We start from the raw sequence: 144,179 nt of genomic DNA, 5'->3' as shown, positions 1-144,179 counted from the left end.
CTTGGTTTTGTTAATACAGCAGGAAAGACAGATAAATTGAAGATTGCTGCTTCACTAACTGCTTTGGGTTTTTAAAAACCTTTTCCCAGGGTCCCCCTTCTTAATTCCTTCAGTTTGCAACATAGATGTGGGTCACAATGTTTTCAGACAATCGGCTTGCTGCCTCCATGAAGAGAATTATGGCTTCCTACACTTTTTGTAGCTGCTTGGCTACAGTCACTTGTAGAGACTCTCAATCCCAAGGACCAGACTTATTTGTGGGTGCAAAGTCTCAGCTACATAAGATATCTTACTCAAACTGAACATTTGTCTTATTTAATAGACCCCTGTTAAAATCTCTTCTGCTGCCTCCTAAGTCTACACTCTTTCTCTTCTACGTCACCAAAACCTTTTTAATGACCTATAGTGATCTCATCCTTGAATGTAAAGACAATTGGTCCAACATTGGTACTGTGCCATGAACATGGGAATTCTCCATCCCCCTGAATCACTCTAACCTTCCTGGGGGCGAGGTTCAAAGCAGATTTCCATGGATGAAGAGGTGAGGAGGTGGAACAAGATCTGGATGGATCCTTTGGGGTCTGAGTAAGAAATCTATTCCTGTGTTTGTTTGTTTTTTCTACTAATGTTGGGGGAACACTACAGGAGATCAGCTGTCCTGGGTTGGGATTTGTGTCACATCTGATATACTTGACTGACTGCTAAGATCTTTCTATTGTTTCTCCCTGGACCAGCACATGAACAGCCTCTCTGTGCTGTCCATACTTGATGCCCCAGACCCCTCTCCTCTCCATGTGAAAGCTCCATAGGGATTCCTATGATGTCACTGATCCTGCTGAGGGCAGGACTCCAGAATGAGATAAACTACCAGCTTGATGAGCCTCCCTCTCTTTGTATTCTTTGTGTTCCTCATGTTCAGGGGAGCATAGATAGCCATGGAATCGGCCAGCATCTCTACCAACCCAGGCTATTCAGGATGCAAGCATCTGGAAGCCCCATGGAAGTGGGTTTCAAGTAGAAGAAGTAATCTGCTAATGGATAGAAATAGACCAAGAGTAAAACCGAGTGAATGATGAACTCCAGGGGCTCCCATGAGGAAAGCATTGGTTTGGTCCATGAAACTCAGTGTGTGCACAGGGATCAGGGGAGCATCTGTTTCTACATGTCCTTCTGCATCTGTGGAAAGCCAGGACTCCACATGACTCAGACAAAATCTCCATCAGGAGAGACAGAGCTACTTTCTAAGTTATCTTCACTATCTATTTACTTGTTTGTTTATTGTTATGAGTTGAACCTAGGGTCTCATATGTGCTAAGTAAGAGTCCTACCATTGAGATAGATCCACAGACTATTTTAACTTTCTTTCTTTTTTTTTTTTTTTTTTTTTTTGAGACAAGGTCTCATGGTGTAGCCCTGAATGGCTTGGAACTCATGGCATAGACCAGGATGGACTCAAAGCTCAGAAAGATCCTGTTGCCTCTGTCTCCTGGGTGCAGGGATTAAAGGCACTCACCATTAGACCTGGCTTTTAACTTTCTAATTTTTGAGACAGGGTTCCACTATGTTTCCTAGAGTGGCCTTGAACTTCTGATCTCCCCGCCTCAGCCTCAGTTGGGATTAAAGGTGGAGACAACAGACCTGATGCTTCTTGATTTTTTTTTTTTTAGGAGGAGGAGTGTCTGATGGATCTCTGCTATGTTTCCTGCATTTACTGTGACCAAAAGACACCTGCACAATTAAGCTAATATTTGGGGTAACTGCACATATCAAATATACTCTTAGAGATTATGGTGGGGTCCCTGTATATATGGTTCCTGTATACACACACACACACACACACACACACACACACACACACACACACACACACAAACTTTGTACTGTATCTTTAGATTTTATATACGTATGTATTATTATGAATATATACATACATATATATATGTGTGTGTGTGTGTGTGTGTGTGTGTGTGATATGTAGATGTTTGGTTGTCTCCAGTGGGAAAGCATAACGAAGACTATCATGGGATGCATGTATCTCCCTTCCCTGTCTTTCCCTTTCTCCCTCAGGGGAGGTAAACATCCTTGTGACACCAGACCTGACTGACAGTTATCCCAGCAGAGCTGCTCTAGCCTGGCTCTCAGTTTCAGCGGCTCCTGCTGGTCTTGTGGTCCTGCAGATTACACAAACGCTCTCCCCTGCCTCCTTCCCTGACAGTGAGCATGACTCCCCTCCTGGGCTGTGTTTGAAGTCGGAGCTGAATGTCTTGACAGTGCCCCCATGTTCCTCCTCCAGGGGAGAATCCTGTACTGCTGGGGCTGACAGTTATTGCCAAACAACTCCTGCAGATGCTGTGACTGTAAGCATTTTTACCATCTCTCCTCCCTATGACAGGGAGACTCCCACACTTACAGAAAGTGCTGCAGAGGCTGGGGCTTAAAAACTCAACAGCTCAGCAGAGCCAGATCCTTTCTCGGGGTGGCTTTTCAGTCTCCTTATATTCTTTTGAAAAGTTCAAAGAGTGATTCGGGGTCCTGATTTCCAATTTTCTTTAAAGTACAAGATGTTGGTGAGTTTGGGGGAGTGGGGGTAACCAGCTCTAGTTTGACAGGAAGATAAGAAGAAACGAGCTATTTTTGCGGCTTTCTAAACATTCCTCTCTTTTCACTTCGTTCAAAACTGCTGACTGTTGTATTCACAGACTCGCAGCAGCTGTGGTTACCTGCACGCAATTCCTGCCGAGCAGGGAGGAGGGTAAAAACTCATAAAACAGAGGGAAGTGAAAGGGTCCAGGCGTGTGCAGTGTGCTTGACTACCTCTCCAGGCACAGCAGACCAGAGATTCAGAAGCAAACCAGGCCATTGGGAGAATGGGGAACAAAGACCCTTTTATTCAACTGGATGTGCAAAAGACGTCCCTGCACACTTGAACGGTTTTTTATCAACATCCCTTAAATAGAAAAATTGACTAAGAGAATGGATGATAATGAAGACCTTGTCCAATCAGTGGAAAGCGAACCCTTTCTGATTTACTAAGTTTCCCCTCATTTGACTACAGTTCATTAGAAATTCCATTAGAAAAATTTAATTAAAACTCACCCACATAAAGAAAAATAAACTATGGCCAAGCTGCAGCTTTCCAGGTAAAATATAGGTCTCGGAAAACAATGGTGCCACAGCTCTGTTGGGAAAGTGTCCTACTTACGTCTGAGTGCTCCAGAGAAAACAAAGCTTAGAGCCCACACAGTCAGCTTCAGGGAAAATGGTGAGGATTTAATCCCCAACCACTGGTTATACAACAAGAGGGAATGTAAGTCCCCCTCTTCCAACACTCCAGAATAGGGAATTATCCGGTGTCTACAGGAAACGGGGATGGCTATGTACAAGTTCATAGATGTTCTCAGGGGCTAAGGGCTGGGGGAGAAGTTTGGACAGAGTCAGAAACAGGAAGGATTCCTGGTGCCTGGCAGTAGCAGAAACCTGTAGTCTGCATGGTACAAGGTTCGTAGGGCTCCCAAACCAACAGCTTCTCCAAGCTTTGGGTTCTTCATCTGCAAGCTAGCGGGTGGTGGGGATGGACACTCCTTATTAGGCAGAGCTCAGAAGAGAATCTACAATTATAAGGTTGTGTTTGGTTGGGGTTTTTTGCTTTTTTTTTTTTTTATCAAGTTGACTCGTACAAACAGAGGCAGAATAGTCCCTCAGCAGCCCATGCAAGCTAAAGAGCCAGAGAAACCTCCAGCTGTTAGGTCCAGCAGGACAAAACCCTCAGGATAAGAGGCAAATGGTCCTGTCCTGAAAATTCTGCAGAGAACTGTGGGTTCAAATCCACACTGAAATCTGAAAAGCCTGGACCCAAACATCCAGACGCGGCAGCAGAAAAAGTGTCCAGTCAGGAAGGGGTGGCCCGAGCAGCTGAAGCATCCTCTTCATCTGTGTTGCTGCCCATCTGTGTCCCCAGACGACAGGAAGTCACTACCCACATTCACGGCAGGCCTTCTCGACTCATCATGCTGACCCATGTCACAGTCATCTCAGGAAATGACCTCCGACACATCTAGGTTTCTCAGGAGTTCCTCAGCCCAAGCAATTTGGCAGCCATGATTAACTAGGATGCTAGGATGCCATATTTAACATTTGTAAAACAGGGATGAGCTGTAAAGACTGCCTGCTTTGTGTATCAGAGGCTACTGGCTGCTTTTCTCATAGCTGTGACAAGAAAACAAAAGACAAACAAACAAAAAACCTCCAGGGGGAATTTAATTTCTGCTCACAATTTGAGAGTACAGTTCGTTATGATGAGGAAGGCATAGAGGTCAGGATCATGAGGTGTCTGCTCTCACTGCATCCAGTCAGGAGGAGAGAGATGGATGCTGGAGCTCAGCTCACTTTCTTCTTTTTAACATTCCAGAACCCCAGCCCATGGGATGGTGCCACCCACAGTGGGTGTTGAGGGGTTTCTTCCCACCACAGATAAAACCCTCATGGGGAAAAAAAATCCTTTCATAAGGCCACACACAGGTAGGTATCTTCTTGGTGACTCTAAATACTGCCGAGTTGGCCATCCAGATCATCACAAAGGTACAAATTAACCAAACAGAACTGTAAGCACATGTGTGAATGTGTGAGCATGTGAGTGGATGGGTGTGTCTGTGTAACCTTAGAACCTGTTAAGTACACACTTGATCAATAAAGAACTGGACATTGGCACTGTAGAATTGCATTGCAGAATGCTCAGGGATTCTTGAGTTCAGAAAAAGACATAGTATGTTCTCTCTCTCTTTCTCTCTCTTTTTTCCTCTCTCTCTTTCTCTCTCTCTGTGTCTCTCTGCCACTCTCTGTCTCCATCTCTTTCTGTCTCTATCTCTCTGTCTCTGTCTATCTCTCTGTCTGTCTCTCTCTGTCTCTGTCTGTCTGTCTGTCTGTCTCTCTCTCTCTGTTTTCCATATCCCCAAGTTACTCTCAAACTCATGCCCTCAAGAATCCCCCTTGCCTTAGCCTCTAAGTATCTAGGGCTACAGGCTGATACCCCACACTTGTTTGCCCTGCCGCACAGCCCTAAAACTGGTCCTCAACCCCTTTCTATTACACAACTCTCCTCAGGACTCCATAAAACTTTGGTTCCTTGCAGATTCTCGCACGGGCTATTTGGCATATCAGAAACGAACACTGAGAAATGTTTTAAATGCCATCTGTTATTTAAAAAATATTAAACCCATTACATGGCAATACACAGAACATATTTTTATGATAACTATATTATTCTGACAACAATTACGGAGGAGAATGAAGCACTTTTGCATTTTGTTAATCTCCTCATTGTCCTGCTTAATAGGAAGCAGCTGTTGTGCTCAGCCTGCTGCTAGCCTGCCGTTCAGTGTGGGGGAAACTGTCTCAGAAGAGCCCCAGGCAAAGCAGTGGTTTGCTGCTGGAGCTGTTGATGGGACACCAGCCTCTCTGCCTTCCTTCCTTCCGGACAGAGTCCTGCTTGGTGCCTTTCCGTCACAAGGCGACTGGATTCTTCAAATCTCTTAATTTATTTATTTTTTATTTATTTTTTATTTTTTTATTTTTTTGAGACAGGGTTTCTCTGTGTAGCTTTGCGCCTTTCCTGGGACTCACTCTGTAGCCCAGGCTGGCCTTGAACTCACAGACATCAGCCAGGCTCTGCCTCCCGAGTGCTGGGATTAAAGGTGTGTGCCACCACCGCCCGGCCAAATCTCTTAATTTCTTACTAATTTATTTTTAATCTGTGTTCAACCAATACGGAAAACATAAACATTGTCTTTATTAAGTGGTATCTTGTAGGATTAGACATGTGTACACTTCATCGTGTTCAGATCACATTAGTGATATCTATTTCCTTAAACATTCATAAAATTCTTCTATTTTTTATAATATTTTTCTAAAATTTTACTTATTTATTCTTGGTGATTTTGTACATGAATGTTATCTATTTAGACCATGTCCACTGTTGAACCACCACCACTTCCCAATTCCCTTTCTCAACTTCATCTCTTCCTCCTCTTCCTCTTCTTCTTCATCCATGGCCCACTGTATCCAATTAGTTTGCCCAAATGCGCATGAGAACAAGTGACCAGTCAGGGCTTAACACTAAATGAGAAGTGTCTGTCTCAGGCCCACCCCCAAGGCTCAGGAAACATCCAGGAAAGGGGGGTGGAAAGACTGTAAGAGAGGGAGGTTGTCATGTCTTCTGGACAGGACAAGGGCTTTTGAACCCATGAACTCACAGCTACTGTGGTTGCCCACAGGAGACCCATGCAGACAACATTCCAGCATGGAGAGGGGAGGGGCTGACAAGACTCTACCCAAAGCACCACACATCCACTCCTTCTGTCTTCTTGTGTGACCAGCTCGTGTTTAATACCCTCTTGCTCCTTTGTCCTACTCCTTCCTGAAGAAGCAGACATCTGGGCTGCAGTTCACAGCCCTGGAGAACCCTCCCATGGGACAGAGTTCATAAACACTCAGGGAAAAAGACAGACGCCTCTACTCTTTGAGTTCCTGTATTTGTTTCTCAAATGTCTCTGTGGAGCAGCTGGTGAAGCAGAAAACAGACAGGAGCTATTTGGAATTGGCACACCTATGGCTGCAGAGGCCGTTCGTCTGGGACACATAGCAAAGAGGATGTCTTTGCTTCTACAGCAAAGGGAGGTCCCATCCACAACATGGGACTTCCCTGGACAGGCCAAAAGGATTCATTGACTCTCTTTTTTTTTTTTTTTTTTTGAGTTTTAGAGAAAAGTTTATTATAGATTTATAAAGGGGAGCTTAAGAAAGAGAGACAAAGTCACACTGTTTGATACATGCCAGCATGGAGGTTGGCCACATGGCAGACAAACAGCCATATGGCCAGGAGGGGGTTTTAGAGAAAGATGAAGGAGAGAAGCCAAATACCTAGGCTTAGGGCAGCTTTAGAAAGAAAAAGGCAGAAGAAGAAAAAAAGAAGGAAAGAAAAGTGACCCTTTTCTGAGCCAGAACCCAGCCTGGATTTATTTGCTTATTAAAGTGTTTTGAGGGGTAGGCAGAAACAACTGCAATAACATCAATTATTATATATTATACTATACACAATTATATACTAATACATTATATCTGAAATACAATATATTAATATAGTCTATCATTAAAATGGAATTCGTACTATGATTAAAAAATAATGGGCTTTGTGCTGTGGCACAGGCCTTTAACCTCTGCACTCGGAGCCAGGAGCAGGTGGATTTCGGTGAGTTCCAGGCCAGCCAGGTCTGCATAGTGAGAGTCTGTCAATAATAATGATGATAATTTTGGTGGTGGTGGTGGTGGTGATGATGGTGGTGGTGATGGTGGTAATGGTGGTGGTGGTGGTGGTGGTGGTGGTGGTGGTGGTGGTGGTGGTGGTGGTAATGAAATACATTTTAAATGCTTTTTTATAGAGGAGTATGATTTGTTTGTGTTAATAATTTTCCTTACTGCCAAAATTTCACAATCTGTTTTCAGTTGTATGCAGTTAAAGGTTTGTAACAGTACTCTCAATTTTCCAGCTAATCAGAATGTAGTGCCCAGCAAACATTAAGGGTTGATTGTTTTGTTTCCTTCAGAATTGAAAGCCCAGAGCTGGAAACCATCTGAGGCTAGGTTTTCCAAAACCAGCAAGGAGTAATCTCAACGCCGTATTTAGAAACAGAAAGGCAATGTTGGGGAGTCTGTGGAATAGGGTGTTGGGATAATCATTTTGTACACTGTGTGAAGATGTGTCTCTGTTTAACCTCACCTGCCTTTAAGGCACCTTCTGATTGGTTTAATGAAGAGCTAAACAGCCAATGGCTATGAAAGGATAGGAGGGACTTCCAGGGAGAGAGGGGAACTCTGGAAAAGAATTGGAGGTGTGGGAGATTCACCAGCCAGACTCAGAGGAAGTCGGACCGGATGTATAATAAATACTGAGGAGAGGAAGTAACGGGCCACATGGCAGAATGAAGTGGATTAATTTAAGTTTTAAGAGCTAGTTGGGAACAAGCCTAAGCTAAGGCCAAGCTTTCATAATTAATAAAAAGTCTCCTTTCTGTGTCATTATTTTATATATATATATGTATATGTATATTTATTTATTTATTTATTTATATTTATATATCTATAAATGCCAGCTATCATAGGGAGATGCCCTGATGTATGCCTGGGATGCAGCCTCTTCTCTCTCCCTGAGAAAAGACTCACCAGACAAGACAGATTAAAAACCCACTGAGAGTTCCAAGAACAACTTCTCATTTTAGCTGATTCTCCCTCTTTCCCCTGCTCTAGAGGAAAGTATTTTCTGGGTGGATATTCTTAGGGTTACATGTCTGGTTCCTGAGACTCATTGCCTAGTGTTAAGGCAGCCCTGTACAGGAGTTAAAATTCAGTAATGGAGATGCAGAAAGTTCATTTCTACCATGGTGCAAAAGGACAGTCCAGGAGCCAGAAAGCCTGAATCTTAGCCATTTAGCTGATCAGTCCTATGAGACCATCGCAGCCAGATGCACTCTTGACAGACACGCATGTGGCACCAAAATCTTAAGATGTTACTTCTGAATTTCAGCATGGACAGTCATTTCTGTTTTCTTCCTGTGCTCATCTGGACTTTTGACTTCCACCAGTGCTGCCCCTGCCCTCAGCATTTGTCCCTCACATTCTCCAGTCTATGACTCCAGCTAGGTAACGTCCCTTAAGATTTTTAGAGTAACAAGAACTTTAGACCAACAGCTGCGGAAGCTGCATGGGAATGAACTAGGAACTCCTCTGCATATGGGAGACAGTTGTGTAGCTTGGTCTGTTTGAGGGGCCTCTGGCAGTGGGATCAGGATCCATCCCTGGTGCACGAAGTGGCTTTTTGGAGCCCATTATCTATGGTGGGACACCTTGCTCAGCCTTGATGCAGGGGGTAGGGGCTAGGTCCTCCCTCAATCAAATGTACCAGGCTTTGCTGACTCCCCATGGGAGCCCCTACCCTTTTGGAGGAGGGGATGGTGGATGGGGAGGAGAGGCTAGGGGGAGCGGTAGTAGAGATGAGAGGGTGATCTGTGGTTGTTATGTAAAATGAATAAAAAATATTTTTAGAGTGAATCTTGTCTGAGAGCAAAAAAGTAATCATGTTGCAATTGTTGGGTTTTTAACACATTGGGCAGTTTCCTCATCTTTTGGTAAATATTCGTGCTGTTTCTTACTGTGCTTGGTTCATACTACTTGTTTGAAACCTTACTGGATAAAGCACTTGGGGTTGGTGGGTCTTACTCATGTATCTGGGAATGGGGTGGAGCATGCCCAAGAGGATTGACATGTGGGAGAGCAAGCAGAGGGGGGAGATGCACCCTGAACTGGTCGGCATCTTCTAGTGTGTGGCCACCCTGTTGAAAAAAGCTGGAAGGAGGGGCCACAAGTGCCCATATGCCCTTGGCTGTTCCAAGCAAATGCTGTCATTGTGCTGCTATCAGACTCCAGGGTCTCCAGCCTTGAAGGGGACCCCATGTCTGCAGGTCTCCAGGAGTTCCCCAGGCTTTTATCCCTGCTGCAGGACTAGTGAGGTGTCCTACTCTCCAGAATGGGAGCCAGGCTCTCTGACTCTCCAGTGAGCAGATGGCCGTTGCTGGACCACCTGTCTTCCCAAGCATGTAAGCTACCCCAATAACTCATATATATGTACATATCTATCACATATATACACATATCATACACAAACACACATATATATGCATTTGTCCTTATGATGCTGTCCTCTAGATAATCCTAGTACACCACTTTCTGTACATGAACTTGGTATCGTATAACTCAAGACCCACAGTGTAGCATGAACTTGAGAGATGGCTCAGTGTATAAGAGTACTTGCCGTGCTAACATGAGGACCAAAGTTCAAGTCCTTGTAAAGCTCCTATGTAAAAAGTCAGGCATTGGATTCACGTGCCTGAAGCCCCAGCACTGAGGGGTGGTGTATGGGGGTGGAGACAGTCAGACAGGCTGATCCTGCTGCTAGCCAATCTAGCAGAAATTGAGCCTGAGCTTCTGGTGTAGGGCTCTCTCTCAAGTCAATAAGACAGAGGGCAATACAAGAAGGACATCCCATATCATGCTCTGGCCTCTGCGTGTGTATTCCTGGGTGCACGCGTACTCATACTCATGTGTGTGCAATACACAAAGCGCACACACATGAAAGCTAAAAGCAAAACCTAGAACCATTAACTCTAATGTTTATAGGATGCAGACTTGTAAGGGGAATGTTTGTATTTCCATCATAAAGGAGTTCTGGGTGTAAGGCAAAGAGGGAGACAGTCTGAGGAGGTCACTCTGTGTTCATGTGCAGCTCATTTGTGACTCCTTAGAACACATTGTTGATGGATGCTCTGGCCTTTCAAGGTAATCCAATGCTCCAGAGTTCATTTTGAAAGCTTATTTCTCTGTACTGACAAATCAATGTGCTTTATTTTAATCAGTGAGTTGGCCAGAGAGAAGTTGCCTGGAAGGCTTGCCTCTCCTTCAGACTCCCAGGCAGCAGCCTCGGTGTGGATTCAACGCACTCAGAAGTTTCTCAAATGCCCTCAACTCACAGTTATAATTATTGGAAGCAACTGCATGATGTTCACATTTGAGCTTAAATATGTTCAACTGGTGAGTCAAATCTTAGGGCTAATTTTTGTTGTTATTGGTGTTTTATCTTAAGAGATATATGTTGTATTTATTGCTTGAGAGTTTCATGCATGTATGCAATTTGGTTCGATCATATTCATCCTTCCTTTTCTTCACTCCAACTGCTTCCAGATACCCACTACACTTCCCAGCTTCATTTCCTCACTCTCTTCTTCCTTCATAACCCACTGCGTCCAGTTAGTGCTGCCAATCTCCACATGGGTGTGAGGTCATCCTTTGGAACACAGGCAACCCACCAGTCTCCACAATGCTGAGAAAAACTGCCTCTCCCTCCAGGAGTAGCTGTTGACAGCCAATAACTCTTCTGCTAGGGATGGAGACTCAGGAGCCATTCTTTTGTGGAATCTTGACTGGGTTAACTTGTGCAGGTAAACCACAGCTGCTGTGAGTTTTGGAGTGGGATGGTGCAGTGGATTGCTATTTTATGACCCTGAAGCACAGCCCTGGAAACGTAGCAGGTAACTACTGTACCTGCTATAACCTTGAAGTACATGCCCCTGGGGCGTGGCCTCTCAGCTACCCTTAAGACCTGAGATGCACATACACAGCTCCTCTGCTCTCCCTTGTGGGCTTGGATGTGGGACTGACTCAGAAGGCCAGAACTGTGCAAGACTGTGCCCCAGCACTTCAGAACCTATGACAATTCTGTTCTGCACAGTGAATTTTTCTCCCCTAATAAATGCCTTTGCCCTTTAAGCAGACTCCATGGATTTCTTGCATTAGGATGGCTCTGTTACATTCAGGATGCAGCCTTTCTAGACTCTCACCCCAAATCTATCAGACAACTCAGCTAAAAGTTAACATTTTGAGGCATAGGATGAAAGAGTCACATAAAAAGTTTCCCCTGCTAAGGTGTGATGGCACATGCCTTTGATTCCAGCACTCTGAAAGTGGAGGCAGAGGCAGATGAGTCACTGTGAGTTCAAGGCCAGCCTGGCCTACAGAGGGAAAACATAGGCCAGCCAAGTCTAAGTAATATGACCTTGTCCCAGAAAGACATTTTTTTACTACTGTACAACCTATCCAGCAGTTTATACTCTGTATATTATTGATAATATGTGGTTTCTTTTAAAACTGTAGGTTATTGTCCTTTCTGTATATAATTTTATAAATGTCTGTAAAAATATTATATATATATAAATATATATATATATAAATATATAAATATATAAATATATATATATATATTTATATATATATATATATATAGAGAGAGAGAGAGAGAGAGAGAGAGAGAGATGGCGTATTTGCCATTTCGGAGGTTGAAGTATACATCTCAATTCCATTCCTTCTTTGGAAAGTGAGATCTTCATATCTTTGCGTTGTTTTTTATTTTTTGTCTCTTCACATGCTAGAGTTCTTTCTGTATTTAGGATCTTAACCACAGGATGATATACTAGGGCATGCTTGGAAACACATAAAGTTCCATCTCCAAAAAGGTTTAATATTTAGCCATATGGATACAATATTTCTTACAAGGATTTCTCTCCCTATTGAAAATGTTCCAACATTTGAAACATATGACATTCCATGCTGAAATTCTATTTGCGAATCGGGCCATCTGTAGGCAATCAGGAGACACTTTTCCTCAGGGTCTGGCTATTTGCATGGGGTGAATATATGATGTCTTGATAGAGGCATTAAAAAAAGACACAAGGAAAATACAAAGGTAGATTAAAATCCTGCTGATGAAATAACTCACTATTCCTCCCCTTGAAATGGTGCTACATGTTTGAGTGATGGCGCACGGATGTGCCCCTGTGGAGCCCACCTCCCAGCAGATGTTACAAAGTTCTCTACGAACAGTGGATGAATTCCTCCACCAGAACCCTCAGTCTGTACATTTCTTTTGATTTATCATCAAACATGCATGCCCGTAAAGCCCTTTAAACAAATTTATCATTTGGTAACAATACAAAACACATCTCATCTTCATGCAGAGGGACATTTCTCTTCTGGTCAAAACTGCCCAACTCTACCATCCCCCTACCTTGGATTCCAGACATGCCCCGTTAAGTGGGACAAAGTTCATGCACAGAAAGGACTCGGGGGGGGGGGGGGGGGTCTACAGAAAAAACTGTATTTTTCCCTCTTCTGTCCTTATCACGCTGTATGTATTTTATTCTTTCACTCTCAAACTCCCTCTTCCTTGAGTCCATCTCATACACATGCCTGCCATCCTCCGTGCTCCAGGTGGGTCCTCTTTCTTCTAGAATGTGCTAAGCATTCATCTCCCCAAGCTCTCAGAGTACTTTCTACACATGCCTAATGCATGCATCTTTAAATTTTAAATCTCCTGGTGAGTTTGGCTTAAAACAGAACCTCCCGAAAGGAAAAAAAAAAAGTGGGTATCTTCTATTCATTTACTCCCAGAGTCCATTGAATCCATAGGAAAAAAAATATCTGGATTAAACTAAAGGGTTTCATCAGGATTGCTTTAAAAGTCCCTTCAGTGCTGGTATTTTATTCTACCTATTGGGTAAATGATCGGAGAAGGGACCATTATTCTTCATTTAAGGTGTGTGAAATGTCAGGCTGCAGGCTCCAGCTCTATTCGCAGTACAAATTTCTTATGATTTATCGGCTCTCCTCAGCCCATGTGAACATCATCCATCACTAGGAAGCCCAGAGCTCCAGCCTTCCATTCGATTTGGGAATTGTGCCACCGCGAACATACCAAGTCTATTTTAGAATCTGGTAACTAACAATCCTGCCACCTCCACAGCAGCCTGTGGCTGAAACACAAAATTTCTATTTCTAGGTTGTGTCATCCAAAAAAAAAATGGCTTTTTTTTTCCGTGTGTGTGTGTTTACAGGAGTAGGTTTTGGAATAGCATCAGGAAGAGGCATTCTAATCGGCCAGGGCATTCATCAACAGCTACCATTGCATCCTAGGGTAGTTGCAGGGCCTTCAAAGATTAGAGGTTGACTCCTCATGCATCTTGGATCTTGGGTCCTGATGACTGCTGTCTGCCTTCTCCACTGACCTCGAACAGAAAGCAGAGACAGATGGAGAAAGTATATCAGTTTTATATACTTCACTCCAGAAACAGCAGACATTTCTCGTTTGACCAGGAAAACTCAAATGACCCTGAGGTACCTGAGGATGAGCCTGGAAATTACAGAACAGAACTCGTGCAACGTGTGAAGGACTCTTTCATTCTTGACTACAGGTTCCTTGATATCAGAGGTGTTAACCCAATGCATCCCAGTGGCTGTTAGAGTTGACACCAGACCTGGGGAATTCCCTTACATATTCCCGGTTCTCTCATAGAACCTAGTGTCTTGGAAGACAAGTTTTCTCTCACCTATTCTTATAACTTGAATAGGAAGCATTCCCCACAAGCTCATGAGCTGAAACACTTGGTCCCCAGCTGATGACACTCTTTTGGAAACTGCTGGAAATGTTAGGAGGTAGGACCTCAGAGGAGGAAGTAGGCCATCGAAGGGACAATTTTGTCCCCAGTTTATTCCCCCCATACACACACCTGTCCTGTCTCTTCCTGTCTTCCCCCTGCTACCCTTATCGATCTACCTACCTGTCTGTCTGTCTGTCTGTCTTTATCTGCATCCCGTCCATCAGGAGGCAAGTATCCTCTACCATGTGCTCATGCTGCTCTGATGCTCTGTCTCACTATGACAGACCTCAAGTCAGTAGAGACCAGGATCATGGACTAAACAAAACCCTCCGAGACCATGAGCTGAAATAACCCTTTGCTCCCATGAGTTGTCTGGGTCAGACATTTCACCACAACAACACTGATACATCCATCCAAAAGCCTTTAGCTTCAATGGAGATTCTATTAGAGTCTGTTAATTGCTTCAGGCAGAGTGAAAGAGGGAAGAGCTCAGTGAGGAAATCGGGTCAGACAGAGCTGTGGGAACCAGCTTTATCCTCTCTCATCTTGCTTCAGGCCTGTTACCTGGATCCTAATAAGCTTTTAATGGCTGTTCCACCTGGTGTGTCTGAGAGTCATGCTGTCCACACCTTATTTTCCCTGGTAAGCAAATCAATTAAGCTCCAAGCCTCCTTGGCCTCATCTTGTCTGTGTCTTACCCTGACAACTCCCGTTTCATTAGCGCTCTTGGAAAGGGCTCACCTCAATTTGTTTCTCCAGATGTTTTGGTCATCTTGTGTCAGAGTAAGATAAATTTTGTCTGGGATGCTCTATAGCTCATGCCACGTGATGTGAAGTCTTCCTTGAGATGCCGATGGCAGATGGTGCTCAGCTTCAGAGTTAGTAGGGTTTTCGAGATCTCTGCTGGCAGGGGGCTGGTTTCCTCAGAGATGCTCCTGGCATCTGGGGTGGATTACAGGGATCCACAGACCCTCCTCTGGGTGACTGTTGTCCAGGTGAGAGGTGTCTTCATCTCCAGAGTGCAAGGACCTGTTTGATTCTTAATGTGTTTACTGGGACAAGGGTGGAGCTTAGTAATGAATGGGGTAATGCATGAATGACTATGCCTATGATGTGAAAGAAAAAAATATTAATTTGGGTTTTTTTTTTCTGTGTATGTGTGTAGGTGGGGTGTTCACCTGTGCAGGGGTTGAACTCAAGATATCTTATTCAATTAATTGCTTTTCTACCTTATTTTTAAAAACACTTTAGTAATGTGGGGGAATTTAACAAGGCAACTCCATGTAGCTAAAAAGGAGGTTTATTTTGGGGTAACTTACTGCCAGTAAAGGGATTGGTTGCAGGATCTGGAAGAGGTGAGGTGCAGTCTAGTGGGGTTCTCTGGGGAACTCTGACTTGATCTTCCATCTAGCATCCAGGACCATGAGGAACCAAAAGAGCCAGTACATCCAGATCTCTGGTCTTAAGGGTTCCTGTCCTTGCCACACCCCAGGGGCAGATCATAAGTAGGCATGGCAGTTACCAGAAGCCTTACTAGGGGTACTACTTCCAGGTCAAAACTGGAACAGCTACCCACTACACTTTATTTTTATTTCATGGGTATGGGTGTTTTACCTGGACATATGTCTATGCATCTTGTACATATTTGGTACGCAGGAAGGCCAGAAGAGGGTGTCAGATCTCCTGTCTCTGGAGTTACAGATGATTGTGAACTACCATGTGAGTTCTGGGACTTGTACCTGGATCCTTTGAAAGAACAGCCAGGGCTATTAACTACTGAGCCATCTCTCCAGCCCCAATAGTTGGGTTTTGTTTTTGTTTTTGTGTTTTCAATTGCTATCGAAACAGTCCTTGAATCTGTAGAGATTTAAAGTCCATGTAGCTACTTCCTTAAAATCTAGGTAGAATGCCACTTTAAGACCTCCCATGCTCTTACCTGTGATTTCTTACCTACCAAGTCCCTATTGTTACCCGACTTGGTCTCCAGGGTCACCTGATGCTAGAAAATAGAAAGAAAGGCACGCTTTTCCATCTCCAAAAATATCTCGTAAATTAATAAATGGTGGTTCCTATATAAAACTATATAGGGAGCCAAAAGCCAGCCCGCCCACAATTCAGCTCTTTGAAGGTCTGCAAAGTAGAGGGCAGTAAGAGAACAATTTAAGAAAAGGCCTAAAAAAAAAAAAAAGCCCTGCCTTGGAGGAGCCTTGAAATCACCACATCAAACAGTGGAGAATACTCACTGGGGATGTGCATTCCTGGAAGTTCATCTCATCTCCAGCTTCCGTTTTGGTTAAGAAAGATGCTGCAGAGTGATGGGGGAATGACCAGGACAGTGTGGCATGTGGACACAGAGAGTACAGCTAACCACGACAATGCTAGTCAACAATCTGCCCCAAACTGGTGAGAGCCTGGGATTTTATATACTTACTTCGTAATTCCCAAGGCTAAAATACCAGGAATTAGAAGGATTTGGGCAATAGCTGCATCGATAAGGTGTTGTTTATCTTACATGTGTGAGGACCTGAGTTTCATCCTCATTTTAGAAAAGAAATTTAAAAAGCCAGGCATAGTGGTGTGTGCTTCTAATCCTAGTGCCAGGGAAGCAGAGACAGGAGGATACTTTTGTGTCCCTAGGTAGTCACTCGGTGAGCTCCAGGCCCCAAGGAGATACCCAGTTTCTGTGAAAAATGGATGTGACCTGTATCAGAGAAACAACCTGGGTTTGTCCTCTGGCTTCTACATGCATGCTCATGCACGTACGTGTACACACACACACACACACACACACACACACACACAGATATGCACACACACACACAGGTGTGCACATACACCCGCACACAAACTGGGCTTAGTGGCTATTTTTTAAAGGAGAAGACATGAAGTTGGGGGTGGGTGTCTAGCAGGAGATGCAAGAGGAACTGGAGGGGAAGTGGGGGATGAATATTTTCATATTTATGTATACACCCATGAAATTCTCAAAGAATACATTTTTAATGGAAAGAATTTTTTAAAAGAAAACTGTCAAGTGTTTTTCTCAAACTGAAACAGACACAGTTATAAATGTGGCAATTTAATAAGTATGTCCTTACACAGAGCCATTCAAAAATCCAAGTGCCTTGGCAGTAGTAAGAGTGTAACAACAGACTATGTGTCTGTCATGTGTGGGTGGCACAGATGGACATACCCTGGAATTCACAGCCCCCTAATCAGGCCTACTGAGGCCACGTGGATAGGTTGGTGGCTGACTCTATGAGTAGGTTTGTAACAGGCCCCCAGACCTTAGCACAACTGACTCCATGATGGAAGTACCATTTCAGGCCATAAAACTCCGAATATACATAGCACCACCTGCCAAAATGAAAACAAAGACCTAATCCATCAAAGTCCATAGTTCTGGGAAAGTCCCTGAATGTACTAACCTTTGCTTTTTGACTTCTGTAGTTCCATTCTTGGCTAACTGTTCTTGCCAACTGAAGTATGTCAACACAGGGCATTTTTGTGTGTGTGTGCTTAAAACCTCACCCAGAGAATGGCTTCGGGCTAAAATGAAATCCCCAACATCCAGGTTAGTCACTGGCCCAGCTTATAAAGACTCTCTATTGTCCTAAACCCATGTCCAAGATGTCTTCTCTGGTGGATATCCCACAACAGGTTCTTTTTATACATTTTTTTAAAGTTATGTGTACATATGGGTTGCTATGTGCATATGTGTGTGAAGGTGCCCCCAGAGGCTAGAGGCATTGACTCTCCTGGATCTGGAGATACAGGTGGTTGTGATTTACCCAAAGCAAGTACTGGGAACCAAACTCGGGTCTTCTGCAAGAGCAGTAAGTGCTCTTAACTGCAGAGACTTCTCTCCAAGGACCTTGGCTGGACTATTAAGTAAATGATCACAGGGTTCTCCAAAGTGTTTCTGCTGCAAGCAAGGAACTCACTATGTCAGAAAGCTACTGGGCAGTGATTTGTGCCTTCAACTCCTCCAGGGTGGGGGATTGACTGTGAGATATGAATCTAATCCAAGGCAACTCTAAAGTGATATAAGCTGACCACAGAGGAAGGGAGTCCTCCCATTAGACTGGGGAAAAGCTACAATCCTGCAGATATGCAAACTCAGATTAATAAGAAAAAACATCCCTGCAGACTCATTTTCTACTTTGTAACAGTCTGTTTTTGAAAAAAAAATGCATTTTGCTTTTACATTCACATAATTACATGAGCTACAATCTCTTTTGTAATAATAATAATAATAATAATAATAATAATAATAATAATAATAATATATTGATTATATAAAGCAAGGAAAGCTGTGGCTGTAGCTCAGTTCCTGGGGTTGTTGCCTAGGTGTGCAAGGCCCTGGGTTCCCTCTCCAGTGCCCTGTAAACTGGGAGTGTTGATGTGAACACTTTATCTTAGTGCAAGGGAGGTTGGGGGCAGGAAGATCCAAAGTTCAAGGCCAGCTTCGGCTACATTGCCAGTTGGATACTAGCCTAAGATACATGAGATCCTATCCAGAAAAAAAAAGGAACAATTAAATGATAATGAAAACAGAAGTAAAGATTAAATACCTGTGTTCTGCCATCAAGGGGTAAGACACACTGTATTTTTGTGGCTTTTCTAAAAACATATACAAAGTAGTGTGTGGGTTTCCCACCTTGGCAATAATGATTTCTTTGTACTCTAAGTAAATCCAACTTCAAGTAACGTGTCCCAGATGCAGAAATGTGAAGTTTCAACCCAAATATAGTATGCAGAAGCAGTGAGTCAGAGGCCTCTCTGATTCATCCTGTGCAGTTGTCAGGGATACTTTACACACTGGCTCAGGGACCATCTGTTGTGCTGTGTGCAGCCACGTCCCGGTGGAAATGGTAACCTGCCCATGGCTCTCTGTGATGCTCTGTGTCGCTGATACAGTTTCACAGGCGGCTTTGAAACCCTCCCATGCCAACGTGTATCTCCTCAATATGACCGCTCCGTTGAGATCCACCGGACATTAGCCTGTGCCTCCTCCAGCTGCCTTCCAACCTGGGCATCATGCTGTCATTTTATAAATGAACACTGGTAGCTTTACAGATGGCTGTGGGCAGTGGCCTCATGCTGACCAAGACAGGTGCTGGCTAGGTAGGCTCACCAACTGAAAAATTAGAACAAGCATTTCTCCGCAGGGGGGAAATTGTTCTATAGAAATTTTACATTTTGTTTAGAAAATGCTATCATCTATCTATCTATTGACTCCTGTTTCACTCAGCTAAGTTACTAGCTTTTCATACTTTTTGGTTTTTTATTTTATTTTTTATGATTTTATTTTATTTCAATTATGCACATGTGTGCGTGTCTGTGTGTGGTGTGCTCCATTTGCATGCAGTACCTACAGAGTCCTGAAGAGGGCATCGGATTTCCCCTTAGAACTGGAGTTCCAGATGGTTGTAAGCTGCCCAGTGTGGGTGCTGGGAACTGAACCTGGGTCTTCTGCAAGAGTAAGAAGTGTTCTTAACCACTGAGCTACCTCTCCAGCCCCTCTATTTCCATTTATTATGACAGTGAATAAATACGTCAGTGTATGGATGTTTATACAGATTGGCTTTCTTTGTAGCAGAAACCTTGTGACGGTGGTGCTTGTTGGCAAAGCATGAATTCATAGGCTAAGTTTCTGTAAGTTTCTTCTTCAGGACATGATGTACCAGGGTTTTCTTTCTGGAAAGGAAAATGGAAACAAAATGTAAAATCTCTACAGAGAATAAGATAGGTACAGGAACCAGAAACTAACAAAACAATAGAAGGTTTGATCATATGAAATACTATGCAAAATAAACTCTGTGTATTGTATATGTGTGTGTATTTGTATATATGTATACATATGGGTCGTGTAGATTTTCAAGTGTGTGTGTGCGTGTGTGTGTCTGTGTGTGGTGTTTTTTTCCACACAGGTATCAAATAGCATCTGTAGAAGTTGTTAAGACAACAGAGGAATAGAATGAACTTTGGATAAGAACCACAGCCACTGTGACCCCCTACGCACACCCTCCTGAGTAATGCCATATTCTGCACCAGGATTTTCCCTGAGGTTCATGGTAGAGGCATGAACCACTCACTACCACCACTGCCCACACTGCCACCCCAGCCACCACCACATCCAGTCTTATTTACCTGAGAACATCCACCAAGGGCCTCCCCAAGTCCCCAAGGAAGAGTGGTGCTAGCTCTGTGTCCCTTAGAATTTAGGAGCCTTAGGATTTCCTTGCCGGATTGCCAGGCTCTGCGTTTGAGACTCAGCTATTGCCAGAGACCACACATCCTTGAATAAACCCCAAGTTTTCCCTATGCAGCTAGATTGCAGATCCTGGACTTGACAATAATTTGGATCCTTTTTCCCAACTGGAAACACCTAACACCAATAATTTCAGTAAGTGATGTCTATAGAAATATACTGACAAAGGGAACATTTTCCCAGGAAGAATTGTATTTTCTCAACTTGCACCAGAAGGGAACACATATGTAAAGTATCCACATCGCGTATATGTGTAAAAATAAGAAAATGTGAATACACAGATGTCTAGTATTTGTATATTCATTCATTCCACAAATATTTACTGTGTCAGTTTGCTTCTCCTGCTTAGCAAGCTCCACTATCTGCAAAGCGGCTTCAAACAGAAAAAGTTGCCTGCCCACAATTCCGTGGATTGAAACGTGGCCAGGCTTCAGCTGAAATGGGCTCAGGTGTTCACAGTCACCAAACACCGAGTGTCCTCACCAGGTGCCTTGCAGCTTGTGCTGGCCCTCTGCTGAGATGTTAGGGGACCATACCTCGGTGGTTAGTTACCTGTTTACAGATGATCCAGAGGGGTCCAAGAGCAGAGAGATGGGATGGACCTGAAGAGCAAGTATCTGGCAGCAACCTCTCACTTGAATGCCTGTCAAAGCATCTCTAAACCTGCAGATTCCAGCTGTGGGTAAATAGCATCCCCTCTCCATGTGCCAGAGAGACAGTAGAAGTCTGAGATCCCTTTGGCAAACTACATCAATGGGAGCCATCTCTTAGCTCACAGTCGGTGAGCTGATGGCTACCGATGCCCCACTCACTCTAAGATGACAGCAGACTGAGTCATCATTCATCATTGTTGCTTTGGATTCTTAAGTATTCAATAAACTTTATTAGCGAAATTCAAGTTCATAGCAATATTTTGGGTGAAGGTGTCTCTTATAACTCTCCTATTCTGATGTAGGTAGACACTCCTAGTTATTGATGTTGGAGTTTGCATGGGAATAGTCCCTCATAGAGACACTGGAACGTTTGTGAAGGAAGGTATAGATGGTCCTACAGATGGCTGCAAGGTGGCCCCGTGTCTGCTCCTTCTAATCACACAGGACATTTTCCACACACAATGATTATCATCAATTAAGGTAATAATTAGCCAGGTGGTGGTGGTACACCCCTTTAATCCCAGCACTCGGGAGACAGAACCAGACAGATCTCTGTGAGTTTGAAGCCAGCCTGGTCTACAGAGTGAGATCCAGGACAGGCACCAAAACTACACAGAGAAATCCTATCTCGGAAAACAAACAAAAAACAAAACCAAAAAAAAGTAATAATTAATAAAAATTTAAATTTTATTTCCAGGAACTGAAACTCTTTGGACAGATTAAAATCTTTAAGTATACAGAACAGATCAGGAATAAACACCTTTGGTTATTTGAATGAAGTAAGTTGGGGGCATATGATTGTGCCTATGTGTCTGCCTCTCAATATATTTGAAAGGGTGATTGAGACTTAATTGTTTATTGTTGGCAGAGTGTTTTTAATTATCTCAGAGCAACACTATGAGATAGAGGTGGAATTGGGCATTTAACAATGCTTAATACTTTAAAATGCCATTCAGAGGGATGCCACACACTTTAACATGCACAATGTCAATTTTTGGAAAAAATGTATTTATTACTTAAGGCATTGGTTAGTTTAATCTTGGGCATGTTTTTTTAATTATTTCCTATAATTTTTCAGATTATTAAGTAATTAACATCATTTCTGCTTTCCCCTTCCTCGCTCCAAGCCCTCACATACATTCCTCCTTGCTCTCTTTCAAATTCACGATTGTGTGTATGCATGTGTGTGTGTGTGTGTATTTATGTGTGCATGTTTATTAATATATTATGTTTTACGTGTATGTTTGTATGTATATGCAGAGATGCGTCCATTTGTGTATATGTGTTTATATGTATGTTTGTGCATATGGTGTACGTATGCATTCTTATGAGTGTTTTTGCATCATGTATGTGAGTGTATGTGTACATATATGTGTATGTGAAGGCCAGAGGTTAACATCAAGTACTTCCTCAATCACACTTCAGATTGATTTTGAAGACACAGTCTCCCTCTGAACATGAAGCTGGATGATAGGCTAGACTAGCTGTCAGTGAGCTCTGGGGATCCATTTGTCTCTGCCTTCCAGCACTGGCATTACAAACATGAACTGTCATGGTCAATTTTAATCATGCACTAGGGATCCGATCTCATGTCATCACATCTGCAGGGTAAGCGTTGTGACCAATGAGTCTTCTCCCCAGCCACAATTAGGGGGAAGCATGAGCTTTCTGTGAGAGACCAGGAACTTTCATCAGACACGGTTTTCCCTTCAATCAATTTTATTTTAAAGACAACAAAAACATGTTTTTCTCAAATTACATTTTTTTTCATGTTATTTGCTAAAAGCAATGTAAGTTTCTCCCTCTTATTTAGAGTGAGGTCCATTTAGGAATCTAGTCCCTCTCATATAAGCAAAACACATTTCAAACCAGCCTCAAGTCACCCAGAGTTCATGCAGCCTTGCACACAGGGTGCAGTCTGTGCTAAGCCACCCTGCTCCCCCTCCCTCCTTCCTCCCCTCCCTCCTTCCTCACTGCATGGCCATGGGGAGGAACCTGCAACTTTAGTTTTTTTCAGTGAAGAGCAGTCTTCAAAGAGTCAGGAATCAAAGTGATGTATTAAAACACCATTAAGCAAAGGGCCCTGAAAGAAACTTATAATTAGCACCATGAAATAATTTATTATCTGCACAGAACATTGCTCAGTGTGAAAGGAGAATGTTAAGAATGGCATTGGACACAAAGCAGCTCAGGGCCAACCTAACGGAGTTGATAAAGGAGCAGCCCAGCCACCTGCTTGCAGGTTTCTGCTACACAAGAATGATTCCGCGTCCATGTAAATGGTGCTGTGTAGCCCAGGGTGTCATCTCTTATTTTTAAAGCCATTTTTCCAAATTTAGAGAGACAACTATTAATAATACAGAAAACAAATTAGATTGTGCATTAATAACCCAAAGTAGAAGAATTATGAACCATGTGGAAGCCTGAATAGCCTGAAGAAAACACATTCCTCCTTTTACACACACACACACACACATCCGAACATACTCATGCAAATATATACAGGGACTCCAGGGACTCATACACACAAATACATGCGAAAACAGGTACACATGATCATATGCATGCAAGCACACATGTGTGCAGGAATGTGTGTGTGCATGCACATTTGTGAATGCACAACACACACACACACACACACACACACACACACACACACACACACACACACACACACACAGGTTTTCTGCTCACTTGAAAAGGTAAAGCTGAGTCTGATCCAGGGGCGCTCAGACACTCACAGCTTATCTCTTTGTTCTGTGAATGCTATCCCTCATCATTAACTTCTTCCTCACCTGCCATCTTGTCATGTGACAAATGAAGAAAGCTTCCTCAGTGATGGGGCTGAGAAGCAGTGAGTCGGTTTCCTAAAATATATCGTGTTTGAAGTGGAGTCTGAGCCTAGTGGAAGCCAAGTGGGGGTGTCTGAAGAGTGACTGGTTCTCACACCGTCTGCAACTCCTTTCCGACTCTTGAAGTTCTTCTGTGTTCAGGAAGCTGCAGGCCTCCATCCTGGGTGCCGGCTGAAGGGTATGTGTGAGTAATCCTCACAAACACCTGGAAAACAAGGGCGATGGCATCTCTGCATCTGTCAATTGCACAGTAGATACAATGATTGATTCACTTTGTTCCAGAAACTGCTGCGCTCTTTTTAAGTACCCACTACCTATGTGAATAACTTCTTTGGATAAGTGTCTGATTAGCCCCATGTCCCATTTTAAAGGATGTATTTATGACATGTGTATCTGTGTATGTGTGTGTGTGTGTGTGTGTGTGTGTGTGTGTGTGTGTGTGTCTGTGTGTGTGTGTGTGTGTGTGTGTGTGTGTGTGTGTGTGTGCCTGTGAGTGTAGTGTCCAGAGGGACCAGTAAAGGGTATCAGGTCTCCTGGAGCTGGAGTCAAAATGGCCCATTTTAACAACTGGACCAATTGCTTTGTTTAATCAGTTAAAAATACTCCAAATTCTAATGTCATATTCAACAAGCAGAATGGAAACTGTCCTGTGTCACAAGATTTTACCCGTATGAAATGTTCGTAATAGGTAAATCCAGAAACAGAGTGCAGACTAGTGGTTGACAACACTGGGCAGAGGAGGCAATAGGTAAGTACAGGTCAAGTAGAATATACAGAGTGGATACTCTGGAGAGATTCATGCCTATGGAGCCATAGAGTGGGATGCAGAAGAGTTCGTCACAATATTCTAGAAAGTACACCCTTTAAACAATATAAAGAGTTGGTTTATGGAATTTTCCACTCTGAAATTACTCAGCTGTCTATGCAAAAAACAGCCACGCAAAGAGGAACTGTGATTATGGGGAAATGCTGTAACCATATTATATTGCCTGTTGGACTTGGTGAGAGCAGTGTTTCTCCTTCAGCTCTGGGCTAAGGCTGTCTCAAAGCAGAGAATCAGGTTAGCCGTCATCCATGGCTGTTCTGAGTACATAAAATTAATTCAAGCAAGACTCTCCCTTGACTCCTTTTCCCACCTTCTTTATACAAAGGTATGTGACATTTATTTTTTTTTAAAAAAATGATGGTGGCATGTTCAAAACATAATGTATGGCGTTCTCAAAGATTTGGTAAATCTGTTATTTAAGAAAAAAGAATGAAAGAAAAGAGGCATATGGGCTGAAAATAACAACACGGAGAAGATGTAAGGAAGGGTTGTCATCACCGGAGACAACCGGTGTAGTAGATGGCAGTTTATTAGAAACCCATGATTAGCCAGGTGGTGGTGGCGCACGCCTTTAATCCCAGCACTCAGGAGGCAGAGCCAGGCAGATCTCTGTGAGTTTGAGGCCAGCCTAGTCTACAGAGCAAAATCCAGGACAGGCATCAAAACTACACAGAGAAACTCTGTCTTGAAAAAAACAAACAAGCAAAAACAAAAAACAACAACAAAAAAGAAACCCACAATTGCCCAAAGTGAAGGGGATAAATGGTGTCAGAATGCTCAGCCAAGTGGGACGTCGCCATCTCTCCCTCAAATCTCAGGGATCATTGAGGAAGAGGGGATGGGATGATTGGAAAAGCCAGAAGTCAGGGAAGACGGCTTCAAAACACCATTTTCCAGATGCGACGGGACTGTTGAACACATGACCTCACAAAAGTGGTTGCCTGCATAACGTCAAGCCAGTCAACAGTCCAGAGTAGATGGGATTCTTAGAGTCCATGGAACTCCACTCTTGGCTGAGGAGCTATTGGGAGTCGAAGCCTACGGGCAGAGAAGAGGGTCAATTTTCCTTAGAACTGTGTCTCTGGTTGGTTGCACATCCTCCAGTGGATGGCCACACATCCACACACATGTGCAGCACTAATTAGACTAGTGAGTGAGTTAAAAAAAAAAAAGATAGAACATGAATCTGGGAGGGAGGTATTGGGGTGCAATTCTGGGAAGAGTTTGGGAGCAAGAGGAGTGTAGAATATGTGTGTGTGAATATACATATGTGGTGCATGTATGTTGTATGCACATGAGTGTATAAATGCATCATTTACAGAGGCCAGAGGAGGCTGTCAGTGTCTTCCCCTATCCCTCTCTATCTCATTGTCCTGAGACAGTGTCTTTCAGTGAATTAGAAGCTAAAGATTTTGGCTAGGTTAGTTGGCCAGTGAGTTCTCTAGATCCGCCCATCTCCACCCCAAACCCCACCCATTGCTGGAGCTGCAAATGTGTGTACAGCTATGTCCAGCTTTTTACACAGGTGCTGGGGATTTGAACTCAGGTCTTTGCAGAGCAAATGTTCTTCCCCACTTAGCCATCTCAAGTATTTTTTTTTAATTATTGATTGATTTTGCTTATTTTCCTTTGTTATAAGCCTGAAGTATAACAAGAGACCCCTATATATAGGGTAGCACTTGTTTTGTAGGGGGCTCCTAGGTGGTCTTCCCCATTCAATTCCCACCTTCTTTCCTTTGATGTAACCTTTGCCTCGAATTCAGTTGAATCATCCTTTGGTAGCATCTTTAATTATGAACTTCAGATACTCCTTTGGTAGCACAGTGTGAACACATTACCCACAAGACTATGTGAGATCATGCATAAAGGAGAATGTCCACACAGGTATCAGAACTAATAGTCATTAGTAGTTCATAAAGAGATCATCTATTTCATCACATTCTACATCACTTACTCTCATAAATCATTCACCACCGGGAGTATTGACAGGATACTTCTTAGAGAACAGTCTGTATTAACTCTGTTCTGTATTCATCCCAACTTAAAATAATCTATTATTAATTATTAGTGTTACTTAAAGTGAGCCACACTGAGAGTTTCTGTCAAATGAAAAGGGTAGTTTGAGTACCAAGAAAACATGTTTCCAATTAGAAATTTTTAAAATAATCATTATATCACAAAATTTTTATTCATGTGTATGATGTATGTGTGCCTGCCTACCTGTATGCATACCACATGTGTGCAATACCCACAGAGGCCAGAAGGGGGAGTAAGATCTCCTGGAGCTGGAGTCAGAAATGACTCTGAGCTGCCTGATATGTGGGTTCTAGGAACTGTACCTTGACCCTTTGCAAGAGTAGCAACTGTTCTTAACCACCAAGCCGTCTCTCCAGTTCCTGTTACTGCATTGCAAACACTGATTTTGTACGAGTGTGTCAGAGTGGAGGGTGCACAGCAAGGATCAGGACTCTCCTTGCAATACGTTGGTCCTGGAGATCAAATCCAAGTTGTCAGGCTTGGTGACTGATGCCTTTACCCACTGAGCCATCCCACTGGCCCCTAAGAAGAGATTTGGATCATGTGGATTTATATGAATTATTTTTCAGTGGCACATTATAGCTGGTGGCACAGGCGATAATGGAAGATATTTAGAAATGAATTATGGGGTGGTCAGGGCACAGACACAGCACCTATCAAAATATTACCTGTGTAATATTCAGTGGTGAGTAGGGATTTGTAACTTACAAAAACTAGTTTAAGGCTAAAACTGTGTGTTTGTGCTGTAAATACTCACTGGCCAAGTGAAGACTGGTAAATATAAAAGTACATAAGGGTTTTGTAACTTGATAAAAAAATATAGGATGCATTGGCTTCTGTCACAGCTGGAGACTCAATAGTCAGCAGGTCCTCAGGGAGGGGGCTATCAACACAAAGAAAGGACCCAACATGCCATTTCACAGGGGACATGAAACATCCTTGAGCAAAGGGGAATCAGATCTCTGAGTCCTGCCTCAGCTGAAGGCCATAAAGGAGTTGTATACATGGGCAGGTACCCAGCGGGCATCTTTGAGCCTGATAGCTAAGAAACTGCACAGCTCTGTCTTTTACCAGCCCCTGGGTGGCTGTGCGGATCCCTTCTGCCATTTCCCCCGTGAGCACGGAAGAGTCACTTTCTTTCCCTCCATTTTTTTTTCTACCTGGTGGATGCAAAGCTTTCATTCATATCACAGTGGGATATTTGCTTAAGGGAAGATGAGGTTTCCAGGGATTCCTGATTTCTCCTGAGGGGCTCTTCTATGTACATGGGTGGTTTTAAACACAAGGTTCTTAGGACGGCAAACTCCAAGCAGTACCCTTTACAAAGCTTCTGTCACTTCTACAGTCACTCACTCTTGGAGTCAGTTTCTTCAAAGGTTACTAGAGGCCCCAACAATTACTTTTTTGACTTGATGGACTGTGTTTCCTGATGGTGAAATGCCAGCAATAGGTTTACAGGAAGAGCTGTGTTTCAAATGCTTATCCCTTCCAAATTATGTTGAGCCCATGGACTTGCATGTGCACTCCTGCTACTTGCATATAAATATGTTGCTTATCAAAATGGATTTGTAGCAGTCCATGAACTGCTCATGTGTAGTTCATGGGTGTGATGACCAGCAGCTTCCTGCCTGCCATCCAGAAGGGTGGCTTAGGCTGATGCGGTTTCCCTGACAGAGGGCACACCATGTTGGTTCTCCTTTGGCCTATGAGCATTCTGCTGCTGTGGAATGGATAGTTTTCAAGTCTTCTGCCTTAGTGGAAAGTGCAGCTTCAGGGTCACAGAGGCATGGGTTTCATCCTTGTTCTTGCTATGAATAGTACACCAAATTAACCATGGTGTAAAATGATTACAATGCAAATCTCCATTTCAAAGACTGATGGCATGATTATAGAGAAAGTGTCCACTTACTGGCTCTGTTGTTCTTTTTAAATTTATTCTTTGAAATGCAATGCATGTAAGACAATGTATCTTGGTTAGTGTTTATTGTCAATTTGATACAAATTAGAGTCATCTGGGAAAAGGAAACCTCAACTGAGAAAGGGCCTCTGCCAGATGGGTCTGAAGACAAGTCCATGGGGACATTTTCTTGATCAATGATTACTGTGAGAGGCTCCAGCCTAAAGTGGGTACCCCTAGGCTGGTGGTCCTGGGGTGTACAAGAAAGCGGGTTTAGCAAGTTTTTGGGAGCAAGACAGTAAGCAGCGTTCCTCCATGGCCTCTGCATCAGCTCCTGCCTTCAGGTTCTGGCTTTGAGTTCTTGCCTGGATGATGGACTTTGAAATATAAGTCAATTAAACCCACTCCATGCTTCTTTTGGTCGCGGTGTTTATCAAAGCAATAGATAGCAAACTAGGACAATGTCTACTCTCATTACTCCCTCTGACTCCACTCACCACCCACCACATCTCCCCCCCCCAATTGTTTAGGTTTTTAACCTACTGAAACCAGTGCATAGATGTGAGGATCACCCACGGGGACACAGGGAACCTCCCCATGGGCCATACTATATGGCCTAGCTCTTGATAAAGGGTAAATATGAAAAGATAAGCAGTCCTTTAGATTCATCTAAAAAAAAATGAAAACTTTCCCAAGACATCAAATGGCGATTGTGATGTACCCGGATGTGGGAGCATCACGTGGACTTTACACACCATGATTGTCCTCCACAGCAATGGCAATGCATCTCTTTGTGTGAGATTTCATCAGCTTACTCAGCCATCTCCCTTCCCAGCTTCTCTTTCTCCGGGAACCAGATTGCGATCATTGCAAAATTAAGATAAAGTTAAAGCAAGGGTATTGATGGGAGAGGGGAGTAAAAACGAGGCTGTGTGTGCACTTCAGAAAATAGAAACAGCAGGTGGAAAATTGAAGCAGATGCCTGGCTTGTAAAGCTGGGGACGGACTGAGCACATTTACAGTATGGTTTTCTCCATCTTGTTCTCTTTATTTTAATTTTTAAAAAAATCCTTCTTCTATGCAAAAGGCTGAACAGAAGAGAAGGAGGAAGAGAGGGAGGGGATGAAGGGGGTATGGAGGTGGAGAAGAAAGGGAGAAATTTTACTTATATTGTTTATTTTAAATTTTAAATAATTTATGAGTTCATCGGTCATAGCCCCAAGTCACATCATTTTGCAAAGATGTCATTTTCTATGTGTAGTTTTGGGGAGATTGTTTTTAATTCCATCTGAAAGAGCCCAGTTCAGTAATCCTGCATGACAATGGGGTCCACGATGGTTCCAGGATCAAATAACATCAGTCCACTTCAAGAGAGCATACACTGCCCTCCTTTACCCAGACACAGCCCCCTGCCTTAGACTGCATGCTGGGGACCTTCTTCCTGGGTCCACATGGCTCCTCTCTGCATATTCTGGTAGATCTGCTCTCACTGATTCCTATTTTTGAGGCTTCCTGCTTGAGAAGGGGAAAAGCCTAAATCCCAGCCCTGTAGAAATGAACCTGCGTCAGCAATCCCTCATGACACCACCCTGACTTTCCACTGGTCACAGCGGTGCTGAGCCACAGACACAGAAAAAGGCCTTCAGTATTTCCTGGTGTTGGCTCCTCAGTGCAGCAGCATCACAGCCGTCTGTCTTTGGGTTGCATGGTATTAATGACTGGTTTTTAAAATTGCTGATTGAATTGCTGATGAGTGTTCACAGGGGAAAAAAATGTTAAATGAATGTTGGCGTGGGATTAGGACAGAATTTCCAACCATTCCTAAAATGATCCTAAACTTACTTCTGCCATTTTTCTGGTGTATTTATATGAAGCAGTGCTCTCAGCTTTGACTATTATAAAACAAAATATCCATCAACTCTGAAAAACATTGAAGATACTCTACATTCTTTATGCCAAGATTTAATTATTTGTGTAGAAATAAAGAGCTCATGCATCTCATTAGTGTACTACTAATTTGCTTTCATCTCTAGTAAATGGTAAAACCATATGTATACCAAGAATTGATTGAAAAAAGCTGCTTTATAATTTATCATCAGGAACTGTTTGATTTATAACCTATGGTAGACCTGAGGTCTTGTAAAATTTTCTCAGGTGAAGGCTGAGGGAATTGTTCAGTGGGTAAAGTTTTTGCCATGTAAACATGAAGACCAGAGTTGGACCCATGGTACCCACACAAATGCTGAGCAGACTATGTGACCCCCTCCTGTTATCTTTGTGTGTGGCATGCAAAGATAGGGGATCCATGGTGGAGCAAGCATATTAGCCAACTAGATGAGCCCAATCAGAAAGCTCTGGGTTCAAGTGAGAGACCCTGCCTCCATGTATAGGTGTGGAGGGCAATTGAAGATGACTCCCGACGTCAACATCTGGCCTCTACGTGTGAGTGCCCACATAAGCAGGCACACCTGTGCACACCCATATGCAAATGCAAAGAGATGGGGTGAGCTGGTAAAAGGACGGAAAAAATTTTTTAGAAAACCTAATGTGAGATTCTTCCTCAATTTGAATTGTTCATGACAAAGCCACATTCTTCAGAAGCCGTGGGTGGGTCCTGTCACTGCATAGTAAAATGATTATGTCCTTATTCTGTCTCCTGCTCAGATAAAACTTCAGTGAATTCAAGTCCAGGCCCATTAGAACACGAGTAAGAAAGAAGCATTATAAACCTGTTGCATTTGAGCAAGCCAGAGAAACCAGGTTACCTAACCAAACCTGACAATCTATTTCAGAACAACTCCAAATGATGCAACCCGCGTGTTTAGCATAAAGACTGTGAATTAATGGTGCAAAACTGAAGTGCTGAAACTCACAAACATCCTGCACTTCAGACACGAAAATGAGTTCCTTTTTTAATGAAAACGGATTGTACTGTTCCAGCCCACGAGAACCATAAAATACAAGTTCATTACTGGGGATTTTGAAAAGTAGAGGAAGACAAAGCTGGTGGAATTCTCCCTGTGTCAGTTTGACACTGAAGGGAAGCTGTTAAAATAATATTGATGGGGATGGGTTGTTTGGATTCTCTCCGAGATATGTTTAAAATCATAAATGGTTGTATGTGTTGAAAAAAGAAAAAAGAAACAGCTTTGGTAGAAGTGCATAGGCTGAATCTCTCAGAGGTGTGGTTAAGTACTTGTCAACCTGAGGTGGGAGTCTTACAGGTGTCACAACCAGGAGCTAGAGCTAGACACGTTCTGGGTTGGAGGACTGAAGCTGAAGAGCTGTTGACCAAAACATACCTGTGTGCATAAGTAAGTGTGAGTGTGTGTGTGTTTGGGGGTGGGGTGTCAGTAGCATGTCAACCGTCCATTGTGGTCGATTATTCTGGAGGTTGATTCTAGCTTGTACCTGGGCTCTATCTGTAACTATAGATTTGAAATCCAGATACTGTCCTGTAGTTAAACATGCTCTGGCTATTTCGAACCAATCTGTTGGAGTCATAGCCTGAGTAGTGAGCCTAGTCAATAATGTTAAGGTATAACTGGCTGTTACTCCGTAGGCTCAAGCAGCCTCTACCAGGTCTGGATAACACCTCCATCCTCCCGCTGCATTTGGGAAATCCTAGAAAAGTTAATGCAGACAAAAGTGACAGTTGCCGTTGTAGGGGCTGGAGAGATGACTCAGAGATTAGGAGCACTGGCTGCTCTTCCAGAGGTCCTGGGTTCAATTCCCAGCATCCACATGGTGGCTCTCAACCATCTGTAATTCCACTTCCAAGGGATTCTATGTCTTCTCGGTGCCATCTTGGGCACCAGGCACGGAAGTGGTACACAAACATACATGCAAATATCCATACCGTACTCATTAAAAACCCAAAAAGAATTTTAAAAGAAAGGAAAAAGAATGAAGGAGGGGAAAAGGAAGGAGGGAGGACGTTTCTGAAGAAGTGAAGGAGGAAACAGAAGGCCAATAGTAAGTTGCAGCTAATGTCAACTGGGGAATGGGCTGGGGGAGTAGCGTATATATCAGGTGGGGGGATGTACATGTTCGTCTAGTGTCACCCATGAAAGTCTTTGTTCTAACCCTAACCTAACGGGCATGCTGCCCGTGCTATAAAACACCCTGTCTAGAATCTTCTCCTCTCCCTGCACAGCTGTCTCCGGAACAAACAAGCTCTTGCAAGCTCCTAACTCTCATGAGGAAAAGAAACTTCAGTTTGAGTGGAAATTAAACTGTTCGAGGATTTTGATAAAGAGACATGTTCTGCGGTAATAATCTAGGAAACATCTTTTTTGTAAATAATCAACAATGGATTAAGTTTGATGCTTCAAGAGGTCTTTGGGGGGAAATTCTCAGAAAAGATCCAAGGATGAGCACTGCGCGGCCCTCACTTAGATGCACTTGAAAGACACAATGACATGTACCCTCCTTCCCAACCCCAGGCACCAACTAGAAAAAAAGAGGAAAAGATAATTAAGCTGTTCTCTCTAAATTGAGACAAAACTTGTTTTAGAAAGGTATAAAACACATGGATATTCTTTGTTAAGACTCGGGAAGATAACTGCAGGCAAAGTCATGAATGGTGGCCATGGTTTTCAAATTTAAAAACTATGCTGGCTTCTGGCTTCTTTTAATGTGAAAGACACGGTGGGACACAGTGTCGCATGCATGAGATTCCAGCACTCAGGAGGCTGAGGCAAGGGGATGATGAGTTTTAAGCAGGCATGGACTATATAACAATACCCTGACTCAAAAAGGAGTAGGGGGGAGCATTCTAAATTAAATTAACAGTAATTCTGCTGTGGGGATGTCAAGTCACAAGATGAGATTCTATCCAAGTGTGTAGTTGGATACATCTTCCTGCAGTATTCCTTTATTATTTTCTCTCTCTATCATCTGGCAAGATGCCAATAGCCAAGTGAAGGACACTTCAGACAGAGCCACAGATGACAGAAACCTAGGTCCTTCATGACTGTGTGGGACAGCATTCCTTGCCCCACATCCAGAGAATATCTGGTTATGCTTTTGGAGTTCATAGTATGTTCGTGTCTGAGTTTAACATTGTTTTAGAAGAATTAAGGACAGACCTTTGGATAATAAATACACATCATGTAGGTGAGCCCCATGCCTTCAACTCTGAATTAAAACTTCCTGCCAAAAACATCTTTCCAAAGGAAGAACTGTTGGACTGGGAAGATGGCTCCATTGGTAAAGGTTCGCCATGTGAAAGTGAGGAACTGAGTTCACCTCCCAGAACCCCTGTAACCAAGTAGTGGAGTGTTGCTGGAGAGCTTCTCTCCAGGTTCCACCAAGCCCCGCAGTCCCACAATCCACATATAAAATAATCACTCAAATGCTTATATTACTTATAAACTGTATGGCCGTGGCAGGCTTCTTGCTAACTGTTCTTATATCTTAAATTAACCCATTTCTATAAATCTATACCTTGTCACGTCGCTTGTGGCTTACCGGCGTCTTTACATGCTGCTTGTCCTGGCGGTGGTTGCAGTGTCTCTCCCTCCTTCTTCCTGTTTCCCCAATTCTCCTTTCTCCTTGTCCCGCCTATACTTCCTGTCTGGTCACTGGCCATCAGTGTTTTATTTATATAGAGCGATATCCACAGCAGTAGAGTGCTCTTGTAATCCCAGCACTGAGGGTGGGGGACAGGTGGAGACTGGGGGATCCTGGGGCTTAATGTCTGGCTAGCTTAGCCTATTGGGTGAGTTACATGTCAGTAAGGGACCTTGTCTGAATAATGACAGCTGAAGCTACTTCTCACCTCTACATGTGTGCCATACACAACACAAGAGAGAGAGAGAGAGAGAGAGAGAGAGAGAGAGAGAGAGAGAGAGAGAGAGAGAGAGAGAATAGGTACCATCTGGTCTGAAGAATAGCCTTGGAAAACTTTGCTTATTCTTTATCTCAAGACAGCAAACATTTTTGAAGATGATGTGATTGGTTTAGATACAAAATTCATCCACTAGGCTCATGTTTAAACCCTTGGACCCAAGATGGTGGCACTATTTTGGAAGTTTGGAAGGTGAATACCAACTAAAAGAAGTAGGTCCCTAGGAGGCAGGTTGAGGCTTATTGCCTGGCCCCACTTCATCCCATCTCAGCCTTTGATCTGCCTTGATGTGAATGAACAGGCTCCCCACTCCTACGGTTGTGAACTGCTCCCACCCCACAACACATCCCCACCATGATGGATCACATCCTCCCAGCTTGTGAGTTAAAATAACTCCTTCCTCTCTGAAGCTACCCTTTGTCCAGGTGTTTGATCCCAACAAGGAGAAAGGAGACTAATACAGATGTAGAATGAATCAGCCTCACAGACAGTTTCAGAATGAGATTGAGTACAAATATCAACCTCTAATCCCCAAGCAAAGCTCACATAAAAATCCTTGTAGTAATTCTGCCAAGACAATGCACCACGCTCTCTTTATGACCTCCTCTACTAGGTGGCAAGATGTTTGCAAACTTAAAAGCTTTTACGGTGGAAGAATCATTTCTTTTGTTTCATGGATCATTTGCTTCTCTGTTCTGTTTGTTACCTTAGTAAGAGAAAAAAAGGGGACAGAAACATCTGACATTTACGCTAATATGTTACCAGATATAAATATGTATGAATCTCAAATGCACTCTACCCTTGAATGGAGAATATGTGAGCTCAGGGTGTCTCAACCCTGCAGGGCCCAGGAAAGCTTACTGCACATTCTCTCATTCATGCTTCCTGTGGAAGAGATTTCTCTCTGTGAGGCCATCCAGACATTAACTGCATAATATTTGGGGAATCATGGGAATACCTTCAAAGGGTCAAAAAGTATTTAAAAGCTTGTAATTTAATTGATAAGGAGATTTTCATGCTTGGTTCCTTCATGCTGTATAAAACAACCTGACCAAAAAGCAAGTTCAGGGGTGAGAATTTATTTTGCCTCATAGTTGGAGAGGGCACACAGTCTATGATGGTGAGGAAAGCTTGGAGGGTTAGCCCGGATCTTACCATTGCAAGGCAATGGAAAACCAAGCCTGAACACAATGGGCTTTCTCTTTCTTTGTCTTTCACTCTACTGTGGCTCCTGCCCCTTGGAGATGGTACCACTCACATTCAGAGACAGTCTTTCCTCCTCTGCTCTCTCCAGATGCCCGCCAAGACAAGCCAAGAAGTGTGCCTTACCAATCTCCCAGGTGGTTCTAAATCTATTTAAGGTGACAGTGGAGACTAACCATTACAATAACTTACACGCCCCCTGGAATCCTCAGTGTCATTATCCATTAAACAGGGAAATCAGATTCCCGGGTACAATCAGTAAGGAATGAACAAATGGATTATGCCACTGCCCAGTTAATGTAAATGCAGCTCAGATACTTTTTTGTTTGAGTATGGACTTTAAATGCCCTGTCCACTTGAACCCCAGTAGAATGAGGCATGGGAAGGTTCATCTGGCTGAATCTCTGGAGGAAGTATCCAGTGGTATCGATGGAGGGGGTGATCTTTCACTCTTTCCTTGTATTCAGCATCTACAAAGTGCCAAGTATTTTATTGTTTTACTTTATGTGTATGGGTGCTTTGCCTACATGTATGTCTGTGTACCATGTGAATTCAGTGCCACAGAGACCAAAAGAAGGCATCAGATCCCCTGGAGTTGGAGATATAGATGGTTGTGAGTTCCCATATGCATGCTGGAAATCAAGACCATGTCCTCTGCAAAAGCAGCTGGTGCTCTTAACCACTGAGCCATCTCTCCAGCCCCATCAGTGACTGCTTTCCTCACTCCCTAGCAGACAGGGAGATGAATCTACTGTCCATTGGTTGGGTTCTGTGCTCATCATCAAAGTTACCTTATTGCAGAATAGCACTCAAATACAAGCATGAGCACGAGTGTCCAGGAGAGCCTGTGCTCACATAGGACATGCTGCTGATGTTGGTAGATTTGTTCTTGCATCTTCTGCATCCTTTCCTAGCGCTCCATCCTCAGGGTGCTGCCTAAGTGGTAACCACAGCTTGTCTTCCATTTCTGAAAGCTGCAGGCTCCAGTGAGCTATGCTAGCTTCTTCTACAACAGAAAGATGTGTTACAGGATGACAGGAATATGTCAGAACTTATTAGTGACAGAAACGGGCCGTCATGACTGGTACTATGATATTACTTTTTGCTAACATCTCAAAGAGATGCTTTCCAAAGTATGGTGGGTTTTTTATGGCAACTTCTGTATTTTTACAGTGACTCCAAGTTTCTTCTCTCAACAGTAGATGTCAAACATCCCGACGTCAAATTTCTCTACAAGAAACATCAAATGATGTAGTTTGTCTGGGCCCCTTATGGATCCAAGCTCATGGTGCCACATCCATCAAGAACCCCATGAGTGACATTTAACTACAACAAAGCAACAGACTATGTTACAAGTCACATGTCAAATGTAAGTCCAAACAAGCCTTTGAGAAGTATGTGGGGCATGGGTATTCCCCCAAACATGTGCATGTATGGCAATTGCCTATCCTCAAGCACATGCCTGTCACATGTGCAGACCCTGGTGCAGAGGAGAGGCTAAGGCCATACCATGGTATATTCAAAGCAGGAGCAGAAAAACTGTATCCTCAGAAACTCCTACCCTCAGGAGGCCATCATCAGGGTCTAGAGAGATGTCTCAGTTAGTGCAGAATAAAAGCATGAGGATTAGGTTTTGGATTCCAAGCATACACATAAAAATCTGGGTGCTGGGACTATAGAGTTATGGGAACCCTTGGGCCCTGCTCATCTAGCTGAATTAGTGAGACTGAGTTTTAGTAATAGACCCTATATCAAAAAAAATAGGGAAAGTACCATGTCACTCACAGGCCTTCACACATACTTACCACTTGCATTCACACACACACACACACACACACACACACACACACACACACACACACACACGTATATTCACCCCACAACACCACACACATACACCCACACCCCCTTCCTACACACAATAACTAAATTAAGAAATAAGACTCCTGCAGAAGCACTTCTCCCGCAGAGAGACAGAAAACTGTCAAGTCAGCAACAATGAGCCATAGGAGACCATTTGAAGTCTATCAAGATAAACAAATACATTACCATTCATCATCATCACTATTCCCTCATTACTTCAGTTGCAATAATGGATTCTGGAGGGAAGTGGATCTAGGCATGTATTTATTTACCTCTGCAACTTACCATCAAAATACTGTGGAAGAGGCTGGTCACTTCTAAGGGTCTCTCTTTCCTTGTCTGAGAAATGGGCACATGAATTGTATGAAATGAGTAAGCAAGCTATACTACCTATTCTTGGTAGCTAAATAAAAATGAAGGTCCTCGTCATGCTCAATTCACAGTTTAGCATGTGGACTTTTCTCCACATAATCACTCAAGGAACCAGGGTCTTTGGCATTTAGGTCTACCACCTCCTAAGTTCTCCCCAGACCTGACTAGATCCTCTTTCGCCAGGAAACCAACAAAGGAAGAGAAATCATATACATTTCTCCCAGCAACAGAATCAGAACTCAGGAACATGGCCGCTAGAAGAGCATGTCAAACTCGGAACCCAGATGGATAAAGACAATGACAGGAATGTTAAGTGATTTGTCAGAACCTCAGTGAAATTACCTGCCTGTGTGGCTGCTGAAGACATAAAATGAGATGTTGGTGGTAAAGCAATTTGTGTTTGGCATGGGAGTTCATAAATATTAACTAGCATGGTATGTAGAAAGCAGATCTGAAATATTTCATAGACAGTGTTTGGTGGTTAGTAGCAAGTGTCAGCTTGACAGAATCTAGAGTTGCCCAGGAGACAGTCCTCTGGGCTTGGCTATGAGTTTTAACTGAGGTGGGGAGACCCACTCTGAACAGGCACAGCACCATCCTATGGACTGGAGTCCAGGACAGAATGAAAAGAAAATTGGCTGAGCACCAGCATCCATCTTTCTCTGCTTCCCGGTTGTGTATGCAATGTGTATGCATCTGCCTCAAACTCCTGCCTCTGTGACTCCCCCACTGTGATGGACTGTACCCTCAAACTGTGATGATAACAATCCCTCCCTTCCTGAAGTTGCTTTGGTCAAGTGTTTCGTCATAGCTGCATGAAAAGTATCCCACACTTATAATATTCTCAATGAATGTCAGATATTTTAAATAGTATTAGTGCTAGGAATGAGACTGTATTATTATTTCAGATCATTGTTTAGCCTAAGATGATAGTTCAGTGACCAGAGAGCCTAGACTATGAAGAAACTTTTGTTTGTGAAGGAAAATTTATTTATATTATTCTATGGAGATTTGGGTACACAGGTGAGGAAAAAAAACATATTGTGGACTATCTGCTTCCCTCGGATACTGAAGCAGGGATAACCCTTCAGTCATCCCTGTGGGGTCGACATCCGTACACCTTCCCTGCATAAAGGCAGAATAAAGAGTGCAAGCCAAATGATGTTGTAATTCTACCGAGAAATCAGAATCCTTGTCTTCAGGAGAAAATCAGGAGGAAGACATCGACGGCATCATTGTTGATCACAAAGTTTCAGTGGGCCAAGGGTTCCAAGAAAAATAAACAGCAAAGACCTTTCACTTCTCAAAAAAAAAAAAATAAAATGGAAGAGACAGCAAAGTCAGTTTATAAGGTTTCAGAATTGTGTCGGGGCGGGAGTTCAGAGAGAGACCAGATTCATCATTTTTAGCCTTAAAGGCTGTGATAGTGAGCGGCAGCTGCCGTGTGCCATCTTGCACTCCCTGATCATTAAGTATGACCCTTTCAGCTTGTTTCAGCCTGTTAAACTTCCTGCATCTGTTGTTGTGTCTCTGTTGATGTCTTTTCAAGAAAGAAGGCTGTGTTTGCTTGCTTCCCTCTCTACATCCATCGTGGTTGCCGGTTTGTGTTTTATGGTCCGAGAAGCCACAAAGCGCAGGTAAAGTCTTCTTTGCACTGGGAGATAACCCATAAGAGGGAGCTGGTTTCCTGTGCATTCAGCTGACCTGCTAAGGCCACAGTGAGTTGCTAAGGGGACAGTGAGATGCTGGACAGTGAAACAACCAGAGAGAGTAAGGAGGGGAGGAGACATGGAAGAGAAGAAGAAGTGAAGAGTAAAGGCATGACGGTTCTCACCGCATCTTCCCGATGAGCAAATGGCTCTGTGGAGCAGGGTTAAGACAATCTGCAGGCTACAACATATGCCTGGTCCTCCATGCTTCTCACTGTTTCTTAAGGCATCTTATCGCTCTCTGATTGGAGGGATCTTGGAGACTTGTATTTTAGGCATCGGGAACACCCAGGACCAGCCTCTGCAAGTGAAGCTCAGCAGCAGAGCTCTTCTCGCAATGGGAGGGAAGAGAAGGTGATGCCCCTCCTTGCTGCCCACCCGACCAGTTCCTTCACTCAGCAGATGACCCTGCTGAGTGCAGCTGGCTTTTCTTACACATTAGGTTTTATTTAAACCACATGAAGGATCCTTGTGACTCCATTCAGCCCCACAGTTGCTAGGTGTTTTTCCTTCTTGGCAGGGTGAGAGCAGGAGAGAAGAGCATGGGGTGAGGGTGGGGTGGCTTCTCAAGGCTGCCCTTACACCAGCCTGCTCCTCCTGGGGAAGATGCTACCATAGTACCTATGGGAACATCAGATGTAGCTGCTGCCACCTCAAGTTTCACTGGTGAAAAACTCGCCATATGCAGAGATGTATTTCAAATATTTTCTTTCCTTTTCTTTCCTTGCCTTTCTTTTTTTCTTTCTTTCTTTTTTTTGTGGACACCTCTACATTTATTGTGTTTGGGAGGCAGAGTGAGGGAGAAACCCTGGCGGGAAGATTGGGTACAGGCTAGAGTTCCTGGTAAAGAGCAGGAAGAATATAATTGGGATCTGTCTTTTGCCCCAATACTTTTCTATTGTCGTTCATGTTGCAGTACAGGGATTGGCCCCTTCATTCATGCTGCAGTACAGGGATTGGTCCCTTCATTCATGTTGCAGTACAGGGATTGGTCCCTTCATTCATGTTGCAGTACAGGGATTGGTCCCTTCATTCATGTTGCAGTACAGGGATTGGTCCCTTCATTCATGTTGCAGTACAGGGATTGGTCCCTTCATTCATGTTGCAGTACAGGGATTGGTCCCTTCATTCATGTTGCAGTACAGGGATTGGTCCCTTCATTCATGTTGCAGTACAGGGAGTGGTCCCTTCATTCATGTTGCAGTACAGGGATTGGTCCCTTCATTCATGTTGCAGTATAGGGATTGGCCCCTATAAACTGAGAGTTTCTTACCTCTCTGTGTGTCAAGCCTCATGCTCTCCCTATAGCCCCTCCCCAGTGGCTCAGTCCCGTGGGTGGGTCTCTTAGTTTTCTCTTAGTTTTCCCTCCACAGGGCCACCTTTCCCCTATATCTATGATGCAGGTTATCTCTTGAGGACCACTACTAAATGGGCACAAAGATCCTGTGCCTTCCAGCCATCTGTTTCGGGATTACAATTACGTTCACAAACCGTTATGTGAAATGCAGGCTGTATTTCCACATTGACAAAAAGATGGAAGGTGAGAATTCTGAGACACCTGCACCCCAAATTTTCCCTTCTTCTGATCCTCACTGGAAGAGCTCCGTCATAAATGCTCAGGGTCTTTTAAGACTACTATAGATCAATAGTTCTCAACCTTCCTAAAGCTGCAACTCTTTGATACATACAGTTCCTAATGTTGTGGTGACCCCCAACCATAAAATTATTTTCATTGCTACTTCATAACTGTCATTTTGCTACTGTTATGAATCATACTGTAAAGATCTGATATGCATGATGTCTGATATGTGAACCCAATGAAAGAGTTGTTAAACTTGAGAGGTCACGACCCACAGGTTGAGAACAGCTTCTTTAGCTAATGTCACAAACCCGGCAAGCCACTCCTGACACCTTCAGACATAAGGAATGCATGAATTAGTGGCCTGGCCTGGGGCACAGGATGGTACTCGTTGTGTTGGGCATGTTTTTTTTTAATTAAGAAATATTTATTCATTTTACATAACAATTCCTTTTCCCCCCCACCCTCATCCTCCCAACCCACCCCCTATTCCCTCCTACAAGAAGTTAAGGCCTCCCATGAGGAGGTACATTTAGTAAAGGTAGGTCCAAGCCCCTCCCCCTGCCTCAAGGCTGTATGAGGTGTCCCACCATAAGTAGTGGGCTCCAAAAAGCCAGCTCATGCACCAGAAATGGACTCGGATCCTGCTGCCAGGGGCCCCTTAAGCAGATCAAGTTACACAACTGTCTTGCTGTGCAGAGGGCCTAGTCCAGTCCCATGCAGGCTCCACAGCTGTTGATCTAAATTTCATGAGTTCCCACTGATTTGGTTTGGTTGTCTCTGTAGGTTTCCCCATTTTGGTGCCCTTGCTCATAGAATCCCTCTTCCCTCTCTTTGACTGACTCCTGAGCATATTTTATGGCCAGAAGTACTTACAATTAAGGATGATGCTCTCTTTATAGGCAGTTCCTGGACTTTGGGCTTCCCTACACAGATATCCCTCTGTCTATTTTGACGACCTACCTGCTGCTGAAGGGACAGGGGTATTTGATAACAGAATTCTGATGGCAGGGAAGTAATTAAACCAATTCCAGCCACCCTTTGTACAAGTGCTTAGCATATGCCAGGCACAGGTAAAATGCCCTTACTTACATAATCCTGACCCATTCTCATATCAAATTCACTGGCTTCCACTCAGCAGGTGTTTCATTTGAGGCAAAGGCTGAGTGTGTTATCAGTGAGTCATCGATGACTCACTGGATGAAGGTCCGGGACTTTCTGAAGTCAAGAAGGATGGCTCTAGGGTCCATGGTCTTAAAGACATGTAAACTACTCCATACAGGGAGGAAACAGTCAGTTTTGAACCGATAGAGACAGAAGCACTATGGAAAGACACACCCTGGACTGCAGCCCACATATAAGGCTGTTCACAATGGAGACAGAGAGCTGGACTCTGAATTTCCTCTCTTTTCTTTAGGAAGATCTGGTGACAGTTTTACGAAGAGGAAGACTAAAGAACAGAAATTATTGTTATAATCATTATTGCTATTACTATCCCAATATATCAATTTTTCCAAATGCTTGTTCCCTTAAATTAGCTGAGACATCTTTGGTCTTCATCTCTTGCCTCAACAAATTCTCCTTTCTTATACTTGGCAAAGTATAGTTGATCCCAGATCATATTAATTGATTGGGAGTTCTGCATGAATAATTGCTTTGAATTAATACCAGTTAATTGGATTTGCAACATATTAAATTTGGTGACCCACTTTGTACATGAATACAATTAAGGTATTTTCAGGACTGCTATTAGAAGGGAAATGTCCTGCTGTCTTAAAAAATATGTAGGTTAAGATAGCACATATGTTCTGTGTTTTAGAATCTCTAAAGTTCCTTTAATTTCCCAAATCTATTTTTTCAGCCTAACTCTTCCCCCGCCCCCACCCTAAGCCACTCCTGGAGCTGATCAAGAGGAAATGCTGCTGTGAGTCTGGTGTGAATCATCTCTCTTTTCTGTCTAGGGATTCTTATATGTATATCAGAAACTATGAGAAGAGACAGCTGTACATGCAATTGTGACTTGCTAGACACAGAACACAGTAGTTAGCATTGCTCTAGGCCAGTTCCCAGGAATGCAAGAAATGCAAGTGACATTGGTAACTGATCACCCACTGCATTAGCCAGGGTTTCCTAAAAGAACAGAACTGATAGACTGCAAATATATATTAAAAGGGGATTTATTAGCCTGGCTTAAAGGCTGTAGTCTGGATAATCTGGTTTGTCTCAGTATGAAAAGGCCAAGAATGCAGTAGTTGTTCAAGTCCATAAGGCTAGATGTCTCAGCAGTCTCAGCCTGGCTTTAGAGTCCTGGAAGATTCCTGGGGAACTGCTGGTTTTCAGGCTACACCAAAATCCTGAAGAAGTTGGATGTAATACCAGCCACAACAGCAGGCTAGATGAACCTGCCAGAGAGGGTGAGGATGAGCAGGCAAACACCAAAACTTTCTTCTTCCCCACGCATCCTTTCATCAGAGTTGCCTCCAGGTGTGGCCCAGATTTGGGGCAGGTCTTCCTGCTTCGAGGGACCTGATTGAAGAACTCTCTCCAGGAGAGCCCAGCTGACTGGCGGTCAAGTTGACAACAAAGGTTAGCCATCACCCTACAATGTGCTGCTTTTCCCTGCCCTGCTTCGTCCCCGATGTCATATGCTGGGCCCTCCAACCTTGTTCCTACTCCATAGCAGAGCCTGGGTGAGAGATGGTACTTACATAGAGAAGGAAGGTGAAGCCAGGAGATGGGACAAGGAGCAGTGATGCTGACTCCATCCTTTCTGATGCTCAATCTCCTTGACAAGATCCTACTGACCTCTCAGTATTCAGTCTTCACTTGGAAGACATGTCATCCCTACTCTCCAATGGGCATTAAGTATAAACCCTACCCATCAGCACTTTCTAGGCCACCTACTCTCTCTATGTGCCAAGCCTTCTTATATCTTCAAAGTCTTTCTACAGTTCATGAACGAAATCTTATTTCAAGAGGGCCTTATTGTCTCCACCTTGCTCCATCGAAACCAATGTAATGTCACCCAGCAATGTGTCATGAACTTGTCATTTGAATTAACTGCGATGCTGGAGCTAAAGGTTGAGCAATCTTGCTGCCGAAGGCGTTTTCCTCTAACAGCTCCATAAAGTGGGCAGCAAAATTAATAGTTGGCTATAAAGTGGTCGTTTGCAGGTTGCTGGGTGCAGCAAAATGATAACTGATGGAGCCCAGGATCTTCTGCCATGGTGCAGAAAGGACTTCACGAGAGGGCCATGTAGTTCTGAAGGCTGTCAGAGCAAGCACAGTCCAAGGCTGGTAGATCAAAGCATAGAGTGAGCCCACAGCAGGAAGGAGGTTATCTGAAGCCCAACTGAAAAATCTTTGCCTAGACTGGACTACAGAATTCTGGACTCAGGAATGGGAGAAAATAATTCTTTATTGTTTAATCCACCAATGTTTTTGGCAATTTGTTATAGTAGCCAGATCTAACAACTTATTGTATGAATGCTGAGAAGCAACATAATAATCAATAGTGATATGTTGGTGGTAATAACAGTGAAGACTATGATGGTGTGGTGGTGGCGATGATGATATTGGTGGTGATGGTGTGATGATGGTAATAATATTGGTGGTGATTATAATGGCAATGATGATGGTGATGATGACAGTGGTGATAATGGTGATGATGAGAGTGATGCTAAAGATGAGGATGATGATAATGATGATGATGGTGGTTGTGGCGGTGGTGATGATTATGGTGATACTGTTAATGCTGGTGATAACGATGGTGATGGTAGTAGATATAATTGGGATGATGGTTATGATAATGGTGATGATGATGGTGATGTTACTGGTAACACTGATGGTGTGGTGGTGGTGATAATGTTGATACCAATGATGATGGTGATGATGATGGTGATGTTACTGGTAACATTGATGGTGTGGTGGTGGTGATAATGTTGATACCAATGATGATGGTGATGATGATGGTGGTAGGGATGGTGGTGAGGATGGTGAGGATGACTGTGACATTAGTGGTGCTGATGTTCATGATGGTGATAATGATGACAATGAGGCTACTGCCTGTATAATACTTACCACTGTGAGCCAGGTACTTCTCTAATGGTTTATCCTGTTGTGGGATATTTGTACACTGTATAACAATGTACTGCTGTGATTGGAATAATACAAAGCTGAAAGACCAGCAGCTAGGCAGGAATTATAAGCAAGACTTCAGGACTGAGAGAGAACTCTGGGAAGAAGAAGGTGGAGTCACCAGCCAGACTTGGAGGAAGTAAGATGGGTGGTACAAAGAAGAAGTAATGCCATGTGACCGAACACAGATTAATATAAATGAGTTAATTTAAGTTATAAGAGCTAGTTGGGGACAAGCCTAAGTTAAAGCCAAGCATTCATAATTAATAGTCTCCACGTCATTGTCTGTGAATTGGCGGCCCAAAGAAAAGTCCATCTGCATCTCCCCTTATTTCTTCATAGTTAGCTATAGAAACCAAGGAGGAAAATCAAAAGCTTTCTTTGACAAAGGCATTCAGGCATTGACCTAAGCAGTCTGGATCCCCTGTCCAAGCTCCACAGCACAATGCCACCCTATACAGGGGGTCATATTTGTGTATATGTAGACACATCTGACAATGTAAACAGTCATGTCCAGATGGCCATGTCAACCAGGGAGTCATGTAACTCCTTTGGCTTTCTCATTAACATCTCAAGGAATAAATAGATCCTGCTTTATGGGGCAATTTTGAAGTTAAAATGACTTATTAGTAAAGAGCTCTTAGAAGAATTCCTGGTACATGGTTACTGTTCAATAAAGTATTTTAGTATCATCATTACATAATTACTTTTTCAATAATGAGTTAGTCATAGAGAAAGTAGGCAAAATCATCCTTGGAGGGGAAGGCAGGAGAGACACATCCAACATCAGCAACTAGGAGAAATTTTTCCAACAGAGTCTCACCTTTCCACATTTCTCATATCTGCTGATGTTGGGTGTGCCTAGGAAGCTCATCATCATCAATGGTGAGTAACAAAGAAGGTGGTGAACCAGGATGATGTCCCACGATATCCAGGAGAGTCCCATGGCAAGAAGTATGAGCCCCTGCATCCCAGTCCACAGGGAAGTGATGGGCATTGAGGGATAGTCCTAGGAGCAGATCTACTGCTGAGCCACAGGAAGCCATGGATCTTGTTTAGACACTTCTGTAGAATCCATTCCCACCTCTATTCATTTTCCCCAGTCATTAATTCTCTCCTGAGCTACTAATCATGATGGAAGCAAGGACCACACATATCTCATTGTAAAGGGTAGATCTATCCCTTTGCTTGCTGGTTACTTAATAAATAAGGTGGATGTGCCTCTCATGTAAAAGGGAAAAAAACAAGTATTAAGATAAATGTCTGTATGTGAATGGATGTAAATATACTTGTTGTATTTCAATTTTAAATGTTGCTATCTCTTTCTTAGTTCCAATACCTTGAAAATAATTGAATATCTCATCTCATTAGTAACTCCTAATATAATGCATAAAAGGACATTCCCAAAAGCTCTGAATTCACCAATAAATATTAAAACGCAGTTACCAGGATCGCTGCTATTTTATCAGGTGAAGTGTAGAAAATTGCTGTTTTAAAAAAAAAAAAATTGTCCTTAGACTTCAATTTTCCAAAATATCCCAAGATTACTCTCAGGATCCAACCAAGGGGAAAGATAAATAAGAAAAGAAATAGATAAATTGGGCAATAACAGGGGAAAAAATGAGATTCCAACCATCTGTATTGACTTTATATTTATAAGAAACACAAGTCATTTGAAAGCACACTTTTCTCAGCGCTAAATTGTCAAGTGAGAGCAAGTGCATACACAGACAACAGGCAAACCTCCGAGGACTCTGCTCTATTGCACAGTGATCTCGGCATCAGCGAAATTGCCAGATAAACTGCAGGACCATTGTTCCTTGGGAGTTTCTTTTATTGAGAGACGCCATCTTAGAGAAAACATTTAAGTGAATTAATAATGAGGCAAGAACATCGCAGGCAATAAATAATGTGGCATCCAAGATTATCCAAGAATGTGACAGTATTCTTTTGTTTTGATGGCTGACTTTTAGACTTTAACGCACGTTCTGTGTTCTGGGGGTTGCTGCGAGTCAGTGGTGAGATGCAGGTGCCTACCTCTCAAGGTCAGCCATACTGTGGCTGGGCATCCCATCTCACCTGAACAGCCAACTGTGGCAAACCTGTCTTGAACTCACCTGTTTTCTAGGTCCAGATTCTCCTAAAGCTGGACCAGAGACCTCATTCCCTCACTGACTGCTGCTTAGAGACTTCCCTCTGTTACTGGCCACAAGGCTCCCCACACAGCACAGGTCACCACACTTTAAGTGGTATTCCTTAGGATGAGCAAATAAGAGAATAAGCTCTCACAATGGCAATCTTTCTGTAATCTACCTCGGAAGGAATATCATACAAGCCCTGGTATATTCTTTCAGTAGAGGTCAGTGAGTCAGGCCTGCAGGATTTCATATCTTTAAAGATTTATTTATTTTTATGTGTATGGGTGTTTCGCCTGCGTGTATGTCTGTGCAACATGTGTGTCTGTGCAGCATGTGTATGCAACAGCCTCAGAGGCCAAAACAGGTGTCAGATCTCCTGGAACTGGAGTTGCAGACTATTGTGAGCTGCCATGTGGGTGTATGTAGGGAATGGTACTCCGGTTCTCTGCAAGAGCAGCTAGTGCTCTTAACTGCTGAGCCATATCTCCAGTCCCAAAGCTATAGGATTTTTTCTAACCATTTTTAAGGGCTACTTTCTTATACTGTACTTTACATATAATATACAATATGGCTATCTGGAGGCTGGAAAAATTCTTTGGCACCTGAGGAGTCTCCCTTGCTGTCTGGCAAGAAATTAATTAGTTTATCAGAGAGAATCTTCCATGTCACTGGACACTAATCGCAGTGAGTTCCCATTCCTTATTCAATAAAGTATCGGCCTCACAGCACAGTAGAATGTGAGCCAGTTTTCACAGTTCATGACTCTTTAAAGTGACTCATTAACCAATTTCATTTCCGTTTCTCTTTGAGTGTCTTGTGTGACTGCAAGAAGAAAGTGCCATTTTAACTCCAGACTTAAATCTATGCACCACTCTTGTATGATCTATTTAATAAAGAGAAAGGTCTTAGGCATAGGCATCTGGTGGACAACTAAAACCTAGTAGGATTTATTATTGTGTGAGGGAGTGCATAATTGGGGGGGGGGTTGACAGGTAATAATTGCATTTTCTAGTAATGATAGAAAAATTCCCTTAAACCATTTTTATAGATTTATTTTTATATTTAGTAAAGTGTTTTCTTATGTTCCTGTGCACATGAGTGTGATGTCCAAGGAGGCCAAGAGAGTGTTGGATCCCCTGGAACTGAAATTACAGGCAGTTGTTAGATGCCAGATGTGGGTGCTCTTAACCACTGACCATCTTGCTGTTCCTAAAAGTTTTCTTTTATATATATTTATTGAAATAGAACCATGAAACATTTATGTACTGTGACTACTTTCTTTCGTTGAGTTTATCATTTGTAACAGACCTCTATCATCATGTTAGCTGTATTTCTCCAGTTTTTACCATTGCATACCGTTTAATTATGTAAATGTATTAGAAATAAATTCATTTTTACTTTCCATAGTCATTTGATTATGACAAGTAGAGGCATCAGCAGCATTCATGAGCTGTGTATGTTGATGATATGAACATGGCCTGAAGGAGAGATGATGAGCTGAAGCCTATGTCTGTGTAAAGTTGTGATAAGAAGTCATAAGAGAGAGAGGGAGCAGTGTTTACTTGCTGGATGGTTAAGTGAACCCCATACATCTCTCCTAAAGCTCCGTGAGTTTCCTATTTGAAACTTCAGTTTGAATTCCAGTTTCCTCTGTGGTGTTCCTGTTTGAAATGAACAATATGTGCCAGTTTATAGGTGCTGTATACAGAGTTGTAATTCACATATAGAAGTCATAATCAGCACATGATGGAATATGCAGATGGAGCCTTGGGGAAGAGAATAGGTCTATAGGTAATAAGAGTGGGATGCGCACTACTAAGAAGAAAGAGCAGAGAACTTCCTGTCTCTGTCCAATTCTGGGGGTACAGTAAGAAGGGACCCTCCTACATGACAGAAGGAGAAGCCTCACCAGGGGCTGAGATGACAAATACGTTGCTACTGGAATTTCTATCACAGCAGTCATACAGCCTATATTGTCTCCTTAAATCAATTTAAGTTGATGAAGACCATGGATCATGAATTTGAGGACTGGGGATGTGTCTTTACTGGTCGAGAGCCTCCATAGAATGCTTGAAGCCCCAGTTTCAATTATCCCAGTGACACATAGATTTGTTGTGGTAGCAAAGCCTGTGATCTCAGCCTCAGGAGGCAGACACAAGAATTCAAGATCATTCTTGGCTTTATATTGAGCCCCAAACCAGTTTGAGCTACCTATATGAGACCTTGTGTCTTTTTTTTAAATTAGGGGAATATATTTCATATTAGGAACTAGGTATAGAAAACTAAAGTCCAGGTAAGATTAAGCAACACAGAAATTAATAACTCCTGGAAACTACCAACCCTCTCACTGTAAAGATGATGGGATGAGGTACCTGAACCCAAGTGTCAGACCACTGGGAAGAAGTTAGGCTCTTGTGGGAAAGTCTTTCCTCAGAGCTTGAACCTGCATGGGAATTATCCAGGTAAGAGCATAGAGGGACACTTGCTAGGAGATGGAAACTGTCACATGGATACCAGCATTCTTGTAATACATGAGAAACAGGCCGAGCCCCTTCCTCATTCCAAGAAGTCAGCAAGTAGGAACTCCTGAGCAGGCTACGCTGGGGGAGTAAGGACCCATGTCACAGAAGAGCCGCAGAGAGCCAGGCAGTGAGCATGGGATGGGAACAGCATGCCATGCACACAGGGTAAAAGTTGGGACACTTTCGTGCTCCTTACCAACTCCAGCCTGTGCCTCTGATGCCGGAGATATTGGATTAAATGCTCACTCAGTGGAGATGAATTTTCCGTCTCCCACCCCTCATTTCCCTAAACTGCATTAAGTGCCTTTTAACCAGAAGGGATTCCGTTCCATGCAGAACAGCTTGGAGTGACAGGTGACTGTGGGAGAGTGTCATGGGGCTGAGTCACAGCTTGGCTGCAATCCCACCTCTCCAGTGAAAGGCAGGGCTGAGATTCAAGCCACACAGGGGGACCTCAGAGGAACATCTTCCAGACCCTCTTCATCAGCCTCCATGACAGCAGGATGGCAGGCATGTTGGCTTCTGTCCTAGGGCTGAGAAAAGCATCAGCTTGTACCAAATGAATGGTCTCCCACTGTGGCCTTGAGATTTACAGACTGAGAAACACCAGGTGCTGAGCACTTGAAGATAGTTTGATATTTTTCCAGTTCTTTTTCCTGTATGGAGACGGAGTCTGTTCTCTGCCTTTGAAATTTAGCATGACCTTCAACATATAGCCTGTATATATGGTAAATGGTTGCAGAAAAAAAGTATGTTCTCTGTCTTTTGTGAAACCTGGGCTGTAATGTATGCTTGTATATGTGTCAATGGGTGTTAAATGTGGATAACATCTAAAGAAGATCGAGAGAAGACAAATGAGACGATGGGGAAGGATGGAGGTGAACAGAAGAACATGGGATATGGAAGAAGAAGAAAAGAAACTCAGAGGGGAGGTTACAAGAAGGAACCAGGAGTAGCTGGGAATAGGGTAAATCAGAGAAGAATCACAAATGGCAGGCTGTTTGACAATGTTCTGATGGAATCCTAACACATGATAGCCTGATAAAAGAAACTTAAAAGAAAATAGTGCTGGGGTATTGACTCAGTGGCTAAGAACCTTTGCTACACACATCTGAGGATTTGAGTTCAAATCTTCAGAACCCATGTAAAAAGTCAGGCTTGGTACTACACGTGCCTGTGATATCTTGGTGCTATGGTGGTATGTGTGGGTGGGGCAGAGGTTGTACTGAAGACAGGAAGATTTCTGGCGGTGGCACACACACCTTTAATCCCAGTACTTGGGAGGCAGAGCCAGGCAGATCTCTGTGAGTTTGAGTTTGGTGCCAGCCTGGTCTACAAAGCAAGTTCCAAGATAGCCAGGGCTACATGGAGAAACCCTGTCTTGAAAAAAAAAAAACAAAAAGAAAAAGGAGGAGGAGGAGAGGAAGAGGAAGGAAGAGGAAGAGGAGGAGATGGAGGAAGAGGAGGAGGAGGAGGAAGAGGAGGAGGAGGAGGAGGAGGAGGAGGAGGAAGAAGAAGAAGAAGAAGAAGAAGAAGAAGAAGAAGAAGAAGAAGAAGAAGAAGAAGAAGAAGAAGAAGAAGAAGAAGAAGGAAGAAGAAGGAAGAAGAAGAAGAAGAAAGAGCCCAAGATACAGAGGATGTGGATGTGTGGATGTCACTGGCTTGGCTGATGGAAGGGATCCTGGGTTAAGGCACTGAGGGTCCTGTGGACTGATGGCCTGGTTTTCCTTAATTTATATGTTCCAATCTGTTCTCATGGTGATGTCTGGGAAGAGGCTATGTTACTTGAGCCAATTTTCTATGTACAGTTTCCCTTTTATCTCTCTCTGGGGTACATTCTAAGTTAATTTCAACCCATGGTGCCATGTGGCCATGTCCATAGGCCCACTGAGCCCATTACATTTGAATAAATTCGGTTAGACAGATGTGTCACGGCTCCCTCCCAGATGTTTCTGCTAAGTGCTGTTGTGGATATGAAGAGTGACATTATCAGCTATACTTTTAATGTTCAGCAAATTGCTGCAGGATTTGCCCAGAGGCGTGTGTGCAGATCCAGCGGCTGGTGAATGTTCTAATTATCTCACGTCAGTGAAGTTTTAACTTCACTTTTAAATGAACAGGGGAACATTGGCAAGATCCCATGATGACTACCAGTCCATTTCCATTCTCTAAGAGCCACAGAGAAACCAGTCCAGGAATTTCAGACATCTGATCGACCAGCCAGCCACTCAAGTCTCTAATTCAGCCTCCCATGAGCCCCCACCTCTGAGGGGTTTGATTATGACTCATAGGCACAGCAAATGTCTTGCTGTTGGAGTTGAATACATTTGACTCAGCCCATAGAGTTATTGTTCTGATGTGAAAATGTCTCTGACCCACAACCTCTTTTTGGTTCCCATGTTAACTGAGTATGGAGTTAATTCCTCACCCTGTCTTGGTAGACCTCTTCCAGCAAAAAAGGAAGATAAAAGACAGAGAAGTAATGCTGAAGCTGAGCAGAGAGCTCAGTCAGCAATGTACATGCAAGGCAAGCCTTGAGGACTGGAGTTTGACCCAACCAACCCATGTAAAAAGGTCAAGCATGGGCTGGAGGGTTGACTCGGTGCTTACGAGCACGTATTGCTCTTACAGAGGACCACAGCTCTATTCCGAGGACTCACAGGACCACTTACAACCATTTATAACTCCAGTTTCGATGGATCTGATGCCCTCTTCTGACCTCCATGGGCACCGGACGTACTTGTGGTGTACAGACATGCAGGCAGACACACCCATACAATAAAATGATAAAATACTGTTTTTTAAAGTCAGGCATGGTGGTGCATGCTTGTAATCTCAGCCCTGCAGAGGTAGAGACCATTGGGTGACACCTGGGACTTACTGGCCAGCCAGGCTAGCCTAATTGGTGAGCCCTAGGGTCAAAATGAGACTCTTTCCTGACACTAAGATAGATGGTTCCAGTGAAATGACACAACAGGTTGACCCCTAGCTTCAGTGCACACACACACACACACACACACACACACACACACACACACACACACAATTAGAAGAAGCCTCATCCAGCTTGCATATGGTCCTATAATCAGCCAAAGAATGACAGGAGGCTCCCAGCCCCACCCATTTTCATTTGAGACATGATTTATCTCTAAAGGGTTTCTTCTTAAATGCTTTGTTCTGTGAATGCACCCGAGCCAACCCCAATAAGAACCTGAAATTCACTAGGTGCCGTGGCTGTTTACAGTGCTGAACAGCACAGAATTTGCCAGTCCTCAAGGTCTCGGGTCAGTCTGAACATAAATACAGGTATTTGGCACAGCGGGCACTTAAGAAAACAGTGAAGCGGTCGGAATAAACCCAGAGAACCTGCCTGGCTGTCATTTCCCCATTCTTTCTCCCTTAGCCTCTTTTTTGGACAGTCACGGAACTGGAGTCATTGGAGGCCGTTGGAACTGGCCTCGCCCTTTCTAGACACAAAACTAGGAGGACACAGCCACTTGTCCCAGCAGATAATGATCATCATGCCATGGTGGTTGTTCTTAATTTATTTTATATATTTTTCTTTTATGTGTCCCTGTGAGTGTATGCCACGTGTGAGCCTGTGTCCTTGGAGGGCAGAAGTCATCAGATCCTCTGGAGTTGTAGTTACACGCAGTGGTAAGCTGCCTAATGTGGGTTCAGGGAGCAGAACCTGGATCCTCTGCAAGAGCAGCAAAAAGCGCCTAACCACTGAGCCATCTCTCCAGGATGGCTTGTTGAGATTGTTCTAACTCCCTTTGCTGTTTCTGCATCTGTGAAGCCTGTCAGGCACTGGCTAGCCTTCCTTCTCTCTATGAGGAGACAGGAATAATCTTGTTGTACACAGCAAAGCTATACCACTAGGATTGGTTTAATAAAGAGCTGAACAGCCAGTAGCTAGGCAGGATTTCCAGGTACAGAGGATGCTGGGAAGAAGAAGGCAGAGATGCCAGGGGATAGAGAGGACACAGGAAGCCAGGATGGACAGTACCTAGATGATGTAAACAAACCTCCAGGTAGCACATAGATTAACAGAAATGAGTTAATCCAAATTTAAAAAGCTAGCTAGATACAAGCCTAAGCTATCAGCCGAGCTTGAATAACTAATAATAAGTCTCCATGACATTACTGAGGAGCAGACGGTCCCTACAAAAAAAGTCCGACTACAGGACTCAAACTCAAAGCCTAAAGAAGACAGTAGCACAAAAGCTACACAAATTGTTCATAATCTACTGCACGATTCCTCAATCCTCTGCAGGGCGTGTTTTCAAAGGATACAAAATAACTTTAAAAAGACACCTGACCACCCCACCAAGTTCTGGGTTCTTCTCAGAAGGAGAGGGTGGGAAGAACCTAAGATCTGGAGGTGACAGATGACTACAAGAAAACAATGTCTTCTGAACACAACAGGGCAGCCACCACAGGAACATACAATGGTTGCAACAGTGAGCACAAGGCCTGCACAAGCTCAAGCCAGACAAAATTCCAGTATGGAGGGGAAGATGGGCATCGAGTCCCAGCCCTACCTGAGGTGATTTGGCATTTGACAGCTTCTGGAGGAGAAAGAGTTAGTTTTCTTTAATGATATGACACCTGATAGGTCAAGCAGTCTCCAAGGCAGGCCCCCCCACACAAGAGTAGTTAGGAAACACCAACTGGACTCCATGGATTGATTGGAAGGAGGAGGAGGAAAAGGAGGAGGAAGAGGGGTGGGTGGAGGAAACTTGAAGCTGTGTGGATAGGGAGGTGGAGGTGGATCTGGGAGGAATTAAGGGAGGGGGAGACAAATAGGACCAAAATACATTGCATGAAAGTCTCAAAGAATCAATAAAACTTTATTTAAAAATCACCCACACTCTCATCATGCTTATTCCAATGCTATTCGCAGCAGCAGAGAAGTGGAATGAAGCCACTTATCAACTGAATGGATGGAAGGGGATGACAGGACAATACACAATGGGATGCTAGTCAGCAGCGAAAACAAAAGAGGAGAAATCCTATCATTTGTGATGTTAATGGACTAAGGGTGCCATTTGAAATAAACCAGGTGCAGACAGCAGGGCGTGGCAGGGGTGGGGGGAGTGCCACTAAGTGATTTAATTTAATTGTGTGGGGAATTTACACCATTGAGTCTTTGGAGTGGAGTAGAATTGTTGTTAAAAAGCCTGGGGGGGGGGGAATGAAAGGGAGGCATTGGTTAGTGGGTACAGTAGAGTGGCTAATGGTTCACATGCACACAGCACACAGCACACACACACACACACACACACACACACACACACACACACACACACGAGAACACAATCACGCTAATAGAAATATGTACAAGACCATAGATAATCTCACCACAAACAAGTGATAAACATTTAAGAGGATTCTGAATTCATCATTACAATATGTATCATGGGGTTGGGGGAGGGTGGCTAGAAAGGTGACTCAGTGGCTAAAAGTACTTCCTGCTCTTGCAGAAGACTAGAGTTCCATTCCCAGCACCTATGCCAGGCAGTTCATAACCGCCTGTGACTACGTACAGCTCCAGGGGATCTGATGCCATCTTCTGGCCTCTGCCAGTACCTTCATTCATGTGTACACACACACACACACACACACACACAAATAAAACTAAAATAAATTTAAAATGTATTATACAACATATGCCAAAATATTACACTGTGGCCCATGGGTGTATGCACAATGATTATTAATCAATTATAAAATAAATTTTAAATTCAAAAATAAATATTAGGAGGTATGATTAATTCCAGGCTGAGGCAGGAGGATGGATGTGATTTGAGGCCAGCCTAGGCTACAGTGTGAGACTATCTCTAAAGCACAGAATAAAAGCCAAGCATGTCTTTAATCCCAGTACTTAGTTGCAGAGGCAGGCAGATCTCTGTGAGCTCAAGGCCAGTGTGGTTCACAGAGTGAGTTCTAGGACAGCCAGGGTTACATAGTTAATTCCAGGCCATTGAAGATACATGGTGAAATTTTGTCTCAAAGAAAAAACAAGGCAAACAAGCAAACAAAAAAGGAAAAGAAAGAGAAACCAAGACAAACAGACTAAAAGAATCCAGGCACAGTGACTTGCTGGGACTGGTAATGATGTGTGCATATTCTTACAGTAAATGGGAGGGACTTTCCATGGACAGTATAGCAACCATTTGCTCTAAAAATACACATTTAAATTATATGGGTATGCCGGAAGACAATTTTATTAAATAAAAGTTCTGTTCTAACTGCAAGATAGTAAATATCAAGTCATGAAAAAACATATCCAAAGGTACGGTGTCATATAAGGGGCCACAAATGAGCGCGTGTCTCTTTAGGAAGGGAGGAGAGGAAGTGTGGGGACGGCATGGGCTTCCAGAGGCCCTGAAACTCAGAGAAAGGACCTGGAGGCCATGTGCAGGGTCACTGATCCAGAAGACGAGGGATCGAGGCTGGAGTGACCGCGTGGACTTTCTCTTCCTTCATCTCCAACCGTGTGAAGAGAAACCACCGCCAAGTTTCCAAGTTCTCAAGTTCTCATTAGCAGACTTTTATTATTTCCTCGTTTCCAAATGTCACTGGCCTTTCTCGCTGTTTCAGAAAATGAGCTGAGTGGCTTAAGTCATGAAAGGCTTTGTACTGATTTCTTGACTTGATATTTGTGTGTGCATGTAGGTGTGTGCATGTGTGTGCATTCGTGTGTGTGTGTGTGTATGCACATATTTTTGTTTTTGTGCATGTTTCTGTGCATTTGTGTGTATGTGCATGTGAACAGGTTTGTATGCATGTGTGCGTGTATGTGTGTATGTATGTATGCATGTATGTTCACATGCATGTATGTGTGCATGTGAATAGGTGTTAACCTATGTACGTATATGCGTATGCATATAAGCCTGTCATGACTTAAGCCACTCAGCTTATTTTCTGAAACAAGTGTAGTTGTGGTGACAACCAGCAGCGAGAGTGCCAGTGAGAAAGGCCAGAGTGACATTTGGAAACAAAGAAATAATGTCTGCTAATGAGAACTTGGGGACTTGGCGATGGTTTCTCTTCACACGGTTGGAGATGATGGGAGAAGAAAGTCCACGTGGTCACTCCAGCCTCAATGCATATGTGATCATGCATCTGTGTTTGCAGTCATGTGTGTCTATAAGTGTATGAGTATAATTTTCATAATTAAAACTCTATTTTACCATTTCCCACCAATTATGGCACTATCTGCTAAAATTATCTGGCTGTACATGAAGAGAGCATGCATGTCCTGCTGTTATTTTCAAATATGCATTCTATTCACTGATAGGTGTGTGGTGTACATTCATGTGTGTGCACATTGATGCACATGTACATGTATGCAATGTGTGTATCCATATGACTATACCTCTTAGTATATGTATGTACATATGAACATGTCTGTGTGTGCATGTTTATCTGTATTTGCTTGTGTGTGGTCATGTGTGCATGTATACATATGAGCATGTGAGGGGGTGTACATATGTGATTAATCTGCATGTTTGTGTGCATTTTTATGTGTGTGAGCATATGTGTATATACATATGAGAGTCTGCATATGTATGCATACACATGTGTGTCTGCATGTATCATATTTCTGTGCATTTGTATGTTTGTATGTAAGAGTATGTATGCATTGTGAGCATACATCTATGTATGCACTTCTGTGCATCAATGTGTAAGTGTATTTTTTATTTTATTTATTTATTTATTTAATTTATTTATTTATTGGTTTTTTGAGACAGGGTTTCTTTGTATAGTTTTGGAGCCTGTCCTGGATCTCGCTGTGTAGACCAGGCTGGCCTCAAACTCTCAGAGATCCACCAGGCTCTGCCTCCTGAGTTCTGGGATTAAAGGCTCGCGCTGCCGCCGCCGCCGCCGCCGCCGCCGCCGCCGCCGCCGCCGCCGCCGCCGCCGCCACCACCACCACCCAGCTAAGTGTAATTTTCTTAATTAAATTTCATTTTTACCATTTTCAGGGTGGTTACTGCAATACCTGCTCAATCTTTTTGGCTGTGCTAAGGAGTTCCCATGTTCTAGTGTGACTTTTTTATGTCAAATCTATTCTCTAAGTCATGTTATAACATTGTTAAAATGTGAGGGTGCCCCAGGGGGCTATGCAGTGGGTCATAGGTGACCCCAACAGGCATTAGAACACAGACTGAAGAATCCAATTTCCTTTTCACTTCTTTTTTCAGTCCTCTCTGTTGTAACAAGGAAAACAATTTCACTCTGAGGGCATGAAAGCTTTGCAGCCCTAACATTTGCTAATATCCATTTTGAACCCAGAAGGACTTGGCCTCATGCCCAAAGCTGTAGATGGGAATCAAATTCCAACCAGGAACACCCCCTTGTTCACTGCGGCCCTGTTTTTTTTTTCACTCTAGTTAGGCGAATCCAACCACCTATGCTATTAGGAAACTTTTCAATTCCCCACTGAAAGAGCAACCTGCTGGGAACAGCAGGGATTACCAGCCAGGGGTCTCTGTGTCCCTCTGTGGGTGTCTGCCTGTCCCAGGGGCTTAAAATAGGCACCTGCAAAATTCCACCCTCAGGTATCCTCCTCCCAAACACAAAATGAGGTGGGCTGAAGCACTTACCTTCTCACCCACAGATCTCTCAGCCCTCGGCAGAGAAGGGGCATTTTGCAGTAAGTGTCCAGGAACACAAAAGAGACCCACACCTGGCCAATGTGAACAGAATAAGAGGCTGAGCTGGGCTACTCTGCCCTAAAATGGACATGTATGTTATACCCTCTCCTCCCACAGCTCAGGCATCAGATCAGAAGAGAGTAGAGAATGGTTGTAAGAGCCAGAGGGAACAGATGACTGCAGCAAAACAGAAAGTGCCAGACACACCAGAGTCTTCACACACACCAACTCGCGGCAGCTGGGAGCACACAGACACCGCCTAAGGGCAAGCCAGCAAGAATCCCAGCATTCATAAGGAGGGGTCAGGAAGTCTCACCCTACCCCCAGCTGAGAAGCTACTGACAACTGATGGCTGCTAGGGGAGGGAGCATTGGTTTTCTTCAGGGCTGTGGCCCCTGGGAGGCTGCCTGTGCTCCAGTTGATGGTCCCCCCCACACACGAACATGCAGACAACACCCCGTAGACTCAGTGGAGTTAAAAAAGAAAAGAAAGAGCACACGAAGTTGGGAGGGAGATTGGGGAGGCGTTGGAGGGGAGGGAATGAAGGATGGATTTGACCAATACTCACTCTATGCATGTATGAAATTCTCAAACAAAAATAAAAATTAAATCAAATTAAAAGGTCAGTTGGTTGAAGTGACACCCCAGCCACACACCGCCACCCCCCCCCCCCCACACACACACACAAGATTAAGACACAGCTAGACAGCAGGTGAGAATGCTGGGCAGACTCTCAAGTGAGCATCTGGTGACTCCTCCTTCTCTAAGGCATGTTAGCAGTTCCATTATCACTACCAAAGACCCCATGGTCACTGTATGATTTTGCTAATTTTATTGCTATGTCTATGGGGCCAAAGCAGTTTTTAGGTCACAATAGCAACTCTGCTCCATGATGACCGTGGTCATGATAAGCTATTCCCCCAAGGGAATAACTACCCACACTCCCAGAAAGCTACACACCTTTACCTCACTGCCATAATAGGGCTAGAGAGGCAGCTTAGAGGTTAAGAGTTCACAGTACTCTTGCAGAGGACCTGAGTTTAATTCCTAGCACCCATATTGTGTGACTCACAACTGCAGCTCCAATGTCCTCTTCTGGCCTCTGTGAGTACTACACTCATGTGCATATACTCATCCACCCCTACACCTACACACAAATAAAAATAAAATTAAACCTTAAAAATAAAATGTAGCCAGGCGGTGGTGGCACATGCCTTTAATCCCAGCACCCGAGAGACAGAGGCAGGCGGATCTCTGTGAGTTCGAGGCCAGCCTGGTCTACCAAGTGAGTTCCAGGAAAGGCGCAAAACTACACAGAGAAACCCTGTCTTGAAAAAGCAAAATATAAACTAAACTAAAATGTGGCTATTGTATTAAACCATTTCTCCATGGCAAACTGAGAAGATACAATTTTTGCAGATGAAGTAATCCAAACCTGAGACGTGCTTGTATGGCATTGGCAGCAATGAACAATGTCAAACTAGATGGGAAAAAACAAATGCCCTCCCCTCATAGAATTTTAGATGTGCCCGTTTCCTCCAGTAGTGGGAGGGGACACCTCCTTCCTTCCTAAGACAAACAGCAGCAGAATGGAGATTCATCTAGCAGGATAGACAGCTTGAGAACAAAAGGGGGAAAATGTGCCTATTTTTCCAACTAAATCATAGTTGGAACTCACTCCTAAACTCTCCAAGATGCCCCTGGTAAAGAGTTTACACCTCTTTCCCCTTCAGCCCATGACATCACTGCCGAATGGCTGCATCTAACAGCTGGTTGGGATGAAACGTCATGAGGGCTGATCTGATGAAACGTCATTAGGTTGACCCTGTGGCTTCAGAACCTGCCACAGCATCGAAACTTCCACCAATCCCAGAACCTCTTCTCCTCCATCCTTGGTGGATGAGGCTAACAGTTTTATGTTAGCTTTCATAGCTAAGTGCGGGTACCAAAGGAAAAATCAGCTCTCACCTCCAATGAAATAAGAGATGGTTTATTCTGGAGGCGAAGATGAGTGACCATGACCTGGGAACAGAGATTTAGATTGTCTTAAAAACATGTTCCAATGTGGGACAGTTTGGTGACATTTTTATAGTAACAGTAACAAAAGAAAGTCACAGATCAAGGCACTTTAAAATTACATTGATGGACATTAGGCAAGGTGGTCACTGCAAACTGAGGGAAATCTCTGCTTGGCTATTGGCATCAATGTATTTGATGGGTGTTCTTAGCCTTTGGGTTGGTAGAAGCTAGAGAATCTGTCTGTCAACTGTGGTTGGGGTTACTTTAAAGTCACAAGGATACTCACTCACACACAGAAGTAGGCAATAAATGGCTATTTAGGGGGCCAAACAGCCCAAGATAACGTAGCTCCAGATCTGCAACATCCTAAACTCTCCACAATCCAAGTTCTAAATAGTCAACCTTGTAGACTAGTCCCTGAACTTCAGTTTAGAGAAGACTGAGGACTCAACTCAAGATGTTGCCTTTGAGATTTTAACTAACTTGCATACTGAAAAAAAAGTCTGAGTCCTTCTCCATCCACTGTTTCCTAGGCAACATGCTGAATGATATGCAGCCTTAAACTCCACAACTGGGCAGCCCTCCAGAAACAAAGGGGAGCGAGTGATGCTCAGTGGAGAGAACTATAGATCCGGGATGACTGCAGGCCTGACCACAGATGACCTAAATTAACTCATGGGAGGTTTGTAGGTTGCTCCTTCCTGGTTTCATTGTCTCTGGGTTAATGCTAACTGTAACCTGGTCTTCACTGAGAGCTTCAAGAAAACCTAAGAAGAGGAGATGTATGAGGTGCTTCGAAGTAAGACATAACATGAACCGGTAATCCCCAGCAGACCCTGCTCCTCCTACCTCTGAGCTAGGTATACTGGAGGACAGGACAGATCAGAGAAGAGAAATGGGTGACAAAGACACCTTATTTCTCCCATCCATGTTGGTTTTCTTTTGGAAGTCTAACCTGATGTCTTGTGATCATATAATAGTCAATATTTTTGTCAGTTTAGATTCTGATCACTGTTTTCATTCATAATTGAGTTTCAGAAGAAGATGAACTGTCAGCCTCCATCATCAGTTTGACATACCTGGGAAGAGGGACCTTCAGTTGATGAATTACCTCCACCAGATTGGCCAGTGGTATGTGCATGGGCCGTTTTCTTGATTAATCACTGATGTGCAAGGGCCTAGATCACTGTGGATGGTATCATTCCCTAGACAAGTGGGCCTGGGTTGTATGGGAAAGCGGGCTGAGCAAGGCATGGGGAGGAAATCATCGAGTAATGTTCTTCTTTGATCTGTACTTCAGTTCCCATCTCCAGATTCCTGCCTGGAGTTTCTGCCCTGTCTTCTCTCAGTATGGAGTGTGATACACTTTCAGAGAATTCTGCCACCGACAGAGCTCAGCAGCCATTGTGTGGGAGTCCTGAGCCTCCACCTTGGTCACCTCAGTGAAATCTCTGGAGTAGCTGGGACTGCCTGGTCATTCCTTCTGGGGAGCCATATTTTTGCAGGGATCTGAGTCAGTAAGTTCAGAAGCCTGTGGTAGTATATTTAAAAATCAAAATTTATATGAAGTTATCTGGGATAAACAAAAAAAATTTCCATGTTTTCTGTAAGGACAGAGTAAGGCTCCATATTTGAAGGGTTTTCCCTTCCTTTGCCTGAAGTTGGACTCCTCTTCCCTCCCACACAGACCCAGAGGCACAGTGAGGGTAGCCTGCAGGCTGGGGGAAACCCAGGCACATGGATATCTTCCTCTAAGTTTCTCACTAGAGCAAACAATGGCTTTGCTCAGATAACCCCTCTGAATATTATTGCGCCGTGAGTTTAGAATTAGATCAGGCTGTTGATCCAATTATCTAGGTCGGCCATCAGCCTCTCCCACTGAGCATTGGAGAGCTACTCTGAGCGCGGCTTGATTGACATTCTAGTTGTCAGAGAAGGGAAAGCCACTTAAAGCGGAGGGGGGCGGGGTTCTCTGAGACAACCAAAACTGTTTGGGGACCCAGAGCTACAGGAATCAAAGGAAAATCTAACTGTCTGCCAAGCCCTATACAGTTATATAGTCAGTGTAGACATTGTGGCTGTTAAGTACTCTACAAAATCAGTGTGTTGATTTTTGACCAAAAGATTAAAACCTAACCCATCAGTTGAATATGTGAAGCTAGTTAGAATATTAATTCCAGCAATTTTTGTATCTTGTAATTGTCAACTTGAAGTGTCATACAAAGCCTATTACCATGTGTGAAGAGTTCCAGCTTCGCTTTTCTGCTGTAGATGTAGTTATTTATCTGTCTTCTGATTCAGAACATTAAAGCATGGGGTGAAGGGATGGAGACATCTCTGCATGATGCTGGAAGAAAAACAGAAACAGTAAAGAAGATGAAGGTTCACAGCATCAACGTGGGATTTTGCATTTGTCTTCAGTGGATCTTGTTTCTTTGGGGGAGAAAGCTCTACGGAATTTGGCAAATGGGTGGTAACATGGCACTTACTGAAATCAATACAAAAAAATGAGTCCAAATACAAAGCCGATGTGGTAGCTCATGCTAGTGAGCCCAGCATCATGAAAAGACAGAGACAGGCAGATGCTTGGAGCTCATTGTCCAGTCAGCCTGGAGCTCCGGGTTCAGCTAGAGACCTTGTCACAGAAAATAAGGTGGATGGGATCTGATGCTCTGTTCTGGTTTCTGCAGACACTGATGCATACATGGTACAGAGACACACATGCAGGCTGCTCTTGCAGAGGAACTGGGTTCTATTCCCAGCACCCACATGGCAGCCCATAACTGTCCATAACTCCAGTTCCAGAGGGATCTGATGCCCTGTTCCGGTTTCTACAGACACTGATGCATACATGGTACAGAGATGCACATGCAGGCAAACATGTGTCCACATAAAATAAAAAGTAAATTTAATGATAAAATAAAGTAGAAGGTAATGATTAAGGAAGACACCGATGCACACTTGTATATGAATAAATGTATCTACACAGACACACATGCATGCAAGCACATGTACACACACACACATGCACACATGACAACCCATGCCCTCACAAATATTTGTGTAAATGAGACAGGAGAAACTTTCTATGTAATTACCCCAAACTAGAACCAGTGCAAAAGTCCATCAACAACCAAAAGTTACATTGCCCACATACAAGGGACCATTCCTACTCAGAAATTTGTAGGAACCAAGTTTCATTACACTGAGTAGATCCAGTCAGATCAAGACACTGTACTGCTCACAATAATAAGTTATGGAATTCATGAGGCATCTGTCAAAAGAGGAGTGGATACTGCAAACGTGTATCTGTGTAATGAAATTTCGTTCTGCCATAAGGAAGAAGGAAGTTGTATCATTTGCTAGAAAGAAGATACACTATGAAAGAAAGAGATCACTATGTTATACAAACTAAGTTGGACTTCAAAGCTGCAATATGTTTTCATTGTGGGTCCTAGATCTTATGTGGAGATAAAACCATGTATGAGTATATGACATTAAAGTCGAAAGAGATAAAATTGTTTAGGGGAACAAAGGAGACATAAAGAAGAGGAAAAGAGACAAAATGAAGGCTTCTGGGATGGGGGTAGCCAGAGCACAAAATATACTTGCATGAAAATGTCAGTATAAAGCCCAGTCATGTGAACAATGATTGTACACTATTAGATAAAGCTAGGAGACAAGCGGTTGCACATGCCTTTAATCCTTTAAAGCACTTAAGTGTCAGGATCTCTGTTAAGTTCAAGGCCAACCTAGTCTAAAAAAAGAGGAAGGAAGGATAAAAAAAAATAAAAAGAAACTTTGGGGTGGCTGGAGAGGTAGTTAAGTGGTTAAGAGCACATATTGCAGGTTGGAGAGATGGTTCAGCTCTTAAAGAATAAGCTCACAACCAAAAATAGAAGCGTGCATATTGCTCACAAAGGACCTAGGTTTAGCTCCCAGGACCCACATGGCAGATCAGAACTGCCTGTCACTCCACCTCTAGGGGATCTGATACCCTCTTCAGGTCTCCATGTTCCTCCAGAATTGTGGGGAATTCTCATAATTATGTCAATTGGCGTGGGAAAACACAGCCCACTGTGGGTGGCACCATTCCTGAGGCAGGTGTCTTTGGATTTCTATAGCTGTGATGAACACCATGAGCAAAAGCAACTTGGAAATGAGAGGTTTGATTTCAGCTTACAACATGTAGTACACCATGAAAGGAAGTCAGGGCAGGGACCTGGGGGCAGGAACTTGGGAGGAGGAACTGAAGCAGGGGCCATAGAGGAACACTGCTTCCTGGCTTACTCCCCATGGCTTGCTCAGCCTGCTTACCACCTGCCCAGGGGTGGCACCACCCACAGTGATCTGGGTCTTCCCCTATCCATCATAAAATGCCCCACGGGCTTCTTCCCAGGTCAATCTGGTAGGGGCATTCTCTTAATTGAAGCTCCCTCTTCCAAAATGACTCTAGTGAAGCAGGGAATCCTGAACCTCCTAAGAGTGGCAAAAGTGAGTGGAACACAAGCAAATAAGGAAGCAAATAACTACATTCATCTCTCTCTGCTCTTTACTATGAATGTGGTGGGACTAGCTGCTTCAAGACCCTGCCATGGCTTTCCCGCCATGGCAGACTATGGAATTGTGAGTGCAAATAAACCCTTTCTCCCCTAAGTTCCCCTTTGTTAGGGTGTTTTCTCATAGCAACAGAAGTGAAACTAGAATCAGGATGAGCATTGAGTGACGGTTTTCTCTGTGTGCTGCCCATGAGCTCCCTGAGCCACTGAAGGTAGAATTCTTCTGCAGTGGGATGAGGTACATGTAGCCATGCTCCTGATGCCTCTCCCATCCTTATTTAAGACTCTGGTTCCCTAGGAGGAGTAGGTGAGAGATTGTAGATGGGAGGTGGGGGGGGGGGACGGAAAGAGAGGAGGGAGGGGAAACTGGTTGGTATGTAAAATAAATGGAAAAGTTTAATTAAAAATAGAAAATGAAGAATAAAAGCTCTGGTTCCCAATCACCTGGTCACATGAATATCCCCTCCCAGTCAATTGCTGACTTGTTGGAGGACCAGGTGAGGAGGAAGGTAAGATATTCTTATGTCACTTAAAAAAAAACAAAACTCTATGTATAGTTTGTGCATTGATAGGTCTTTTTAGTAAAGTGTTCAGCAAATGTTCAAAAGGGTAATACATGTCAGCTCACACCTAATCAAAACAAAGAGCATCCATGGTCCCTCATGTACCATGGGATGTGGCAGTTTACAGAACACCAGCAGGTATTTTTGTGTGTGAGCCCCTCAACATGATGGAAGCAATTCTGCCTTTTTGTGAGTATAGGTTGGATTTATTGAGTTGTGCATAATGAATAAAATGCAACAAAGAAGTTGAGAGCTAGAGCTCGGTGGGTAGAGAACTGGCTTGGTGTGCACAAAGCCCTGGAGTCCATGCCTAGCACTATAGAAACCAGGCTTGGTTTACAAACCCAGCTCTGTGTGGTGGGTAGAAGGAAGATCAGATGTTAAAGGTCGTCCTTGCCTGTGTGGTGAGTTCAAAGCCACCCTGGGGTACAGAACAACCTGTCTCCATGACAGTGGGCCAATTGATTGTTCAATAGGGGAAGAGGACTGATACTATAAAGCCCATGACCTGACATCAGTCCATGGAATCCATGTGGCCAGAGAGAACAAAATCCCATAAGTTGACCTCTGACTTCAGTATGCACTCTGAGACATTCAGATAGGTACACACATAAAAAAACTAATTAATTAATTGGTCAGTTAATTAATTAGCAAAGGGATGTGAGTGCTAAGAGCAGATTTTAGAGAATATTGCCATGTCTGCATGGCTTCCTTTTATTGCTCACTAACTCCGTGCCAGGACACACAGATCAGAGGCCTCCCCACATGCCTACAGCATGAGATTGAACCCTAGGTCAACCTCCAGATGGCTGCTACCCAAGGCATGACTGGCCTCACTGCCCTGCAGTGACCACTTGGGGAAGCTGATCCCAAATCTCTTGACCCATAGATAGTAACTTCTTATTCTACGCTGTTGTTCTCCACCTCTAAATGGAAAAAAAAGCACTCAGAAGATTTGTTATGTGGCAACAGGTACTTAATATACATCTGGCCTGTCCAGTTATTGGTTGGAAAATCAGTTTGACACCCCTCCCTTTCTTTACCCCTGCATGAGACATCACAAAGGAACCTTAAGGTACTTAATAGATTTTCTCACTTGAGAGGACACTACGCCCATGCTTTCTTTAATCACTGGTGGCAGTTGAGTTGAGTGTAAGAAATAAATGGCCACACAGACAGAAACCTGGGGCTTCAGAGCCTCACTCCATGGCACTGTGACCCAACACAGAGACTCAGGACATAAGAAGAAGCAGCCACCCAGCATCTATGCTGATGGCTGCACAGGGTTTGAGGGAAAATAAAAATGAAGCAAAAACAGGTGCTATATGTTTTTTCCACAACTGAACAGACCAATTAGCAGTCCACAGACACATGATGGAGTCCTGTTCTGTCCTAGGCAGAATATCAGGATTACAGAGAGATTGTCTTTGGGGGAGAACGGCTCATTTTGAGAGCGGCCAGGACATGGGTGCAATCTCATCTGAACACATCATAATCAAGACAACTTTTCTTTGTCTCCATCTATGTTATGGTTATGTTATTCCTTCTCCATGTAGAGAGTGCAAATGGTCCCCAACCCGGGCAACACTCTCCCCTGTGAAATGACTCCTATATTGTGTCATACAGATCTTGTGTTCGTGACGGACACCATTTTAAAGGCATTGGAAGGGCATGCTAAGATATAGTGTTCTGCACATGTAATATAAGAAATCAACTGACCTGGTAAAGTGTGTGAGGTAGGCCTCTGTTTGAATAAAAGTATGCACCAGGGAGATGGAAGAGTTTCAGGGATGACTGTTATTTGTGGCAATTTCAGGCAATACCTGATGTGTTACCTATGCTACAGTGTTTTATAAGCATGGGGACAACACTAATGTGTCTCAGTGTGAGATAGATAGATAGATAGATAGATAGATAGATAGATAGATAGATAGATAGATAGATAGATAGATAGATAGATAGATAGACGGACAGACAGCAAGGGAATGTGAGAATAGGAGGGACTCACAGGGAACTGAAGTGGGTGGTGAATCTGATCATAATAATATGCATTCATATATGCATAAAAATAACATAAATAAAATTTATTTTAAAACAATAAACTTGGGAGAAACCATGCTTCCCCAGAGAACTGCATCATTAACTTGTGTGAATCTCTCTAGCTTCAGCTCAGGTGTTACCTACCAGAGTCTGGTTTACCTCCCTGTGTGGAGACTTTCCAGTTCAGTGTCTTGGGGATCACCTACACTCCTAGAAGCACCCTCTCACCCACGCCCTGTAAGGAAGCCCAAAAGAGTCATTGGTTTCCCACTGTGAACTTTGGTGGAACTGTACTTTGGTTTGTCACAGGACCGTGTAAGTGTCTTGTCTGCATGTAATATTGGGTCTTGTCAGCTAGAGACAGTTGTGGCAGAGGGTCCATGTGCAGTGGCTTTCTGTTGGGCTGATCATGCTGGTCTGAGCCCCATTAAGAATCATCCAGGCATGCAGCTCACACCTTTAGTCTCAGCAATCTAGAGGCAGAGACAGGCAGATCTCTGTGAGTTCAAGGCCAGCTTTGTCTACGTAGTGAGTTCCTGACCAGCCAGGGCTATGTAGGGAGAGCCTGTCTCAGAAACAGAGAGAGAGAGAGAGAGAGAGAGAGAGAGAGAGAGAGAGAGAGAGAGAGAGAGAGAGAGAGAGAATCTTCCACTGACTTGCCAGCCTAATCTTCACGCCTCCTGTTTGCTTTTTCACTGACAGAGGCACAGCCATCCTGTAGAGACACCATGTTTCCCAGTCCTCTTAGAATTTCTATAACAAATCTATGTATTGGGGCATGCATGCGCACGTACACACACACACACACACACACGCATACACGCACACACGCATCTGTGTGTGGCTCTTTTTTGGAAAGGGACCGTGGGGGACCTGGTCAGTACTAAAGGAACATTTAGCAGCAAACTTCTCTGCTCACATAACACCGGTAGCGATAGTCTCTGCCCTCACCCACTCACCCCAGCACCAACATCACAGACATTTCCAGATACGGCCAAGTGTGCCCATCTCCCCCGAGCTTATAAAACCACCAATACCCTAAGTTTCCATGCAGCTGTGTCTTCCAGAACCACTGTAACATAAACACATATCACCCACGGTTTGTATCAAGTTCACAAACATGACCCAGAAAATATAAGGAGTCATGTCTTGTCTGGTAGTATGAATCAGGCTTAAACAGCAACCACATTTACCCACTGGGCTGTCTCCTCAGACCCCAGGATGCACAGTAGTTTCTAATTAACACTTTTTTTTTTTTTTTTTTTTTTTTTTTTGGTTTTTCGAGACAGGGTTTCTCTGTGTAGCTTTGAGCCTTTCCTGGAACTCACTTGGTAGCCCAGGCTGGCCTCGAACTCACAGAGATCTGCCTGGCTCTGCCTCCTGAGTGCTGGGATTAAAGGCGTGTGCCACCGCCGCCCGGCTCAATTAACACTTCTTATTTAAATAGTTTACATTCATCCTGCATGTTCTTTGGCCCTTGATTTGTCCATTCTTTGTGATTTTCACAACAGCTAAGTCTTGTCCTCTGGAAAAGCTCTCTCTCTCTCTCTCTCTCTCTCTCTGTGTGTGTGTGTGTGTGTGTGTGTGTGTGTGTGTGTGTGTGTGTTGGGGGCGTTGAATTTTGAAAACAACTGCTGCTTTTGTGCCACAGTACATCTTACAGTTTTGTCTCTCCCAGGATCACAACTATGACCGTTTGATGGATGGATCTCTGTATGCAGGGAAATGGATTCATTATTCTCCGTTTTTGGGATATTGGCAACTTTGATAGAAAGTTGTTTCCCAGGCAATTCCTCTTTCATGCACATCAATGATAATTTCCAGGTTTGGTGTGGATGGTAAGCTGTGTTGACTGTGATGCACTTGTGTAAATTTGGGTTTTCATGCTGCTGTATCCATGTTTTCCAACTTTCCAAGAGCAAAAAATAAAAAATAAAAATGTGAGTCTTCTGATGATTCACAACTGTTTTCTGAACCTACGAAGCTACACTCAAAGAAAGAACTGTATCAGATGATCCTAGTTAACAACAAATGACTAGATTAATTTGTGGTTTTAAGACTATTCCCCACTGAGGTGTAAGAAACAGAGCTCAGCAAGCACGCTTCTATTTATGCATTGTGCTGGGAATTCACGCATCTGGTTACCTACTGAATTCACCACATCTGGGATGGCAAGGGAGCCACATACACCAGTCACAGATGCAGACACTGACAAGCAGTGGGAACCACAGAGGAGGTCATGTGATCCTGAATCACCTTATTCCATCGACGACATTAATTCTAGACTCTCTACAAGCGGTGGTTAAAACTATATCTCATCTTAATTTTTTTCTATTCGTTGAAAATTTCACACACATGTACAATGAGCCTTGGTCATGTCTCCCCTTCTCCCTCCTTCCAAACCCCTTTAGTCTCCCCCCCCCCAATACCACATCTGCCTCCCAACTTCATTGTTTATTTATTTATTTCTAATCCACCGAGTCCATTTAGCTCCACCCATGCACTCATGGACATTGGGGTCATTCACTGGAACAAGGACAACATACTGAAGATCATGACCCTCTAGAAAAAGCAACTCTCTCCTCCTTTCAACAGCCATTAACTGACAGCCGCTCCTCATCCCAGGGTAGAGCATAAGAAGACCCCTTCCAGTCCTAGATGGAATTTTTAACTGGCTTGATCTTGTACAGTTAACTACATCTTCTCTGAGTCCAGATGAAGCACAGCCATGCTGTGCCCAGAGGCCAGCATAATATAGCGTTCCTCCCCTTCCCCTCTGTTCTCTGGTCCTTCCCTCCTAACTCCCTCTCCTTGATATCCCCAGGACTCCCTGAGCCTTATAGACATGGGGCGGGTGTAGGTGTTAGTACCCTTCTTAGACCTATGGTGACTTTAATGAGTTTACATAATGATCTTCGCTTCTACTTTTGACATGGATGGAAATGGACGAGCAGAGTCTGATCTTACATGGCATGATCTGTGCATTTAGCTGTAGACAATCATGTGGTGGAATGCATCCTAAGAACACCAGTGCTACAGCAATGCTTTCCTGAGGATGATTCACATCTATGCTTTTAATTAAGTATAAGCACACTGTTTTAAATGTCACTGTCAGTGACACTAGAGATTTTGAAAGGGCAAAGAAGGTAAGGCCAATTGAAGTTGAGCTTCTTTTATATACTGTCCCTAAAGTCTCAAGTGCAAGGGCTGGAGAGACAGCTCTTCCGGAGGAGGCAGGTTCAGTTCCCAGCAACTACATGGCAACTCACAGTTGTCTGTAACTATAGTTCCAAGGGTTCTAATGACCTCTTCTGATGTCCACAGGCACCAGGCACATACATGGTGCATAGACATACATGCAGGCAAAACATTCACAGATAAAGTACCATAAGTAAAATTTTAAAGCAACCAATGTATAAAAAATAATTTAAAAAATTACCCTGTGTGATAAGTCCTCTGGCATAAGCTGCATTCATAAATCAAGACAATCTCAAGACCTTGTTATCTCCCCCTCCTATATGTTTAAATAAAAGTGCGGGAGGCCAGGAGGAACAGGTGTTGGGCTCCATAAAGCAATATTTGTGCCAGTTTGATTTACCTGGCAAAGATGCCTTGTAAGAGATGGTGCTTCTCCAAGGAAGCAGGAACCCTCTGCAATGTTTTAATAGTTTTCTGCTGAAAAGATTCAAAGCAGAGGGAAATTTTAGGGTTGACAATGATTAAAACAAACATAGAACAATGTGGCGTCTATCCATTAGAGCTACTGAGTATGTGAAATTGAGATTCCACAGTATCAAAAAGACAACTGTAAACACAAGCAGTAAAATCCAATCCTTCCATGCTAGTTACATCCTCTAACTCTGATAAAACACTGACCAAAACCAACCTGGGAAAAAAGGATTTATTTGGCTGACAGCTCACAGTCCATTATTTGAGGGAAGTCAGGACAGGAACTCAAGGCAGGAACTGAAGCAGAGGCCATAGAGGAACGCTGCTTAGTGGCTTGCTCCTCATGTCTTGCTCAGCCTGCCTTCTTATACACCCCAGAACCAATGCCCAGGGTAGCACAGTCCACTGTGATCTGTGTCTTCCCACATTACTCATTAATCAATAAAGTGCCCCACAGGCTTGCCCAACGGGTCAGTCTGATGAAGGTATTTTCTCAGATGAGGTTCTTCTTCCCAGATAAACCAAACTTTTGTTGAAGCTGACAAAAATGTAACCAGCACAATCACGGTCTTATAGGCTAGAGCAGGTGATAACGCTATCAGAAAAACAGTACAGGGACCTCTAGAGAGGCGAGGAGTCATCTTGGAGGAGTATGGACCAAGTCACCCTACATATCTCTTCCCAGACAGGATGGATATGACCCAGCAAGCAAACACGGCTTCCCCTTTTTTTTTCCTGTAATAACACAAACAGCTTTCAAGACTGGAAGATGGACAGGACAGACATGGTGGCAACTCTGTCTTCCTAGATGATGTCCATCATGGGATTGGAAGACATTCATCATCATAAAAGCTTTCCTGCTTAACTCACTCTGCAGTTGCTCCATAGGAAGAGACAATTCCGTTCCCGTCCTAGCTTTCTGCCTGCCTTGGAAATCAAATTCCTTTCCTTAGGCTGCTATCCTTCCTCTCATTATGCCCCCATGCTGGGGATTCATTGCTTCAAGTCAGTTGATTTCCCAAGCAGATAACTATTTTCAAAACTAAAGAGAACACTTACATTTGATGGTGTTTGCTGACTCTTTTCTTCCTAATGTGTTTACAATGCACCTCTCTTTTATGGACTCCTTGACACACTGGTTGGAAACGCTGTCATAAAACTGAATTGTGGCTGTTTTATGGGGAAGTCGGAAAGCACAAATTTAAACATGTGTTTTCCGGCTGGGGTAGTGTTCTCTGCCTTGCCTATCACTCTGCTGAGTCCAGAGACTCGGGGTGGGGAGTGAAGGATGGTAGAGGGTGGTAGCAACCTACTCAGTTCTCTTCCTGAAGGGAGATTATAAGCATGATAACCTGAAGAGAAGGCCCGGGGTGTTCAACCACCGTGATTCTCTCTCTGCTGCTTTACAAGGTGAATTGAGGAAAACACAGGAATAGGGTCACAGAGTTCTCCAGCTTTCAGAGGCTGAGGAAAACAAGGTACTTATTTTGTGAATAAGGCCTGCCTTGCCCGACCCCCATCTCCAACTTCTTTGAGAGATACAGATTTTCTCAGGGGGAGGATGCTCTATTGCGACTAAGCTTGCTGGGAGTTATTTCATCCCAAGACACCAAGGTCCCACTACAACCATGAAAAACCAGCCCATTCACACCCCTACTTACCACACACCCCAAAAGCCCCTGCTCCCATGGCGTGCAGTGGATGAAGCGCTGTGGGAAGATCCTTAGAGGGGGAAGCCCCACATCTTTCGGTTTTTCCTGCCTGCTCCTTCTTCCCCAACATCGCCCATAAAGAATTGTGGGTGGGTGTGGACTTGCACGTGTGTGCATGTCCCTAATTGAAGAAATCGCTCTAAAGTCTACTTTTCTCTTGTATTTTTCCCTTTATTTCAGTTTTACTTTCCACATATCTTTGATGCATCTGTCTTCGTATCTTTTGTTTCTTTTTTGCATATATATAACATTACATATACTATATCATGTGTGAATGTATCTATATTGTGCACTGCTAAAGCATTTCCATTGGCAGTTAATGCATGGACTCTGAGTGGATGTCTTCTCTGAAACAGTGTCCAGCCCCCATTAGACCCTCCCCTAACTCATTTCTTTCCATCTTGGTAACCCTAGTTCCTTTGGGCAAACTCTTTGGAGTACGTCCCAAATAGGGGGAAAGGCCAAATTCATGGAAATTCATGGAAAGTTCATTCCCAGGGTTAAAGGTGCCTTGTAAAAGCATTGCCATGACCTGACACTTGCAAAAGCATTATTATTAACATATTTATTTCTATTATGAGATATACAAATGTGATATACTTGGGCTTTCAGCGGATTCCTATGTCAATTATCCATTGGCTTATGCCGCGGTGGTTTGCTCTTACAAGAAGTTAAAAATGTTTATTTGCAACCTGGAGCCACACTACCCAAGTAGGAATGGCACCCACAGAAAGTCTACACAGTAAGCAAGCAAAAACAATCACCTTAGCCTGCCTATCTGTGTGAAAGAGCATGGCAGCCATAATAACTCCATTCTGTGGCTGAGCAGGGCAACAGTTACCCCATCCAACCAGAGCTGCTGCACAGATCAGTGGGCAAGTCAGTGATTTCTAGGTCTTAGTGCTCCAAAAACCATCATTTCCGGGACCCACCTCTGGCTCACTGGGAATAACTCTAATTTAGAATAAAGGAAAACTATCTCTTTGATAGTTGTGACTCAAAATTCTCAGTCCAGTTGATAGGACGTAAGATTCCAAGTCAGAGGTCTGTCTGGATTCTTGCATCCATAACTACTGCCTGTGACCTGAGCCAGACGCATGCCTCTCTAAGACTACTCCATTTCTTGAAAAATTTAAGTTAACAATGACTCTTCCTTGCAGACATTTACTTCATTCGGATCAGAGACCTGCCCAAGTGTAAAGTCCTTCTGTGAACTGCAAATAACCACGGGCAACACCACCACCTTTGCTGTGACTTGGGGAAAGCAGTACTTATTCACACAGGAGCTGCCCAAGTTGTTGTCTACCTGAGGCAGAAGGTCTGCATCTGTATTCCAGGGAGGAGAGGAAAAGAGAAAAAAAATTCAAAGTAAAGGACTGACTCTGCTTTGAGAAGGGTTTGTTTAATTTGAGTAAACTTCTGGCTTCCTTAACGCCATGGCTTTGGGAATGACAATCAATCCTTTTTTAATCCTGCATCATCCCTTCAGTCCGCAGTCACCCCCTTCCATCCCCAGTCATCCCCTTCAGACCCAGTCATCCCCTTCCATTCCCAGTCATCCCCTTCAGTCCCTAGTCATCTCCTTCAGTCCCTAGTCCTCCCCTTCAGTCCCCAGTCATCCCTTCAATCCCTAGTCATCCCTTCAATCCCTAGTCATCCCTTCAGACCCCAGTCATCCCCTTCAGAACCCAGTTATCCCTTCAGACTCAGTCATCTCCTTTAATCCTGACATGTGCTCTGATGACAGATCTGAGCCCTCCCTCTGGGTTTGTTCCTTCTAAATCCATCACATTTATTTCCTTGACTTCCAACCAAGGTCTTTTGAATATTGTCTCTTTCCTTGGTCAAGCTCTTTGTAAATCAAGATGTGACTGGCCAATGTCCTCTTGTCTGATATTTTAGAAGCTCTGAAATAATCAATCATTCAGCCTTTGATTCTATTTATTAATGCTTGGTCTCTACAGAAACAGCTGCAAGCTTTGCAGTCCTAGAGCCTGGCTCCTCCTGAAACCACAGGTCATTTACAGCTTCTGAACTGGAAACCACAAACATAGCCCCCATTTTAGGATAACACTTCTCCCTCTTGAAGAATGTTCACGTCTTTCTCAGCACATCATGAAACTCTGTCCTGCTTCTCGCTTCTAGACATAAACTGCACACATCTTACTTCAAAGTTATGGGTCCTGCCTCCTCTGCTAATTAATCTAAAAAATATAGTGGACACAGAATTAGTCTGAGAGCATGGGAGTATTGGCAGCTTCGTGCTGCTGTACCTGATGAACCCCACTCTGTGATATGCATCAGAAGTCCAGACCTGTGCACCACATGAGAGCTACATGTGCTTGACTTGTTCAATTTTCACACAAGACTTTACCACAAAGAGATCTGTATTTTATCATGCTTTTGCAGAAAAGAGCGGCACAGAGAAGTGGGGTGACTCTGGGAAAGTCACACAGTGGAGGTTCAAGCCTGACCATCCTCTCTCCTTTGTTTATGCTTAGCTCTTACTTCTTTGCTTATTTGTAATGATTGTCTCAATATTGCTGACGTGAATATTATCTTATTTACACCCAAGAAACTGAGCATCACTTGGAGTTCTAAAAACCGTCTTCACATGGACAGCAGCTTGGGGGTATAATTCTTCTCCACTTCCCTTCTTCTTTGAAATTTTAAATTGGTTTTATTTTGAGGCAGTCTCTTCTTATATAGCCCAGGCTGCTCTGGAACTCACTAGGGAGCCTGAGGTAGGCTTGAACTCAGAGCAATCCTCCTGCCTCAGCCTACCAAGCATTGGCATGTGAGCCACCATGAACGCACTTGACTTTAAAAGCCCACATTCTTTAAATCGCAAGGCTCAAAAGCTGTGAGGGGCATTTGTACATTCCTCAGGAAGTGGCCATGCTTCACAACAATGTCCAGGGTCCCCTAGCTGGAAGATGGCAGGGGATGCTGCATGGACTCTGAGCTAAGTAGCACTGATTCTGCATGCTGGTTATCCTGTCTCTATTCTCCTTCACTACCTCTGACTCTCAAGACCCGAAGGGAGAGCCTCTGTTGCTGGGATCTGCAATGCCTGCCTTACCCTCTCTTGGGGATGTTGATAGAAGCCTGCAACCACAGGAGGCAGTACCACCCAGAGAGCATGCAACGGCATGGGTTAGTCATGTGCTCTGACTTCATTCTCGTTTAATTCTCGTTTATGGAAAAAATCTGACTGGTTATTTATGGCGCTGACAGAAAGCTTCCTTTAAATAAATCGATTAAAATTAGAAAAAGCAGAACACGCTAAATATGTAAAACACAGGTGGTATCAACATATGGCTGTGTAATGAAAGTGATTTCATGGCCACTTAGAAATTATGGTGTTAATTGGCTTAGGGCAGGGAATATATGTTCGGGATTTTTGTGTCTTTGATACTAACAATTTCACAGATGATTTTTTTAAAAAAAAAAAATCCAACCTTTTTATTTATGTCCACAAATGCAGAGCAGGAACTGCCTGGTACCAATCAGGTGATTGAAATCTAGGATTCGGTTTTGGGATAAGTGTCTTGCATCTCTATGAGTGTGTTTTCTTAGAAGCAGTCCTGCAAGACAAATGTTTGTAATTGCTCTTTTAACTTGGTCTGCATGCAGTCCTGCATACATCTGCTGCCTCTTTCTCCTGACTGCCATGAAAAGTGGATCAGACCACCATCTCCTTGACTGAGGACCTGTCAAGCGGCATCCTTGACAACTCTAACATAGGATGACACTTTTATTATTATTTTTTTTGTAAGTGGTTGCTGTAGCTGACAACATAAAAAGATGTGGATGTGCAAAACCAAAGACCAGTGAGACACCAAGTGAACCATCACAGACCAGCCCAATAACAACATACAAGTGCCATGGTCCTGGCATGGCTGGGGTTCTTAGGAACATTGTCAGGTCAGGAACAGGAACCAGAGGCCATGGCTCTGCTTTCCTCCCAGGCTGGTACCATCCATGCTAGTTTCATGAATTCACTCAAAGAACACTTATATATGTACTGTGCATTAGGATTTGACTAAGCTTTATATAAATAACATATATGAATTTAAATATGCCAATCCCAGCTCCTGTGAGTCTGGTAGACTTAGGGGAAAAAGAACAATCCTTCTATGTTTACAAAAGCTCATTTTAATTTAATTTAAAATTTGAGCAATTCCAGCTCTCTTGCATTGTTTCCATTTGTTCCCTTTCTTGGAGTTTGTGCATTGAAATACAATCATATTTCAGACTTACTCTTTTTGTTTTGTTTTGTTTTGTTTGTTTGTTTTGTTTTTTGAGACAGGATTTCTCTGTGTAGCTTTGGAGCCTGTCCTGGAACTCACTCTGTAGACCAGGCTGGCCTCAAATTCACTAAGATCCGCCTGCCTCTGCCTCCCGAGTGCTGGGATTAAAGGCATGAGCCGCCGCCGCTACCACCCAGTTTCAAACTTACTCTTATTAACTTGATCTTTGTGTCCATTCATGTAGTGTACCTTCATATGTACTCTAGAAGTTTAGGTTACAAAAGACCAACAAATCCCTGGGAAGTGGTGATGTCAAAAATTCAAAGGTGAAGAGAAAATCACATTCCAAGAACATGGGTGGAGGAATGAGCCTCTACCCCCGTCAGCCCAGACACAGACACCTGAAATGCCAGCCTCAGTTTTCCAAGGACAGAAGACACTGAATGACTGTGTGGGCATGCTGGATCCTCTTAGGTGGCTCCAGTTATCATTGTGAATGTTGATTTGAATTCTTATCTTTACAAAGCTTCTGTAAATTTCAAAGCAAAGGGAATTTGAACATGGTGAATTACTAAATCTCAGGGCACAATCTGCCTTGCAGCACTGAACACAGGCACAAATTTCATTGACTTAAGGTGTTAAGAAACCGGGAGTCGTGGTTAAGAGCTTTTGATGCTCATGCAGATAATTTGATGCACATGCAGATAACTTGAGCTTGGTTCCCAGTACCCACAAAGGATGGCTCTAACTCCAGTTCTTGGGGATTTTGTGGACACACACCACACATACACACACACACACACACACACACACACACACACACACACACACACTAACTAAATGAATAAAAGCCTTAAGCTTAAAAGAAAAGATTAAGAGGCACAAAGTGAAGTAAATATCTTAGTATAATATGCACTTATTTCACAGTAGGAGATTTTATTAAACCTTAAAAGAAAATATAATTAGAGACTTTTTTCTCCTTCCCTCTTTCAGGCCCAGACCCAATCCTAATTCTTAAACACTGTGGTGTCGGGGCATAGAGAAAATTTACTTTCCTGGACTTGTTAGGAGCAAGCTAAATTAAGATGACTCTCCTCAGCTGCAGACGGATTGTGCTCACCTAATAACGCCAGTGAGGCTTTATCTCCAAGGTGAAAGTGTCACTTTGGTTCAAATAACAAACATATTTTCTAAGGCGTGTTGTTAATATATTTCACCTGAGGCAAAAGTTGCTAAATAATTCCTCCTGCTACAAACACAAGTCAGCCTGTAATATATTTTTTATCTCATCTTTTTTTACCAGCTCCTAAAGATTTTGGCAAGTGAGTCTCATTGACATGACTCACTACAGGAGAAGAAAGCTGTGCCTTATTATGATTGTATAGGTTGGGTTTTAATTTTTTTCTTATTGCTTAATGTTACTTTAAAAAAAAACATATTCCAGTGACCATTGTACACACTGAGGGGCACTATGACCGGTTGCAATTTGTAGCCCTTAATGAGTTCTAACCAGTGACTCAAAGGTTTGCTTGGTACTTTTGGAGGGGGGCTATTGACAGAGCCTTGACCTCATGAGAAGTATTGCATGCTACAGCATCACAGCAAGCTACAGATTTCTGCACAATCCACTTTCGTTTATTTCAGTTCCCATCTACAGATTAAGCCAGGGTTACCAGCTTTCTTTGGCACATTCCTGGGTCTGCATCAGATCTAGGACTTACACACTGGCAGCAAAGTAAGCCAGAAACTAGTATATTGTCATCTTCTCTTACATCCCAACCTCTGTCTAGTTCTCTTAACATATCATATTATATACCCAGATAACTCCCTCTGTATACATTCACATCTCTCTCCTCTCCTGAAGGCCTGAACTCTACAAAATTGATCAGAAAAAAATTGTAAGGTGTTAATGGGTCATGGTGGCTCACTCTTCCTAAAAATTGCATCCAAATCAGCCAAGATATGCTGCAAAGGTCAAAAGACCCATACACGCCGATACGCAAAGCAGAGAGAAGGACAGAAAACAACACAGAGACATATAGACATGTACCCAGACAGATACATACAGAGGAAAGAGACACACAAATAGAGATAAGCACACGCAAAGGCACAGTGATACATACACAGAGAAAGTCTGGATGTTCACAAAACACTGTACCAGCTCTGTCAGTCTTGCAGGAAAAAAAAAAACATTTAATCCCATTCGTAATCAAAGAAACACACACTAGACTGTTGAGATGTGATTTATCAAGTTGACAGTATGCTTTATTTTGTTTTAACATGGAATTTGGGGAAAGTGAAGGGAAACATATAGACTGGTAAAAATAATTTCAGAGGAAATTTCAGCAATATATCTCAAAAGCACTAATAAATGAATTTGTCTTCTTTTATCGTAATTCCACATCTGAACACCAAGACGAGTATTTACTTTGGGAAAGAGGAAAATACAATTTATCAGGGCCACAGGGCAACCATTTTTGTTTCTACATTGTGCAAATTTTTGACCAGAGAGGGTGAGTGGGAGAAGAATGCTAGCACGGGATCATTCATTACATTGTATCCTCAAGACTCTTGAGTGCTAAGAAACAATACATAAAAAGTTAAAAGACTTTAATACAAACACCCTGTCAAGCAGGCAGAGACTGTAGCCTGAAGAAACAGAAATGAATGTGTACAAAATACAGCGGCAAGAATATTAATCATAGCACTGGTTTGGTTTGGGAAAATAAAACTATGAACAACCTAAGGGATAGGCGGTTGAGAATGAAGGAGGACGTTATTTTTTCCTGTCATGCTCTGTCCATCCACAAAGGGGGCAGCCCACGACATCATTTGTGTTCTACCAGAACTTTATCTGGTCCTCCTATTCTGATCACAAGGACCTTATTGTCTTCCTATCCTAATTCCCTGGGATGTTTCTGTGGCTTATGGGGGTAGAGGGAGCGCTCAGGAGCTCTTGCTGTGAAAGCAAGAGGATGTGAGTTCACATCCCCAGCACCTACATAAAAGCAGAATGTGCCTATGTCGGCGTGGAGTGCAGGGGTCACAGGCTGCTTCTGGGAGATCCCTGAACAGCCAGCCTAGCTAAGGCAGCAAATGATGACCTTTGAGTTCAGAAAGAGACACTGAACCTATCTCCCCCGCAAAAAAGGAGGGACAATAATACCTGAAAATGATACTTGAGGTGTCCTTTGACTTACACACCCACCCACACATATACATAAACACACATACACAACAAAAACAGATATAGAGATAGAGATAGATAGATAGATAGATAGATAGATAGATAGATAGATAGATAGATAGTAGATAGATAGATAGATAGATAGATAGATAGATAGATAGATAGATAGATAGATAGATAGACAGATGCACGGACAGACTGATAAAAGAGTGACAAAATGCTGGGGTTCGGCAGCATAGATGTATGAGGCGTACATATTGTCCTAAACCTGTGATTAACAGGCTTCCATAAGAGAGTCCACAGCACATGCAATCTGGTTTGGTCATTGAGACATCAAAAGGCTGTCAGTGTGAGCTAAGGATGTCCGTGGACCCTTCCTACCCACTAAGACAGTCCTCTGAGTCCCTGTCCCTCCTCTGACTGCTGCAGTTTAACAGCAAAGAAGACAAATGGCCAAGCCTGTAAATCACGCCTGCTGAGAAGGTCACACTAACAGAGTCAGCTGCTGCCTAGAGAAGCGTGTTTGAAGGATTGAAAGCCTCCTCACCATGTCTAGGATTGTAAACTAAAAAAAAAAAAAAATGATAACAGAGGGTCAGCAAAAAATAAAAATAGAGTTAGCTATCCACTCCTGGGATGCTAGCAGGATGGCGTGCTCAAAGGCCTAGGTTTAGGAACTGGAGAGGCACGTGAACTCCCCCTCACCCAAGTACTGCCTACCTCCTCAGGAGCCCTGCAGCCAGAGGTGATGAGAGCTATGACCGGACACCGACAAGGATGTCCACGTGAAGGGTCTCAACAGAAGTGAGAGAAGCTGCTGGCTGCTGTGTATGGCTGAGCAACCACGCACTGTGAGGGTGCAGCAGGAGCCACCTTCCCTGTGGGGGGTGAGTGGAAACTGGAGAAGCTGCCAGGACTGTGCAAGCTGGGCTCTGAGGCCAGGCAGGCATCTACTGGGAAGGAGGTGTGCAGGGAAGGTATGTGCCCTCTAAGACGTGCCTGTCTCTCTAGTGCCCTCTCCTGGCAAGGTTTAGCATTGGGCCAGATCACACTGAAAAACCTTTCAAAGGGCCCAGATGCATTTTCCCAATGCAGGAGACAGAGGCTGAATTTGAGGATAAAAGGGAACATACAAATCAATTGCACATTATTGAAACCATTCAATATTTTCTAAAGAGAGATGAGAATTATCTTAGTGAATATGGAGCCAAACATTCTAAACAAAATATATAGGGGGGTGTGGGTGTGTATAATTATAAACCTATAACAGAAAACATACACACTCAGTATAGATGCTTTAGCATTATTTTTAATAGAAAGCAGAAAAATTATTAATTAAGATCAAAGGTGATTGTGGATTTGATAACCATCTTGAATACAGCACAAAAAAAAAATGTCTAAAGACTGAGAATCTCCAAAGTAATTATACAGGATAAAAATGCAATGAGTTGTATCAAAGATTTCCCATTTGTGTTCATTATAATTACTGTTGAGATAAGGGAGCATTCGATGAAGCAAAGCTACGGGGATTTTAATACCTGGAAGTGATCTGGAGGTTGAAGTGTGGAATCAAGACCCACCCTAAGGAATGTGATAAGGTTGCAGAGTTTCTGTCTATCCCAGATAAATTTTATCATTCTCCTTTTGTAGTGGGTTGTGTCCCTGTTGGAGAAAGGGCGCTCTTGGGGACATAGGATCCAAAGAAAGGAAATGATAAGTCAGGGTTCTCAAAGGAACAAAATGATAGAATAAGTGTGTGTGTGTGTGTGTGTGTGTGTGTGTGTGTGTTATAAATAGGCTTACAGACTGTGGTCCAAGTAGTCCAATAATGGACACCTCCTGACAGAAAGGCCAAGGTAGTTGCTCAGTTGTTCTCACGCCAGAGGCAGGGTGTGTCACCAGCCCCAATCTAATGCTGGAGTCCCAGGGAATTCCTGGAGATGTGCTATCTTCAGTCCATATTGGAATCCTGAAGAAGTATGCTCTAACACCAACAAAGGAATGCCTCAGCAGCAGGATAGATGAACTTGCCAGCAAGAGTGGGGGCAAACAGGCAAAAAAGCAAAAGCTCCCTTCTTCCATGTCCTTTTATGTGGGCTGCCACCAGAAGATGAAGCCCAGATCTAGAGTGTGTCTTCCAATAACCCAGATCTAAGGTGGGTCTTCTCGCTTCAAATGATCCAAGCAAGAAAGTCCTTCACAGGTATGCCCAGCTCTTGGGTTTTGATTGATTCTGGATATAGCCATACACAACCAACCAAGACCACTCATTGCTGGTGGCATCACCCATGGTGGATGGAAGATTCCAAGTTGCATACTTCCCAGACTCCTCTGGACTTATTGCCTCCTTAGGCATTAGTTGAGCAAATGACCCCTTTGTGTGTGGGAGTGGCCACTGGGCATAGTTGTCCATGTATTATTAAAACCCACTCCTGCTTCTCTCTGGAAAAGAGGAAAATCAACAAACAATTCATCCCGGATGGGAGACTCCTGCAGGCCATGAGCATCATAAAATGAACCTGCCACAGCAAGAGGCAACTGGTACTTTGGACTCCAGAATGTGTGCCACACCATCTGCGTGAAGCCCTTCACAATGCTCCCTACGAGGAAATCTGTGTTCCTGGGGCTTCCATTTAATCATACATTAAGCAGGAATCCTCAAGTCAATGGCGGCTTCAGAGTGATGGATGGATTACCCAGGGATGTGTCAGAGGCTCTGCAAATTAACATATCATGTGCCTTCCAGACACAAATCACGGGAATGACGGTTTCCTCGAGGGTGGCCCATCTGTGGAAGGTTTCTAGAAGGATAAGGACAATTATCTTTTCTTATTATGTAAACACATATTCATTTGAACACTGCTATCATTTGCTTTCTGTTGCCGGGATGAAAACTCTCTAATGAAAGGCAACTTGTTAGGGAAAGGAATATCTGGTTTCTGTTTCAGACCACAGGGTATCTTTGAGGGATGTGATATTGTGTTCCCCAAAATATTGTGCACCCTAATAAACTTATCCGGGGTCAGAGAACAGAACAGCCACTAGACATAGAGGCCAGAAAATAGTGGCATGCACACACCTTTAATCCTAGCATTCCCAAGGCAGAGATTCATCTGATCTCTGTGAGTTCAAGGCCACACTGGAAACAGCCAGGCATGGTGACTTATGCCTTTAATCCCAGGAAGTGATGGCAGAAAGCAGAAAGGTATATAAGGCATGAGGACCAGGAACTAGAGCCTGGTTAAGTTTTTAGGCTTTTGAGCAGCACAGTTCAGCTGAGAGGCATCCAGTCTGAGGAAACAGGATCAGCTGAGGAATTGGCAAGGTGAGGAAGCTGTGGCTTGTTCTACTTCTCTGATCTTCCAGCATTCACCCCAATACCTGGCTTCAGGTTTGATTATGTTAAGACCTTTTAAGATTCGTGCTACAGAGGGAAATCAAGAGAGGAACTGAATGAAGCAGCAGAAGACAAGACGTAGTGCCACACCAGCATTCAGTGAAAGACCCTACTCCACAGTATCAATAAACTGTAGGGAATAGGTTGGGCTCTATCTTCAGACAGACTTGACTGACCTCTGCTTGGTTGAAATCCAAGATGTCTTCCCCAGAGGGCATGGAGTTTCCTGGAAACTCCTTACCAAGCCTCTATGTATGGACATATAACAAATATGCCACAAGAACGATCCAAAGGTAAACCATCCCTTCCAGTCTGCAGCCATAAGTCCATCTGCAACCAGAGTCCCAACATTGAACTTCAAGTACCTTATTTCTCTTTGCACCATGTGTGCGTGTATGTGTGTGCGTGCATGCCTGCACATACATACCCATCACAGCATGCATTGAAGTTGAAGACAACTTTCAGGAGTCAGTTTCCATTCTTCGATCATGAGAGTCCCAGGGGCAGACTTAGGTCTTCAAGCTCAGCAGCAAATTTACCTTTACTCACCTAACCATCTCCCCAGCCCTTCATTCCTTTTCACACATGTTTACTTATTTTGTCTGTAGCTTTTTATCCAAGGAAAATCCATACCCCTGACTCAAACGCTTTTCCCCACTCCCATCAGAAAGTCTTGCCCTGTTCACTGGGAACAAATCAGAGTTCACCTCAAAGAAAAGCTGAGGTGAGTGGTGGAATGAGGAGAAGATGAGAGAGCCAACAGCTCTAGCTGTCTTCTGGAATTGAAGCATTGATGTGTGCACAGCCAAAGGCATGCACACCATCTTTCCTAATTCCAGGGACAGAAAACGTATTTCCTTTTGCTGACATTAGCTCAACTTTGTACAGCAAAACAACCATGCCTCTTTCTTTCTTTTGGGACTGGGTATTAATTATTCAGATGCTTTGTGGTCTGAGTAAGAGGTCCTACAGGAGTTGACTCAGGCTTGCCACACTTCCTGTTCTGGAGACAATGGTTATTGGTTCCAGGATCTACCCTATGTCATACTATGACAGTCAAGGCACTGTCTTATCTGAGTCATCATTTCTTCTAAGATTAAACCCTCAAAGGATGCTCAGATAACTCATTATAACCTTATAATCCTGTCTGTCCAGGTTTCCCAGGCTCCGGGGTTAACGATGGAAATAGGGTAAACCTTCTATTGGTTTTTCCCAACCAAAACCCTTTTACAAGAGGATTCTCGCTGCTGCTTGTCTGTTTGTTTTTTAGTATTCCTGTTTCATTCTAGTTATGGCCCACTCTTACATCAAGAAGCATCCCTCATACCTCAGTATACATTCCCACCCCATCCACCCAGCCATTAAAGTAGGGGCTGGATTGGTTACTGAAGGTAAGCCAAGGATCCCTCCCTAAAGATTTCTGAACTTAAAGTAATAAAAAAAAAAAAACTTATTCTTTCCTCCTACTCCAAAGAAATCTGTGTGTGTGTGTGTGTGTGTGTGTGTGTGTGCGCGCGCGCGCGCGCGCGTGCGTGTGCACATGCATATCCTCCTGTCCACATGGGTTAGAATGACCTTGCCATCTCTAGGAAACTGTACCAACTCACTTTTACTTCCAGGTCAGACTCTGAGGCTGCACACGGAAGCCAAATGCTCAGCTCACCCCCACTGAGGGGAGTAAATACTAAAAAGAATAAAGAAAGGTTGATGCCACACATCTATACTTCCTGGGCAGGAGAGATGAGCTCAAGCAAATTGATTTTCGTTTACACATTCCCACACTGGAGCAAATGTCAAATGCATTTCCTCCACCCTTCTATTCCATTGCGGTCCCCACACGCATTGCATTCCCATCTTTGTCGTTAAGTCTTGGAACTATGGGCCCATTAGCCCCGACTGCCTGCTATAACTGTATTAGGGATTCATGTTTTATTCAGCCTAGAAATCTGGGCATATTGATTTAACTTTAAGTAGTACATTATGTGATTAGACAAGATGTTTACTTTTTCTTTAATTTGCAGGCTTTGTGTGGCTAGCAGACCTTGGTCACAGAAATCGTATAGATGGGTACAAGTCTCTGATTTTCAGTGAACTGATGCATAAAGCAGATCAAAGATGACTCCTACTGATTGATCCTGCAGGAATACTATCTTCAGCTGGGGAAGGACTTTTAAACAAAACCAACCGTTCCAGGAAGGAATATGTCTGATTGCAATCCAACACAGGTGATTGCTTCTTTGAGGCTTTTCTAGAGAGCCAGATTCCTCAGGGTTGCATTTTCTTTGACTATGACACAAAGGAACCACAGTCTGACAGATTTCCCTGTAAAACTATTGTTTGGGGCTGAAGAGATGGCTCAGTGCTCAGATGACTAAGAGCACTGGCTGCTCTTGCAAAGGCCTAGATACAGTTCTCAGCACCCACATGGAGGCTCACAACTACCTGTAACTCCAGTTCCAGGGGATTCCATCTCCCTCTTCTGGCCTTCTTGGGCACCAGGCATACACATGGCACATAGATACACATGCAGGTAAAAGGCCCATACATAATTTTTAAAAATTAAATATAGTTTTGCCAAATCACCAGGTCCTTCCATCATCTACATGATGGAAAGAGTCACCATCTTCATCTCCAATTTAATTGGGGAAAAAAAGGAGAGGAGTGGTGTGGTGGGTAGAGCATGTGCCATGCAAGCGTGAGGACCTGAGTCCAAATTCCTGGAACAGATGCAGTAACATACCTCTGTAATCCACGTGTTCATATGCCAGATGGAAGATGGAAACAGGGGAATCCCCAGACATGTTCAGGGCAAATGACCTAGTGTATGCAGGTGTGAAAAACAGACCCTGATTCAAACAAGGTCACCCTCTGACTTCCATGGGTCATGTGGTAAGTGCATGCTCACATACACACCTGATTAAAAACAAAAACAAAAACAGCCGAGGGCTGAGGACCAAGCACAGCAGAGTACCTGCCTAGCATTCATGTTCACAAAGCCCTACATCCCATCCTCAGCACTGCATAAAACAGGTGTGGCCGGCCAGGCGGTGGTGGCACAGTCCATTGATCCCAGCACTTGGGAGGCAGAGGTAGGTGGATCTCTATGAGTTCGAGGCCTGCCTGGGCTACAGAGTAAGTTCCAGGAAAGGTGCAAAGCTACTCAGAAAAACCCTGTCTCAAATCCCTCCCCCCCCCCTCAAAAAAAAGAAAAAACCCAGGTGTGGTGGTACCCTCTTCTAATGCCAGGACCAGAAAAATGGAGGCAAACCCCAGAAGTCCATTGGGTATAGAGGAATTTTGAGGCCAATCTGGACTACATGAGACCCTGTTTCAAAAATAAATAAATAAAAACTTAAGGGTCACCGTCTTTCATAAATTTTGTTGGCTATGGGTGACTTGAAACACAAAATCCAACAGAACACACATATCCTGGCGTAAGGTCATCTCAAGCTCAGGATCCACTTCTACTGGGAGCTAAAAACCCTCAGAACCTTTTCCTCATTGTCCGTAAACTCGAGATGAGTCTCCTTTTGTGCTTTATGAGGGATGAGGAAGAAAACCCTGAGGAAAAGAGGGGATGGTGGGGAACTGTTTAAAAATCCCTCCCAATAGGGAAAATGAGACAAATCTTCTGGATAGATAGTGTGGCCTTGGGGCTTGGCTGTAGGAGACAGAAGTGTTGGGATTTACCCGCTTCTCTCACCAGGATATGACAGACAGTTGCCATGGCCTCTGTGTGCAGCCAGGCAGTGCCCCCTATGTGTACAAGCCAGATCCTCCTTGGCATTCTAAATGTCATCCAGGGTCATGGGAAGTCTTGTGGGTTAAGTCACTGGGCCCCAAACTACCATAGTCAGTAAGAGCAAACTGAAGCCGGAGATGCCACGTGCCAGTTGCCCTATCCCTCACCTCCCATCTCTCCTGAGAAGCACTGGGATTTCGGATGTGTGCTATTACATAGAGCTTTATGTCGGTTCTGGGGAACCACACTCACATCCTCATGTTTGCATGGCCAGTGTTTCTCTTATTGGGCCACTCTCCCAGGCTGTCTACTGTAGAAATGCCACAAAGCCTCTGAGTAAATAGTTCTTGTTTTATTTCACGATGACCTCAAAGTGTAAGGATGATGAGACTGCCTAGTTGAATATTCCAAAGAGGAACAGCAAAGTGCATCCTCAAGTAAAATAATAATAATAATTTTTAAAAATAGAAGTTTATCATAGATATGTCTTTGCAGACATGGTGTGTGCAAAGTTCGCTTCTATCCAGTTTGAAATACCTACCAAGGGCCTTGGGACTCAGCCCCCATGGATGGAGGGAGCCCACTGTATTTGTCATTCCGGGCCTGGGAGCATCTTTGCTTCCAGATGACCGTGTTGAAGAGCCTGGTTAATGAAAACAGCTGCTCTCAAACTGAAAGTCTAAATAGTCAGACACTGGGAAATCAATGATTTAATTTGAAAAAATAAAATCAGTCGGGGTTCAGGAAGCGTGGCCTGAGAAGCCGTGGGTAGCAGAAGACACTTTGGTTGACTTATTTACCTGGGCATGCTGGTCTTTAGGAAAACGAACAGGACACTTGAGGGAGGCAGAGAAATTACAAGAAAGTAGCTCTGTGCTGTCTGAATCGTTTTCTTATCGAGATGGCTTAGACCGTAAGTGGTGGCGCGATTTCAATGGCAAATTAAATCCAAACAGCAATTTAGGCGGTGTAGATAGAAAAGGCAGAAGAAGAGCTGGGAACAGAATAAAGCTGATCATTTTCTGCTGGCTGCCCACACACTTGACAATGGAAATGGGAGACTCCCCCTTTTTAATAAGCATCGAGCGAGGGCTCTGTGTGGCCCCATGCTTTGTAGTCCTTGCGCAGTTCTCAGAACTAACGCGATTTGTATTTCTCCCAGCTACTAATGCCAGGAATATCTTCTTTACTTTGTAAGTGATAGGTATCAATAATTTTTAAAAAGCCTTGAAATTACTGAGTCCCCTGCATGTATTCCTTGAAAAACACGATTTAATCTGGAGATTTTATTCCCCGTTCTGCCTCTATGGATGCAAATATCCTGGATGGAAAAGAAAATGATTTCAGAGTTCTCATTACAATGTTCTTTGTGTACCCCTTAATTCTTAATATAAAAAGATTCATATTTAGTCATTTGCACTGCGTTGGGGGAAAATGAGAGCATGTTTTAATCTCTGAAAGGCAGTAACTTCAAACGTCTCAGATCTTACTTAAAACAAGTCACTCTGTAGAAATTCAAAAGCAAGAGGGGGAAAAAAATCAAAGAAATGAAAGTGTCTCTGAAACAAACAGCTTGGCTGTGCACACGGCGCTGTGTTCAGTGGGAAACTGGTACATCTATTAACATGATGGGTGAAAGCACCTGCCCAGGGCTGTCAGCTTCTGCTCTGCCTCTACCATCCCGGGAACCTGGGACACAGCACTGCTCTGTGCATCCCTGTCCCTATCTGGAAGACTGAATCCTTAGAGTATTGCTCCCAAGGCATAATGAGGTAAGATGGATGTACATGCAAGATGCATGAAGCACTAAGGTCTGAGCCTGGGCGTCAGTCCATCAGTCCATACACGCTGGCATGAAAGCAATTATGTGAAGGGCCGTCTCAGACACTCCATTCATGTAGCCTATCACTTAAGGTGCCTGAGACTGGGCAAAAGCTCAAATCAACCCACCCCTAAATCTCACCCCCTTCCTGTGTCTAAGGCAGTTATTTCCTGCATTAATGGACTGTATTCAACTTTCTGGGCTCAAGAACCTTACCTATACCTAGCCTCACTTACTTCCCTGCAACCTGGATGGGATCCACTATAAAAACTACACTACAAAAACATGAGGTGTCTAGGAGATCTGGGGAGGGAAGGCCCACTGAGGTGGAGTGGACCTCCACAATTAGCTTGGGTCAGAAGTTGCAGCACTTTTGAGGCTGTGGCAAGAAAACCATTGTGACCCCTCCCACTTTCAACCTCCTAGCTCCCTCTCTTTAGATCTCTTTCATTGAAGGAAGCTGGCTGCTGCATCGTGATGCCTTAGTTGGAATTTCCATCATTGTGAGAAACCACCATGGCCAAAAGCAACCTGGGGAGGAAAGGATTTGTTTCACTTATATCTCCGTATCACAGTCCATCACTGAGGGAAGTCAGAGCAGGAACCCGGACGCAGGAGCTAAAACAAAGACCATGGAGGAATGCTGCTTACTGGCTTGTTCCTCATGGTTTGCTCAGGCTATTTGTTTATACACTCCAAGACCATCTGCCCAGGATGGCACCACCTACAGTATGCTGAGCCCTCCCACATCAGTTGTTCCTTAAAAAAAAAAGAAAAGAAAAAAAAATGACCTGCACACCTATCTATAGGCCAATTTGAGGGAATATATTTCTCAGTTGAGGTTCTTTATTTCCCTACGTGTCAAGTTGACCACTGAAGCTTACTATGACAAGGGGCAATTGCCATTTTGCACTCATTTGTGGTCTTCTCTCTTTCTCTCTCTCTCTCTCTCTCTCTCTCTCTCTCTCTCTCTCTCTCTCTCTCTCTCTCTGTGTGTGTGTTTGTGCATGTGTGTATGTGTGTGCGCATGCGCATCTGTCATGGCACATCACAAAGGTCGGAGGACAACTTTATGGAATCTCTTTCAACTTAAAGTGGCCATCAGGTTTGTGCAGGCCTGCTCCTCCATCTCACCAGCCCTATCTGCCATCTCTTTGTCTCTCTGGTACTCAAGACAGAACCCTCATCTAGTTCCGTAGTTGGAAACACCTCATTTGCCTGGCTGATTGGTACATTTCATTTCATGTCTACAGTGGAACCTGCATAGAAATGGACCACACACCCAAGTCTGTTCCGTCTGTCTATTCCTGGTAAGCTGGGAAGAAACACCATCTCCACTGGCTGTGGGGCTGGGGTGTTAATAACTCCTACCCGTGCCAAGGTCACCGCACAAAGAAGGCTGCTGAGAAAAGCTGACAGAGCAGAAGCAGCATTGCAGAATAGAGAACAACCAGGTCCCAGGAAAGTCAGTCCAACTCCGGGGCTTACTTGACTGGTCCTTCTCACCTACGTGGTCCAACTGATGCCTTGTTTGGCTTATGAAAGGCTTGAGCTTTCGTTGTGTGGGGCTCTTAGAGCCTAATTAATGTAGAGATGCCGAACAGATCTGACAGATGCTCCTCCTTGCTATTCCTTCTCGGCCGGAATCTTCTGTGGTGCTTTGGCTCAGCTCATGTCACTCAAAGCATCCTCCCCAGGGACACCTTTCAGAACACATGCCATCTGCCAATCTCACCATGTCTGCAAAGCCGACCCTTCAGGATACCTTGGTCACTGAACTCTTCCCAGCTGTTCTGCCTTAACCCAGGCTATGCTACAAGGAGGCTATTTCAAAGGCAATGCTTCAAAGCGAACAGTAGGATAACTTTAAATTTCCATGCGACAACTCAGCCGTGGAGAGATACATGGCCCTTAAGCACTCATAAGCCAGACTCAGAAACAAAGTGCTTCCTTGGGGCAGGAAAGACTTGGACACACTAACATATTTTCACTAGGCTTTTAGCATCTCATTACTGCCCTGTCTAGCTGAAGTCAGAAGCCCAGACATTTAATTATTTCAGAGATGAGTTTCTGGACTCCCTCTTGGTACCAGTATCATCTTATTCGTGTTTCTTTTTTAGAAGGAAAAGAGTTAAACACCATCTCATATCACATAGCAGGCTTCTGAGACCCAGGAAGCCAATCACTTATGGGCAAACAATATAATTACTAAGCCATGAAAGCATAAATACACCAGCTCATCAGAGAGACATAGAAAGATTAACAGTCTACAAATCTATTGTTTTTCACATCTCCCGTGAAGACTTTCGAGGACTCTTGGCTCTCTGCCAAGAAAATGTGACTTTCTGTTGATGTGGCTGAAAACCAGTCATCACAACCATCAGAAAAGCTGGGCTGAGATATAGCCTGGTAGAGCGAGTGCTTCTTATACACATGTGAAGACTGGAGCTTGGGTCCCTGGCACCCATGTAAATGCCAGGTGGACCTGCAGTCACCCGTAATTCAAGTGTTCAGGGAGCAGAGACAGAGGTTTCCTAGGACAAGCTGACGAGCCAGAGTAGCCTGATCAAGGAGCTCTGGGTTCAGCTGAGAGACCCTGACTCAATGTATAAGCCAGGGAGCAATGGAGGACAATTCCTGATGTCAATATTGGGTCTCTACCGGTACACATAGATGCAGGGCATGCCCACACAAACATGTGTGCCTATACACATTCACACACTCATAAACACACATATCACATAGTGGTGGTTTGAAAAAATATGCCCCCCAAAGGGAATGGCACTATTAGGAAGTGTGGCCTTGTTGGAGTAGGTGTGCTCTTGTTGGAGGAAGTGTATCACTATGGAGGCAGGCTTTGGGGTCTCATATATGCTCAAGATACCACTCAGCACTCAGTGTCTCAGACCACTTGCTGTTGCCTGTGAGTCAAGATGTAGGACTCTCAGCTACTTCTCCAGAACCATGTCTGCCTGCACAGTACCATGTTACACCATGATGATAACGAACTAAATCTCTGAACTGTAAGCCACCCCAATTAAATGTTTTTCCTTTATCAGACTTGCCATGGTCATGGTGTCTCTTCACAGCAATAGAAACCTTAACTATGACACACATGTACCTATAAATGTAGAAGGGAGGGAGGCTCATGAGCCAGCTGACCCCTCTGTTAGGAAGCTATAAGAATGACATCCTTTCATTCACAAGATCCCTCCTATCACAAGACAAAACAAGAGCACACAAGCTGAGAGGTCAGCTCAGGGGCTGTGCTAGAGCAGGAGCCCGGATCCAACATCCACCAGCTACATGCATGTGAGGAATCTCCATGCCTTCTTAATCCCTCTGAGTCCTCACCCACAAAGCACAGACATTAGCATTTCCTTCCTTGAACTACTTTAAATAGCACAGATAAGTCAATACTATGAATGTACTTCTGACAGTGGCTGGCCAATAAGAAAAGTCTGTCTAGAAACCACTGAGGGTAGAGGCCATATGCATTCCATCGCTGTATCTCTCTAAGCACTTAGCCAGTCAGCATGTGTGATGTGTGTGTTTATGAGTTTTTGAATGTGTGTAGGCATACATGTATGTGTGGGCATGCACTGTGTTTGTGTGTGCCTGTGGAGACCCAATATGGACATTGGAAGTTATCTTGGATTATTTCCTGGCTTATGTATTGAGTCAGGGTCTCTCAGCTGAATGCAGAGCTCATTGATTAGGCTACACCGGCTGCTCATCTTATCCTAGGCAGCCCCTGTCTGTCTCCTGAGCACTTGAATTACAGGTGTTTGGCAGGTCTACTTTATTTTGTCAAAACTTGCTCCACAACAATATATAGATTAGAGTTAGGTTTAGAAAACACACATGACAGTTAAATTACTTTGGTGAAAATAGAAAATGGATCTTAGTATGCATCATGCAAGATTTTTAACTGAAAAAGTATGTTTTCTGAAATTTGAACCTCGCTGGGCACTGAGAGCTTCCTGTTTTATCTGGAAACTATAGAAGTCTAGATGCCACACATGGTTTGTATACTACTTTTTCTTTTTCTTTTCTTTTAACAAAAAATTCATTTTGTGAGTCCTGAAAATAGGTCACACCAAAAGGCAGCTTCTCTGCGGATGCTCCTTTATGAAATTAGGTCTCACAAAATTGTGATTTCTTCTCTTTCTCTCCTCTTTGTTCAAAGCTGTGTCTGGTTTAGGGTACGCCCACCTTCAGAACTCTCCACATTGGGTAATGGGCCAATCAGGTGCCATCTACCATCAGAAATCGCCTGGACTCTGACTTCTATCTTAAAGGTCCTGTGATTGGCTGCATATTGTGTGCTGCCAGCATGGAGAGCAGGCAAAAGGACCCTTGCTGTTGTTATTTTCATGAAATTAGTTACTAATTTGGACTCCAGATATTTATCTTAGCATCTACAGGAAGACAGATGGTGCTGAGAATCCCATGGGGTCATCCAGACCCTTCATGACTCAGCTGCAAGAGTGACTTCAGGTAGTGTGTCAAGGGCTTGCAGGACTGTTAACATACATTGAGTTGTTAAAGCTTTTTCACATTGTGTGGTATGCACTTGAGTGTCTGCTTGTTCACATGTGTGGGTGCACCTGTATGTGCTGGTGGTTGTGCACATGTAAGCATGCATGTGGGGGTCTGGTGCTGACTTCAGGAATCTTTTTGGATCACTGCTCACTTTATTCATTGAAGCAAGGTCTCTCAGGTGACGGCAGAGCTTGTCAATACAGCTATTCTAGCTAGCCATGTTGCTCTGGAAATCCTCTGTCTCCACAACCCGTACATGTGTGTTCAGGCATGCACATGGACATGCACACATATGCACACTCAGACAGGATGATCCCAGACAAATAGAATACCAACTTTACATTTAAATACTGTGGCTATCACCTACTTAGAGATTTAAGTCTATCAAGGGGTTAGGGAAATAGCTCAGCTGGTAAAGTTCTTATCTCTCAAGTGTTCAGAATCCAATAATCCATGTAAAAATCCAGGCATGGAGCTGGAGAGATGGCTCAGCAGTTAAAAGCACTAACTACTTTTCCAGAAGACCCAGGTTCAATTCCCAGCACCCACAAGTTGGTTCACAATCCTTAGTAACTCCAGTGCTAAGGGTTCCAGTAGTCTCTTCTGTTCTCTGAGGATACCAGGCTCACACATGGAGAACACACACACATGCAGACAAAATGCATACACATAAAATATTTTTTAAAAAGCTAAGCACAAGGGTGTGTGCCTATAATCCCAGTGCTGTGAGATAGGAGACAGAGGCAGAAGTACCCCTGAACTAACTGGCCTACTTAGTGTAGTTTGAGTCCAAAGAGAGGCTCTGTCTCAAACAACAGGTTAAAGGCACCTGAAGACTAGCACTTGAGGTCATCCTCTGACTTCCATGCCCACATGCACATATATCTACATACATGAATGCACACACAGAGAGACAGAGACAGAGAGAACAACATAGACAACTGATGTCAGAATATGTTGTTAGCCTGGCGGTGGTGGTGCACACCTTTAATCCCAGCACTTCAGAGGCAGAGGCAGGCGGATCTCTGTGAGTTTGAGACCAGCCTGGTCTACAGAGTGAGTTCCAGGACAGCCAAGGTTGTTACACAGTGAAACTCCATCTTGAAACACCAAAGGCAAAAAAAAAAAAAACAGTTATGCATAGAATAACTAGAATATGTGGTTGATCGTTAACCAGTACACTGTTTTGATCTAACCTGTTTTCAGTCAGCCCCTCTCCTGTGTAATAAATGGTAGATTACTGCAAGATATACTCAATTAGATACTTGACTTGCGTTATGAGAGCCTTCCAGAATATGAGAGATCCTTAAACCATCCATTCCACTTACAATCATGCATACGTCTCCGTCTTCAGAAGGAGCTGTTGACTTAGGCAACGGCACGTTTTTTATGATGAAGAGTACGATGTCTTTTTTTTTCTTTATTCATAAGAACTTTGTGAGCATGTATGGTGAAATTTATCATATCAACCACCAAGTTCCCTCTCCATCTCCCCTCTAATCTCCCCCAACGTGTCCAACTCCCAACTGCATGTCTTTTGTTTTGGAACCTACTGAATCCAGTTAGTGCTGCCTATCTGTGCACAGGTGTGAGATCATCCACCAGAGCGTGGGAATCCTACCAGTGGCCATGCCTCCAATTGCCAATAAGTAAGGAGTTGGGGGAAGCTAGAGGACTCCCCCCCCCCCTTCTCTGTGCTGAGAGTTCTGACTTAATCCTGTGCAGGTAATCCCAGCTGCTGGGAATTCATGAGCGCAGTGACCCCACCATGTTCTGAAGACAGCATTTTACAGCACCCAGACTGAAGTGTTACTTTTAATTAAATATTAATATAGTAGTAATTTTAACATTTTGATTTCCGGTTAAATATCTCAGTCTCTCTTTATACAAATGCACTCCAAACACGTGCATTTGTTGGTGGGTTTGTTTGCTTGTTTGTTGAGGCGAAAATCTAACCATGTTGCACAGGTTGACAATCTTCCTGCCTCAGTCTCCTGAGTTCTGGTATTATAGACGTGCACCATTGGACCTGGCTTTAAAAAATCCTAGGTTTTTTTTTTTTTTTTTTTACTCATTGAAATTATTTCTAAATGAATCCAAGTCAGTAAAAAAAAGTCAAAGTTTTGAATCAACACAAAACATTTTAGATTCACCAGCTTTTAATAATAGCTATAGCATCAATAATGTATCTTACCACTGTCATATCTAGTTTAATTAGCATTTTCTGAAAGACAGGAGGTAGAAGTGAGCATCATTACCCAAATAAAAGTTCAACCAGAAAATTAAAATATGGCTCAGCAGTTAAGGGCACTTACTGCTCTTGCAGAGGACAAGTTCTGCTTTTAATACTCACATCACCAAAGGATTCCACACTCTCTCCTAGATTTCACAGACACACACACAAGCACACATGCACATACTTGTGTACAATTAAATATAAACTACATCTTAAAAGTATAAGAATGCAACCATTTCAATATAGTAAACTGTATTAATATCAGCCAGTTTCATTAAGACTTAACAAACTCCTATTCTTCAGAGAGAGAGAGAGAGATCCTGGAAGATAAAGGAAGTGTGATTAAAAGGCTGAACAGCAGGAGACAGCAGATGAAGTCCCCCCACACTTTAAGCAGTCTTTGTTCACCAACATGTGTTCTTGTGGACCCCACACACCAACCACAGAGCTACCCTTGAAGGCTGACACAGCAAAGACCCTGCACTGGTTGTTCCAGATGGGATCTCAAAGGACAGTGGCTTTCTTTGCAATGGCAGGTATTGAAACCTGGCCAAATTTATGATGTTCTGATTAGTTTTGTTTCCAACAGAGAATGCCCCCTTTAGCCTGCCCTCTGTATTTCCACTGCCTTTACGGCTTGCACCGGCAACTGCTCTTAAATCCCCAGCCCAGCTTCTATTCACGTTTGGCAGGATTCATTTAAATCAAATCTTGGCACAGAGGTTTCCAGAATCCTGGCCAGGTCGGAGACAGTCTTTCCTTCAGCTCTTCATTGTGTATCGATCTGAGCTGATGTCTTAGAAGCATATTTATGTTCATTTATAATTACCAATTACCATCCTGGCTTTGTGTTTGTCAAAGGCCCATATTGTCTTTGATGCTCCAAGCACGTGACGCTTGGAGGCAGGCAGCAACACAAAAGCATCCCCCTTCCTTGGTGTTGGCAATGAGTTTAGCTTTTGAGCTCTGGATGACAAGCAAAACACATGAGGAATGGAATAAAATCAAAGGAATGTGTTTGAACCAGAATGTTTACATAGCCATCCGGCAAGATGATTTGAGCAACATCTATGACCGCCTAAAATCATCTGAACACTATAAGAAGTTAACCTTATACTCTATGATCGCAATAGATCTCCAGATTTAGCATTCCCCAAGAAGAAATACTTCTGTAGTAAAGAATTTAGTTTTTCCCAAAGAGATACCTGGATGACTTGGACTCCTGTGAGCATCTCTCACAGAAACATCCATAAGTTGTCTGGTAGCCATCATGCACCTGCCTCCTGGACTCCAGAGATTGGTTCATATGTGAGGACCTGACACAGGCCAGTAAGCCATTTCTTTGTGGAAGCTGGAAGGACAGAAAAGGGTTCAGCTTTGGCCTATTTGCCTCTTTTTTTAAGAAGAGATATCCACTCACACAGCGCTTGTGAACATTTCCCCCACAAGAGCATGAAAATGGAAGCAGGAGGGACATGCAAATAAATCAGAGATGATTGACGGAGAAAACTTCCCGCAGACCTTCAGCTTCCACTCTTGTTCCTGCTTCCCTGAGCTTGGGTTCCACGAGCTTGCTGTAGCACCGTGAATCCCTTCTGTGGCCTACCTAGCCTCAATGTCTTTCCCATTATTCAAAATCAGAAAGGTGCCAAGCAAAGGGTGAAGAAGAAATAAGCCAACATTCTGCATTCTGAGCTCACTGGAAGAGCTGCTGAGCAGAAGATACCATGAGTTTGCCTTAAGGAAGGGAGAAAATTATAGCAAACTCAAACAAACCGTATACCCAGCCTCTGAATTAGGTCAAGTAATGATATCAAGGGAAGTGATGCTCTCAGATTCTGGTGTCCAACATCTGAGGCTGTGGAGGATGCTGATTGACAGCATGCTGTCTGTTTGTTAGAGGTAGAAAGAAGAAATTGATCTGGGGAAGAGGGATGAGGGGCGATCCCTTCTTTCAGAGGTGGGGATGAAGAAGAAATGAGAGATGTAAAGGTGTTAAGATGGATGCTGGAGAGACAGAGAGATGGAAAGACGGTAAGATGGGACCTCCTAGAGGACATAGGACTTAGCTACAGATAAGGAAGATAACCAAAAGGAAATGTAAAACAAGCATAAATAGAGAGAAGATAGCTCTAACTGGGCAGGAGTAAGCACTTAGCAGAGACAAAGTAAACATGATTAGAAATGGAGGAAAGACATAAAGCTCAAGGATAGACAGACAAAGGTGAGGAACACGGCATTAAATAGAAACATGTCTACAGACAGACAGACATTAGCAAAGGAACACCTTAAACAGCAACAAGCAGGTGGAGAGCGATTAACAGAATGAAAGCCAGGTCCAGTGATGCAGACCTGTAATTCCAGCTACTTAGGAAGCTGAGGCAGGGGGATCCCCAGTTCAAGGTCAGCCTGGACAACACACCACGTACAAGATGAGCACCAGCAACTTAGATTCTGACTCAAATTTTAAAGTGAAAAGTGTGCTGTGAGAAAGGGGAGGGTGGAGAGATAGCTCAGTGGTTAAGAGCAGTGGCCGCTTTTGCAGAGGACTTGGGTTCAATTCCCAGCAGCCACATGATGGCTTACAACCATCTAACTCTAGAACCAGACGAATCTCTAGCCCTCTTCTGGCCTCTGTGGGTAATACATGCACATTGTGCACAGACATATAGGCTGGCAGAGCTTCTGTACATATTAAGTATAATTTTTAAAAACCTTTTCCCTTGAAATAAAAAAAAACAGAGCTGAGGATGCAACTTAATGGTAGAGTACACACCTAGCATGTCTAAATTCTGTTCCCAGCAGGAGGGAGAGAGGGACAGACAGACAGAAGGAGAGATGGGGAGAAGATGAGGAGGAGAAGGAGGAGAAATGGAGAGGGGAGGGGAGAGCAGAGAAGAGAAAAGGAGAGGGGAGGGGAAGGGAGGAGAGGGGGAGGGGAGAGGGAGAGAGGAAAGGAGGGGGAGGGGAAAGGAGAAGAGAAGGAGGAGATGAGAAAAGGGGGAGAGAGCAAGAGTGAGAGGGGGCACATGAGCGCCCCACTCAGTGGGAGGAGCTAAAGCAGCCAGCAGGGATGAGAGCAGAAGCCCTGTGTGTGTTTCTCCCGTGCCTTCCTGCCCTGCCTGTGTCTTTACAGCTCAGGAATGGCTACTCCAGTATACAGTTAATTGAGCGTGGGTCTCTGGTTCCCTCTCTGTACCTGAATCGGCAACACTGTAGCAACTTGTGCTATCCTGCTTGTGCCTCATTAACAACATTGCTTTGTTGTGCACAAAAAAAAAAAAAAAAACTTACCCCGCTCCGCTTGGGCTAAATTAAAATTTAATAAAGTACCAGGTTGCCACAGGACTAACAAGCCACTTGCAGCTGTTTAATTAAAACAGACTTGAAGAGAAGGCACTAGACAGAGGAGCTTCCGAGGAAGACATGAAGCTGCTGGCAGCCTAGCATAAAATAAAGATATTACTGAAAAGGAATGAGCTCTCGTATAGAAAAGACAAAACCAGCAGATGCCTTGCAGGTTCCAATGGCTGGAGTCCTGAGTCGGATTCTCCATCCCTCACCTAGGGCTATCTGTTCCTCACCTAGGGCTATCTGTTGGGCTGTCCTGGGATCTCCTTCAAGATACAATTTTTCATGTCCAAACAATGTTCTTCAAGTCACAAAGCCAAGGGGTCATATTGAAACGAAACAAAACAGCACACAGTGAACTCCTATTGTGCAGAGTGAGCTGCCTGACACTGTATTAAGCAAAGGGGTGATTTGGAGAAAGACAGAATGTGGGTCATAAAACTGACTCCCTGCCCCCTCCCAAGCATGCATCATCTGCCAGTTGCATCCTGACTGGGGTGGGGGATGGCATCCAGAGCCCCTCCCTTCTCCATGTTGGAGTACTGATTGGTTAGATCTTGTGTAGATCTTGTGCCAAGGACATCACCCTCTGTTATTCCTTAGGCCAACAGTCCTGTCATGCCCAGGAAACCTTCATCTCAGTACTCCTCCCCAGTCTCCAGCTTTTATAGTCTCCCTGCCCCCTCTTTCATGGTGTGTCTGGAAGGCACTTAGGAAATCAGTTTTGTAGGAGTGGGTTCATTCCTCAAGACTGCATGAAACAACATGGGGAATGAAGAGTGCTGGGCATTGACCTCTTCAGAAACACACACACACACACACACACACACACACACACACACACACAAAGAAACCCCCTTTTTTCCTCATCTTTAACACACCCCTCTCTAGTAGGAGGTAAAGTTTGTTTCAGCTTGCTCTGTTTATATAGGACCCTTAAAACAAAAATTGATGGATTTTCCAATTGTAGTTGTTAATCGCTTTTGCATGCATGTATGGGAGGTATGTATGTGTGTAACACAAATTGCTAAATGGTTTCATTAATTTAAAGAAAAAAAAACAGAGCCAGATATTGGGGTGAAAGCTGAAAGATCAGAGGAACAGAACAAGCCAGACACGTTCTTACCTCTACTAAATCCTCAGCCTCATGAGAGGCTGATTACTTCCTGATTACTCACACCTTATGTAGATGTAACCAACCGTCTTATTAAATAAGAAACACAGAAACAATGTAAAAGAGAGAGCCCAGAAGTCAGAGCTCAGAGCTAAAATCTCACCCTTCCTCCTGCTGTCCCAGCTTCGCGAAAAGAGACCTACTTCCTGTCGGTTCGTTTTTTTATAGTATGTTGTTCTGCCTTCTCATTGGTTGTAAACCCAAACACATGACTGCCTCGTCACTGTCTGAATGTACAGCCCCCTAGGTCTTAAAGGCATATGTCTCCAATGCTGACTGTATCCCTGAACACAGAGAGATCTTATGGGATTAAAGGCGTGTGCCACCACCGCCACACTCTTGCTATGGCTCTAATAGCTCTGACCCTGAACACACAGATATCTATGGGATTAAAGGCGTGTGCCACCACCGCCACACTCTTGCTATGGCTCTAATAGCTCTGACTCCCAGACAACTTTATTTATTAACATACAATCAAAAAAATATTTCAGTACAATTAGATTACCACCACAACCTTATATACCTTTCTGTGCCCTGCCATCTTCCTTCCTTCCTAGTGCTGGAATTAAAGGCATGTGTGCTACCATGTCTGGCTCTGTTCCCAGTGTGGCCTTGAACACACACACACACACACACACACACACACACACACACACACACAGCACTGGGGTAACACGTGCACACATAGCCACACTTGGGTTTTGACATGGCTGCTGAGGATTCTAACTCATGTCCTTGCACTTTCATAGCAAGCACCCTTCCCTAAAGAGCTCTCCTAATGGCCCTTGATTGTCAACTTGAAATTGTAATCACCAAGGAGACACACAGCACTCAGTGCATCTGTGAAGATATTTCCAGAGAGGTTTAAACGCAGAGGGAACACCTGTCCTGAATGTTGACTGGCACCCTGAACTGCATACAGATGAGAAAGCTGGGTGAGCTTCAGAGTTCATCATTCTCTGTTTCCTGACTGTGGCTACTGTGGGAGGCCAGCTCTCACCTTTTACAGGGTTCCTATGAGGAGGAGAGAGGAATAAGGAATCTGTAGATAGAAAGATAGCAGAGATAAGACAGACAGAAACACAGGATAGCTTCGGGAGGACCTGGATCAAAATCCACCTTCTGTCTCTTCAAAAGGGCTTTTTATAACAATGCCAAGGGGTGGAGCAAAAGACCTCCCACTTGTTATATCAAAGCACACCGCACAGCCAAGTGCAGACCCTTCCAAACACTTGGTAACCAGGCCCGTCATCAAGTCATCTCCTTATGCAGCCCTGCTGGGTAAAGCAAGCTTAAATCTCACTAGGAAACCTCCGTGGGCTCCCAGAGGATACAACGTGACCAGCTGCCATGCTCCTGCCACCATGACTTCCCCCACCATGACCCGCTGCATCCTCAAAGGGTGGTCCAGGGCAAACCTTTACATCCTTTAGTTACCTTGGTCAAGTATTTTGCCACAGCAATTACTTGAGAGAAAGGCAGGGAATGCACAGACAAGGGTGACTCTTTTGTCTGGCACATGGTGTCAGTATTTAGCAACCTGCAAACTCTTGGGAGTTCTAAAGATTTGATGAGGGTTTCCAAAGAATTGAATCTGAAGTAGGAGGCATGTCTGTTTTTTTGGAAAAGAACTGGGCCATTAATTCCTCAGTTTCTAAGAAATCACTTTTCCCTCGAGAATGCTGCCAAGTATTTGCTCTTTCTAGAAGGTGCCACCAGCTGGGATGCAGGGGTTTGGGATTCGTTTCATAATGACCTTACTGCTTGGCTCAAGCGGTCCCTTCTTAAAGGTTTATGTCAGGCGGGCAGCAGTCTGTGCTGGCCTCATCTGTAGAAGGGAATTAGAAGAATTAGAGGTAAGGATGCCAAGAGCATTTCAGGGATTTCTGTCAAGTGTGATGCTCACAGACACGAGTTCTTGTAAATTAAATTTTGGAGGAGGATCTCAGGAAAGCAATTTCAATTATTTTATTTGAAATGATCCTGTTAAAGGATGAGGAACGCTATCTGTGCCCTGAGCTTGGTCTTTATGGCAAGCACATGTGGGCCCCACTGGGAGGCAGAAGAAGACTGACTGAAGGAGAGAGATGGGGGGGCGGGGCTTCCAAACTGAGAGGTTTCAAATGTGTAATGATGAAAGGTCACAGATACACAGAATGAAACTACTAAATCCATCTGTATGCTGTGCTGGTCAGTTTTTTGTCAACTTAGCACAAGCTAGAGTCATCTAGGATGGGAGAACCTCAGTTGAGGAATTGCCTCCATCAGATTGGTCTACAGACTAGTCTGGAGCATTTTTTTAATTAGCCACATCGTGGGTGGTGCTTCCTCTGAGCAGGTGGTCCTGGGTTGTATAGAAAAGCAGGCTGAACAGGCTGTGAGGAGCAAGCCAGTAAGCAGTATTTCTCCATGTTCTCTGCTTCAGTTCCTGCCTCCAGGTTCCTGCCTTGAATTCCTGCCCTGACTTCCCTCAGTGATTTTAACATTGAATAAACCCTTTTGTCCCCAAGTTGGTTTTGGTCAGTGTTTAACATAATGGCAGAGAGACCTGACTAGGATACACATCATGATGGAATTAGGAAAGGATTTTTAATATTAGCATTAATAATACCAAATCTTAAGCAGAGAATTCAAGCCACGTTTTGTGGCTTAAAAGGATCACACCAGCAGTTGTGTGGAGACTGCCCCAATGGGGAGCTGGAAAAAATCACAGAAGGCCTGTCAAGGGGTTAATGACCCAGGGTGGGTGGCAGCGGCTTGGGCTGGGATGACAGCAGTGACAATGGGGAACAATAAGAAAACTCTACCTGTGTTGTGTAGGTTAGACATGCCAGGATGCACCAAGGAGATAGATGCAGTGTCAGAGTAAAAGATGAGCCCCAGAGAATGCATAGTTTCCTTGGAGATGAAACATTACATCCTTGGGGAAAGCTCCTTAAGACTCAGGAAGGAATAAACAACTCGAAAGTCTCAGGAAGTCCCTGACACTGATCAGAGGTGTAAAGCTCCTCCCTCCACAGCATTCTATAAACAGTGAGCACCATAGAGGAGAGAAGATGTTCCAAACCATTGGTCTGCCTGCATGTCATGCAGAGAGCTCTAGTGTGACAACTTTCATGAGGCAGCACCCAGGCTGGAGTGGGTTTTAATGCAGCTGCCTTTACGTCACCCATGCTCCTGTAGGTATGCTCACCCATGCTCCTGTAGTTATGCTCACCCGTGCTCCTGTAGGAATGCTCACCTGTGCTCCTGTAGATATGCTCACCCATGCTCCTGTAGGTATGCTCACCTGTGCTCCTGTAGATATGCTCACCCATGCTCCTGTAGGTATGCTCACCCATGCTCCTGTAGGTATGCTCACCTGTGCTCCTGTAGGTATGCTCACCTGTGCTCCTGTAGATATGCTCTCCCATGCTCCTGTAGGTATGCTCACCTGTGCTCCTGTAGATATGCTCACCCATGCTCCTGTAGGTATGCTCACCCATGCTCCTGTAGGTATGCTCACCCATGCTCCTGTAGGTATGCTCACCTGTGCTCCTGTAGATATGCTCTCCCATGCTCCTGTAGGTATGCTCACCCATGCTCCTGTAGGTATGCTCACCCGTGCTCCTGTAGATATGCTCACCTGTGCTCCTGTTTATGCTCACCTGTCCTCCTGTTTATGCTCACCCGTGCTCCTGTAGATATGCTCTCCCATGCTCCTGTAACTAATGCCCAGCTAACTCACTGGTTCACCAAGTTGCACATTGGTGGTATGGTTATTTTGGTCTGTTGTCAGTCATCTATCTGGAGTGACAAGATATTTGTTCATACCTCCCCAGAAATAGTGTCATACAACAGAGCCTCCCGAGTCTGTGGTCAGAATGATTCTATGGATGCTGAGGCCATTTTGCCAAGATATCCAAAGTCAGGAACAAATGAAGGAGGATGACTGTTCGTAGAGAGAAAGGGCACATCCCCTGCAATGTTCCAGAAGGCTAGAACTGTGCTTTATTATTAAGTCAGTTTTCAAGAGATGCATCCCAATCCAAAACAAATTCTTCTGCACAGTTCATCAGAGTTAATTGGCTGGAATGTCACTGTAACAGAGGCTTATCCTCACAGTCACAAATGATGACATTTGAACTAAAGCTCATGCCAGAGTGACTGTGTCATCAGCCATGGATCGGGAACAGAAGGCTGAATCAATAGGCAGTAAAATGAGAATGAGCCCCTGGTGAAAATGGGATGCTTCCTGCAAGGGACTCTCTAATTGTTAATCAATTGCAATAAACCTTCTGGTCAACCTCCAAGGATAAGCTGTGTGTCCCACCTGAGACTATGCTGACAGCATGGCCATTTGGCTAAAGCTGCTGAGGATTCTGAATAAAGGTCACATTCCCCATCCTTTCAAAGAGCTGCCCTGTTGCAGGAAAGACCCCCAAACAAAGGAGATAGGGGGCCTCAGATTATGTCAACCACCATCTCAATGGAGATTATAGATTTCTCTCTGAACTAGGGTGAGATCCAGGAAGCTAAATGGCCAAATGAACATGATAACCACAAACCAATCATCCTTAGAAGATTGACCTTGACCAGCTAGTGTTCAGGGTCAGAGCATGTATGAATTACTTTTCTCATGTCTGTGATAAAATATTTGACAAAAGCAACTTAGAAAATGGCTTGTTTTGCCTCATAATCTGAGGGTACTGTCCATCACGGCAAGGGTGTCGTGGCGGCAGGTCACATTGCATCTGCAGTCAGGGAGTCGAGAGATGAATACTGATGCTCAGCTCACTTCTTTATCCTTCCATTTTATTCATTCTGGGACTTTCATCCCACAGAATGGCACTGCCCCACTCAGAATGTGTCTTCCCTCAGTTAACCCTCTCTGGATATGTCATCATGGTTTGCCCTAAAGAGTCTTCTAACTGATTATAAACTCAGTCAAGTTGACAGTGGAAATGAGACATAGCTCAAACCAAACATGATCTGTGAGGCTGCAGGAATAAAACAAGAGAGAGAGAGAGAGAGAGAGAGAGAGAGAGAGAGAGAGAGAGAGAGAGACCCTAATGGCTGACAGAAGCCTCTCTGGTGGAGGTGGAGGGCATCCATGCAGGAGATGGGAGAAAGCATACCAGTTCCTTTATATGCTTCACACAGGCAGGTCACTTAACTGTAAATGGAATTTCTTCTGCCCCACCCCAGCCTGCAGCTGCTTCCAAATAATCACTCTGAGGCTTATATTATTGTAAATGTTGGGCCAGTAGCTCAGGCTTATTACTAGCTAATTCTTATTAACCCATATATCTTAACTATACTATTCCACATGGTGTGGTACTTTTTCTCAGTAAGGCATGCCCATCTTGCTCTCCCTGCATCTGCCAGTGACTCACTATCTCTCTATCCTTCCTCCTCCCTGTCTCTTGGTTTGGCTTTCCCACCAAGCCTTATTCTGCCTGGCTATAGGCCAAATCAGCTTTTGTTATCAACCAATGAGAGCAGCATACATTCACAGCATACAGAAGGGTCCTCCCACAGTACTTAACCTCTCTGTAACTCATCACTCTCATCTATTAAATGAGGTATTTTCAGTCCCTGCCTCATGAGTTGTTTTGCATTCTAAATGTTCAACAAGTGTCTTTGTTGGTATCTCTGTCCATATAACCAGAGAGCACACATCTGGTCTAGGTTGAAAGCACCAACTCAATTATTGATTCCAGCAGGGCTCTACATTGCTAAGTTTCTCCATGTTCAAATATCTCAGGTCAGGAATCTTACTGCCAAGTGAAATTCCTTGAAAATAAAATGCCTAATACGTAAAATATGTGCTGGATGGGTCAAATAAAACAGAGGGACAGGCCAAGGCTGTGATTTCACTTGTCATTTCGGTAAAGCAAGCATGTAATCTGTGTGCTTAGCTGGAGGATCAGCAAGAGTCCTTTTCTGTTCATTGCACACCAAGAACACAGACATGTCCTCAGGGACAGACAGCCATGACATATCACAAATGGAAAAGTTAGGATCAGAGGTGGGCAGAGACTTGCTCAGGCTCAGGTACCTATAAATGGCAAGGCAGGGGTTTAAAGCCGGGATTCTCTGAATCCAGATACAATTTTCCTAACTTTGGTGTGTATTAATTACTTTCCTCTTGCTGTGATAAAACACCATGACCAGAAACAACTAAAGGAAGACAAGTTTATTTTGGCTTACATTTCCAGAGGGAGAGAAGCATGCCAGCAGGTCGCAGGTAGCAGGGGCAGGAAACTGAGAGGTCACACCTTCAACCAGACACAAAGCAGAGGGAGTGAATTGGAATTGGGCCAGACTAGAAAGCCCACCTTCAAAGCCTACCTCTAACCGTGTACTTCCTCCATCAAGGCTCCACCTCCTAGAGGTTCCACAGCCTACAGAAACTATGCCACCACCTGAGGAACTAAGGATTCTAACAGATGAGCCTATGGAGGACATGGCACATTGTGTTGCATGCCACCTGCTGCTTCTCAAGCAAACTTACTGCTCACCCTATCACCCTATCAGCCAGAGGGCAACTAGACTTGCTGCGCCTAAGCAGTTCTGCAGCCTAACCATCCTGCCTCTGCCTCCAGTGCAGACAGTGATGAAATGCCTTAGCTTGCTGTAGTTCATGCTGGCCACATGCCTGCTGTGGTGGTTTGAAAGAAAATGTCCCCCATAGGCCCATAGGGAGTGGCACCATTAGGAGGTGTGGCCTCATTGGAGTAGGTGTGGCCTTGCTGAAAGAAGTGTGTCTCTGTAAGGGCAGGCTTTGAGGGCTCATATGCTCAAGCCATACCCAGTATGTCAGTTCACTTCCTGTTGCCTGAGGATCAAGGTGGAGAACTCTCAGCTCCTTCTCCAGCACCACGTCTAACTGCATGCCACCATGTCCCATCACGATGATAATGGACTAAACCTCTGAAACTGTAAGCCACCCCCAATTAAATGATTTACTTTATAAGAGTTGTCATGGTCATGGTGTCTCCTCACAGCATTAGAAATCCTAACTAAGACACCTTCTAAGTATTAAGTAGAAGCTGCTGTGCCCTTTTGGACCTTTCTGTTTGCATTTATATACATCAAAGTGCTGCATATAGAAATCAAATTTAATTAAACATTGTAAGCTGGTTAGAAGTATCCAAGCAGCTATGATGTTATTTCCCTCTCCTTACCAAGCTTCCTGCTAGAGTTTTGCAGGGATGTGCTACCCAGGTATATTCCCCTACCGCAGTCTGATGATGCTGTTAATTTCTGAGGATACAGGGCATCATCTCATACTCTATCCATTATCTATCCATGCTTCCTTAATTGAACTGAAAATAATAACTACAGGAAGTGTTTCTAACTCATGGCTATAAACATCGTAAGGCTTATGGTTATGTACTGGCACAGCCAAGTATCAGTGAAAGATGCCTTTCCATGGCAAGGGCTGTATCATAGTTTGATACCTATTTCCATGATAAACACCATCACCAAAAGCAGTTTGAGGAGGAAATGGTATATTTCAGCTTACATCTCACAGTCTATCACTAAGGAAAGTCAAGACAGGAACTCAAGGTGGGAACTTGGAGGCAGGGACTGAAGCAGAGGCCATGGATGAACACTGCTTACTTCCCATGGCTTGCTCAGCCTGCTTTCTAAAAACTCCAGGACTACCAGCCCAGTGATGGCACCACCCATGGTGGACTAGACCTTCTCACATCAATCATCAACCATGAAAATTCACCACAGGTTTGCCCACAGACCAATCTGGTGGAGACATTTCCTCAAATGCAATTCCCTTTTCTCAGATGACCCAGGCTTGTATCAAGTTGACAAAAATCCAGCCAGCCCAGGAGGGCTATCAACACAGGACTCCAGCACATAGAGTGGCACATGAATCATACAGAGGTGAGGTATGGGGAATCATACAGAGTTGTGGATAGAGCTGATGTGGAGCTAGAGACACAGGTCCAATTTATTTCTCTGCCATGGTGTTGTCTTGGGAAATTTTGTGTGGATTCAGATTTCTGTTGCATTTCCCTTTTAAGGAGTTTATTCTGTTGGGATGTCAACTGGAGATTTTCTTAATAGCAAACTCCTTTTCTTATGTTAATATCCACATGTGATAAATAAATTCAAAGAGTAGTTAAATGTTCATGGCATAAGCTGTGTTCACATAGACTGGAGGGAATAATAACGAAGAAAATACCTGTGTTTGCTCAGCACAGATTAAGAAGGATGGGCATAAGCAAGTGTTTATCTCTTTAAACACCATGCCATATTTGCAATTACTTCTTGGGTTTCTCCCCACACCCTCCTTTCTCCCTCTTTCTCTTTCTACAAATAAATAAATAAATGCCAGAAAACACGCTTTTATTTTGAGAGACAGGGTCTTGCTATTTAGTGTAAGCTGGTTTCAAACTCTTAGAAATCCTCTTGCCTTAGCCTCCTAATATCCTGGTATTATAACCATGAGACAAAATGCCTAACCTGAAAAAGAAGAAGAAGGAGAAGGAGGAGGAGGAGGAGGAGGAGGAGAAGGAGGAGGAGGAGGAGGAGGAGGAGGAGGAGGAGGAGAAGGAGGAGGAGGAGAAACAGGATATAGCAGTTCTTGTGTGGGGCTGTAGAGATAGCTCAGCAAGTCAAGGTGCTTGCTGCCAAGCCTGACAACCTTAGTGGATCCCCAAAACCCATGTGATGGAAGGAGAGAACCAATTCCTGCAAGTTGTCTTCTGACCTCCAAACTCACTTTGTGAATCATGAGCATGTGCTGGAGAACATACACAGATACAATAAAATGACTAAAATATTTTTAAAACACATCAATGCATTGCATTATGACACATCACATGTTAGGTAAGTGTTCATCACCACAGCTATTGCTTATTGATGTCAGGTGAATGTGGGTCCACCCAGGCACCCTGTTTCAATGTCCCTGTCAATGATGAGTCTCAGGTACCATCTCTATGGGATTCAAGTAATCATGTGACACATCTATTAACATTTTTGGAGCTCTTCAAACCACCCAGGGGAGACCTCTAAACACTTACTGCTCCCTCAAACTGAGTATCATCATAGTGGTCCTGGGATACTCAAGGATGGAGAAAAACACAGTTCAAGCTTTCCAGGAAGGGCACTGTCACCTAACAGCCACCCACAAGTGTTGTAGATACACTCTTCTGTCTTTCAAATTTGTTCACTTTGTTTCTTAAATGAATTTATTAAGGTCTGTTGTGGAATGCTGTCCTCGGGGCATGAGATACTCGCTTCTATGTACAAGTCAAATCAGTTGCCATTGCCCACAGGAAAGCCTCATGAGATTGGGCCCGCTAACATGCTAAGTGGAGAAGACAGAAGGGACCATGAGTACTAGACACATAAGGCCCTGCCTCCCCATGGGATATATAAGTATTTAGTTGCTGTGCAGGGTGGGGAGCAACATTTTCTTCAGTGTTGTAGCTGCCATAAGTTGCCTATGTTCCTATAAGCCCTCCCCCACACTCCTGTAAGTAACCCTTCCACTATGCTTTATCTTACTTATTTTTAGGTTTAGTTTTGTTTTTTTTTTTAATCTATACGTGTGTTTTGCCTGTATGTATGTATACACATCACACATGTGCTGTTCCTGCAGAGGCTAGAAAAGGGTGGCAAATGCCCTAAAAGTAGATCTGTAAATAGTTGTTAGTCACCTTGAGGGTGCTTGAAACAGTGTCTGGGTCCTTTGTAAGAGCAGCCAGTGTTCTTAACTGGTGAGACATCTACCCCGCAGATTTTATCTATGTTTGTATGTGTGTGTCTGCATCTGTGTGGGGGTATGTGCATGTTTTTGCAGGTACCCATGGAGGTCAAAAGAGGGCACTGGATCCTCTGGAGTTGGAGTTACAGGCAGCTGTGAGCCTCAAAACACAGAGGTTAAGAACCAAATTTGGGTCCTCCATAAGAGTGTCAAGCACTTTTAGCCATAGAGCCAATAGGCACCATCTGAAAAACCTTGGGGGCTCTGATCAGTCAGAGCACCAATCCCACACAGAAACATTTTGGAAGCAGTACCCACACAATGTCCACACAGGACTCTATCTATCCTGACTTCTTTCCCACCTGCCCCTTTCCACTCATCTGTGTTACATGCCTGCTCTCTGACCAACTTTTATCTAATTTTTTTTAATATATGTGAGTCCCCTCAAGAATTTCATAGGCATTTGGACAAAGAAACACCCTCAGGAGCTAATGACATGGGACAAAACCAAAATCAGAACACCAGAAGTAACCACAGAGCAGAATGCTTTCCTAGAAGAATGGTCATGCCCATTGCAGTTTAGAAATTAAGAATCAGGAGTCGTCTCTGGGAAAACTATTGTATAAATTAATATGAGCGTCACCTGCTAAAGACATGCCAGTAGTTTATACAGTAGTTTATTAATGCCTGGTTCTAAAGTCAAAAGCCTATCCAACTGAGTAGTGATATGGCTGACCAACTGAATTGGATCTTTAGAACCTATATAAAGTTTGGAGAGAACTCCCTCTACAAAGCTGTTCTCTGATCCCTACGTGTACACTGTGACATTCACATCCATTTTCATACACTCAATGCATGCACCACCATGCTTCTGCACATACACGATAATAACAAATACAATTCCTTTTATAAAAACCTGATACAGTCATCATTGGGGCTCATGCAACCAGACCCTACTCCTCAGACCTTGATCAGAGAAAGGAATAGAAAGGTCAAATCCAAAGCTAGGTGTCTATCTGAATGTGGAGGCAGCCTAGTCAAACTCACACTCCAAACACACCACACTGGCTGCATCTGAAATGTAACAATTAAAGAGAGACTCTAGTGTGGACATAAAATCACAGCGAAGAGACAGTACACTTCTGAGATGTTGGACCATGTCATGTCACATGAAGCTCCCATACCCTTGGCAGCTGGTAGTATTAATGTACTGATTCCATCTGCAAGCTCTCCTCCTTGGAGGGAGAGTAGGGTCTCTTAATCATTACTCATGGGTGATTTGTTTCATTAGCCAAGGGTGGAACAATCCATAATCAGAGGCGATTCTGAGGAAATCAGAAGGGCTGACAAATCTGCCTGGAACTGCACAGAGTTCTCTGCCTAAAATTCTTAGAAATTCTGTTCACTTCGTTCATCAGAGAAATTCTCAACACACAAGGGTAGTATAGGATCTAGAAAAGAATGCACATTTGCTGGTGAGGATATCTGTGAACATCACACTGAAAGATGAAGAGTGGCTGGGTATTGGGGATGTGGCTCAAGTTCTCATTAAATTCACTTACATTAATAAGTTCCCTCATTAAATTCATTTGTATTCATCCTAGAACCCCTGAACATGAGATGTTGCTACCCATAGTTAGGGTAGGTTTTCCCACCTCAGGTAATCCAATCTAGAAAGTCTCTCACAGATGTAGCCAGATGTAGTGTGTCTCCTGGGTGATTCTAGATCCTGTCAAGTTGAGACTCAACAATGACCATCTGATGCCACCTGAGGATGCTGTCAGGGCTCAAAGAGGAGAGCCCATTGGTGTAGGCAGTGATAACCACTGTTTCATACCGATTGTCTCCTCCTTGCTCGCAAACACCTGCTCTGCAGCCTCTCAGGAACACAACATCTGTTGAAAAGAGGCCGCAGGCCAGTATGAGCATGCAACCCAGTGGTGCCAAGGAGAAGCCAGGGGACATCCCTAAGAGTCTCCTGGAGTGCCCCTGCTTTATGCAAGCAACGCTTAGAGGTATTACCACTCCACCTCCCCTTCCTTAATCCTACTACTGCTGTGTGAGGAAACGATGCCCAAATGCTGAACACCATCTTGCAGCATGAAGCAGCAATCCTGTCGACAAAAGAAAAAGTCCTGAACATGTAGGAGGAAGGGAAAACAGACATGCCCTCCTCCTCTTCTTTTCACACAGTGGTAGAAGCAGCTAACCCTGGGGAAATCTCACAATGTTAAGCTCCCAGGAGCCCACTCACTGAAAGGTTCCCTTCTAACTACAGAAAAGATCCAGGTGAGACATTGACGGGCATGTCAACAACCCAGTGTTCTCTTTGCTGTGTTTTCAGTTGTGTAGGTGGGTAATCAGAGAGCATTTTTTCCCAGATACTTCAAAGGGTGCTGCTAGTGGGCTGGCATAGAACAGTATTTCCATGGCTGTACTGTTCCAAATAAAATAACTGTTTAAAGACTAAAGACATAGCTTAACACCTAGGCTTTCCAGTTCTGGATGCTCAAAAAATGACTATGTGAGCAATACTTGAAGCTGAGTTTCAGAGTGGGACATCTTCCTCTAAGAACAGATGGATTTTTAGAAATAAATAGAATGGCTTAGGGGCTTTGAGGACAGCTAAGACAGCTGATAAGAAAATAACTCAAAATCAACAAAATCTCACCAGAACTATCAACCTTCACCACCCAAGAAGCACGCTCTTAAAATAATCTCAGAGGCAATTTTCTAGGTAAACTGAGCAGGGCATCAGAACAAACAGGTACCATTCCCAACTTCCTCAAATGATAATCAAGGTCATTCACTAATTTCCTAACTCCTTTTCTAGTTTTCAGTTTGGGTAAGAGGCGTTCTAACAGCCATGGAGATTAGAGAAGTGTGAGGCTGGTAAATCCTGTGGTAAATGACTTTTGTCTCGGTAAGTCTGATTTTTATGAAGAGGTTAGTCATGGTCTCCATGTCCACATCTACCTGGTCAGTCACCATTTTGGTCTCCTTGACTTTAGTAATACCTTCTAGAACAATCTCCCTGCTTTTTCTTTTGCCCCAATCCCAGCATTGTCTCTTGATGCAGAAGCCAGTGAGCCTGTTAAAAAACTGTTGTGTGGATGAGGCTGGGAAGATTGTCACTGGGTTAAATGCTGGCTGTGCTAAACTGAGGACCAAAAAAATAAGGTGAAAGCACATGAGGAAGACACCTGATGTCCACCTCTGCCTACTCTGATCCAGATACTCTGTCCTTCCTACTCCCCTGGCACCAGGTAGACTTGGTCATAAGTATAACACTGCTTAGCCCCAGGGTGGATCACCTTCCTATCTATATACTTGCCCCAATGAACCACTCTTCTGCTTAATACTCTGATACTTTCTTCTATGTGCAATATTCTATGTGATTCCCCCTTCCATAGGCCACTCTCCTCTAAGATTTCTTCTCCAATAGACCATGTTCTCTATAATACTCTGATATCTTTTACCATAGGCCATTATTCTCTAGGATACTCTCTACCACGGGTCACTCTTCACTAAGAAACTATGATATTTCTGCACCATGAGCACTCTTCCTTAAGGTATGATAATACCTTCTCCCACCGATGAAATTTCTCTATGATACCTTCCTTCATGGACCGCTGTTGCCTACGATACTTCCCCCACAGAGGACCATTCTGCTCAATGATTTGTGCTACCTCATTTCAGACACCGCTTTTCTCTTGATAACTTTCCTGTTGTGTTTTCTCCTTTCTTTCAGCCTCTATGCATACCATCCTTCCTGAGTGAATCTTGCTTAACATCTTCCCTTAAAGCCATGCAGGACAGTTCCTTGTGCTCTCCACTTTCTCTTATTTTTTCCCATAGAACTTGACATCTAACACACTATATATCTTACTTGTTTTGCTATGTGTCTGCCTCCTAGGAACACAGTTTCATAAGGATGAGTAGTTCATCTATGCTTGCTATTGTTTCTCCAATAGTCACTAGTGTGAAGTCAGTATTATAGAAATATAATAGATGGATGCATGTTTGCATGAACTAAGGGATGGATGGATGGATGGATGGATGGATGGATGGATGGATGGATGGATGGATGGGTGGATGGGTGGGTGGATGGGTGGGGGGTGGGTGGATGGATGGATGGAAGCATGGATGGGTGGAAACATGGATGAATAGACAGATGAATGAAAGCATGGTTGGATGGATGCATGGATGGAATAATGGATGGATGCATGCATGAATAGATGGGTGAATGGAAGCATGGATGGATGGATGGGTGAATGAATGAAAGCATGGGTGGGTGGAAAGATCAATGGATATATGGATGAATAAAAGCATGGATGCATGCATGGATGAAACAAAGGATGGATGGATGCATGGATAGGTGGGTAGATGGAAGCATGAATGGACAGCATATAGACAACAGTTGTCTCTACATATGACCTTCTTGTCTTCAAGTGAACTAATTTCTAGTTCTTGACCCATCTACACAGTTCTTTCTGTGCCCTAATGCAAGGTTCTTCATTCTTATCTTCTTCTCATTGCTCCCTCATGACCTTCCCACATTTCTCTGAATTTTCAGGACGTAGCAGTCACTTTTATCCCTACTGAGTCCCACTTTCCTCCTAATAGGGGCAGAGATTTGCTTTGCCCAGGAGAAATGTTAGGTGGCAGAGTCAGGTTACACTGGAATCTCAAACAGTCAAATATAGGTTTTTGCCACAGTGCTTAATTCCTCCCTGTGCGTCTGACTCAACAGTCTTCTCAGGAGGCAGTTAATAAGCACCTGCAGAGTACCTTGCCATCATTTTTCTTCTTGAATCAACTTGCTTTAGTATGTAAGATTTGAAACACCATGAGACCCAAGTTAACTGAGGTTATATGTTCAATTGAGAAGCAAAGACTACATCTGGTTTAATCACTGAACTCCCGCAAGTTTTGTGATAGAATTGTGCTTATGAAATCATGGTTAAGTTCGAAATTAGATTGCTCCATTAATATAACCATACTGGAAGAATTCTCATGAACAAAGGAAATGGCTTAAAATCAATGCCCATCAGTGAAGCAGACCAAAAAGCGCTATTTCAAAAGGACTTATGGAGTCCTCACAAAGAGAACGACAGTGACCTGGGTATCAAAAATAGCAGGGGCCACTAGCTTTTCCAGGAAATGAGAGCTCATAGCAACTTAGAAATACTCATAACTGGGCTAGGGAGATGGTTTCAGCTTGTAGAGTGCATGCATGCAAGCATCAGGGCATGAGTTCAATCCCCAGAACCTACATCTTTAAAAAGCTGGATGTGGTGGAACGTGCTTGTCATCTCAACACTGGTGTGGTGGAGACAAGGGGAATACCTGGGGACCACCAGCCAGCCAATCTAGCCTAACTTAGTGAACTCCAGACTCGTGAGAATCCCTGTCTCCAAAACCAAAATGGAAAGCATCCTCAGAAGCTGCACCCAAGGCTGTCTGTCCTCCATGTGAACACACAAGCATGCAACCTGCATACACACCTACGTACACAAGCATGCAAACACAGCTCCATGCTAGACACACAAAATAATGGAAGCATTAGTAATCACCAGAGATTGAATTCCAATAAAGCAATGAAATGTTAGTCCAAGAGGAAAAGGTACATGAGTAGATATACATACATACACATGCACTCTTTTCTTTTGAGATCTATTTATGTGTATGAGTGTTTTGCTGTGCATGCAATGACCATAGAGGCCAGAAGAGAGCATGAGGGACTTCCCTAGAGCTAGAGTTACAGAGAGCTGTGAGCCTCCATGTGGGTGCTGGGAACTGAACCTGGGTCCTCTGCAAGAGTATCACATATTCTTACCTGCTGAGCCATCTCTCCCACCCCTACACATACACTCTTAGAAACATACACCCTTCTTCAGGAGCAAGAGCACAAGTGAACTATTCAAAGACAGCAGGTCAAAACATATATTTTAACTGACCTCCGGGTGCAAGGACTGTGGGGTTACACCAATGTGCCTTGGAACTGACTCCATCCCCCAGAAGCTGGAGTTAGTGAAGGAGATGCAGCTGGGTCATGAGCAAGACAGTGCACTGAATGCCATTTGAGTCAAAAAACCAAATCAGAATCCTTATAATGTTCAATTAACCCGAGGTCTCTCCAACACTTCTCATCTGGGCAGAAATTCAATGGAAGGGATTTGCCGGCTCTTATAATCTTGAAGTGTGTAAATATCCCTAAGTGAGGGACTCTTCTTGGAGAGAAATGAGATGGTGAGACGCTCAGGCTCCAATTAATGGGAATCCAATAATTCAGCCATAGCTCCTACTTGGCTCACTCTGTTAATTACAAAAGACTCAAACTTTTCCTCTCAGGACAAGGGTCTTCAGTCTGGGTACTGACAGTTTAGGTCAGATGCCTCTCTGTCTATTTGTGTGTGTGTGTGTGTGTGTGTGTGTGTGTGTGTGTGTGTGTGTGTGTGTGTGTGTGTAGCCCAGAGATCAACATTGGGCTTTATTCCTCAAACATACTTTTTTTTTTTTTCAGTGTCTTCCACTGGCCTGAAACTCACCGAATAAGCTAAGTTGGCCAGTGAGCCCCAGAGATTTGCCTGACTCTGCCTCCCCAGCACCGGAATCACAAGCATGTTTGTTTTGAGACAGGGTATCATGTAGCCCAGAGTAGCCTCCAACCTTCTGTAAAGTCGAAGATGACCTTGAATTTCTGATCTTCCTGCCTTCATCTCCTGAACTCGGTTTACAACTGTGTGCCACCCTGTCCTGTTAATTCAGTACTAGGGGTTGAACCCAGGGCTTTATGCAGCTAGTCAGGTTCTACAAACTGAGCTACAACCCCAGGCACAGACAGTCCTTTTTTGTAAAGAGATTGTCCCCAGGCACGTACCTGTTTAGCATCCCCTTTAGCACCTTGTCACTAGATGCTGTAACACAGCAGTTTCTCAGTGGCCCATGGAGACAACATGCTCCTGTTAAAATCACTGGTCTAGGAAAATTATCTAAGGTATTCAATCTGACCCCACCGTTACTCCTGTAGATATGATTTCTCTTTCTTTTGCTCATGGTACCCATTCAAGAGCTCCTGGAATCATGAATAGGAAGTTGTGCCCATTTCTTCACCTGCAATAGACTAAGGAGAAAATATGAACCGACTCTGAGTCGCTATGTACAGAGATGCTTGTAGGACGCCTCTTTTCTGGGGTCTTCAACTAAACAGCCTCACCCAGCTACAACACCTATGAACCATGACCATTGCCAGCATGGCAAGATAAGCATAATGGTGCAAGAAGTGGTACTCACATGCCAGTGGCAACCAACAACTGTCTAGTAGGACTTAAGGCCGACTCAGCAGGAGAGAAATCATGTCTGGTAGTGGATCCCTGACCAGTTTCCCAGGGCTAGTGACATCATGGACCTTAGCAAAGAATCTACGATGGTTACTTTGCTAGACTGGCATAATTCCTTACTACATTCTAACTCTTACCCTGACACCCACAGATAAGTATAGGCTCCTACCCCCTCATCAGAGAAGCCGCTCTCTACAGCAGGTGAAGACTCTCATGGAAAGCCACAGAGGGACACAACAGAGAGATCAACAGATCATGGGGAGTCCAGCCCCAGTGGATACATCTACACCACAGTTCCTGCAACTGGAGCTCAAGGAATATCAATGGAAGAGTGGACAGAAAGATTGTACGAGTCAAAATCTGTGGTGAGACAGTCTTTCCTAGAAGTCGCTGGATGAACAAGACTGGAGGAATGGCAATATCAATAGAGATATTAATATATTAACTTTAACATATTAAACTTCCATGGGATCTCACCCTAGACAAAGAACTATAGGGGACTAATGACTGCTGGGAGGAGAACTAGTCTCTCCTGTGGAAAAGTCCTCTTACTGGTTGTCCAATGCACGGCAGTCAGTCCTGAAACTATAGACACAAAAACAGACTCAGCAGGTTGTATTTATATATTTATGCATACACGTACATATATACACAGAGATGTATACATCACAATAATAAAGAAAAGGAAGCCATCAACTTAAGGGTAGGGGGCATGTATAGGAAGACGGGGTGAGAGAAAGTGATGTAATATTATTTCAACTAAAAAAAAATAGTTTACAAAGTAGCCCATGTTGGAGAATGGACTTCATGCTTGTTATCTGAACACTTACCTCTCTGACCGGGACAGTGTAAAGAATCCAGACCTTAGCTGGAGTTATTTGTGAAGACACCCTGAGGTACAAAAACCAAATAGCTTCGAAGTCACATCCCTCTGGGTGGCTAGTCCTCTTTCTTCCACCCCAAACCCTGCCACTCTTGGTCCTCCCATGGGTGGGCAACACAAATAAAAGCCAAGTGACTTAATCCAGCCTGAATACCTTTATTTGCCCTTGTTTGTGCAAACTGGGAAGGATCTCAATCCCCAAAAAAGGCAAGTGATAGAGAGGCAGGAGTGTGTGCCTCCCAATGACCACAATGTCTTCAAAGGCCCAAAAGCCAAAGACACTGTTCACCTTCCCGGGACCTTGGCTAAGGAACTAGTCTTTTGTCCCAACAAGAACGGACTCAGAGCATCGGGATGAGATGTCAAAGTCTGATACACCTGTGAGCTTTAGAGTAATCAGGAATGAGCGACTGCCTAGGGCTTCTTTCTCTCTCCAGAGGAAATCATACCTTAGTGACTGGAGTCCTTCTGAATCCCAAGTGATACCCTCAGGGTTCCCCTACCCCAGGATCAGCCAGACTGATTTTTAAATCACAGGATAAAAAGACACTGCAAGCAGATGGCTTGATCTCATACATTTCTCCGCTGGAATGTCAAGCCACTTATCTCTAATACATGCTGGGAATCGCATTCAAAATGTGATTAAGCGCCACCAGCCAAGAATGGCTATTATGTTTAACAGACTGATTAGCAAGGGAGGGTGGCTGTGAACTGCACTTGGGGTAAATGGAATGTTTTAAATGATGCTAGCTGGTCTATCTCCACCTCATTTTTAGGGCAATGGTTTGTTACACATATAACTAATAATGCCAAATAATGGAACGAGGAGCTTCAAGTCGTAATGGGCTCATTTAAATTAAATTTGTATTTATCGTCATTCTAATTATTTTCCCAGCATCTGGGCAAGACCCTTAGATATGCCATGGTGAATGGCCATCTCCCTACCGCAGGGCTGGTAACAGCAGACACCAGTTCTTTGAGAAGTCAAAAATGGTGGCTGTAGGGAGCTTGGCAAGACACTTTCAGTTAAAACATTTTTCCTAAGACCAGATTCTGAGAATAGCTTAGATATTTCAAACCACTCACTTCAAATACCTCTTATATAGTTGTTGTTGTTGTGCAGTGTTACAGAAGGCAATTTTCTTGCAAATACATATATTGTTCCTACTGCACACACCATACCTCAAAATCCTCCTCTTTTCCCTCCCTTTTCCTTACTTAGTCCCCCTTGTTCCCCTAGATAGTCTTGTTTCTACTTGATGTCATAAAATCATATGTATTGCCGGGCGGTGGTGGCGGCGCACGCCTTTAATCCTAGCACTGGGGAGGCAGAGGCAGGCGGATCTCTGTGAGTTCGAGGCCAACCTGGGCTGCCAAGTGAGTTCCAGGAAAGGCGCAAAGCTACACAAGAGAAACCCTGTCTCGGAAAACCAAAAAAAAAAAAAAAAAAAAAATCATATGTGTTTACATATCTATGTATTATCTATGTATATATCTATGAAGTCTGGGACCTACAAATGAGAGAAAACAGTGATACATGTCTTTTTGAGACTGACCCAAATTGCTTAATATGGCAATGTCCAACTGCATCTTTTCCTGCAAGCAACATGAACTCACTCTTTCCTGTGGCTGAAAAACCTCCCATTGTGTACATGAGCTACTTTTTTTAAATCTCTTCTTCCAAGTGTCCGAGATAGATAATATATATATATATATATATATATATATATATATATATATTTTAATTCATAATCACCTCCAGTGGACTTCACTGATGGGTCCTCCTTCCCTGTATCCATCCAGATTCATGTAAGTGCTCCCTATGGTCTTGATGCCAGCAGGTGCCATTAATAATGCACGTCACACTGCAAGTCTAGTTGTTGCAGGTTGCTTTGGTGTGTGCATGCTGGTTTCTGACTGCTTCTAAGCACGACGATGCCCTCAGCCCACTTAGCATAGATGTAGCTGTCTATAATCCCCAGAGACAAGAGGGAAGAGCATCATTCGTGGTTCACCCAATCAGCATGCTCCAACCAGGGCAGAGCTGTGCCTGACACTGGGTGGGAACAGAGCATCACCTACAGTGTGATAGCATGGGAAACTAAGCAACAACACCCCAGTCTTCTTGAGTTCAGAGACACAGGGAAGAGAGCCGGGAAATGACTGGGGTTGGCTGCATGCAGACACTGTTGGAAAATGAATCCAGCGCAGAGGGAAGGAGTTGGGCCAGAGCCAGGTAGTGATGGACAGCCGGGACTTGTTTGTGACTCTGGAACTTGCTAATATGCTCACTTTTGTTTATTTGCTTAATGTCACCTTTGTTTCCTAGGAGGGTTTTAAGATCATAGATACAGAAGGTAGGAAGTACAGAGTTCCCACACGTGCCCTCCCCTCCCACCTTACACACAGGGTGCCTACTCTCCGCTAACAATCAGAACCACAGTGGTATACCTGCTACAGTCAGCGAAGCCATGCTAGCATGCCATTATCACACAAAGTGCAGCCTCCATAGGGACCTCTCTTAATGATGTCAGCCATGGGTTTTGCCAAATGTGTAAAGGCTGTGGTATCACACCAATAATTATTGCTGTAGAAGACTTCTCCTCTTACTATTCATTTTCTCTCCTTCCAACTGGTCCCTGGAAACCACTGACTTCATGATCTCCACAGTTTTGCCTTCTTTGAAATGGCATGTAATTAGGACCATAGCGTGCCATTTTATTTTATATGTATTGGTGTTTTGCTTGCATGAATACATGCACACGTGTGTGCAGTACCTGTGGAGGCCAAAAGAGGGCATTGAACCCTTTCAAGCTGAAGTTACAGGTGGTGTGAGCCACCTTATGAGGGCTGGAGATCAAATCCAGGTCCTCTGCAAAAGTATCCAGTAAGTACTTTTAACAGCTAAACCACCTCTCCAGACCCATTTGGCCTTACTGATTTTTTTTTTTTTGAGATGGGGTCTCCCAGTGTTTCTGAGGCTGAGCTAGAACTCACTATGTACTCCATCTGGTCTTATCATGATCTTCCTGTCTCAGCTTCCTGAGCTGGAATTACAGGTGTATGTATGCACACCCAGACATCGTTAAATGGTTTCTTCCACCTTAAAAATCTCTGATGGATGAGTTAAATTCACTTCGATTTTGTTTAGGTTTTGATAAAATTGTTATTTATGTTTACTGTTTAACTACTTGCTCTGTTGCCCTTAGATTTTTTTTGTGTTTGCTTTGTAATTTAGGACATTTAAGGGCCTGGGGAGATGGCTCAGTGGTTCAGAGAATGGAGTGCTCTTGCAGAAGACCCAGGTTAAATTCCCACATGGTGGTTTGCAACCATCTGTAACTCCAGTCCTAGGGGATTGGGTGCCCTTTTCTGACTTCTGTGGGCACCAAGCACCCATGTGGTGTATATATATATATATATATATATATATATATATATATATATATATATATATATATATATATGTGTGTGTGTGTGTGTGTGTGTGTGTGTGTGTGTGTATGTGTGTATGTGTGTATGTATGTATATGTGTATATATGTATATGTATATATATGTATATATGTATATATATGCAAAACACATACATAAAATGAAGTGAACAAATCTAAAGATAGAACGATTACTTAAGAAAATCAAGACAAAATAAAATATTGCCACTCAGCTCAGGTGTACAGAGAGGAAGACACTGTTGCTCTGCTGTACTCCCCATGCGCCTCCTAAGCTCCTCCATCACTCCCTTCTTCCTTGCTCTGCTCAAAGAGTAGACCAAAGGTCAAGAAAGAAAACAAAGGTACTTCTGCTTGCTCAGTTTCAGACTTTGCAAAGACAAAGTTGGTAATACTTGCCTCACTCCGCTAGACAACGCATGAGGCAAAGCTGGACCTAAAGTCAAAGCTCTTGGCTGTGTCCCTCACTTTTAGCTGCAAGAGCTGAGGAGACAAGTGACAATTGTCAGCATATCTGTCAAATGCAGTTTATTAACCAAATCACCACATAGACTGGACACAGAGTTGATATCCCATATAACTATGAAGTACAGACGGAACCTCAAATGTTAGACTAAAGTCATACTGAGCACACAGCTCCAAATCTGATCCACAATAAACAATTATACATTGTCATTGTTCAGTAGCATCCATCAAAATCAATAGTGGCCATCCTTAGAAGAAACACAGAATGTCCACTATATATCTTTCTTGACTATAAGAATTATGAAGATATTTTCTTACATAAGGGACGCGCATAGATATAAATACCCACTGGGGTGTGCTAAGCACTGTAGCACCCACAAGTCCTGTGTAGATATTTAAATGTAAAATAATTAAACAAGATGAAACAAATAATAAGTTCAGACCGTATCATCCATATCCAGTTGTCCATCAGTCATGGGTGGCTCTTGGCTACTGTGCTAGATGGCACAGATATTGAATGTTTACATCATGATACAAAGTGACCTTCCCCCCAGGCATCAGAGTTGATGGTGATTGGCTTCTCTCCCATCATCTCCCTGCATTTGTAGGGATAAAGGTTATAGTAAAACTCACCACTGCCTCTTAGGCTAACAGTTTGGCTTCAGTTGCTAAGACAGCATTGCAGTCTATCGCATGTCTTGTAATTAGCTCATAGTGTGTTTTAGTTAATACTTAGGGGTGCTGGAGAGATGAGTCATTGGTGAAGTGCTTGCTGCAAAAGTGTGAGGCCTGAGTTCAGATTCCCCAGAGCCCACATAAAAGCAGAGTGTGGCGGCATACATCTCTCTCATCCCAGTGCTCATAAGACAAGACGGAATGCAGAGACAGGAAAATCCCAGCAGTCTCTCAAGCCAGCCAGACATATTTGGTGTATGCACTGGTAATCAACAAAGAGATCTGCCTCAAAAAAGATGGAGGATGGGGACCAATATCTGATGCTGTCTTCTGACCTCCACATGCACACAGTGACATGAGAGCACACACATGTGCATACAGAGAGAGAGAGAGAGAGAGAGAGAGAGAGAGAGAGAGAGAGAGAGAGAGAGAGGAGAGGAACACAATTGCACACAAATAGACATTAAAATAAGTCTTTTAAAAAAGAGAAAGCATTGGGGGAGAAATAATGGCCATAAAAGGCAGATGGAAAATAATACAATGTATTTTGTAAAGGGGTGAAAGAAATAGAAATAGCATTTAAAATAACAACAAAATAGCAGAAGGCTGGAAACATATCAGAGCATACCCACCTCCTAGGACTTGCTGCTGTCTAAAACTTGACTGTCTCATGCCTGTCATTCTGTGGGAAAGAATCTGGCAATCTTCTCTAATGCCGTGTGTCTATATCAATAGGGATTTGGTCAAAATGGCAAGGCATAATTTGTGTAGAGCATCATAAAACCAATCTTTCTCATCACGCACACATACTCATTTGTGGGCGGATGGGACTTTGCTATGCAGAGAGGATGAAGGGTGTTTGAGAGAAGCCTGCACACTTAAAATCAGACCTTGGGAAGATGGCTCTAATTCTGATTTAATGCCAGCTCCATCAGAAGCAAGCTCACATCTACACTGCATAAATGATAATGTATGTCTTAATGGCCTAAGCATTTTACCTCCTCATGTTTTTTTAAATCAAATTCAACTCCATGTCTTGCTTTTTTAGAATACTATATATTTTAGTTTCACTTACAGGCGGCTGCATGAATTAGAAAAAGCCTCAAACTCAAAAGGAATCCTATCTTAATTTTTAAATTTTATTAGGAAAAAAAATGAGCTGTCCGGCTGCAAAGTGGTGCCGTTATTCTGATGTGCGGTGCACATTCTGTCTCATTTAGCCCACCCCCACCCCCACCCACCCACCCTGCCTTACAGAGAAGAGAGAAGTCAGCTGAATTCCCCAGGGGAGGTCATTTTTCCTCACCTTTCTCTTTCTTGATGAAGCACTTAATTTGGGGGTGTTAATTATACTTCTCATTGAAATTAATTTTTATTTTACTTAAGGTCTTCTGGTTCCCGTTAATATTAATCAGCTAGTGGGGCATTTGGTAAAAGATAATTAACTGATTTTTAGGGCTTTAATTTGCCTCTCTTTGATGTGGATATGGTGGGTTCGCTTTTGTATGGTACATGGTTCATAGGTCAGAACATCTGAACCTAACAGCATGACAGGTATAAAGAAACCAGAGGACGTACTGGAAACATGCAGAACTCAGTTATGAAATCCACAGTGGTCGTAATAATAACTGAGGTAGTTCATATAAATGGTCAACTTGACAGGTTCTAAATCACCTAGGAGACGAGCCTCCAGGCACATCTGTGAGGAATTATCTTGATTCAGTTCATTGGGTTGGGAAGACTCACTCTAACTATGGGTTGCACCATTCCCTGGACTTGGGTTCTAGGCTGTATAAGAAAGGGGAAGCTTAGGGGCTGCAGAAAGGGCTCAGGAGTTAAGAGCACTCTCTGTTCTTGCAGAAGACTGGAGTTTGGTTTCCAGCACCATCGCTGGTGGCTCCAAAGCTTTCTAACTGCAGCTCTGGGGGATCTGACTCCCCCTTCTGGTCTCCATGGGCACTGTACACACACACTGTACACATATAACACATAAATAAAAATAAATTTCCTTTTTTACAAAAGATAAAAAGAGCAAGCTAGCCAAGAGCAAGGATTCATCATTTTCTTTTTTCCTAAACTACAGATGCCATGTAACCAGCTGCCTCCTCCTCCAGCCATCTTGGCTTCTCCACCATGATGGACTGTACCCCTGTACTTTGAATTTAAAAAAAAAAGAAAGAAAAGAAAAAAGAAACCTTCATTTTTGAAGCTGCTTTTTCTCAGGAAAGGTAACTAAAAGAATGCTCCAAGTAAGCCTGGCTTTGGAGACCTGAGAGGAAGGAATTCTTGGAGCTCACAGAACATCTATTGCTCTCTTCTCCTGAGGCCATTCTGGCCAAAATAAATACAACACCCAGAGAAATATCTTTTAATCTCCTAAAATGGTAAACTCTTTCTCAGCTACAAGGAAAACTCCAATCCAGCTATGGTAAGAACAGCAAAGGCACATCACGTGGGAAAGTTACAAGCAGCTGAAAATTAAGCAAGGAAGCACAGCCATGTTTTCTTTTCAACAAAAGCATCCACTTGGCTCCTTGGGTTCGGGTTCCTATAATATCCCTTTCTCTACATGTCTCTCCATACCTAACACCACAAAACTGAATTCTCTCTCTCTCTCTCTCTCTCTCTCTCTCTCTCTCTCTCTCTCTCTCTCTCTCTCCACACACACACACACATCTGCTGTGCTGCACATTGGGCCTTTAAGATGCTATGATGACAGTAACATCCCTCAATAGCTGCTTTGTAAACTTTGGTCAGCTTCCGGTGTTGACCCTTCAAATGTCATTTCAGAATGCTGTCCTCGGGATACAACATGGCCCCTGCGCTCACACACTCACACCAGATGTAGTCACCATCACAAGACCCACACAAGATCAAGCTAACCAAAATCCCAGCACGGACTTAGGAGCTATTGGCAATTGATGGCTTCCGAGGAAGGGAGGATCATTCTTCCTTAGGAGTATGGATGCTGGTAGGTTTCCCACACTCCTGTGGATGGACCCAGACCCAGGCACCCATGGGCAACACTGCATGGACTTGGTAGGTTGTTGAACAACAAGAAAAACAGCATCAGAGCCGGGCGGTGGTGGCTCACGCCTTTAATCCCAGCACTCAGGAGGTAGAGCCAGGCAGATCTCTGTGAGTTCGAGGCCAGCCTGGACTACCAAGTGAGTTCCAGGAGAGGTGCTAAGCTACACAGAGAAACCCTGCCTCGAAAAACCAAAAAAAAAAAGTTTATTATAAAGAACAGCATCAGCAGCATGAGGAGGACATGATGATAAAGATGGTAGATGGACACGAGAGAATGTGGGGAAATTAGAAGTGGGTGTGAGCGGTGGGTATGATCGTATTTCATTGTCCCCATGGATGAAATTCTCAAAGAATTAATCTTTAAAGCACTACCTGCTTGTAGAGCAAGAATCAGGCTCGTTTCTTGTTTGGCAGAAGATGGGCCATCATAACTCCTCAGTCTTGACTCTTGCCTTTGGGTGGAAGCCTGGACTTTAAGGGATACTGGAGATGTGTGGAGGGTGTGGCATATGTTGGACTCTACTGGTATTCCTCAGTTGCTATAGAGCAAGGCACTGACTATGCCTGGAAGGTTTTATAATATTGCTACACACCTGAGGAGCCCCTTGCTGTTCCAATACAGAGGTGGGACCAATAGGTCAGAAAGCATCCCTAGGGGCAGGAATGAGCACCCGGCCATTCACACTGAAAGGATAGGAGACGTCTGACTGCGGCTGGGTATGAGAAAATATCTGAAGAGAGTATGAATGTTCCCTTTTTTGCTTTTGGTGTTATTTACATAATTATATCATTTATCAAAATTAATTGAATTGACCACCAACTATGAGTGGATTTTTCTGCATGTGATTTTTTGTTTTGTTTTTATTATTATTATTTTTTTGTTTCTTGTACATTTGACCCAGAGTTTCACTATATATGCGTGCCTGGCCTGGAATCCCCTATGTAAACCAGGCTGGCACGGATTTCTAGAGATCTGCCTGCCCCTGCCTTCCAGGTGCTGGGATTAAAATCGTCCACCACCACACCCAACCCCCATACATAATTTGTAACTGAACAAACCTTGTATCTTGTTTATATATCATAAACAAAAATGGATGAATAGACAATCAACTCCATGATTCTGATATATTTAGTGAGACTTTCAGGTGTCCAAAAATACTGTTGTAAAGGGAGAGGCAGCCTTTGATTACACTGTGCTCTTGTTCTTATTCATGCAGGCTGAGAACCTCACAGCTTTGCAGCTGCAACAGGGCACCAGTCAGCTACATGTTGGTGGATTTGTGCCTTCTGTGGATGTACAGCATGCGGCCAGCATGGCTGTAGTGGATGGTCCTGCACAGAGTCCTTTATTGGAAGAAAAAGAAGAAAGACCATACTTCTAAAGCCATCCTGCTAGATTGGAGACCCAGCTGAACTTTGCCTGACAACAAATGTTTGTCTGAGTTCCACCCAAAAGAAGGCTTGAAGGCTCACAGGGTTACATTGTAGCTTAAGGTACCTTCTCCCAGCAGCACCCTGCATCAATATAAAATGGAATACAAAACAAACAAGACCCACTTGAGATTCCATCTCCTGTGGGAAAAAGTACTCCCTTGAGCCTAAGACTGCTTTTGTTCCTTTTTTTTCTTTCTTTCTTCCTTTCTGGCACACTACTGGGAAGATGGAGAGACCCACTTCCATTCTTTGGACCTCAATTGTACTATCAATAAAGATGAAAGGGAGCAGAGTAAATGGAGTCTGTAGCTCCTGGGAACCCAGCCTGTCTTTGAAGGCAGAAAATTGAAGACTCTGCAGTGAGACTTAGGAACCACATCCCAGCATCCCAGCATCATCCCAAGCCAGTTGTGTACCAGACACTGCTGGCTGCCCACAGCCAATCAGGGACAGAGTGAAGAAGCATCATGGGCCACTGTGTATAGTCATGGAGGTAAAAGAGGGTGGTCTTCCCTAGAGTCCCCAGACTCCCATTGCACATATAACTGGAAAGGTCACCAAGAAGAGATGCTTCTCGTGACATCTGAGAAATTACCTGGCCACAAGGTTAATGTGTGACTCTGCTTACAAGCTATTCCTGACAGCAAGTGTTTAATGTGCCCAATAGAAGTCATGAAAGGTCATCTGGCTACTCTCTGGTTCAGGTACCTTCTCTAAGTAGGTGCCCAAGATCAAATATAAAGTGAAGCTTAAAACAAATGGGAAGCATTTGCTCATTGGATGACAGTTGCTTGGAGATCTTCCCTCTCCAATGGGTGGAGGAAGTGGAAAACCCCAGTGTCAGGGTTTTAAGAAGCAGAAAATTCAGAGATAGGGGTAACACTGATGTCATCTTGATACCTTCCATCAAGACAAGCTATGTGAATATATACTGTCACTGAACCATAGTCCCCTAGGACTATAGTTCCCCAGACTATCACCTGCTTAGTAGAAAGACTCCCCCAAAATTTTCTCTCTCTCTCTCTCTCTCTCTCTCTCTCTCTCTCTCTCTCTCTCTCTCTCTCTCTCTCTCTCTCTCTCTCTCACACACACACACACACACACACACACACACACACCTTACGGAGTCCATTTAATATCTCTCTGTCTCTCTCTCTCTCTCTCTCTCTCTCTCTCTCTCTCTCTCTCTCTCTCTCTGTGTGTGTGTGTGTGTGTGTGTGTGTGTGTGTGTGTGTATCCTACTAAATCCATTTAATATTGTATTGCTCACATGCACATGGGTGTGGTGTAGGGCTGATTCCTTGTGGTTGAATAACCCATCAAAGAGCTCATCCCTAGGAAAACTGACTCTCCTTCTCTCAGCAACCATTGATTGTCTATCTAAAAAATAAATAAATAAACAGTCAACGCAGAGAGGAAGCAAGTGTGAATCTACTAGCATGTCCACTGCCTCTCTTGTGATTGGCAGGTCAGTGGCCACCATCTTTTCTTCACAGCTCCTCCCAGCTATCTCTTGCTCTCCAGTCTTCACTAAGACCTAAAGATGCCCTGCATAGGGGACACCGGCACAGCAACTCTCATCCAGAGGCTAGAGGAGAAACAAAGATGCTTATTTGCATTTCAGATCTGTTTACACAGCACGTTCTACCCTAGTCTCACTCCACCCCAGGGGCACGCTCACCGTTTAACTTAAGCATGCCTTCCAGAGACAGTGGTTGAGAGAGACATAAGAGGACGTTTCAACGCTGGGGACTTGCAAAATCAGGCCTGTTTGGGTTACTAAACACTGCTAGAGAGTGCTTCCCAGAGTATTTTTGGTTTCATCAACTGAACAGAGATCTTAGGGGACCTATGGATGAAAGCTCACAGCTGTACCGCCTGGTGAATGATACCGAGCCGCTCAAAACAGCACAGGAGCCAGCAATTCCCAGAAAGAATTAAAAGGAAAGATAATGTGCCTTTTACGTCTGCACAAACTCCCCCAAATTCTAGACAGCTGTTTTATTAATCAGGAACCGTTAAAGGGATGCTATGAAAAGACCAGTTGATTTAAAACCAAAAGTAAAAAAAAAAAAATCATGATTTGGAAGTACAAGTGTCATGAGGAAGAAAGGGAGGTCCTGCTGTACTTGGTACAACTCTGTCTCTGATTTCTGTGACTTTGTACAAGCCGTTATGTTCAGCCCTGGCTTCGTATGTGAAGTCCTGTCACTCAGGCAATTGGAATCGAGGCTCTCCAAGAGGGGAAGGCAAGGCCCGGGATTGTATTACAAAACGAAGGATGTGGTTTAAAGATTAATGACCTTCCTCCTCACCCTTCAAGACTCTATGTAAGTCTGTAAAATCCAAGTGTGCCACCAAGCTGTAAGGACACCAAAAAAGCAGACCCTGCCATACACAGTTGTAGCCATATCACCATTTAGCTTTTCCAAATACTCTATTCAATGTTTAATGTGGCTGCCATTTTGCAGAAGCCCCTCCCTCCACAGGACAGTGGACAGTATGGTTTAGCATGATAGAGAAAGGGTACCTGACTTTGCAGCCCCCTCCCAAAACACAGCCGAAAACCCACCAGAATCCAGGAACCAGGGCTCCAAACAGCCACAACTGTACTTCTCCTCAAAGTGGTTCAATCAGATAATTCTTAAACCAAAAATCTTATTTGGAATTAATTATTTTGAAGGCTAGGTCCCCTGTGGGTTGGTTATTCTGTGATTCAGGGATGGGAGAAAAAGTTAATAGCTTTCTAATTATATCAAGTTTCCATTTTAAAAATCTGGTTCTCATTTATGAGTCTGTCAGGGGATTGTCTAGCTAGTTGGTCTTTGCTCTTAATTCACAGAACAAGAATAAATTAATGTGGAGAATAAGGTCTTACTCCCTTAAATTACTACCTTGTAAGTTGAAGCAATTAAGCTAATTTACTTTTATTGAAATTGTTAATAAACCCATTTATCAGAAATCTGACTATCTATGAAGGATTCAGTAGTTTTCACAAAATAACCTAATGAAGATTGGGCACCTAACTTACTTTATCAGCTACACGTGAGATTAAAAACAAAAATGAACACATTTGTCACAAAGTATTCCAAGTTTAAATTCATGGCCAGTTTGTTCTTGAATTGAGCAAATCTACATTCTTTGCAGATTTATTTTTATTTTATGTGTATGAATGTTTTGCCTGCATGTATGTGCATAATGTGTGTGCAGTACCCACAGAAGCCAGAAGAAGGCATCAGATCCTCTAAAACAGGAGTTACTATGTGGGTGCTGGGAACTGAGCCCAGGTCCTCAGAAAGAGCAGCCAATGCTCCCAACCACCAAGCAGTCTCTCCAGCTCCAAATCTTTATTTTTCACATATTTTAAATGTCAACCAACCACCACTATGTGGATGAATGTCTTAGGGAAAGCTCTGCAGTCCCCAATCACCATTACTTGTCTATCCAACATGGAGTAGGGCATGCTATGCTATGTTGGAGGGAGGGGTTTCCTATGGCTTGAGAAAGATGAGTGATGGTCCCTCAAATCCTAGCTCAACTGTATCTGTAGCTGTTAGGGGTTAAAGCCGGCCTCCTGGGGAATGGGTAAAGGGGATGAATACCTGTTTGTACACATCTACCTGTGTAAGGGTTAGATAGTCTCCTCACTGCTATGACAAGATGTCTGGCAGAAGCAGCTTTTTAAAAGAAGAGTTTATTTGGGGCTCATGGTTTAAGAAGTCATACTGTCCTTCACTGAGGAAGGGATGAGGATGGGAGCTTGAAGTAGCTCATCACATTGCACCCACAGTCAGAAAGTAGAGAGATTACTACTAGTTCCCTTCTGGCTTCTATCTTTCTTCCCCCTCTTTTGTTCAATCCAGGGACCCCAGACCATGAAACGGTGCCATGCAAATTCAAGTTGAATCTTCCCTCAGGAGTTAATCCTCTCTGGGGGCGGACATCCTCATAGACATGCCTAGACATGAGACTCCTTAATGATTCTAATCCACCCAAGTTGGCAGTTAAGTTTAACATTCATAGGATGCATGGTTTCATTGTATGTACCTTCAACTGTGTACATGTGAATGGAGAGATTATACAGATGGAAATAGAAAGGAAATGTAGCACAAATTGCTAAGTGGTCTTATAAATCAAATCAAACCTGAAGCCAGGTATTGGAGTGAATGCTGGAAGATCAGAGAAACAGAACAAGCCACAGCCTCCTCACCTTGCCAGTTCCTCAGTTGATCCTGTTTCCTCAGACTGGAAGCCTCTGAGTCCTTATCCAAATGGTTCTCAGCTGAACTGTGCTGCTCAAAAGCCTAAAAGCTTAACAGGCTCTAGTTACTGGTCCTCACGCCTTATATACCTTTCTGCTTCTTGCCTTCTCATTGGCTCTAAGCCCAGCCATATGACTTCCTCGTCACTATCTGTCTATGCAGATCTCCAGATCTCTAAGGTGGGTACTGGGATTAAAGGCTCATGTTACCATGCCTGGCTGTTTCCAGTGTGACTTTGAACTCACAGAGATCCAAATGGATCTCTGCCTCCAGAATGCTAGGATTAAACATGTGTGTGCCACAATTTCTGGCCTCTATATCTAGTGGCTGTTCTGTTCTCTGACCCCAGATAAGTTTATTAGGGTGCACACTATATTGGGGAACCCAATATCACCACAAGAAAAAACATGGCTGTTGCTCTAGTTTCTACCGCTGTGATAAAATACCCCAACAAAAGGCAATTTGGGGAGAAACATGTTTGTTTTGGCTACAGTTCCAGGCTATATCCCATCATTGTGGGGAAATCAAGACAGCAAAGTCAAACAGCTACATCACATCCACAATCAAGAGGAGAGAAAATCGAATTCATGCATGCTCATATGCTTACTTTTGCTCAGCCTAGTTTCTCTACTCTTTTCCAGTTCAGGATCCTCTCTGCCTAAGGAAGGGTCCTACCCACAGTGGACTGGATCTTCCCACAACAACTAACTTAATTACAACAGTCCCCCAAAGACATGCCCACAGACCAACACAATGTCCCCCAAAGACATGCCCACAGACCAACACAATGTAGACAATGCCTCGTTGATACTCTTCCCAAAGACTCTAGATTTAGAAAAGTCAGCAATTAAAGCTAACCAGTACAGCTGAATATCTGAAGAATCCTGGGGTGGGGGTGTTGTTCTTTGTTTTGTTTTGTTTTCAAGTCAAGCATAAGCCTTACCTGAGAAGTATCCCTCTCAAATTTTGCTCTGACTTATTTTTCTCCTCTCTGGCTCTTCCACATAGTCGCCTCAGCATTGACACAATGAAACATGATGGGACACAGTGGCATGTCTCACACAGCCAACAAATATTTATTGAGACCCGACTCTGCCCAAACACTTCTCTAGATTTGGGAAGCGTCAATGAATCAAACAGCTCTGCTGTCAGTGGACGTTGCTTTATCACAGAATGGGCTGCAGTCTGCACAATAAACAGATGGGTGTGTATCAGGCCTGGAAGTGGTACATGCCATGAGGAAGGATTGAAATGTCAGTAGCTGAGGGTCTTTCCAAAGAGCAACTGGCACTGGTGGGGTGGCATGTTGGTCAGGGTTCTCTAAGGAACAGAACCAATAGACGGAACATATATTGCAAAGGAGATTATAAGACTGGCTTACACTGAGTAGCTCAACAGTGGCTTTCTGCATAAGAGAAGCTGAGAACCCAGTAGTTGTTCTATGCATAAAGCTGGATGCCTCAGCCATTCCTATGTGGGTGCTGAAGGCTTGGAGGATTCCTGGAGAGCTGCTGGTCTTCAGTCCACAACAGACACACTCACCAGAAGGATGCAAAGGCGAGCAAGCAGCACCAATTTCTCCTCTGACTTCATTTCTAGGCTGCTTCTAGACAGTGCCAGAAGGTCTTTCTCTGAAGGGAGGTTCTCCTTCCTGCATTTAATCCATCCTGGAAATGCCGTCACAGAGATGCCGAGGCCTGTGTCTCAGCTGATTCCAGACCCAATCAACTTGACAATATTCACCACCACCACAAGTTGTCAAAAAAAGGAAGTAGGAAAGGAGTGTGACATCATTTCTGGGAGCAGATAGTGTGGCCTGCATCCTGTCATTGACCCAGCAGCAGCCACTCAGTGAGACAGACTTGTCCTCGTCCCTTCTGTGAGGCTACGGAAGGAGGAGAGACAGATTAGGGGCTTGCAGGATTATAGTTTGGAGCTGTTCCTGCCAGAGAGGACTCATGGGTCAAATACATGAGCCTAGGGGGACATTTTTTATTCCAAGCACCACAGACAGTTCTTGGGTGTCAACCTTGCAGAAAACGATGTCATGTCAGAATGTCAAATGGGTAGACACGCCCAGTCGATGCACCACAGTTGATCCATCCAAGGACATCTTGGTTGCTACCAAGTATTGGCAATTGTGGATGGAACTGAGGTATATGTCTTTCTCTTCTTCCTGAATTAATTCATCCTGGAAATGCCTCACAGAGATGTCAAGAGGCGTGTGTCTTAGCTGATTCCAGACAAACATACACACAGGAGGTGGGGGGGGTGGAGATTAAAGGTAAAGATTTGTATAGAAATACATACATACATATACATACATGCATGCATGCATATCTTGGGGTATCTGTGCGGATGTGCGTTTTCAGCTCTTTTACTTACATGTCAGAGGAACCAACTGCTGGAATGTTTAATGGGTTTACATTTAGTTTTGTGAGGAAACACTGAACTACCTTACAAAGTATTTGGACCACTTTTTCATTTCCATCCTCAGCAAACGAGAAGTATTGCTACCCTACATCCTCATCAGCATTTGAAAAATAACCACAAAAATTTTAAATACCATAAATACTTTCATTATGTGACACATCTCTCAGTACAATTGTTTCTCGATATGGACTTCATTCTTCATCTAGATACTGATTTTTTTTCCACACCAAAACAAATTTATAATACGATTTTCTATGAAAAAGGAAAACAAGCCAATTTGGCTTACTGTAGTGTGAGTTGTGTAAATTTGAGCATGTGTGTGTTTGCTTGGGGCGTTGTTGTTAATCTAGACAGGATCCGTCTGCAAAACCCATTATTTGAACTATCATAGGATTATTGTCAAATCAAGGCAAAGCACTCTCAAGTCAATTCAAGTTTTTCCAATAGATTCAAAAGACGAAGAAGAATTTTTTTCTACACACGGCTGCTGGCTTCATTCATTGCCAGTCTCGCACACTGTTCTCACTACCCTTATTGCAGAAATGGGGAGGTGGGGATAAGGCTGAAGCATCGAACAAAACAGAACATCTTAACTCAGAGCAAGGAAATGAACCCCGTGTGAACATTGACTGACTTTAGAAGAAATGAATTTTACCACTCGGTGGCACATTAAGAGACCACTGAGCTATGCTATTGCCTCTGTCAGGAGTGTCCCTCTTCCCAAATTTCTAAAGCTGGCTCTTTATTATTAAAATTTGTACCCATATCTGGAGCAGGAGTCCTTGCCATCTTCCTTACAACAGCTACTCCCAAGAATTTCTTAATTAAATTACATGATTGCAGTAGCCTGATGAAAGCATAGCAAGCCTGAGATGTCCCAGGACACATGCTGCTTGTCTATCTTTAATTTTTTTCTTGTATACACAATGTGTGTATTTTCACGTATGCATCTCTCTCTCTCTCTCTCTCTCTCTCTCTCTCTCTCTGTGTGTGTGTGTGTGTGTGTGTGTGTGTGTGTGTGTGTGTGTGTGAGCACGCGCAGAACCATGTATGCACTGTTCTCAGTGAGCAAATGCCTTTTGTGATAGAACATAAGCTGGGATTGCAATGACCTTGCTCAGGTCACATAATCAAATAGCCCAGAGCCACTACACAAAATACAACATTTGATCATTACTGTATTGGGTTCATGAAATTCTGTTGTATAGCATTAACATGTGGGTTCTTATTGTTTGATTAAAACTTAAATGTGGATCATGTGTACACAGAGAAACACCAAAAATGCATTTCCCCCCACCACCATGCCATTGAGTCTTGCACCCAGGGAAAAAAAATTAACATTGAGAATTTTCCGAAGCATGAATGTTTTTCCTCCACAGAAAGAGTGGGGACTTTCTTCTCCCACAAATGACATGAGCAATTTAGAAAATGATTTAAAAAGAAAGGGGGCATCTTACAATATTGCCAATAACAGTTAGCAAATCTCATTAATGAGATACACTGATGGGGAAATCACTACAATTCTACTTTGCAGCAAAATACTGTAATTAAGCCATTGTGTGTCTGTGTTATTTAGCAAATGAATAATTGTACCGTGCCCCTGAGACTTACTGCTACTTCGGAGCATCAGGCTAATATCCTCGCCGTCTTGTCTGCAGCTCACTTAATGAGCAATATATTCTGAGCCATGTCCAAGCCAATTGACTACTTTATACAGGCAAATATCCCAGCAACAGAAAAGACCCATGTGCTGAAAGCTATAAAACACTGATATAGATTTAAATTACATTTAACTCTTAAAAAGGGATGTTGTTAGTTTGGAAAGGGTCACTGGGCATCTTGTATCTGCCAGGATTCATGCTGCATGATAAGGATCTAAATACTGCAGTCCCGAGGCTGGGAAACTACAAAGAAATCATAAAATCAACTTGGACAAAGGACAGTGTCAGTGTCTGACAAGGTCTGCCCATCGTGCATAACTTCTGCTCTTTTCACATGCCAAAATGACTCTATCAGGGACATATCCAATATATCCATTTTAAAAAAATGGAGGAAGCAAGTACCTAGTTCTTGGGAAGGTGAAGCAGTAGGATTGAAAATTCAGAGCCAGCTAGGAGCATGCAGAGGTGGTTCAGAAGGCAAAGGCATTTGCCACCAAGCTAACAACCTGAGCTCTAGCCCCCGAGATTAGATCCCCAACAGAGAGAGAACTGACTCCCCAAAGGTGTCTTCTACGCATCATGGCATGCACGTGGGCATGTAGGCTCACACACAATAAAAAAAGAATGTCTTTTCAAAAATTATTCATCTTATTGTTTTAATTATGTGTAGGTGTGTGTGCCTGTTGGTAAGTGCATGTGAATGCAGGTATCCATGGAGGCCAGAGGCATCAGATCTCCTGGCACTCGAGTTATGGATGGTCATGAGTCTCCTGACATGGGTGCAGAAAATGGAACCCTCTGTGAAGGTAGCGTGTACTCTTAACTGCTGAACATCTCTCCAGCCCCATAAATAAATTTAACAGAGAGAGAGAGAGAGAAACCACCTAGGCAGCAGTGAATTCCAGGCTAGCCTGGACTACACACTGAAACCCAAGAGAGAAAGTGAGAGAGGAGGTAGGTACTGGGGTGGGACATCTTTGCAGCTAACCATGGTTCTTCCTTTGTGCTGACCCAGAAAATCCTGAGGTCAGAAGAAGAGCAAATAGCTTCAGGCTCTGCTTTGTCAGTGGAGGGATGGTAGTCTGATCTTCTAATAAAGTCAAGGTTGGATTTCCCTGAAATCACCTTCCAACTCTTTACTGAACTACCTGAGACTGAGCACCAGGTAGCTGGCCTGGAAAGAAAGAGTTTCCTTTAAAGCCCATGTATGCTAACTCCAGCCCCTAGGAGGATCATCTTAGGCTCCTTCCTCTGTTGACTCGTGACCCTTATATAGAGAAGTCAAAAATGCAGAAAGGGTTGTGCCGAGTTTTCCAGGAAAGAGTTATATTAGAGAAGAAGGATGATATCAGTAAGGAATAAAAAAAAATAATAATGTGCTGGTCTGTTTGGCAGACCTCCTCCTGAGGATGAGAGCAAGCACAGCAATCTTAGCAAGAACATGCTACAGGGGTTTGAACCCCTGCCTTCCATTTCCAGTGATTTGAGCTGAAAGCAGGGTTCTTACGTCAGCAAGCGCAGGAGGTCTGGCTAGATTTGGACCACAGTTACCCACATCAAGTACCCAAGACTGAAATACTGTTTCCTTACAATGCTGCTTCCCTCTGTGGTTATATCTAAAATAAGAAGCTAAGCATGGAGCCCTGCAAGCGTTAGCTACCCTCATACAGGCCCAGGACTAGTGCAGAGGCATGGAAGGCAGGCACGCAGTCAAGGGGTGTGACTGTTCACAACAAGGGAGCCTTACAGCCAGGCATCGGTGAGGCATGCCTTTAATCCCAATACTCCAAAGGCAGAAGCAGGTGGATCTCTGTGAGTTCGAGGCCAGCCTGGTCTACAGAGTGAGTTCCAAGACAGCCAGAGCTGTTATACAGAGAAACTCTAAGAAATTAAAAAAAAAAAATACAACAACAACAACAAGGGGCCTTATAAGACTTGTGTTCTTTGATTCAGATTCTGCCCTTATTGTGAGTTTAAGGACCTGTAAGCAATGGCTAAGTAAAATCTATAGCACTGGTTTGGGGGAGGCTTCTGATTAGCTTTTACCAGATTGTACTTGCAGAGAGAGCTGATGCACAGAGCTCTGGCTTTCACGATGCCATCCAGAGGCTATGGGGCAGGGGTCTTGACCTGAAAAATAAAGAAATCTAGGGAGGCTCCTGGAAGAGATGAGACCTACCCATGCATGGCATGCCCTTGTCACACAAGGGGACTCTCATCCAGAGAGTTCCAAAGTGGTTAAGCCACTGGGGTCTTCTATGGCCAGAGTTAATCCTGTGCATGACAAGCAGATATTGAGCCTAGCTTTAAAGGGTGTGCAAAGCAGGATGGTCCTCCATAACTAAAGATCTGTTTAGTTAAAGTTTCCATTTAACATTTGCATTGGAAATGAAAGAAACTTGAGTTTGACACCAGTGGGATTTTCCCTTCATTGGGCTCAGCCTACTGTGAAATAAGCAGCCAAGGGATAATAGACAGGACTTCCTTGTGTAGATGTCTCTACCATGGTTTCTTGTGATTGTCTACCTGACACAATCTAGAATCACCTCAAAGGGGCTCTCAGTAAGGGATTGTCTAGATCAAGTTGGCCTGTAGTCGAGTATGAAGGGGATAATTTTGATTGAGTCCGTTGAGGTTGGAAGACTTGCCTGCTATGGGTGGTACCAAGCCCCAGTGCAGAAAGTGAGCTGAGCATTGCCGTGCATACATTAATTCATCCCTCTCTCATCTGGACATCAGATATCATGGGACTAGTTCTCTCAAGCTCCTGATGCTATGATTCCTCTGTTATGATGAAATATAATCTGGAATTGTGAACTGAAATAAACGCCCCCCTTCCAGCCCTACCTACATTGCTTTGGTGAGGGTATTTTATCCTAGCACCAGTGAACAAAACTAAGACACTCCCCTAAACTACATGTCCATGAACCTTCATTGTCTCATCTCCCATCTGAGGTCATGGGGAATGAAACTGAAAACCATCCTATGAGACAGACAGCAGGGTATATTCGCCTGGCACAGCTCCTGTTACCCTGCACACCCTGCCATGATGGACTCATCCCTCTGAAACTTAGAGCCAAACTAAACTCTTTTTCTATACATCACCTTGGTCCTGGTGTTTTTTTCACAGCAACAGGAAGTAACAAATGTAGTGCATCATGGGACACCTATAACTCCATGTATCCCGGTCTATTAAATACCATCACTTCCCAATCTTTAAAAATAGGCTTTGTTCCTATTGTCCCCCAAAGCACTCAGAATGGAATTTGAATCTTGAGGAAGAGTTTACCTCCCCTCAGTGTGCATAAGGCAACAATAAAACAACCCTACTATTAAATCTACCTTTGAATATATCTCAAGTCAGAGGTAAATTGTGTAATGCACACCAAAGGATAATGCCTCTTTGCCCTAAGGAGAGAGTAAGCAGCTAGCTTGTTTGCAAAACTCACCGTGTGCTAAGCAATGAGAATCTGAAAACCCAGCTGCGGATAAGAGATAGCTGGTTCTCACCGGCCTCCGGCTGCAGAGACAATGAATTTGAATACAGAAGGAGACTTTGGCGGGTAAAAAAAAAAAAAAAACTAGGTCTGATGTCCACAATGGTGACTTACAGAGAGTCCATCATCTCAAGTGGTGGGGTGGATTTTACAGTCTCAGAGTCTTGTATCCCAACTAAAGAAAGGAAGTCTTCATGGCTCCCTATTGCCCTCAGGGACTGGTGACATGCCTTTGAAAAATGTGACTGCAGGTTGAAAAGCATATGACCCACTAGGAAGATGCCATAGGCTGTGACACAGTGACACCTAAGATAGGGGACGCCAGATTGTTAACTTACACACTCAGAGGGACTCTCTGGGTTAGTAGAAGCTAGAGAGATAGTTCAGTGGTTAAAAAGCTTGCTACACAAGCATGAAGTCTGAAATTCAGATCCCCAGGAACTGTAAATACGGGGTGTGCATCTCAGCCTATTGTAATTCCAGTCTTATGAGATGGAGATGGTATTCCCAGAGCAAGCTGGCTAGAGTTTAGCCATATTGGCAAGCTCTTGGTTTGATTGAGAGACCCTGCCTGGAAGTGTGGTCAAGGAGATTCCCAGCATCAACTTTGGGCCTCCCCATGCACACACACGTACACAAAAAATGTGGTGGGGGGTTGTGTTTCTGGATATAGGGGTTTCTCAGTGCTTTTAGCCTCTGTCTTACCTCACCCTTCAATTTCCAAAGCAAGTAAAGGGAATAAAATAAAAGGTCAAGGAGTTTCATTTTGTTTTTAATTGCTGTACATTCACTGTGCATAATCCTGGGTTTCATGCGGACATTTTCATACGCATATGTAATGTAGTTTGACCATATTTCCCCAACCGCCATCTCCCTTCTTATTTCACTTAGTATAATAATCTCCAAATGTATCTATTTCCCTGTAGATGACATAATTTTACTCTCCTTATCATTTGAATAAAATTCTGCCATCTAGCTAGACCACATTTTCTTTATAGGGTAATCTATTGACAGACACCTAGGTTGAGTCTTTAGCTTGACTTTTGAGACTATTACTGCATAAAGCATGAAACTGGAAGTATCTCTAGTATGTGAAGTTGGAGTCCTTTAGGTAAATGCCAAGGAAGGAGATTGCTGAGTCATGTGGTCTGTTTTCAGTTTTCTGAGGACCCTCCACGATGATTTCTATAATGTCTAGGAGGTCCTCACTCCAGTCTTCTGTACAGAGCTGGCGCTAGCAGGCTGTGTGTATTGCACTCGGTGCCTCCTCTCAGCTTCTGACTCTTGGAACCCACAAGTCTTGAAGTTCTGCTTTTGGCCCAGCTAGATACATAGAAGGTTCCCAATGTATAAATGTTTCTCACGAGACAGAGTAAGTAAGCATCCTTCCGGGCACCACAACAAGCCTAGGTGCTCTGGTTTCCTTTCTATTGCTAAGACAAACATCATGACCAAAAACAACTTTGGGGAAGGAAGGATTTCCCCAAAGAAAAACTTCTGCTTTCAGGTCACAGTCATCACTGAAGCAAATCAGGACAAATAGGGACTTGAAGCAGAAACCATGGAGGAATGTTGCTTGCTGACTTGCTCAAATGTTCATGCTTACCTAGTGTCTTCGTTAGGGTTTTATTGCTGTGGAGAAACACCATGACCACAGTAATTCTTATAAAGGAAAACATTTAATTTTGGTGGCTTACATTTTCAGAGGTTTAGGCCATTATCATTACAGCAGGACATGGTGGTGTACAGGTAGACGTGGTTCTGGAAAAGGAGCTGAGAGTTCTAAATCTTGATCTTCAGGCAGCATAAGAAGTCTGTCCCAGTGAGTATATAAGAGACCTCAAAGCCACCCTTCACAGTGACATGCTCCCTCCAATAAGGCTGTACCTACACCATCAAGGCCACACCTCCTAATAGTGCCACTCTCTATGGCCAAGCACTCAAACACGTGTGTCTACGGGGCCCCTATCTATTCAAACCACCACACATAGCTCTCTTATTCAGCACAGGACAACTTGCCTGGGGAATGCTGCTTCCCACAGTGGGCTGGGTCTTCCCACATTCATTAACAACCAAGACAATCCCCCCACAGACATACCCACAAGGCAATCTGATGCAGACAATTCCTCAACTGAGGCTCTCCTCTCAGATGGTCTAGGCTGTGTCAAGCTGACATCAGGTGCATTTAAATTCCATCCACAAGCTCTCTCGGCTTCCAAATCACATGTCCAAATCCGACCTTCACAATGAACTCTGGATTGATATGCCCACCTGTCTTCCTAACATTTTTATCCAAATGTCTTGACAGCCTCTCAAGCTAAATGATCTTAAATGGACTTCTGGGTTTCCTTCCCTGAACAAGATGATTTCCTCCTTTACAAATGAGCTTCGCCTTCTTCCCATCACACTGATCAAGGTCATGGCGCCACACCTAAGCCCTTCCCTCTTCCCCCCTCCGTGGCTAATAAGCTGTTGTTCCTGGCAGCTCTGTGCATGGTGGCATTCATCTTCTGACCACATGCCTTCACCTAAACCACCAGTGCACTCTTCAGGTGGGTTTGAAACCCAACGTGTGAGCAGAGCTTTGGGCAAAAAGACTCCATTTCCCTCTGCTTTATGCTATTTCCTGCGTCAGAAATGAAATCTGCACACTGCAAGAAAGGGCATGTCCGCAATGAGATTGCACTAAGAGTTTGGAAGAGAAAGTAAATTGCCTATGCCTTTGTTTCAGTAACGACCAAGGACAACGTTTGAGACTGAAATGGGCATTTTCCTATTAGCAATGACCCCTCCAGGGACTGTGGGATGTAACCTGGAAAACCTGAGGGACAGTCAGAAACGGCCATGGAGTCGACCTTCAGTGGGCTTGCTAGGCACCATCCCCTTCTCTTTGGGAAGAAATGAAGATGTGATGACAAGCTTGTCAGAGAAACACATGGGGAATATGTGATATTTACCATGTGCCTTCTACACAGCAGGAGCTATTCTGGAGCTGTGAAGTCAAGTTCAAATCCAGACTCAGCCTCTTGTGGGTCTCTGATCCTCTACCTTTCTCCTCTGTAGCCATAGCTGATGTTGTTGGCTTCATTTGAGTGTGTGTGTGTGTGTGTGTGTGTGTGTGTGTGTGTGTGTGTGTGTGTGTGTTTGGCTTGGTTTTGCATGGCTTTGAGAATAAAAGGGATCGAACACGAGAGCTGGAATACTATCACTGATGGGCCAGACCTGCCTGCCACCTGTTTGAGTAAATAAAGTTAAGCTAGCGTGGTTGTGCCTGTTGATTTTCTTCTTACATTGGTGCACTTACTCACACTGGGGTTGCAGAGTTAGAACAGACAGGGACCGGTTATTGAAGCTTACAATATTAAACTTTCTCAACCCCTGATGTCTAGCATGGGACGTGCGGGCCACAAAGGGCTCAGCATCTCAGCTGGGACTTGAAGGATGAACAGCTTATCTTTGGGCTTAGATACTGTTTGTCTATGACTCTCTTGGTGTTTTGGGTTTTTTCCTTTTTTATTTTTTGGGTTTAGTGTGTTTGTTTTTGTTTGTTTTGGCTTTATCTGCAAAAGGCTTCAGAATAAACCATCCAAAGAGATGCAATGGATGAAAGCAGCAGGCTGCACTCTGCCAATCAAAATGCCAGTTCCATTCTCCTCTAACATAAAGAACAAGAATTACATAGACCACAACACCAATGCCCTTCACAAGGCTCCTCAACAACTTGTTCATTAGTCACACAAGAAACCAAACCCAAAATGCATCCACCCTTACTCATCCATAGTCTCCACAAGATCTGCCCTTTGGGGTATTCCTGGTAACCCCACAGTGCTGAGCCTAGGTGATTATTATCTGCAACCCTTCTGTCCAAATTCATATATTGAAGTCTCATTCCCAGTGTGGTGGTATTCGGCTGGACCTATGGAAACTGATTGAGTCATGAAGTCAAAACCTTCATGGACAGGATTAGGATTAGGGCTTGTGGTGGTTTGAATAGGAATGGCCCCCATAGACTCATGTATTTGTATTTGAATGCTTGCTTCACAGAGAGTTGCCCTAGTAGGAAGTGTGTAACTAGGGGGTGGGCTCTGAGATCACAGAAGCTCAAGCCAGTTCACTTCCTGCTGCCTGCAGATCTAGTTGTCTCAGCTCCTTCTCCAGCACCATGTCTGCCTGCATGCTGCCATGCTTTCCACCATGACAATAATAGACTAAGCCTCTGAACCTGTAAGCCAGCCCCAATTAAATGTTTTCCGTTATAAGAGTTACCACTGTCATGGTGTCTCTTCACAGCAGTAAAACTCTAACTAGGACAGGGTTTTAAAAAAAGGCACCCCCAGAGAGTTCCCTGATCCCTTCTGCCATGAGGAAGCATAGATGACGATCTATGAGCCAGGAAGCAGACCCTTAACAGATGCCAAGTACACTGGCACTTTGGTCTTGAACTGCCCAGCTA

This window comes from Peromyscus maniculatus, chromosome 23, assembly GCF_049852395.1.
Source record: "Peromyscus maniculatus bairdii isolate BWxNUB_F1_BW_parent chromosome 23, HU_Pman_BW_mat_3.1, whole genome shotgun sequence".
NCBI lineage: Eukaryota > Metazoa > Chordata > Mammalia > Rodentia > Cricetidae > Peromyscus > Peromyscus maniculatus.
Note: the sequence above shows the minus strand (reverse complement) of the source record.